This window comes from Ursus arctos, unplaced genomic scaffold (assembly GCF_023065955.2).
Source record: "Ursus arctos isolate Adak ecotype North America unplaced genomic scaffold, UrsArc2.0 scaffold_7, whole genome shotgun sequence".
NCBI lineage: Eukaryota > Metazoa > Chordata > Mammalia > Carnivora > Ursidae > Ursus > Ursus arctos.
This window is the reverse complement of record NW_026623089.1, coordinates 54,785,599-54,924,540: the sequence shown is the minus strand read 5'-3', so window position 1 is coordinate 54,924,540 and position 138,942 is coordinate 54,785,599. Positions and strand designations below refer to the sequence as shown.

Below are 138,942 nucleotides of genomic sequence, written 5' to 3'. Positions count from 1 at the left end.
ACTAGATGGAGGCATGATTGAAAAATGAAGTGTTCCAAGAAATTTTCTTTGGAAAAAGTAGAGGCCATTATCATGGGCTACAGACTGAAGAGAATAATATCCCAGATCATCCAGGTTGATTTTATTTTGATTTATGTACTTAATTCCTAGTGATAATTGTCACCATTTGTTGAAGCAGGATGTTCAGACAGACAGACTGGAGGAGGCTGAAGGATGGTAAGAGAGAGGCCAGCTGGGGCTGGGGACAGATGAGGGAGCTGAGGTTCCCTAGGAAATTTTTTCATACATTCGGTAAACATGTAGAGAGATACTGCTGTGGGTGGGGCCTAGATTTACCAAAATGATTTTTTTTTTTTTTTTGGTATTTTAAGGTTATACCTCTCTGGGGAGCTGCTGTATGGATTTATTGAATTTATTTTTTTGTATTTTGAAGTTACACTTCTTTTGGGAAGTTCCACCTTATCAGATTTTGTCTTCATCAACCCCAAACCTTGTTGTCCTTGTTCTCCATTTCCTCTGTAAGACATGCCCAGCCCCCAGTCCCTTTTCCTCCTGCTTCTGCTGGGAGTCTCTGCCTTTGCCCTCCCATCTGGATGGGTGATCTCGCCCAGAGATGCAGGCACTTTGGCCACCACATTGTCCCACACCTGGACCCTCACCACGTGTTTGGCAGGTTTGAGGAGCTCACCCAGCTCAGGGCTCTTACCAGAAAAAGAACCCCGAGGTATCTAGGCAACCTTGCACATTCTAACTGATTGATAGCATCATAGAGTCTTTGAATCAGAACGAACTGCAGAGAGGGCACTCATCCACCTTGCTGTCTTTGGGCAGGCCAGCCCCTGAAACACCAGGGGCAATGGAAGGCTAACTTCTCCTCAAAGTTTACTAGGCAAGACCATCGGCCACACCAACAAGGTAAACCATCCTCAATGGGGACCTGACTTTTCCTCTTAGGAAGGGCATTAGTCTACATTTCTACCCTGTGGTTAGTTTCTCCCAGTAAGCTTTTGGTTAAAAAGAGCCTATAGGTTTAAGAACTAGATTTTCCCCATGACTCTGACTCTCCAGAACATGTGACCTCATCCCCATTTGTCTGTCTTCAGAAATCTTGTGTACTCTTCTCTCCATTAGCTGGAATGGGGGCTCTGTGAGAATAAGGACTTGCATCTCAGGTTTCCTATTTTCCCCTGGGTCTACCGCAGTGACTGGCATTGAGTAGCCATTAGATAATTCTCTAAATGGTTGAATGAATGGATGTTCAAACAAGTATGTGAACAGATTTATTGCCCTCCCTTTAATCTCTTCATTCTTTAGCCTCCCCCAATGGGACCGGAGCCTTATACACATGAGCTACTCTATAAATGATTGTTCAATGAATGCCAAGCCCTGTTCTAGCCACCGATGACCCAAAGGAATAGAAGATACCACTCCCGCTTTATTAGAATTCACATGCTAGCAAAGAAGGAAAGACATACATACCTGCACTACAATATGGTAAATAGGAGCAAGAGGAGAACACAATTCCTGACCACGTGCTACGTCCTTTAGATCAGGAACTCTCAACCTGTGTGGGAGTGTGTGTGTATATGTGTGTGTACATGTGCACCATAAACCCCTTTGGCAATTGTGCAGAACCTGCAGATCCTTTCTCATAATGCTTCTTTTTAAAAAAGGATTTATTTACGTATTTATGTATTTATTTATCTAGAGAGCGAACATGGAGGGGGGAGAGGAGTCCGATGTGGGGCTTGATCTTATGACCTGGCAATCACGACCTGAGCCAAAACTGAGAGTCGGCTGCCCAACCAGCTCTGCCACCCAGGCACCCCTTGTAATAATGCTTCTAAATGCCTAAAATACATAAGAGTACAAAGGAAGCCAATGGTATTGGATTACAATTATTAGATTAAAGTGATTAAAGTAACATATGTGCTTATTTTTTATTGCACTGTAATGAGATCCAGCAGGAACCTAATAATCATCATTCTGAAATCCTGATGAGTGTAAACAGTAGTTTGAGACATTTGCAACAACAGCGCGGATATGAAAATGTCCATGGCTTCTCCTGGAGACAAAGTCCCAGCTGCTGCTACCAGTTCTGTGGTTTGTTGTCTGCGTTCAAAGTGGAAGGGGATGCTCAATTTCAATTAGAGGTGATTGAAAATCAGTCCCAAAGAAACTCAGGGACTCCCTACTCTGGGGTCTCTCCCGTGGGGGCCTAGATTAATAATCCCCCATTGAAATATCCTGGCACTTAATTAGGGATAGCATCTTGGATGGCAGAGAGGCGGTGTGGTTTGGACTCAGAAGTCTGGGGCGTGCTACTCAACCTTTCTGAGCTGCAATTTCCTCACCTATAACAGCCTAACAAGGTTATGCCAACTACACAAGCTAACTACGTGGACATGGGCATAAGCTATGAGCCACTTGTACACGTGTGAGGTAGTTGTGTTACGGTGGTTCCTATATTGTTAGGGGGCCTGTCTTATTGGTATGATCACCTTGAACATCAACCTCAAGGTCCTTCCAAGCTGATTGCCCAGCCATGCCGATGGGTAAAGAATGACAACTGGGAGAAATGCCTTTCTCACAGCCCCTTCCCTCTACCTCCACTGTCTTGATATATTCCCTCTCGTACTATTTCACAGTTGAAACTCCTCGTAAACCATATTTTGTTACAGGAAGGATGGGACTTGGGCCAAGTCAGGGATGATAGAGGGATCTGGTAGCTCATATTAGGGGTGAACTAAGAGGGTCAATTAGGGTAGAAGAGTTGAATTCCTTTCTGGTCCAGCCAGGGAAAGAGCGATGCTGGTGAGAAAGCGAAACTAAAAATCTTCCAGTTTTTTTTTTTTTAATATATAAGAAAGAGAGATAGCGAGAAAGGTAGGTTATTGATAATTTAGGGAATCAGAATGGTTTGGGGGATTGACCTAAAAAGTAGCGAAGCATTAACAGCACAGGGCAATTCCAGGAGGGGGCCGTGTCATCACCGTCTGTATGTGGCCCACTTCCTGCAGAGTCACCTCTGTGACATCTAACAGGGTCTAGAGTGGCCTTTCACAAAGTTGACCAGTCTGGAGTCATTCTTTCCTCTAATACTCAAAGAAAATGGTTCAGTTCTCTATCCCACATGCTGCGGGGAGGCCTGTCTCCTGCACTCGTATTTCAAAATTCCTGAATGGAATGCTTTCATCTTCCAGTTACTCCTCTTATTCCTGCCTCCAGTTTGCTTCCGCTCAACTTCGTTGATGTCACAATTCCTGCAGCTGCTGCCTCTTTCTCTCTCTCTCTCTGTTTTGTCTGCCGTACCGAACTGTCCCGTTCTCTTGGATTCCCCAAACACCATTAACTCAAGGCCAGTGTCTGGAACAGACTGAGCTAAAGGCTTGGGGATTGTGGAACGGCGACTACTTCACAGAATAGGAAACAACTTAAATATGAGGATTAGATGTCAAAGTTCTGACTGTCTCCACCCCAGGGAATTTTTCACTAGCTGTTGTCATTCTCCACAGGCTCTGCTGACTGCATGGGTTATGGATTCTCCCCAATTCCTCGCAGGCTTCTTTCTCATATCCTTCTCTTCTCTGAATTCTGGATGCTTTCCATAAAATGAAAAATTCCTATTCTGTTTCATAGAACTGATGACTCTTCTGCAGTCTCTAACGCACCCCTGTGCCAGCCCAGGGGACCTCACCTTTCCCAGCCAAAAAGTCCCCATTGAGGTATTTGAATAAAAAGAGGGATTTTCTCTCTGAAAGAAATTATTCTGTTCTCTTACAGTCAAGCTTTTTTCCTTGACTTGCAGCAAACTGCCTATATTTCAAGCGATGACATCATTACCACAGTCAAGATAACAAACATATCTGTCACCACCAGAAGTTTCCTTGTGACCCTTTGTAATACCTCCTTTCTGTTCTGCTTCTCTTTCCTTTTACTCAGTTAACTACTGAGTTGCTTTCTGTTTCTATATAAGTTTGCATTTTTTAGAATTTTATATGAGTGGAAGCATATAGTTGGTATACTTTTTAAATCTGGCTTCACTCAGTATGCTTATTTTGAGACTCATTCATGTTGATGCAATTATTGATTTCATTCCTTTCATTGCTGACTGTTCCATTGTATGGATGGAAATACCATAGTTTGTTTCTTCATTCATCTATTCGTGGGTATTTGGGTTGTTTCTAGGTTTGGGCTATTACAAATAAGACAGCTATGAACTTTGTATACAAGTCTTTATACGGACATATACTTTAATTTCTCTCGGGTAAATACCTAGGAGTGGAATAGCTAGGTCATTGAATTAAATTTTTAGGCAAAAGCCAAACTATTTTCCAAAGTAGTTGAACCATTTTATACTCCCATCAGTAGTATATGAGAATTTGAGTTTTTCCACATCTTTGTCAACACTTGCATTAGTTAGTCTTTTTAATTTTAGACATTCTAATAGGTAGAAAGTGGTATATAATTGTGGTTTTAATTTGTATTTCCCTGATATTTAACATTTCTTCATATATTCATGGATCAAATGTTTTCCTTCTTCTATGAAATGTTTTAGTCATGGCTTTTGCCTATTTTAAATTGAACTCTGTTCCTTTTTATTGATTTGTAGGAGTTCTTTATATATTATGGATCTAGTCCTTTGTCAGTTTTAGGCATTACAAATATCTTCTCATTTTTTCATTTTCTTTAAGGTTTTGATGAACATAATTCTTAATTTAATATTGTCAAATTTTTAATCTCTTAAAAAGTTAGCTTCTTGGGGGGCTCCTGGGTGACTCAGTTGGTTAAACATCTGACTCTTGATTTCATCTCAGGTTATGACCTCAGGGCTGTGGGATTAAGCCCAGTGTTGGGCTCTGTGCTCAGCCCGGAGTCTGCTTGTCCCTCTCCCTCTGCTCCTACCCTCACTCGCTCACTCTCTCTCTTAAATAAATAAAATCTTTAAAAAAAGTTAACATTTTTTGTTTCTTAACCAATATTTCTTTACCCTCAAGGTCAGAAGGATTTTCAACGGTATTGTCTTCTAAAAACATTTAAAGTTTTGCTTTTGAGGGGTGCCTGGCTGGCTTAGTTGGTGCAACATGTGACTCTTGATCTCAGGGTTGTGGGTTCAAACCCCATGTTGGGTGTGGATACTATTAAAAAAAAATAAAATGATAAAGTTTTGCTTTTGACCTTTGTTCTTAATCCAAGTGGAGATGATTTTTACATATGCAGAATTTACAAAACAATTTTATTTTTCCCCCTTTAGGCAACTAGTTTTTTTTTTTTAAAAGATTTTATTTATTTATTTGACAGAGAGACAGCCAGTGAGAGAGGGAACACAAACAGGGGGAGTGGGAGAGGAAGAAGCAGGCTCCTAGAAAGGAGCCTGATGTGGGGCTCGATCAGGCCCTGGGATCAGGCCCTGAGCCGAAGGCAGACGCTTAACAACTGCGCCACCCAGGCGCCCCTAGGCAACTAGTTTTACAAGCTCTGTTACTTAAATAGTCTCTCCTTCACCACTGACATGACATGCCAGCTTGTTAGATTCCACAAAAACCAAAATTCAAAAAAGCCTTTCAGTAATTGCACTGATCTTGCATTGCATCGGTAGATCAATTTGGGGAGAATGATCTCTTTAAGATATTAAGTCTTCCTAGCCGTTAACCTGGGTTGTCTCTCCATTGATTTAGGTCTTCCCTAATGTTTTCTAAAAAGCTTTGTAATTTCCTATATAGGTCTTGCACTCTTTTGTTCTTAGATTATTCTTAAGTAGTTTACAGTTTTGTGATAGTTTTGTGATATAGTTTTGTGATGAAAAATTCAGTCCTTTAAAAAACTTTGTAGTTCCTAATTGTCTGGTTGCTGACGCCAAGAAATGCAACTAGCTTTTATTATTAATCTTATATCCAGTTACCTTACTAGACTTTTCTATTACTTTTATTAACCTTGTTAGTTTGAAAAAATCTGAAATCTATAGAAAACTGGCAAGAATGTTACAATGAACTCCCATTTATCCTTCACCTAAATTCATTGATAGATAATGTTTGCCAGATTTGTTTTATCTCCCTCTCTGCGTAGATACATAATGTAATATAATAGGGATTACTTACGACTCATACTCTAGGTTTGCAAAGTCATTCAAGAGTGAATTGTAAAGATCATGATGCTTCCTCTCTAAATAATTCATCATGTATCTATTGAGAACAAGGACAATCTCTTACACAACCGCGGTGAAATGATCAAATCTAGGAATCTCCTCGTATTTCTAGTTATTTAGATTAGCCTCGATTTTATGTATAGACTGTCATATAATCCACCAATATTGTCAGTTTAATGTTTTTCTTTCTATTTCTACACTTTTAATTTTGTTTCTTGTCTGTATCACCTAAATCATAGAGTACAATGTTGAAGCGAAGTGGCAGTGGTGAGGATTTTTGTCTCATTCCTGATTTTAAGGGGTATGTAACTACACATCTCTTCATTTAGAATGATTTTGTTTTCATATGCATGGGTAGTGTTTTATTTTTGAAGAGTGGGTCTGAAACATCACACCCACACAAGCTGTACAGTACAGTTTAAAATAGTTCTGTGAGGATCTGTTACAACATATGTAATGACTGTTCGCTCTACAAAATCTCGATCACAGAGCTTCTGACACACCTAGCTGGCGGCAGCACCAGCTTTTCCAGACAGTCACTCAGCATTTTTCTCTTATCTGCACAGACTTCTCATCACCTGCTTTTGCTGCGTGTTCTCAGAGTCCCTCTGCTTTCTCGGAGTGGTAGTCAACGTACTCTCCTTTCTTTTTCCCTTGCTCATTTCCTGGGCTTTCTTCATGTTTTCTGATGGCAGTTCTTGTTGATTTCCACGACCCTGCCAGCCGCTTGACTGAGGCTGAAACAGAAGGACTAGGGAAAGTGGGGACTCCCTCCCACACTCAGTGGCAACCCCACTTGTGGGTCTTGAAGGCTGAGCCCACGTAGGCCCTCCGTGACGCAATGCCTCTGCTCCAGCCTCCTGGGATGATTTTTATGTGTTTGTAGGAGTATCTTTTATCGGCTTAAATAAGTTCTCTTTTAGTCATAGTTTACTAAGACTTTTTGTTTTCCTCCAAACAGCTATTGAATTTTATAAAATTATTTTACTACACTACTGATGTAAATTTTTTCTCATTTACTTATAAAAGTGAGTGACATCTATCTAATAATATATTTTTTAAAGATTTTTATTTATTTATTTGACAGAGAGAAAGAGGGGGCACAATCGGGGGAGCAGCAGGCAGAGGGAGAGGGAGAAGCAGGCTCCCCATGGGACAGGGAACCCCATGTGGGGCTTGATCTCAGGGCCCTACGATCATGACCTGAGCCGAAGGTAGATGCTTAACCAACTGAGCCACCCAGGTGCCCCTATTTAATAATATTAAAGAATCACTGCAATGCTGGTAAAATCATGGCTTATTATCATTTTTATAACTGTTGGATTTGATTTGTTGATATTTTATTTAGAATTTCTGCATCTATATTTATGAGTGAAATAAGTTTATCATTTTTCTTTTTCATATTGTCATTGTTTTTGTATGGGTGTACTAGCCTCATAGAATGAATTTTTATTCTCTGAAAGAGTTCATTGAAAGTTTTGTAAAAATCCACTTCAAAAGCCGTTTGGGACTTGTTAAGATTTTGGGTTAAGATTTTAACTACTTTGGGTTAAGATTTTAACTACTGCTTCAATTTTTTTTGAATAATCAGACTATCCAGGCTTTCCATTTTTTTCTTCAATCAGGTTGGTTAGGTTATATTTTTCTAAGAGTGTATCCAAATTGTCTTATTTTTCAAATATAATTACATAATTTTTTAGTTAGATATAATTCAAACAACATAAAATTCACCTTTTTAAAAGTGTACAATTCAGTGTTCTTTAAAATATCAACAAGTTAGGCAGCCATCAGTACCATGTGATCCCAGAACGTTTTCAGTGCCCCAAAGAAACTCTATACGCTTTAGTAGCCACCATGCCTCCTAGCCCTCGCCCAGGCAAACACTAATCAGCTTTCCGTCTCTACGGATGCACCTGTTCTGAACATTTCATACGATCGAATCATACCAGTGTGTCCCCTTTCGTGTCTGGCGCCTCTCACTCAGTGTTTTCGAGCTTCCTTTGTGCGGTAGCATATGTCAAACCTGCTGCTAAGTGCCGAGCGCTATTCCACTGTATGCAGATACTGCATTTTGTTTGTTCACTTATAAGTTGATGGGCATTTGATTGCTTCCACATTTGGTTATTATGAATAATGCTGCTGTCAGCATTTGCAAACAAGTTTTTGTGTGAACATATGATTTTAATTCTCTTGGATATACATCTAGCAATAGCATTGCTGGACCATATGGTGATTCTACGTTTTAACTTTTTGAGAACTGCCAAATTGTTTCCCAAAGTGGCTGCATCGTTTACATTCCCACCACAGCCGTGTGTGTGTGTGTGTGTGTGTGTGTGTGTGTAGGGGAGCATTGTACCACCACATCCTCATCAACACTTGTTATTGGCAGTCTTTTAAATTACGGCCATCGTAGCTGTTATGAAGTAGTATCTCACGAGGTGGAGATTGGCATTTCCCTAGTGACTTTTGATAGGAACATCTTTTTATATGCTTATTGGTCATTCGTATAATACATCCTCTTTGGAGACATGTCTGCTAAAATCCTTAGCCCATATTAAAAGTTGGCTATTTCTCTTTTTATTGTTGAGTTTTAAGTGTTCTTTATATATTCTGGATATTAGAACCTTTTCAGATGTATGATTTACAAACAATTTTTCCCATCTTTGGTGGCTTGTCTTTTCATTTTCTTGATAATATCCTTTGAAGCATACAAGTTATACTTTTGGTAAAGTCTGATTTATTTTTTCTTTTGTTTGTGCTCTTGGTGTTACATTTAGAAAACTTTTGCCTAACACAAGCTAAAGATTTACCCCTATGTTTTCTTCTCTGTGTTTTATAGTTTTAGTTTTTACATTTAGGTCTTTTACACAATTTTAGTTAATTTTTGTATATGATGTGAGGGAGAGGACCAACTTCATTCTTTTGCATTTGGTTATCCATTGTCAAATCCCAGCACCATTTGTTGAAAGGACTGTTCTTTCCTCATTGATGGTTCCTGGCACTCTTGTCAATAATCAATTGACCATAAATGTATGGGTCTATTTCTGGACTCTTAATTCTGTTCTGTTGTTCTATATGTCTATCATTATGACATGAAGTTTTAACTAATGTTCTCCCATTATTTAAAAAAATATTTAGTGTATCTCTAGTTATGTCCCCATTTTCATTCATTACATTATTCTAAGCCTTTTTTTTTTTTAAGATTTTATTTATTTATTTGACAGAGAGATAGCCGGCGAGAGAGGGAACACAGCAGGGGGAGTGGGAGAGGAAGAAGCAGGCTCCCAGCAGAGGAGCCCGATGTGGGACTTGATCCCGGAACGCCAGGATCACGCCCTGAGCTGAAGGCAGACGCTTAACGACTGCGCCACCCAGGCGCCCCTATTCTAAGCCTTTGCTCTTATTGTTGATCAATTTTGCCAGAGACTTTTTTGTTGTTGTTTCTCTATGTCTACTTTGTTTGATACTAAGATATTTGCAGCAGCTGTTTTATGGTTAATGTTTGCATGTTATATTATTTTCTGGCCTTTTATTTTCAACAATATGTACCCTTATATATAAAATATGTCTTTTGTAAACAGTATTTAGTTGGATCTTATTTTGTCTTGTTTTTATGTTGTCTGATAATTTCTGTTTTCTAAATGGAGTATTTATTCTATTTACATTTAGTGTAACTACTGTTACAGGTGGGTTTAATCCTATCCCCTGAATCCTTTTTTTATTTGTCCTATTCGTTGTCTCTTTATTTCTGTTTTCCTGACTTCTTTTGGATTAATCAAAGTAGTTTTATTCCATCTTATTTCATCTATTGGCTTTTAAATTATATTGATTTTTTTTTAAAGATTTTATTTATTTATTTGACAGAGAGAGCCAGCCAGCCAGCAAGAGAGGGAACACAAGCAGGGGGAGTGGGAGAGGAAGAAGCAGGCTCCTAGCAGAGAAGCCTGATGTGGGGCGTGATCCCAGATCGCTGGGATCATGCCCTGAGCCGAAGGCAGACGCTTAATGACTGCACCACCCAGGCGCCCCAAAATTTTATTGATTGTTAAATGCTTTTACTTTCTTTTGAGATAAACTCTGCATACTATGAAATGAATAAAATGTTCTATGTGGTGAATTTCAACAAATGTATGCCCTGATACAACTTAAATAGACTATTATCTTCACCCTGGAAAAGTTTACATTGCTTGAGGTGGTACTCCAGGGATTACAATATGGATTTTTAGTGTATCACGGCCTACCTTTACTTAGTGTTTTACCATTTCATAGACAATGTAAGAACCTTATTGTATAAATCTATTTACCTTCCTCCTGCTCTTTATGCTATTGTTGACATATAGTTTACACATATATTTGTTATAATACCTACAATACATAGTTATTGTTGTTTTAAACAGTTGATAGTCTTTTTATATTAAAAACTGTGTTATATTAATCTACTTGGCTACTTTTTCTTTCATCTACAGTTCCATGATTCCATCTGGGATCATTCTTCAACCTGGAAAACTTCAGTTAGCATTTCTTAAATACAGTACTACTGGAAGTAAATTCTCTCAACATTTATTTGTCTGAAAATGTCTTTTTTTTTTTTTTGCCTCATTTTGGAAGGATATAGATTTCTAGTTTGGCAGGCTCTTTTCTTTCAATATTTTAAGGATGTTATTTCATATTTTTCTGGCTTCCATGGTTTGTGTGTGTGTGAGAGAGAGAGACAGAGAGAGAACACACACACACACACACACACACACACACACACGAGTTGGGTGGGGGCAGAGGGAGAGGGAGAGAGAGAATCTCAAGCAGGCTCCACACTTAGTGCAGAGCTTGACATGGAGCTCAACCCAATGACAGTGAGATTATGACCTGAGCTGAAATCAAGAGTCGGACGCTTCACTGACTGAGCCACCCAGGTGCCCTTACCTTTCATAGTTTTTGTTGAGAAGTCAATCATCATTCTTATTGTTCTCCTGCAAGTAATGTGTCTTTTTATTGTGGCTGTTTTTAAGGATTTCCTTATATCCTTAGTTTTTAGCAGTTTAACTATAACATGCATGGGTGTGACTTTCTTTTTGTTCTGCTTGAGATTTGCTGAGAGCTTCTTTAATCTGTGGGTTGATGTCTTTGTTGGATTTTGAAAATTCTTGGCTTGTGACCCAGTGTTTCTTCTCTCTCCTCCCAGGACTCTGTTATACCTATGTTAGATTATTTAATCATGTCTCACACATCCTTCATGTTCTATTCTGTTTGCATTAATTTTTTTCCTCTGTGCTTCAGTTTGCATAATTTCCACTAACCAATCTTTAAGTTCACTGATTTTTTTTCTATTGTACCCAATCTGCCATTAAGTCTAGCCAGTGAATTCTCTCTCTCTCTCTCTAAACAAAATACTGCATGAGAAATGCTTAGCAGAGGACATGACTAAGGAGAGTGAACACAATAAATGATTATCATCAGCATTGGATTAATAGAAAATGTTTTTGCTGTTTGATATTGATATCCAGTTTTATTGGGCAATGATAAGAGAATGTCTTATAGAGTAAGACAAAATAAAGTAGTATTTAACATTTTTTATTGAGGTGCGCCTGGGTGGCTCAGTCGTTAAGCGTCTGCTTTCGGCTCATGTGCTGATCCCAGCGTTCTGGGATCAAGCCCCACATTGGGCTCCCTGTCCAGCGGAAAGCCTGCTTCTACCTCTCCCACTCCCCCTGCTTGTGTTCCCTCTCTTGCTGCGTCTCTCTTTGTCAAATAAATAAATAAAATCTTTTTTAAAAAATAAAATAAAATATTTTTATTGAGATATAATTGACATATAACATTATATTAGTTTTAGGTGTAAAATATAATGACCAGATTGGGGCACCTGGGTGGCTCAGTCAGTTAAGTGTCCGACTCTTGATTTTGGCTTAGGTCATGATCTCAGGGTTGTGAGATTGAGTCCCACATTGGGCTCCACACTCAGCGGGAAGTCTGCTTGAGATTCTGTCTCTCCCTCTCCCTTTGCCCCTCCACATACCTCTCTCTCTCTCAAAATAAATAAATACATCTTTAAAAAATATATAATGATCTGATATATGTATATATTACAAACTGCCACAAAAGTTTAGTTAAAATCCATCACCACATAGTTAAATTTTTTTCTTATGATGAGAACTTTTATTTTTATTTTATTTTTTAAAAAGATTTTATTTATTTATTTGACAGAGAGAGAGAGCACAAGCAGGGGGAGCTATAGAGGGAGAGGGAGAAGCAGGTCCCCTGCTGAACAGGGAGCCTGATGCAGTGCTCGATCCCAGGACCCTGAGATCATGACCTGAGCTGAAGGCAGATGCTTAACTGACTGAGCCACTCAGGTGCCCCTGATGAGAACTTTTAAAGTTTACTCTCCTAGCAACTTTCAAATACACAATATAGTATTTGTTAACTATAGTCACCATGTTGTATATTACATCCCCAGCACTTATTTATCTTATAACTGGAAGTTTGTACCTTTTAACCACCTTCACCCATTTTGCCCACCCTTCTTCAGCCTCCACCTTTATTAACCACTTACCCGTTCTCTGTATCTATGAGTTCAGGGTTTTTTAGATTCCATGTATAATTGAGATCATATAGCATTTGTCTTTCTCAGTCTGATTTACTTAGCTTAACAGAATACCTTCACGCTCCATCCATGTTGCAAATGGACGGATTTCTTTTTTATGGCTGAATAATATTCCATCGTATATACCACCAATGTATACCACATTTTCTTTTTACACTCATTCATTGGTAGACACAGGTTGTTTTTATATCTTGGCTATTGTAAATAATGCTGCAATGGACATGGAGGTACAGATATCTCTTTGAGATAGTAATTCCATTTCCTTTGGATTAATACCCAGAAGTAGAATTGCTGGGTCATATGGTAGTTTTAGTTTTAATTTTTTGTGGAAACTCCATACTGTTTTCCACAGTAGCTGAACCAATTTATATTTCCACCAACAGTGCACAAGTTTCGCTTTTCTCCATATCATCTCCGAGGCTTGTTATCGCTTGTCTTTTTGAGAACCACCAGCCTAACAGGTATGACGTGATATATCACTGTGGTCTTGATTTGCATTTCCCTGATGATGAGTGATGTTGAGCACTTTTTCGTGTACTGTTGGCCATTTGTATGTCTTCTCCAGAAACCTCTCCAAAACTGTCTATTCAGATACTCTCCCATTTTTTAATTAGATTTTTCTGTTGAGATATATGTGTTTTTAAAATATTTGGATGTTAAGGGGGTTCAGTTGGTTGGGCGTCTGACTCTTGTTTTCAGCTCAGGTCATGATTTCAGGGTCGTGGGATAAGCCCCACAATGAGCCCCGTGTCGGGCTCCACACTCAGCACTCTGCTTCTCTCCCTCTCTCTGCCCCTCCCCCAGTCATGTGCACTCTCTTTCTCTCTTTAAAAAATATTTTGGATGTTAAGCCCCTATCAGATATATGATATAAGAATATATCCTTTCATTCTTTAGGTTGTCTTTTCGTTTTGTTGGTGGTTCCCTTTGCTGTACAGAAGCATTTTAGTTTGATATAGTCACGCTTGTTTATTTTTGCTTTTGTTGCCTTTGCTTTTAGTCTCAAATTTAAAAAAAATCATTGCCAAGACTGATAATGTCAAAGAGTTTACCCTTTGTTTTCTTCTAGGAATTTTATGGTTTCAGGACTTATGTTCAAATCTTTAATGCATTTGGATTCATTTTTGTGCATGGTGTTCGATAGTGATCCAGTTTCATTTTTCTGCAAATGGCTGTCCAATTTTCCCAACACCATTTATTAAAAATACTATCCTTTTCCCATTGTATAGTCTTGGTTCCTTTGTTGACAATTAATTGACCATAAATGTGTGGGCTTATTAGTCTGTTCAGATTTTATATTTTTTAGTGGTTAATTTTAATAGTTTTATTTTCTAGGAATTTATATCTTCTAAGTTTTCTAATTTGTTGGCATATAACTATTCATAGTAGAACCTTATGAGCTTTTGTATCTCTGTGTATCAGTTGTAACATCTCCTCTTTTATTTACAATTGTCCAAGCAGCCTTCTTTTTCCTTAGCGGCTCCCAGTAGTTGAGGGCATGCGAAGGTGTGTCAGTTCCCAGAAGAAAGAATCTCAGCACCTAGACCTGGCTGATTGGAAGCTCTAGTCTCAAGCAGCAGCTTTTAAGGTTTGCAACTACACCTCTTTCAGGGGAATACTGGGAGTTGGGCATTCCTCTTTGTTTCCTCTGCACTGATCCTGGGGAGGATAGCCAGTTAAGAACTGTTTCTATGTTTGCTAGAGTGCTTTTGAACCCATGAACACAAGCCACACTGGCCACCAGAGCCAGGCTATCAAGAGTTGTATCTTCTGGGCCACAGCCACAAAAGCCAGGGTGCCTGACTTACTCACAAGTTCCTTTTATGGAGACACGAGAGAGCTGGGGCAGGGTAGAGGGAGAGTGTTAACATGGCACCTGCCAGCCTCCTCTTTCTCTGAAGGAGATTGCTGTTGGTCCCTAGATATGTCTTAAATCAGTGACCCTCAGGCTGTAGTGTTAAGATCTTTAAATAGGCCTTATGTGGACAAGCTGGATATTTCAGTCTCCTGCCTCTGCTGGGCCCTGAGGGGATAGGCAATTAAAAACTGTTTGTTTGTTACAGTTCTGTGAGACCCTGGAATGTAAGGCCCACTGACCATCAGAGCCACATAATCAAGGGGCGTCCTCTGGGTGGCAGTTGCAAACCTGGGGCACCAGATACGTGCACAAGCTTCTTTCTGGGAGACACTGGCAGCCTGGAGTGAGGCATAGGGAAAGTGTAGAGATGGATTAATTAATTCTTAATTTAATATATTGTGTTTTATCAGTTATAGAATATCCATGAGATTTTTTGTGTGTGGCAATTCCTTTGTCGGCATTCTGTATCTTTTCATCCATTTTGCCCATCTTTTATTTTCTTTAACATATTTATAATATTTTAAAGTCTTCATCTGCTAATTCTAATTCCAGTTCTGGGTGACCTATAAGACTGTTTTTATTGTCTATTTTATCTCTTGCTTATAGGCCACATTTTCTTACTTCTTTGCATTATTTCTCTCAGTCTCTCTCTGTCTTGTATAGCGATAGCCGTAGAATCTGAAGTAGATGTTATCTTTTCCCGGAGAGAGAACATATTCTATGCTCAACATGCAATTAAGTCAGAAGTTAACAACGAAATGACAGAGATTTCCAAGAGATCATATTCCCTTTCCCCTCCGAGACAGCTGAAATGTGGGACTTATTACTTCAATCCAGTTTGATACTGAGCTGGGTCAGTTTACCTTTAGTTTCCAATATCTTGAGATTGATGCTTAACTTGTGTTTATTGAAGGCCCTCTTTTCAAGCAGACTTCTCTTTCTCAAACATAGTATTGCAGGAAGTCTTTCCCTGAATTTCCAGTCTAACCCCTGGACTCCTCTATTGCCCCGAGCATGGTAAAAGTCCCCTGGCGGAGCCCTGGCAGGTGGGGAAAGCAGCCTGAGGCTTCTTGAAATTCTGCTTTGTCAACCCGACTGTGTGGCCATTGAAAGCGGGCTTTTCCTCTCATTCTCTCTCTCAGCAGGTTTGCCTTTGCTCTGACAAGTCCGATTTCTCTCAGTCCATTCCCAGACTCAGCAAATGCCCTCAGAGACGAAAGCAGTCGCTAATCTCCATTCACCTTAGAAGAGTTCTTTCTGCCTTGGAATTTAGTTCCATTAGACTTCTTTGTATCTGTAGCTTTCCAGCGTCTCTAAAAACAAATATGATTTTTTTCCAGCTATCCATTTTTTTCCAGTTGTTACAGTGAATACGGTGATCTGCTGCTACCTTCTACGTCCTAACCACCCATTTCAAATATTTTGAAATCTCATTATAATTTCTTATTTTACTCATTATTTAAAAGAGCTTCAAAGCTTTTTACTTTTATAATTTCCAAAAATATAAAGTTTTAAAATTTATCATTTTGTTGTTAACTTCTGACTTAATTGTGTGGCGATCATAGAATATGGGGCTGGCAAACTTATTCTGTAAAAGGTCAGATAATAAATACTTCAGGATTTGTGAACCATATGATCTGTACCGTCGTAGCACAAAAGTCACTATAGACAATATGTGAATGAATGGGTATGGTGTGTTCAAATAAAACTTTATTTATAAAACCAGGGGGCAGACTGGATTTGGGCTGCAGGCCATAGTTTGCTAACCCCTGGTTTATATTATATTTATTATTTAGAAATCTATTAAAACTTGCTTTGCAGATATTTTATGTGTGCTTGAAAACAATATATAATCTCTGTTAAATAAAGAATTCTGTATATGTCTATTAGATTAAATATAATTTTGTTGTTCAGCTCTTGTATGTCTTTGTTGACTTGGCTTGTTTGCTTGACCTAACAACAGAGAGAAATATATTTACATCTCTGCCTAAAATGTGCAATTGTTAGATGCTTCCAATAGGTCCAAAAAATTTTACTTTAACTATTTAAAGACCAACTTTTTAAAAAGATTATTTATTTGAGATACAGAGAGAGCACAAGCAGGGGGGAGGGGCAGAGGGAGAGGGAGAAGCAAACTACCCACTGAGCTGGGAGCCCGACTCCAGGCTTGATCCCAGGACCCTGGGATCATGACCTGCGCGGAAGGCAGACACTTAACCGACTGAGCCACCCAGGTGCCCCTAGAGGCCAATTTATTAACATTTTAGTATCTTCTTCATAAGTTAAAATTTTAACATTCTTGTAGTGACCCTCTTTGTCTAATGATGCCTTTCATTTTATAGTCTGTATTGTCTGATATTAACTCACCAGCTTTCTTTTGGTAAGTCAGTCACCTGGTAGATCTTTTTTCATTCTTTTTCAGTCACCTCTTCTGTCATGCTTCAGACATACTTCTTCAAAATAGCATTTGGCAGTATTTTTGTTGTTTAGAACATTTACATTTTTGGGGCACCTGGGTGGCGCAGTCGTTAAGCGTCTGCCTTTGGCTCAGGGCATGATCCCAGCGTTCTGGGATCGAGCCCCACATCAGGCTCCTCCGCTAGGAGCCTGCTTCTTCCTCTCCCACTCCCCCTGTCTGTGTTCCCTCTCTCGCTGGCTGTCTCTCTGTCACATAAATAAATAAAATCTTTAAAAAAAATAGAAAAAATAAAAAAATAAAAATGATTTTAAAAATTTACATTTTTATAATTATTAATATATTTGAACTTTTTACTACTATCTTTGTTTTTATGTCTATTTTAGTCTGTTTTTACCTATGTTTTCTTCTACATATATTTCATTTTCCTCTTTTCTTCTCTTTTTTTGGGCTGTGGAATTGAGAGGTTGGTAGATAAATCTTTTTCCAAAGAAGACAAGTATTTTGGGGGCGCCTGGGTAGCGCAGTCATTAAGCGTCTGCCTTTGGCTCAGGGCGTGATCCCGGCGTTCTGGGATTGAGCCCCACATCAGGCTCCTCTGCTGGAAGCCTGCTTCTCCCTCTCCCACTCCCCCTCCTTCTGTTCCCCCTCTCGGGGCTGTCTCTCTCTCTGTCAAATAAATAAATAAAATCTTAAAAAAAAAAAAAAAGACAAGTATTTTAGCATGCTTTCATGTACTTTGGTCTCTCCTAATCCTGTAGAAGAGAGTCTAGAATCTTAGTTCTGTGTTGTTTTGGATAAACTTTCACTTATTTGACTACTTTCTTCAAAAGTATTTTCAGGGAGAGACTGTATGTGGCAAGTTGAAGATTTATATACCTAAAAATATTTTTATTATGCCCTCATATTTAAATGGTAATTTGGGTGTAAGATTGTAGATTCAAGAATCGTTTCCTTCAATTCATTAAATTCATTGTTCTCTTATTTCATTGTTGCTGTTGAGAAGCCTAATGTCAATCTAGTTCTTGCTCCCTTTTGGGTGATTTGGTGTCTCTCTAGAATTTTCTCTTTGTTTTGTCTATGATATTCTGTAACATGGGGTGGATTTTCCCTTATATCTTTTATTTAACACTCTATGGCCTTTGAAAAAAAGATTTATTTATTATTTATTTGAGAGAGAAAGAGAGAACAAGTGAGAGGGGCAGAGGGAGAGAAAGAATCTCAAGCAGACTCTGAGCTGAGCACGGAGCCTGAGGCAGGGCTTGATCTCACGACCCTGAGATCGTGACCTGAGCTGAAACCAAAAGTCAGATGCTTAGCTGACTGCACCACCCAGCCACCCCTGTATGGCCTTTTCAATCTGAGGTCCTTCATTTTTTTTTCTTACTTGTAAGAAATGTATCTGTTTTTTCTTTAAATATTTTCTATTTTTCTTTTTCTCTTTTTCTGGAACTCCTATCATCCAAATGTTGACACTTGTACTTCTGTCTTTCATATTGTTTAACTTTTCTATTTCTTTTTCTTTCCCTACTACTTACTAGGAGAGTTCCTCCATCTAATCTTCCAACTCAGCAATTCATTCTTCCTCTGTATCCATTCTAATAGATGTACCCACCTATTATGTTCTGCCTTTTATTTTCTCAACAGTGTCTCCCAAAGAGCAAAAAGTTTTTAATTTAAATGAAGTTTAATTTAATTCGTTAGTTTTTTTCTGTCATGGTTGATGCTTTTGGTGCCCCCCCACACCCACATGTATGTATGTATATGCCTGATTTTCCATTATGTTGTTTTTCAACTCTATATTATGTTTTTCGTGTATAATGCCTCCAGATTTTTTTTAACAATTTCATCTTATTTCATGCTATTCTTCTTGATCTCATTAAGTATATCTATCTTTAAAAATATTTTTAAACCTAAATAATTAAGTATATCTATCATCTTTATTTTACATTCTTGGTCTGCCTGTTCCAATATTTCTGCTTCAAATGGCATATATTACGTGGTTTGTTGATGTTCTTTTCAGGTAGTTTTGTTCCTCAGATACATGATAGTTGCCTGGTGAGCTTCCTCACCTAGGGTTTATCTGCTACTCTGTCTTGGAATGTGCACCGGGTTAGAGCCTAAGGTTACAGCCTGGTCTGAGTCAGTTCCTGTGAACGCACGGAGGTGGGAGAGACAGAGCTCTAGGATGTAGATTCCTGGGCCCCCAAACCCTGTTAAACATTCCTGTTAGCCCCAAGTATTTCCCTTGGTCAGGGATTTAGGGATTGACCTTTATTTTTTTTATTTTTTATAAGGATTTTATTTATTTTTTTGACTAAGACAGAGAGAGGACAAGCAGGGGGAACAGCAGGCAAAGGGATTGGGAGAAGCAAGCCCCCTACCAAGCAAGTAGGGGATCCCCCTGGGATCACGACCTGAGCCGAAGGCAGACGCTCCACGAACTGAACCATCTGGGCGCCCCGGGATCGACCTTCATTCTCTTAGGGAGAATCAGCACCCATATCTCGCTGGGTTATCATCTCCCAGCCCTTGGAGATCCGTGAGGAATACCTGAGGCCCTTCAAGCCTCACTTGCTTTTCTGGCTCTCCTCAAGCAAGCCTTCTGCCCTGATCTTACTCCATGCGCCCCTGTACTGGGGTCTGAGATATTCCTGCCCCTAGTGAAGTTGCTGGAAGCGACTGTCTCAGGCTGTATGCAAGGAGAGGCAGGTGCAGATTTCACATCACTTTTCTCTAACCTTCACCATCTTTCACCTACGCAATCAGATGTGTCCTCTGGTGCAGGTGATCCATGTGGATATGGTTGTTTTGTTTGCGGCAGTGGTAATAAAAATGGGATTTTACTCTACACATTACTCTGTATCTAACTTTTTTGGCTTAACAATACACCATGGATAACCACTATGATTTATGTCATCATTTTCCTTTTTTTTTTAAGATTTCATTTAAGAGGAAGAGAGGAGGAGAGGAGGAAGAGAGAGCACAAGCAGGGGAGAGGGAGAAGCAGACTCCCCGCCAAGCAGAGAACCCAATACGGGATCTGAGGCAAAGGCAGACACCCAACCGAGCCACTCAGGTGTCCCATTTTTTCCCTTTTATAATAGCTTCTTATAAGCCTAAATGAAGTACTATTCGCCAGGCACCCTGGTGCTGATAAAAACACAGTATGTTTTGGGGCGTCTGGGTGACTCAGTTGAGCATCTGCCTACAGCTCAGGTCGTGATCATGGGGTCCTGGGATCGAGTCCCGCATCAGGCTCCCAGGGAGCCTGCTTGTCCCTCTCCCTCTGCCTACTGCTCCCCCTGCTTGTGCTCTCTCTCCCTCTCTCTTTCTGTCAAATAAATAAAATCTTTAAAACAAACAAACAAACAAAAAACACAGTATGTTTTGTAGTCAGCTGTGGAGGGACAGGGCGGAGGGCTGGGTGCAAAAGGAAATCTGATGGTGGGATTAGGCCTGAGGGCCAGAGGAAAGGAGATTGACATTTCCCCAGGGAAACTGACAGGTTAGTCAATGTCCAGGTCAAATCCATCTTCTTGGAACCCCCCCGGCATTTCCTCTGATAACTAAAGCACTTACTATAAAGCACTACTGCTGACACTAGGGCTGCCTGGCTCATTTTTCTTGGGTGTGTGTGGGCTTCGTCTGTGTTTTGTCTGTTAGCTATTTGAGGACTTCACAGTTGGACTCTGCTCCCAGCCCCCACCACTCACCCATATCCTGTCCCTCCCGTGCCTCGTACACAGAAGGCGGCACTTACTGGGTCCAGCTGGGAATCCATCCCTCCCCTGAGAGAGTTAGAGCTCTGTATGTGGCCAGTCCCCAGGCGGCAGGTCCCGGTCAGTCTAGATTTCTGAGTCTGCTTGTGAGGCCAGGAGATGCTTCTGGCAGGGAGGCCAGGGCGCACTGTCCTGAGATTGAAGCTTGGGATCTGCTGTTGGACAGTGTGTGGAGTTTTATACAAAAGAGAACTGAATTGTAGATCGGCTGGGAGGTTATTGTGATAGCCCTGGTGCCCTGCGCCTCCAGGGCACTGGAGCCCTGTGGGAGCACATAGCTGGCATTTTTTGGCTTGAGATAGGAAGTCTTTTGCTTCCTCTGTGAAGAGGCTTGAATTCAAAGGACTGTTGTGGTAGGACGGAGTCTTTTTTGTGGTAAAAATGAAACAGAGGTTTGGCTCCGGTTGTTATGAGGTGGTGGGCAAGTGAGATCTCCCTCCAGCGTCTGGTGGAAAGCCGGTTTAAGAGCTTGTGGTCACAGTGTTGTCCGACATCATAGAGAGCATAGAGAAGCTGTGATTCCAGCTCCAGAGGAGTGAGCTTTGTCTCCAGGTGACTCTCCAAAGACCATCTTTGTGCAAGAAGTATCAGAGACCCATTTCCTAGTAAGTTCCTTTCAAGGTTTTGTTTTGGTGAATGGTAAGTTCCCTATCGTCACTCAAGGGCTGACGTCATTTCCAGATAGTGGTGTCCCTGAGAGCCTTCCCAGGCCTGGTGGGTGGTGGGATGACCAGGCTGAGAGGCGGGGCCCTGTGTTGTATTTCTTCCAGGGCCTCTGGCTGGCTCTCTCTGAAATGCGCTAATCATCTCCCCGCCCTCTTCCCGGGCTGTGGGGAGAGAAGTTTGAAAGAGAATTTAAGTTGCTTTTTTATACTCTGCCAAAATTTGTTTTCTCTAAGTTGGGTCTTTTGTTAGCATATTCTTTGGAGTAGAACTTGTCTAGGCTCGGGTTTCTCAATTTGGAGAAGAAATTGGGTAGTGCCCACCCCCAAGCGGACGGGGACTGGATGTGCAGAATGGTTAAGTGACTGTGTGAATGAACACGCGATTGTTTGGATGGGATGAGGAACCTTAGAGTGACACAAGGACCATGTCCTGGGGACTGTTTACTCCAGAAGCTAGACGTAGATCCTGGCTGTGAAGTAGTTAATACACATAAGCATTGACAGTTTAAATATATGGTCCAGGGGCACCTGGGTGGTACAGCGGTTAAGTGTCTGCCTTCGGCTCAGGGCGTGATCCCGGCGTTCTGGGATCGAGCCCCACATCAGGCTCCTCTGCTAGGAGCCTGCTTCTTCCTCTCCCACCCCCCCTGCTTGTGTTCCCTCTCTTGCTGGCTGTCTCTTTCTCTGTCAAATAAATAAATAAAATCTTTAAAAATATATATATATGGTCCAAGTCATGAATGCAGGACTTAAAAGAAAGCATATGGGAGGGGCTCAGTGAGTTGGGGAGCATCCAAGGCTCGGGCCAGAGTTAGGAACCAGCTCCTTGTGACCTTTATTTAACATTCTTCAGAATGTGGGCCAGTCTGCCCAGCCACCCTCGAGTCAGCCTGCCCAGCCGAAGGGCACGTGTACTTGAAGTTGCTGTCATGCTCACGCTTGCTTTAGTAAAGACATTCACAAGTCTGGGGTCTTCGCTCATATTCAGTTGGTCAGTGATTGCGTCTTTGCTAAGAGCCACAGATAAGCATGCTTGTCATCCTCGGGAGGTTGTGCGGAAGGAGGAAAGGGTTTTCTGCAAGAGTCCAGAGAACTAAGGCCAACGGAAGGAAGTCAGAGGGAGGCGAATTTCATCTCAGACACAACCGGCCAACAGTGGGAAAAGCTGCTTTTAAGGGTGAGATACTGCCCACCGGGTCTTGTCTCGGATGGGGGAGGGAGTGGGACATGATGAGCTAGGTTCTTTCCGGCTCTCAGAGAATATGCTTTCACCTCCTGGAGTCTCGCTCCCTGGGAGATTAACCTCCGAAGTGCTAAAATCCTTGTCTTTTATCCCCACCTCTAACCCCATCAAACGACTGGTCCCATTTCTCTCTATGGCTACAGATTCCTTATTGGGTGTTCTCTCAAAATATCATCTGTGCATTCCTTCCTCATGTGGAGGGCATGAGAGGGTGGGAGCGAACCAGGATCTATCATACTTTTGACGAGTTAGTGCATTTGACTGTCGACATAAGAACGTGGCTCTCCACTTGAGCGGCTGGCAGACTGGCCAGGAGGGCTCTTAAACACAGATCGTCGACTTCTTCCCCAAAGTTTTCAATTGGATAGGTCGGTGGCAGGGCCTGAGAATGTGCATTTTTAACAAGTTGCCAGGTAATACTGCTGCCCTGGTCCAGGGACCACACTCTGAGAGCCGCTGCCCTAGAGGGTAGAGACCCAGGCCAGCCTAGTTTTCAGCAGGGCCCAAATCTTCAGGGGGTGAATTAATAAATTTTAGGGCACATCCTCTTCCTCTACCACTTTCTCCTCCTCTTTTATTAAGGCTCCCTTGTCCCTGCCTCAGGGGCTTCGGAGAAAACTCTGACCCAGACGAATGTGTCCCAGATCCAAAGTCACTTCCTCTGGGAAGCCTTCCATGAATTCCCAGGATCAGATGCTGTGGTTTCCTATACTTCCTCATGATAGCTGCCAGACACAAGTCACAGTCTGTAATGGTAATTCATGTGGTTTCTTCATTGACATCTCTGTCCCCAAGGACTATCAGGAAAGCTCTCTGAAGGTAGGATTTAAGAACAGTAGGAAAGAGGGAAGGTAGGTGGGGTGGGGGAACAGTGGTGGGTCATTCCTAGGATTATGGAAGAGAGTGGAAGAACAGGGGCTTTTGTCCCCCAGAGAAGTGCCTCATGAAGGGAAGAGGAAGGAAGGAGGTGGCATTCTTTAGGATTTTTGGCTCAGGTCCACCCCAGCTCTGGTTGGCACCAACCCGACATTTGTCTTCTCTACTTTCCCATCAGCCCGAGTATTTCCTCTCTCTCCAGATTGTAAAACCCGAGCTGGTTTTGCTTGCTCTAAGCCTCAGCTACTGCACCCATGAAATGAAGAGTTAAAGCCCCAGGGTGGGGGAGGTCTGAGTTCAAACCCTGGTGCGGCTACCTTGTCATGTAACTCACTGCTGCCTTTCCATGAGCACCTGACTTTGCCGCTTTTTTTTTTTAATGTTTTTTTATTATATTATGTTAGTCACCATACAGTACATCCCTGGTTTCTGATGTAAAGTTCGATGATTCATTAGTTGCGTATAACACCCAGTGCACCATGCAATACGTGCCCTCCCCACCACCCATCACCAGCCTATCCCATTCCCCCACCCACTCCCCTCTGAGGCCCTCAGTCTGTTTCTCAGAGTCCATAGTCTCTCATGACTTTGCTTCTTAAGCTTCGGATTCCCTGGGCACAAGGAAGTGGTTTCTGCTTCCTGGCATTTGGGAGAAGCTTCCAGAGTCAATGCACAGTGTCTGGTAACTATTACAAGGGTTTTGTGCACGTGGGCCACCATTCATCACCGTCCCCACCATCCTCTTCACCATCGCCACGATTCCTGCCCCTCACCCAAAGATTTTATGAGGTTTCTATGAGTAGGATAAAGAACTTCGTGACCATAAAGCACCTTCTGAATGTCTAGGACACCAAGGGCTCCGGCCCCTGCCCACGAGGCCGCTGTACCATCCTCTCCATTGGAAACAAGGCCTGTGCGCTTCTTTCCACAGGACACCAGTGCTGGCTCTCTCCCTGCCAGTCCTTTGGTGACTCTTGATGTTATGACAAATGCATCTTTTGTCTCTTTCTGTTCTCAGGACTCCCAACTAACCAACTACAAAACTGTTACCCAGAGCATTGTTCCCGAGGAAGAAAAGAGCTAAACACCCACCCACAACCGCTTTGTGCCAAGAATCTGCAGTTGGGCTGCAAGGCAACATATGTTGTCCTTTTGGAAAAATGAGAGTGAGACCAAGTGAAGAGGCAGCAGAGGTGTCTCAAGCCATCCCAAGGCAAGTGGCCAAACCGTGGGGGTCTCCCTCCTCCTTGGGCTAGAACCCCCCTGGCCTTTTCCTGTCCATCTCTGTAAATAAATACTCAAGTCTCATGATCTCGAAGGATAGCTGCTGGGGTTTAAACCCACTTATGTTACTGATGAGGCCCAGAGAGGGATAAACACTTTCCCAAGGTTACACAGAGATTTGTGACTGGACCAGAACTTACCACAGTCAGGTCTTTGTGTTTGAAGTACTGGGGCCAATGCATCTACAGGGTGATTTTTTTTTTAAAGGCAAATGCTGTGTTCATCATAGCTTGATAAACTGTAAAAGGCCTGTCTCTCCTGAGTACTCACTTGCTCTTCTCTACTAACCTCTGTGTCTAAACCGATGCGAGGCACAGCGGAGGGAGAGCGGAGTAGGAGCCCGAGCGCGCAGGAGCTGGGGACAGCCTGACGTCAAAGCTTGCTCCGTTCCTCACCCGCTGTCTGAGGTTGGGAAGTTCCTTCATCTTGTGGAGCCTCAGTTTCTTCATCTGTAAAATAGGACCATGTTACTTATGGGGGGTTCTTGCGATGTAATGTCTTGAGTCACTTGTAGCGGTGCCTGACAGAGACTGAACACCCAAAAATGCTAGTTATAATTACCTCCAAGTGAGCTGCTTAAGAGAAAGATGGGAAGTCAATCAATGAGGGGGTTCACGGTGTCTGAAAACAAGGCTAAAATAATAAAAAAGAAAGTATAGTTGGAAAGGAACAAAGAATCCGGCTGTTAGGAGACACAAATGAGTTACGGACTTTTCTGTTGTTAAAATGCGGGGATGTCCAGATCCCTAAATTTAGGTGAATGATTCAAGAAATGAAGCATCTACTTTGAAAGTGTGTTATGATGGTGCCTCTGCGGCGTTTTGAGAAAGGCGACACTTGGTTTACATAGATGCTTTAGAATCTGAGGAGGGAGTTCTAGAGAGGTCTGTGCAAGTCCCAGGGAGAAGAGTGACGGGCTCCACGGTTAATGCAGTGGTAGGGGAATGCCAAGTCCCAGCACGAAGTAGGCTGTGTATGCAGAATGGAGCCATGGCAGGCCAATGGAAATGCCATGAATTTCTACGTGAACTCTAGACCAAGCAGTCTCTTGACAAGAAGTGATACTGCTTTGGATGACCTTCAAACTGAGTGCCCTGGGTCAGTCACGAGGGCTCCTTTTTCCCCTTCCACTCCCATCCCCTGGGTAACAGCAGATAGGAAGGCACGGAGGAAGGGGATGGTAGCATAATCTCCTCTGTCTTTCAACAGACCCATGGGAACTTAAGAAATTAATGCCGATAGGGAAGATGTAACACTTATTCTTGGGTAAGTTTGCTTTGGAGATCCAGAGCAGTATGAACTAGTTTTGGGAAGTTACCCTGGGATCAGATTGGAAGGCAAGAGTGCGTGTGGATCTGTTGACGAACTGCTCCGAATGCTGGTGGGCAGCGCGGCTCCTGCAGGCTCTCCTTGCAGAGGGCCTGGGGCTGGGAAGCCACCCCAGCAATCAGGAGGCTGAGGGGTGAGGAGAGGTGGATGACTGACTCTGGAGGAGAGGCAGCGTATGGATTGGGAAGAAAGAGGGCTCTGGAGTCTGTAAGATCTGCACCCTTCTCGTCTCCCCGGGTCCTGCTGTGTGATTTTGAGACATGACGGCACCCTTCTGAATGTCAGCATCGTCGTCCCTAAGTTAGGATCTTCTTATCTCCCTTGTAATGGTGCGACAGGATCACATGAGAAGATGTGTACGAGGTGGGATGCAGTTAGTGCTCCTTTCTTCTTGTGGCCATGTTAACGGTTATTGGGCAACCAGGTTTCTTCCAGCTTCCATTCAGGCCATGCCAATGGCTCCCTTGAGGGTTCCATGTAGCTGTATGTTATCCTCACTACAACTCAGTAAGGCAGACAGGAGAACCCTTGTAATCAGGGGACACACTGAGGCTTGGAAAGGCTAAGCACCTTCCCTGAGACCATCTGGGGAGCAGGTGGTGGTGGACCTCGGACCAGAGCTGGTCCCCTGACTCCTAGTTCAGGGCTCTTCCATCACAACCTGCTCCTGAAGGGCAGGGACCTGCTCCCTGGGGCTCAGTTACCTGCTACTACATAAAAAACCACCCCCAGACTTAGTGGCTTCCAAGAATAAGCCCATGGTTCTATGTTTCAGCAATTTGGGTTGAGCTCGGTGGTGGTTGTAAAGGAAGGAACACTCCACTTGTGTGTCTCCTTCTCACTCCTCACACTGAACCATTCTGGTTACCAGCATGTGGGGTTTCTTCCCACACCAAACAATTTTGCAATACCAGAATTACAGACCATCTTATGATTTAACTCAGTTCTACTTGGAGATGAAAGAGCATACCAACGATCTCCGTTTTGACCTCAGTCTGCACTTGCTAATTGAGTAAGTTCTTCCTAGCTTATCTCCTAACTCGGACAAAAGACTGAGTGGGCAAACATCCTGTGATAGGAACCCAAACTACCCCTTCAAGCACTAGGGCCTGCCCTGAGCCAGCAAGGCCCCGCAGGATGGACCCCAAGATGATGATCGACCTGACCTCCGCTGCCCACCCGATGTACCACCGACCTTTGTCCCACGTTTCCCTTATATAAACCTACAAGTATTCAGCCTTTTGAGGACAGTCCTTGAGACATTAGTCTGCTGCTGTCTTCTGGGTGATGACCTCGCTGAAGTCAATTCCTTTCTCGTTTCACCACTGCCCGGTCTCTGCCTTTGGATGTTGTCAGTGGCGTGCGGCCAAACCTGATCTGTCCGGGACCCTGGAGCAGGTGCTCTTAGATGCCTGCACCCTGGTTGTAGAGACGGTGTCAGACCCCACAGGTTAAGGGCTCAGTCCCACAGGAACCCCCCCATGCCAATCACAAGGCCAGGTTGTCACCTTGGCTTCTGACCGATCAATGGACTATAGAGTCTCAGTACCCCTCCTCAGGTTCGCTTAATTTGCTAGAGCAGCTCAGAGTTCTCGTTAATCATTGGTTATCTCGTTCAGCAGCTCGTGAGATTACTCATTTATCATAAAAGGATGTAACTCAGGAACAGCCGGATGGAAAAGATGCATAAGGCAAGCATGTGGGGAACGGTGCTCAGCCGCCGTGCCCTCGCTGGGTGGTCACCCTCCCCCGCCTCCACGTGTTCCCCGACTGGAAGCTCTCTGCACCCCATCCTCGTATGTTTTAACGGAGGCTCCAATACATAGGCACGAGTGATTAAATCACTGCCCGTCAGTGACTGATGTATCCTCCAGCCCCCGCCCCTGCCTTGGAGAGGGGCAGGCTGAAGTTCCCACCCTGAAATTACAAGGTTGGTTCCCTAGGCATCTGGCCCCATCCTCATTTACATAAACTCGGGGTCACTGAAAGGGGCTTGTTATGAGTAATGAGAGGTGCCTACTACCTTTATCACTGGAGCTATCTCAGGAGCTGGAGCTATTTGAGGACAAAAGACCAACTATTACAATACAAGATTCTCCCATTGGTCTTAAAACTTAGGAATTTACAAGGATTTTAGGAGCTGTGTGCCAGGAGTGGGGACGAAGACTAAATATATATTTCTTCTTATAAATCACAGTATCACAGTGGCTCTGCAGAGCGGAGCCCTGGTGGCTGGTTTGGGTTGGGCTTACTCCTGCATCTTAGTCCCCTGGTTGGCTGGGGGCTGGCTAGCCTAAGATACTCCGCTGGGATGGCTCTTTCTACCTCATGGGGCCCCTCGTCATCCAGTAGGCTAGCGGGGGCTTCTTCCCATGGCAGCAGTGGCAGGGGTCCCAAGAGCAACAAGAGAGAGTAAGCCCTTCACGTATAAGCATTTTTCAAATCTTTTCTTGTGGCGCATTGTCTAGTTGGCCAAAGCAAGTCATTGGCCAAGGTCAGGTCTTCGTGGATGAGAACTACCCAGGGGCACAGATAGAAAGAGGCAGGCCCACGGTTACAGCAAGCTGCCTTGTATACAGTGAGCAGGGGAAGAAGGTGAGCACCAGCGCTCCAATCTTCATCCAACCTAGGATTCTGTGCCATGGCCAAAGGCTGGTTTCTTATTCTGAAAAGTCTTCTTGGAGTCCCAAATATACATAATTTAAAATAAACTACCCCACTCTTCCCTCCCATCACTCACGCTGTAATTGTGCTTTGTTTTAAACTCTGTAAGGCAGGGACCATGTCCATCTTTTCCATCTTCTCGTCCAGCACTGAGACTGGCATGCAGTTGGTGCTCAATAAATACTTGTGTGGAACGGACATTTGTATAATTCCTCCTTTCAGAATTACAGAGAGGTGTTTTCTCCTGTTTCATTATGGGGCTATAGCTGGCAGTCTGATAGCCCGCCTGGGCTTCTTGGGGTTAGAATCATCTCTTGCCCACTATGAGTCGGTGAATGGAGATAAAACAAAACACCAATAATAATCATAGCCATGTATTTAGTACTCACAGTTACCAATTCAGTACTCACTGCATGCCAGGCTTTGCACGACTTAACCTGTAACCCCCATCAGAAGTGTTCTAAACTCTACTCAATCTTCAGATTCGAAGACTGCTACGAGCCACACGTGGCTCCATTCTGCCTGTAGGGCGATAAGACAGCAACTGCAGCTTGCCGGCGGGACGATGCCAACTGTTTCTTTTCTGAGGAAGTCTGCAGCGGTCCACGGGGGGAGAGGTGCTCCCCGGGTAGGTGCAGGATTCCTTCTGGCTTAAAAAGCCTCCTGCCCAGCAGGAGCCAAATTCTCTTGTAATAACTCCATAGGGACATTTTCCAGGGTCTCTGTATGGGACAAGACAAGAGTCATCTCACTCGGGGAAACCTAGAGCTGTGGCGTCCCATCTAGTATGGGTAGTTTCCAGCCCGGGGCAATCCACCGACGAGGGGTCAGCTTTATCCTAAGAAATGTTACTCAGTAACAGGGGCGCCTGGGGGGCTCAGTCGGTTGAGTGTCTGACTCTTGATTTTGGCTCAGGTCGTGATCTCAGGGTCCTGGGATCGAGCCCTGCACTGGGCTCCACGCGCCGTGCGGAGTCGGCTTGAGGAATCTTCCTCTCCCTCTGCCACCACCCACCCCCAAATAAATAAATAAATAAATCATTAAAAAAAAAAAGAAGTCTTACTCATAACATATTTGATATTCTACCCTTACTGGAAGGGGACTAACATGAGTCCCCTCCTTGGTGGGTCGGATAGAAGCTACACCAGGGGCAGTTGTCCCACAAAGGGAACTCTATTTGCAGCAGGTAAGGAGACCACAGGGAATTACTTCCAAAGCTGTGACTCTCCGAGCAAGGGTGAACGGGTTTTGGTTTTTTATTTATGGTTGGGACGAGTGTTTAGAAAGGGAGCCTTATCGTCGTATTAGAGGCAGGCATAAGGCCACACGTGCTCCTTAAGGAAAAGTGCCTGTACACACAGGGTAAGGTATGTAAATAAGGCTTGGGCTCCTCCCTGGGCGGAGATTCTAGCATTTCAGCGACGTAGAGTTGACTGTTGGTCACCGTCCGGGTTGCTCCATGGCCCACCTGTGTAGGGTGAGTTCAGCCTGGCCTGAGCTCTCTGTCGGTGCTCATTACTGCTGGAGGGGTAGCTTCAGTTTCTAGCGGGGATGCTACGCCTGCAGGGTCTTTTGCCTGAGTTAAAAGCTAAGCTGGAAAGAAGAGCTTTAAGGAAAAATGTGGGACAAATTTGGTGGGTACAAGCAGGTGAGCAGTAAAAGTCAGACCTTGGGGACTAGCTGGTGACATTACCAGGTAACTGGGGGAATGGAACTAGAGCGTTAACCTAAGGCCCAGTTCTAATGCAAAAGGGGAAAAGTTTATTCATTCTCACCTATTACCTTCCTCCTTTTACAGACAAGGGAACTTAGGTTCAGAGAAGTTCAGTGAGTGGCAGAGCAAGGATTAGAACCCAAGTCCCAGGCTACATTGTTGTTTCAACTGTTAGTCTATCATAAGCATAATTAGGGGAACATCTTTTTATAAAAACAAAGTTAAATCATAAATTACAAAGCAAAATGCATAGTATCTTTTTTTTAAAGGTGAATTTATTTATGAGAGAGAGAGATTGTGTGTGTGTGTGCATGGGTGGGGGGAGGGGCAGAGGGAGAGGGAGAGAGAGAATTTCAAGCAGACTCCCCTCTGAGCAGGGAGCCTGACACGGGACTTGATCCCAGGACCCTGAGATCGTGACCCGAGCTGAAATCAACAGTCGGACGCTTATCCAACTGAGCCATCCAGGTGCCCCAATCTTTAGATCACATTCTGTTTTGGCCTGTGTTAGCTATTGGGTTTTAATTAGCACACATCTACGGAGCCTATGACCTTCTGCCAGTGTCTGTATGAGAAACTCAGAGGAGCTGGGGACAAAACCCAGAAGGTTTGACATTCTCAGCCAGGTCCCTCCAAACCTTTTCAGTCATGTACTCTATCAGTAAAATATTTCTGCAGACACATTCCCCAATACATGTATCTTAATTTTTTTCAGATTTTTGCATTTATGATCTTACATAGTGAAATGTCCAGAATAGACAAATCCATAGAGAAAGAAAGTAGATTAGCTATTGCTGGGGCCTAGGGGGAGGGGAGAGTGGGCAGTGACTGCTGATGAGAACAGGTTTCTTTTTGGGGTGATGGAAATGTTCTGGAATTAGATAGTGGTGATGATTGTACAACCTTATGTATATACTAAAAACCATTGAATTATATATATATATATGTATATATATATATATACACACACATACATATATATACATATATATATATTCTGAAAGGTGAATATTTTGATATATGAATTATATCTCAATTTTTAAAAAATTATATATATTTGATAATATACTAAGATAATGTGTATGTTACAAAGAATAGCCTAAAAAAGTTATAGGGTGAAATTTAAAAAGTCATAAATGACGGTTCTGATATGATCTTCTGTCACCCCAACAAATTGTCTTTTGCTCTCCCTATGGACTCACTGCTTTAAACCAACACCCTGAATAGTCTATGTCTCAATTATAAGCCATTTATGGCCCCTTGTTGCTTTCACAACTGTTGTGAATTTCAGTAACATTGCTAATCAATCAATAATAACAGTTAATAGATATATATCGAGTATTTGCTAGATGCGAGCACGATTCTAAGTGCGCTATTTTCCTACACAGACCTCACGTTCCCATGTGGCTCTATTATTACTGTTAATGTTCCCATTTTACAGTTGAGCAAACTGAGGTTCGGGTAGGCTAAATAACTTTTCCAGAGTCAAAGCTATTACATGGCTGTGTAGGGCTTCCAGCGAAGCAGCCTGACCTCAACACTGTGTTCCAGGCTTGCCATGTGCCAAGCACCGGGGACGTACAAAGTCCCAGCATCCTGGGAGTTTATCCTCTAATGGGAGGTGGGTGGCAAATATCAAGTAAATATAAGACAAGTACAGATCTTTCCAAGTTCTCTGAAGAACATCCAACAGCCAAGCTCTGTGTGTCTTCTCCCCCAGAAATGCTCAGGGAGAAGGAATGAAGTATGATCTTTAAATTAAATGGTGTTTATGTAAACAAAGAAACCCCACGAATTTTGTTCATGCCTCTGAGCTGGGCCAGGGAGGGTTTGGGATGTCAGGGGTACCAGGCATCCCAGCAAGACCAGCTCTAGCAGAATTCACCAACCCTGAGCCACTGGGGTTCGTGGCTGGAGGCTCAGTGTTACATCACTGTTTAGAAGCCTGGACTCTTGGCTTACTCTCTTCGAACTGAAAACACCTTAAATAGTAGGGAAGTTTTTGGAATTGCTGCACACGCTAATTGGCAGGCAAATCACATAATATTTCTAAGCTGATCAGGATATGGTAGAGACTTAATAAAATTGCTGTGAGTTTTGACTTAGGATATCTGACACTTAACTGAATTATTATTACATCATTCTTGAGTAAGCCTTTCTGAATATGAACGACGAGATCTCTACCCAGTGTAAACAACAAAAAAAAAGGTGAGATATTTATTAATGGACATGAAAAGATTTTCATAATATATTATTCCAAGGAAAAAAGTAGATTTAAAAAGAGTACAAGAGCATGGTTCCATTTCTGTGTCATTACTGGTGTGTAGTTATCTGGAGAAAAATAAAAGGAGCATATAGACCAGAATGTTAAGAGAACTTATTTCTATAAAGAGTAAAGGTGATTTTAATTTTTAAGCTGCTTGCCTGTATGTTCTGATTTTATTTATTTATTTGTTTTTGTGATGAGTGTGCATTGCTTTTATGATTAGAGAAGTAATTTTTACCCAGAGTTACACCCTACCCTGTTTCAATTAGGGGAAAAGAATGACAGTGTGGTGAAGATCACACTTCTGAAGTTTGGGCTTTTCGAAGTCGTCTTGGCAATTTCTGTTTCTAGGGAATTCCTTCCCTAAAGCAAGACCCTGTGCTCGGCCCTCTTTGTAAGCAGAGGCGGCCGTGCCTGGTGAAGAGGCACCACTTGCCGACCAGGTTCCAGGGAATTTCTTCTGGAATAACATCCTGCCAGAAACCTTATACATTTTACTTGGGATTACGGAGCCTTCTGGACTCGGGGGCCGGTTCTCTGCCCCTGGTCCTCAGTACTGGGGTATTTAGCTTCCCAACTGGTGAGGAGAGGAATGAGGTCGATGAGCCGCTCACTCCTCCTCTGGGCTTTGCTTTTCTCCAGGCCTCCCAGCCCCGACTGCTGAGGGCACAAGAGGAGAGGGAACCAGAAGAGACGGAAGAAGCCGGGCCCGCAGGCGCCCTCCCCACCATGGGGCAGACCTGCCAGCGAGGCTGGGTGAGCCGTCCCCTTGCTTTTCTCTCCCTTCGCGGGTCACGCACACTCTCCCGCGGGGTGTTCCTCGCGTCCCTCTTCTGGGAGGGAACCCAGACCGGGCTCGGTGAGAGGCATTACGGCGTGAGGCAGGAGACCCTCGCATCCAGCCCCCAGCTCTCTGTGCAGTTTGGTTTTTACCGGGTCAGGTAGGTGCTGAGCAAGGGGTGCACAGAGGGCCGTTCCTGTCACCCCTCGCTTGGTCACTTCTTAGGTAGTTACACTGCGAAGTCATGAATGGATGTTGAAAACAGGAGTGTGGCCTCTTCTGAGAGAAGCCTTCCTTGGCCAGATTGCACATGGCCGTGTAAAAGCAGAAACCCATCCTTGCCTCCTGCAAAGAGCTTTACTCCTCCCCCTGATGTGGAAACAAACCCGGGAAAATGTGTGTGGGACAGATGACGTTCTTCTGAGGAGCTGGTTCCTTCTCAGTCAGCCTGTGTGGCAGACGGTCCCAGTGGGGCAAGGACTACGGAGGCCCCCTTTTACAGTTTGGGAAGTGGAGGCACCATGGGGTGTCAGCCCAGTGACCCACATGGGGCTGGAACTTAAGCAGTGCCCTGGGGACAGGATTCTCTCAGAGCAAGCCTGTCAGTCACTGCCGTGGCCGGGCCTGACTGCTTTGTGAGGACTTCCCTTGTCAGTCTGCGGGTGAAAAGTTAGTTCCCAAATCGCATGCGGGAGTGGGGAGGAGAGAACACAGGCTCCAGGAGCTGCTTTCGCCTCCGTGTGAGGTGGGTGGGCAACTTTCCCCAGTCCTGTGACAGGCCTGGCTTGAAAACACCCCTTCCATCATCTCTGGGGAGATGCATCATACAGCCCAGACACAGCCTTTGAGAGAATTCGACCCCACTTCTGACACCCCGCTTCTGACACATGGAAGCTCGGGCTCTCTGTCTCAGTCTCATCTCTCACTGCGAGGCCTCTGTCTGGGTTACAGTGAGCAGGAGGCCATGAAATACATAAACCTGAAAACTGCTTGGGTCCTGGACCCCCAGTGCCTCTTCCTGCTCCTTTACTCCACTTTTTTCGGGGTGAAAAAAGTTTTGCCTGCTCTGGGAAAGGAGGAGAACCTCCAAACCAGGAGGTCTGTTTGGGATGTCTCTGCCGCCTCTCACAGTCCCCACCGTCCCCTTCTGTGCCCCTAGCCAGGCTTGCAAGCCTCAGGCAGAATGCCACCGAGAGCTTCCAGCAGGCCAGGCCAGCTTTGGAGAGGTGGCACAAAGTGGCCAGGGTCCCGGGCACCACGCGGCAGTCAGCAGGCTTGGGTGCTGGCACCTGGGAGTTCAGGGTCAGCCTGTGGCTCTCTGGCTGGTCCTCTGTGGTCCTGGGGGGTGGGGTGGGTGGGGTCCGGAGGCAGGAACCCCGGGCTCTGGGATCTCAGACACAAGCAGGAAACCCAGGATTGGAAATGGGTTTGTCGTCTCACAGGGCCCTGGGTGAGTCCTGGTTATTGCCCCGTGTCTCTGCAAGCCCATGATCTTTACTGCATCTGCTGTCATCCAAGGTGTGCCAGCCACTCCGCACCATCTCCTTACATCTTCACAAAGTTCCAACAAACTAGGTATCGTTCCCATCTTACAGATGGGAAAACCGAGGCGTAGGGAAGTTAAGGTACTTGCCTAATTTTACAGAGCTCATAGTGACAAATCTAGGACACAAACTCAGGCCCTATGACTCTGAGCCTGTGTGCTCTTTCCACCTCCAGGACAAACTCAGGGCTGGGGTGAGGCACGGGACTGAACCCGTAACCACCCAGGGACATTCATAGTTTGAGTTGTTCCAAGCTTCGAAGTGTGTGCTCTGGATATTGAAGTCCCACTCTTTTTTTTTTTTTAAGATTTTATTTATTTATTTGACACAGAGAGAGACAGCTAGAAAGAGAACACAAGCCGGGGGAGTGGGAGAGGGAGAAGCAGGCTTCCCGCTGAGCAGGGAGCCTGATGCAGGGCTCAATCCCAGGACCTTGGGATCAGCACCTGAGCCGAAGGCAGACGCTTAACGACTGAGCCACCCAGGCGCCCTTGAAGTCCCACTCTTAATCTAAGGAAGGGCCCAAAATTATATGGCCCATCCCATTTCTTTCTCCTTGGCTCCTTGGCTGTTCCAAGCCCCAGATGGTATTTTTCCCTGTTTCCTTACTCCCAATTCTCTGGAAGGCCTACACACATCTGCAAGGCTTCACAAGAGCGCCTTCAGCAGCAAGGGTTCCCTCACAGGTATCGGCGTAACGCCTAGATCGTTTGGTGTTTGGCCACATGAAAAACTTGCCCAGATGGCCCTGGTCACCTGGGTTGTCTATGGAAAATGCCTTTCTCGCTTCTGTAGGACCGTGATTTCTGTGGCGTCTTTGAGTAGCAGTCGACGCAGAAGGGGGCGTGCTTTCCCTGCTTGCGAGCACCAAACATTTATGGAGCACCTACCCTACGGGGGGCAGGACAAGAAGGGCTGAAAAGATGGTCTCTGCCCTTCAGGGAGGATGCATGGGGTTACCCCTGATTCTTATATGGACTGTGGGCCGCCATGCCACCCTTCTAGAAAGTGCGATTGCCTCTGGTGCTCTGTCACTCCAGGCTCCCTCCCTCCTCACCCACCAAGAGTGGTGGTTGCAAAAGTCCCAAGAGCAACACGAGGGGGTGGGCCCCAGCCCAGGTGTTTTGAAGATATTGTTGTCCCACTGGCTACAGCCAGTCACACAGCCAAACCACAGTCACTGTGGGAGGACACAACAGAGGGTACAGCCACAAGAACCATTATGGCTGTTTTCTGCACACACTCTAAGACGTCCTCCTTATCCCTTCAGCTGCCTTCATGGAGAGATCTACATGGGCCTCTCTCTTGCTCGGCAGCAGCTTCCAAAATCCGTGAGGCATGGAAAGTACTAAGAGGGTTAGGGAAGGGCAGGATGCTAATTCATCACGGGCACTAACTCATCCCGCCAGTTGTCACTTGGTGTCCGTGTTCCCTTCATGTTCATCTGGGAAGTATTGCATCCTGCAGTCTTGGGGACACAGCGTGGCCAGTGGCTGGGCAGGGACAGACCCCTGTGTTCCCCTAGCCCCCCTACACGACCCTCTACACGCAGCCCAGCCAGTGCCGTGTTTTCATTATTGATCGGCACATCTGTCTGCTCTAGTGGACCGTGGGCTCCCTGCAGGCAGAGCCAGTCTGGTTTGTCATCTTCGAACCCCCTCTTCCCAGCACAGTACCTGTGCGTTTGTAAGTACCTAATCAATGCTGGTGTGAGTAAATTCATGAATAAGACATTTCTGAGCTCTGCTGCATTTCATCCAGAGAATCGTTCATCGTGTCAGATGTCGTCAGTGATTTCGGGGTCGGTCCTAGTTACTGTTGCTTTCTGAACATGACTGATTAGTTATGAACATTAATATGTTGTGAATACAAGTTGCTAAGATGCCTTCGTCCCAACTTTATTTTGTCCTTTCTTTAAGAGTGAAGCATCTGAAAGGCCCATCAAGCCCCCACTTACTGAAGCTAAGGTAAGACACCTGCGTGTTCTTTCCATATGCTTCTGTGACATTTTCTATACGGGAGGGTGAGTGTGTGGCAATTCCCTTTGGTAATTCTGATCACGGTTCCAGTGAGCCAATCAGCCAAACTGTGGATTCCCAGGGGAGGAAGAGCATTTACTTCTAACCTGTTCCTCCCTGGGCCCAGCCCACCCCACAGGGCAGGTGCTTAATGAGGGGGCCTTTGTTACTAGGCTCCTCTCTTAGCCCTTTCTTGGGAGCAAATTGCTAAGCATCAGAGCTAAACACGGGGCCTTCCTGCCTTGGAGCTGTACGGCTTCCTGAATGTGGGAGAGGCTCTGGGAGAGGGAGTGGAAGGGTCTTTCTCTTCTCGTCTTTTCCAGTGTGCAGAATCCAGCATGCCAGGAACTTGGTACCCATCCCCTCTGCACTGGAACATGGGCCAAAAAAGTTTCAGATCTTTCCTATGACATATCCCGTATGGTTCCAAATCAGAGAAATTTCTATGCTATCTGTGATGGCCTCCCACCTCCCCGCTCATTCCCCAAACTGGCACTTCACCGTGCCTATCCAACTGCAGCGGGGTGACCCTGAGGTGGGTCGCTTCGCATGACGGTGGTGAGGTGGAGGCTTTCGAGCCAGCTTACAGGGAGAAAAGTACAGTAGCTTTTATTTCTCCTACTGGCTCCCTTATCTAGTCCCAGGTGAAGTCTAAGGCTGGGTCTGGATTCATAGCCACCTCTGCCCTGCTTATCCCACTGATCAAACAGCCATATTCTTATTCTTTCAAAAATGAATCAGAAACTCCAGCATTTGAGGATTTAAGGCTGAGAAGTGAAGCTCAACATGCAAAAAAGGAAAAAGTTACAACACAGGGCACATGTGCTTAAGAGCACGAGGGAGGCATCCACCCTACCTGTCTTGGGGAGAAAAGGAAGATTAGACAGAGGAGGTGAGATTGGTAGAAGGTCTTGAGGCAGAAGAAGGAATTTGCAGGTCAGGAAGGACGTTGCGCGCAGAGCCAGCAGCTAGGACAAACACGGAGCCTGTGAAGGATGGAAGGAGCCCAGAGGCTGCCTGGTGTGGTGCTGGGGGGAAGGCGGGAGGGGAGGCTGAGGAAGGGGGGTGCGGCTGGCACTGGCTGTCCGGTTAAGGAACTCTATGGAGCAGGCCCAAAGGGTCTTTAGTCCGAAGAGTCATGTGATTAAACTGTGTTCTGACAGCAGCAAGGAGCGTGAGCCTTGAGCCTCCAGGGAACCAGCCAGGAGGCAGTGGGGATGAGTGTAGAGAGATCTCCAGAGGCGGTGTGTGTGCAAGATGACCCACCTTGGAGTGGGAGGAAAGTTTTACAAGGTCCATTGCTAACAATGTTTTAAAGCTCCTGGTAGCCTTGCTTAGTGAGCCTTCCAGATGGTTACTTGGACCATTTTGTACTCAGGGTCTCTCTCAATGAGAAGGGGCAGGTGGTGTTCCCTTCCTTTGTTTCCAGGGCTATTTTTAGTGTATTATGAGGCATTACCGTCTTCTGACTGCCTGGGTGAGGTAGTTTTATACATCATATTATCTGGCTTTAACTAGGCTGACCCTCACAAAATAAGCAAGTGGCTTATAAAGATTTCTGCATAGAAACTATGGATTCAAGCTAATGAACAATGGGCACCTGTTTGGTTCAGTTGGAAGAGAGAGTGACTCTTGATCTCGGGGTCTTGGGTTTAAGTCCCATGTTGGGTGTAGAGATTATTTAAAACAACAACAACAACAAGAACAATAACAACAAAAAACTAATGAACAATGAGAAAACAGGAGCTCTGACTTGTTTCCTGTCCCTGGTACCAGCTGCTCATCAGCCACATCTTGGGGTTAAAAGAAATAAAAGATCTGATCAGATATAATAAGTAGACAGAGAAAAACAACAGGCAAGGCTATTTGAATTCTGGCTTTATTCTGTATATCACTAACGATAAGCTAATCCTTACATATACAGAGGGCCTTGAGATAATTAGCTGATGATACTATTAGGCTACCACATTTAAAAATAGTATATCTCATTTTTATGCCTTTTTTATTGAAGTATAATTTATTAGCAGTTAAAAGCATACATCCGAAGTGTCAAGTCAAGAAATTTGAACACATGTCTATACCTATAGAAACCAGTTCAAGATATAGAATCTTTCCATTACCCCCCAAAATCTCATGTCCCTATCCAGTCACTACTTCCTCATCACCTGTCCTGAGGGCATCATTGTTCTGACTTCTACCACCATAGATTATTTTTCCTGTTCTTGAATTTTGTGTAAATGGAGCCACACACGTGTACTCTTTTGCACCTGGCTTCAATATTTCCATACTGCTGCATGTACTGAGTTCATTCCTATGTGATCTTGTATCTAGACAATCCTAAGGTACACGTGTGCACACACATTATTAGAATAAACACATTCAGCAAGGCTGCAGGGTGTAGAACCGATATGTGAAAACCAATTGTACTTCTATACATTTGCAATGAACAATCCCAAAATGAAATTAAGAAAACAGTTTCATTTATAATAGCATAAGAAAGAACAAAACACTTAGGAATAAACTTGAAAGAAGTCCAAGACTTATACTCTGAAAACCATAAAACATTGTTGAAATAAATTGAAGAAGATCTAAAAAAATGGAAAGACATTCCATGTTCATGGATTGGAAAACTTAATATTAAGATGGCAATACTCCCCAAGTTGATCTACAGATTCAACACAATCCCTATCAAAATTCCAGCTGGCTTCTTGGCAGAAATTGACAAGTTAATTCTAAAATTCATGTGGAGATGGAAGGTACACAGATTAGTCAAAACATCTTGAATAACTAGAAGAAAGTCAAGGAACTTGCATTTCCTGTTTTTACAACTTACAAAGCTGCAGTAATGAAGACAGCATGGTACTAGCATAAGGATAGACCTATAGATCAATGGAATAGAATTGAGAGTCTGGAGATAAACTCTTACATTTACAGTCATTTGGTTTTCACAGGGGTATGAAAACAATTCAGTGGGTTAAGAATAATCTCGTCAACAAAGGATGCTGTGACAATTGGATATCCACATGCAAAAGAATGAAGTTGAATCCCTACCTCATACCGTATACAACAATTAATTCAAAATATGCAGTAGCTAGAATTGTAAGACTCTTAGAAGAAAACATAGGTATGAATCTTTGTGACCTTGGATTTGGCAATGGTTACTTACTGTGATACTCTTAGGGGCTGAATTGTGTCCCTCTACTACCAAATTCATATGTCGAAGTTTTAACACCCAGTACCTCAGAATATGATCCCATTTGGAGACAGGGTCTTTAAAGAGTTGATTAATTAAAAATGAGGTCTTTAGGGGCACCTGGGGGCTCAGTTGGTTAAGCGACTGCCTTCGGCTCAGGTCATGATCCTGGAGTCCTGGGATGTAGTCCTGTATCGGGCTCCCTGCTCAGTGGGGAGTCTGCTTCTCCTTCTGACCCTCCCCCGTCTCATGCTCTCTCTCTCTCTCAAATACATAAATAAAATCTTTTAAAAAATAAAAAAAATGAGGTCTTTAGAGTGCACCCTATTCTAATCTGACTGGCATCTTTTTAAGAAGAGGAAATTTGGACCCACAAAGAGACATCAGGGATGTGTGCATGCAAAGAGAATACCATGTGAGAAAGCGAGTTATCTGCAAGCTAAGGAAAGAGTCCTTAGAAGAAGCTTAACCTGCCAACACCTTGATCTTGGACTTCTAGCCTCTAGAATTGTGAGAAAGTACATTTCTGTTGTTTAAGGCACCCAGTCTGTAATATTTTATCTATCAACTGATGAATGGATAAACGAAGTGTGGTATAGCCACGCAATGGGATCTTATTCAGAAATAGAAAAGGACTGAAGTTCAGATATGTACTACCACGTGAATGGACATAAAGTACATTTACACGCTAAATGAGAGAAGCCCGTCACCAAAGATCATATATTGTATGATTCCATTTACATGAAATGTCCCGAACAGGCACATCGGTAGAGACAGAAAGTAGATTAGTGGTTGCCTATGGCTGGGGATCATGGGAGTTTGGGAGGTGACAGCTAATGGGTATGATGTTTCTTTCTGGGATAATGAAAATGCTCTAAGAATAATTATGGTGATGATGTCACAACTCTGCAATTGTATTAAAAATCACAGAACTCTACACTTTAAATAGGTGAATTATATGGTGTGTGGATTATATCTCAGTAAAACTGTTACCAAAGGAGGGAAAAAATTCCCTTTTTATAGCTGAGAAGCATGGAGTATGTATAGATATAGTACAATTTTTTAATCTGCTCGTCTTCTCGTGGACGTTTGGCTTGTTTCTAGTTTTGGCTATTACTAATAAAGTGCTGTGAACATTTGTGTATAAATCCTTGTATGGACATATGCTTTAATTTCTCTTGAGTAAATACCCAGGAATGGAATCACTGGGTCATGGGGTAGGTATATATTAATTTTTTTAAAGTTGTATTTATTTATTTGCAAGAGAGAGAGAGAAAGAGAGAAGGAGCATGAGAGCAGGGGGAGGGGCAGAGGGAAAGAGAGAGAGAGAACCCCAAGCCGACTCCATGCTGAGTGTGGATCCCTATGTGGGGCTCATGACCTGAGCCGAAACCAAGAGTGGGATGCCCAATGGACTGAGCCACCCAGGCACCCCTATATTAAACTTTATTAGGAGTAGTCAAACAGTTCCAAAGTAGTGTCATTTTATACTTCCATTTGTCTCATCTGTTTTCATGTTTGTTTCCTGTTTATGTTTTAGGTATGTTTTATGACATAAATAATATGTCAGTACAGTAGAATGCATTGATAGTTATAAGTAACTAGAAGTAGAGTTATATATATAGTTATGAGTAAATATATAGATTGTTGAGATACATGATCAAAACATTTTTGCTACAGGGGGTTCTGAACAGACAAATTCCGCAGCGTGGGACTAGGAGAGAGTTGCTGTTGCTGAGGGCTTTGTATCAGTTGTGGAGGGCTGCGGTTGCAAACTGGCACAAAGCTCGTGGTTTAAAATAACAGAAATTTATTATCTCGCAGTTCTGTAGGCCAGAAGTCCGAAACCAAAGGTGTCAGCAGGGCGGGGCTCCGTCCGCAGGCTCTCGGGGAGGATCCTTCCTGGCCTCTTTCACTTTGGGTAGCTCCAGGCACTCCCTGGTTTGGGGCTGCAGAACCCCCTCTCATCTCTGCCCCCCCCTCCCTTCACAGGCCATTCTCCTTTTTCCCCTACAGTCTTCTCTTCTGCCTCCCATCAGGAAGGTCCTTGGATTTAGGGCCCACCAGGGAGATCCCAGCCAGGAAAGATCTTATCTCGAGACCCCTAACTTAGTTACATACACCAAGACCCTTTTGTTTGAATAAGGTCCCATGCACACGTTGTGGGGATTAAGGCATAACTTTTAGGAGGCACCATTCAATCCACTACAGTCCTGTTCTAGCAGAAGGAATGGGGAGGAGAGGATGGATTCAAGAGAGTTCTTAGGTGGGACGTGTTTTGTTTTGTTTTGTTTTGTTCTGAGGCCCACATATAGGTTGACTTGATGGGGTTTGGTGACAGATTAAATGCACGACATTTGGGAGGGGAAAATCTCAAGGATAATGCTCAGGTTTCCAGCTTGGCCAATGGGAAGATGGTTCCACCTGGGAGCCTTTTCCCAAGAAGGCAGAGGAAGCACAGGCATGGTGTACTCCATCTTATTCTGGTTTCTGCTCAAATGTGCTATCGTCAGAGAGGCCTCCCCATTCATGCTACCTGAAAATGATACTCTCACTCTCTGTCGTTCAACCTGGGTATCAGGTAGGATTAGCTGTGGCTCAGAGTAACAGAAAACCCCAAAATAGCAGCTGCATTAACGCATTGAAATTTTATTTTCCTCTGAAGTTCTAGAAATCTAGAGGCAATCAGCAGGGGGCTGATAGGGGGCACCTTGGTGACAGGGACGCAAGCTGCTTCTGTTTTATTCTGTTGCTTTGTTTTGTGTGTTTGCCATTCCCAAGTTTATCTCAATATCCAAGACGTTCCTGGTTCTCTAGCCAGTCTGTCTGTATTTCAGCCAGCAGGAAGGAAGAATGGCAAAGAAGAAAAGCTGCATAATCACTGTGTCTTAAGGAAGGCTCCTGGAAGCTAGCACGAGATGCTCTCACTTTAATCTCCTTGGCCAGAATTTGCTCCCATGGCCACATCTAGCTGCAGGGAAGGCTAGAAATAGAGTCTTTAATCCGGGCGGGGGGGGCAGGGGGGCTGGATTCAGCCAAATATTGGAGCCATTCATTAGTTCGAACAAAGGGGAAATGGAAATTGTAGCATGTAGCTGTGTTGCCTACGTTCTGCTTTATTTTTCCTCCTAGCACCTGACCTAATGTGTATTGAACTTGTGACTTGTCTACTGTCTGTCTCTCCCCACCAGAATGTGGCAGGGACTCCGTCCTGCTCACCAGCACATTTCTAGTGACGAGGAAGTAGAAGCAGACGAAGTGCTTCACAGATGTCTGTTGAGTGAATCAATGACGAGGTGGGGAATCGAGAAGGGAGAGTGAGTTTAAGAAGAAATGACTGTGATGGGAGACCGGCCGAGTTTCAGGTGCCTGTGCTCTCGAGGAGTTGATGTTCTCAGGCAGTTGGAATAAGGGTCTGGAGCTCAGGAGAGAAGTGGGGGCTGGAGCCCTTGACAAGAGTGGTTCTTTGGGTAGGGCGAGAAGTGGGGGCTGGAGCCCTTGACAAGAGTGGTTCTTTGGGTAGGGCACATTGGGATGGACCCACCGAAGACAACGAGAGAGGAGGGCAACTCAGCCAGCTCAGCCGAGTCTCCCGAGCGCGATGCCCCCAGCCCCACCCCACAGAGAAGGGCAGCTGCTTCTGTACCTCCCTTATAAGCCCCCCGTGGGTCATGAGAATCTGCCGCGCCCTTTATAAGAGGGCTCTGCAGAGCCAGGATCCACGTGCCACACTTTACAAATCGAACCTAGCATGACTCGGTACCCTAGGGGAAAAGCTCCCCAACACAGGTTTTTGGACCCATCTGCGACGGAGGCGTTGGCTGGGCCTGCACAGAATAAGAGAAATAAGGACAGAGGGGTAAAATGACGATTTCACCGTGTGAGGGCAGCAGGGTGGTCTTGAGCCAGAGTGTCTGGGCGCACATTCTAGCTCCTTGCAGTAGCTGTATGACCTTGGACAAGTCGCCTAACCTCCCTGTCACTCAATATTCTCATCTATAAAATGCGGCTATGACTAGTATTTACCTCATTAGGTCGTTCTGAGGGTCAGGCAAGCGAATATAAGAATTTAGACCAATACTCCGTGCACAGTGAGTTCTAGCTGAGAACCAGCTATCATATAGTATAAAGCCAGAGGTATTTAGTTTAAAAAGCAGCCCTTATTTTTCTTTCTCTGGCTTAAAACATCTTTTTTCTTGAGGAAATTATGGTGATAGGAGATGGAAATTGTAACTAAAAATTCTCTTTTCTTAGCAAAATGGAAAGTCAGTACCTCGTTTTTATTTGTATGCATGTTGAACTTGCTGGCTTATGAGATCCCACAGCCTAGGAACCCGGCCTGGGTGTTGACATGGACTCTCCTACATGAACATTTCCTTCTGTATTTTGGAGCTAATTCTAAAGGGACAGGATTGAAGACCTTCCGTTGGCCCTGGGGAGGTGGTTGTGTGTGGGCGTCGTAGAGAACTATCACAGGAAACTCAGAGGAATCAGCAGGGTGATTTTTGAGATTGCTCTGTTCTAACAAGATATGGGCTTCCTTTGGGGAAGGAGCAGCTTGCGATAAGGAGCAGGGCTGAAGCCAGGCAGGTCTCAGCCCTCTGGTTAACCCTTCTTCCAGGCCGTCATTCTTTATGCACAGGAGGCTTATCAGGTTCGGAGGCAATGGAATAGAGGGTGGGATGTCCAAGAAGCCACAGGGCCGGATGGGGCTTTCTGCACTCCCCTGACTGACGGTCATCCCCACGGGAAAGTGGAAACCTTCTCAGACAGAAGCTGAGACAGGTGTCTCTGGGCATCAGGGGTTTTCTGAGCCAGGCAAACAGGTCAGGATTGAGCAAGGGGCAGCCCAGCAGACAAGAGAGGTGCCTATGGAGAAAGATGTGAACGCAAGATTTAAATCTTGCACACCTAGGCACCTCTCTTGCCTCATCCTAATCCTGGCCCTAATACCTAAGGCCTTCTGCCTGTAAATTCCAATTATTGGGAGCTTAAAGGCCTACAGGGGTCAGACATTAGTATGCATCAGGGCCGGGGGCCGCCTGGGTGGGGCCCTGGGCAAGCTGCAGCACCCCAGCGCTGCCTGCAGGGGGCAGTGGCTGCTCGGTTCTAGCTGAGTGTGGCCCAGGGATAACGGGGCCTAGCGTGGCTAGACCTGAGATGCTGGGAACCTGGATCTTCAAGCGAAATCTCCTAGTTTTTCAGTGTTTCGTCATACTTGTAACATATTAGGCGGGCCAAATAAGATATGTGGTAGGTCGTGTGGTAGCCTGGCGGTTGCCAGTTCGTAACTTCTGATGATGTTGTCAGGGGGTGGAACTTTGGGCAAATAAAAAGAGGAAAGGAGACAGGCCAAGAGGTGATTTTTTTTTTAAAGTTTAAATTCAATTAATTAACATGTAATGTATTATTGGTTTCCGAGGTAGAAGTCAGTGTACATCAGTCTTATGTAACCCCCAGCGCTCCTGACATCACGTTCCCTCCTTAATGTCCGTCCCCCAGTTAGGTCCCCCATCCCCCGCTCCCCTCCCGGAGAATGTGACTTTACAGCCGCAGCCCCTCCAGGGAGCGAAACCGGCTGCGAAGCTGATGGGAAAGTCACCGTGAACGCTCATCCGGGCATTCTCGGCACCTGCAGAGCCGCCAGGACCCTGGAGGACCGGCCTTCAGCCTTGGCCAAGAGGGGCCGCAAAAAATCACGCCGGTGGATTCATTTCAGAAATGTCCTCCACCCGTCCCAGCGGAGGGTTAGCATCTGAATCGGTGATTCGCACGCCTGGCAGTACCTCAGACGTACCTGGGGATCTTCTGAGAGGTGCCGTGCGGCCTGAGGTCCAGGTCGGTTCTGCCGGCCTCGGGGGCTGGGGCCCGGGCATCAGCATTTGTAAAAGCCCTCCAGGGGATTCTTCGGCGCGGCCAGGTTGAAATCCACAGATCTAACCAATAGAAATGTGGGGTCAGGACCCCTTCCGGGTGCTCCCTCTCAGCCCGTGCTTTGCCCGCCAGCACCGCCTCTCAGGATTCCAACACGCGACAGTGGCTCGCCCGCTAGCCTTCCGTTTTCTTTCTTCCCTTGCTCTGCCTCTGAGACCTCCCACACGCTCTATATCCTCCCTAACCCTCATTGACTGATGAAGTGGGGATAATGATATTTGCCCTGGTAACCTCACCAGCCTGTTATCAGGAGAAATGAGGCATTATTCGAGAAAACAAGTGCTCTGTAAACTGTCAGTATTATACAAACACTGCCGGTAGAAGTGTGCGCCCAGGGGCTGGGGTACAGCTCTGATCCGCTGGAGAGAATTTCTGGAGTGCCATTCCTAGAGCTCTGGGTCAGATGGGAGTTGTCGCATTCTGACATAGCTGTGGCCTGCCTTCTCTTACTGGCAGGTGCGTTTTGTGCGGCCTCCCAGCATGGCCTGATCACTCCCCCCCCAACTCTGGTGCAAGAGGGAGCACAGTAAATGAACAGGGAAATCCAGGGGACTTCAGTGAGAGGGGAGGGCCATCTGGAGGGTGAGGGGAGACCTCTGGAACTAGATTTCCAATGGTCAAGGTCTTTGCTGTTCTTCCTTGGGGTCCAGAGAGTTATCAGCAAGGGGCTTGATGTAGTTTTGGAATGTTTGTGAGGTCTGGAGCCCAGGGCCAAGAAAGAATTCTTGAGACGTCTTTGGTGCAAAAAGGTGGTTTCGTTTTTATTAAAGCATGAGGACAGGACCCGGGGGCAGAAAGAGAGCTGCACCGGGGTTGTGGGGTTGTGAGGAATGACTGATTGTATACTATGGAGTTGGGGGAGGTAAGGAAAAAGAGAGGTGTCCAAAAGGACTTTCCTATGCTAAAGAAGACTCTCTGGACACTGGAGGCCTGGCCATCATCCAAGGAAGGTTGTTTTTCCCTCTAGCAAAGCATCAACTTGAAGACAGTTGGAAGTTTCCTAAAGGAACGTCACACATGCCCCACCTAGGAGTGTGTGCGGAGGGGAGGTTGTGGGTGTCAGCTTGTGCTTGTCCTCAGCTGGCCTTCTGCTCCCTCACCAGGCTCTGCTGGGGTCTAAGGGCTCCCTGACAGCAAAAAGAGGTGGGATCATGGCGAAGTGCTGGAGGTGATCACTGGCATGGTAACGAGGGGACGCAGGCCCGGCTCTGAGCCCAGGCGGGGCGCAGCAGTGCAGCAGGGGCTCTCAGGGGCTCTCAGGAAGCTGTGTGATTGGGGCAGAGAAGGCCAGCCCCCCAGGAGACAGCCGGCAATATCAGGCAGACTGTTAGGACTCAGCCTCACTTATCTGAGGCCCAGGCTGCGGAGAGGTGGGGGTGGGGGAGGATGGACAGAGCACCAGCTGGGCAGCAGAACTGGGTTTGAGCCCCAGCTCCAACTTCCACCTCAGCCGGACACTGGACAAGATGGCCCACTCGCTGCATCGCAGTTTCCTCGTGTGTAAAGCAGAGTCTTGGTCTAGATCTAGATGGACTCTGAGCCCAGTCCGAGTTGGCCCTGTGGAAGTGCTAAGGCCTGGGAGACCGGGGTGAGTAGCATGCTCAGGAGAGGATTTCTGTGGAGGGTGGGAGAGCTGGGCCTCAGTGAGTGGGTGACCGGGACACTTGGTCAGGGGGTGGTGAGTGGAGAAGGCGGGGCAAGCAAGGATATGCGAAGCAGGGGCTCAAAGGGACCTGGCTGGTGGGCCCGCGGCGGGGACAGTGGAGTGGCCTTGCTGAGGCCCAGGGAGGGGAGGAAGAGATAAGTGGGGAAGAGTTGAGTCAGATCACAGAAGGCCTCAGACATCAGGCAGAAGTGTTTCGACTGGCTCCGTCAGGAAGGAGGGGGTCATCAAGGGATTTGGGGCAGAGCTATGATGTGATTAGGCTGCTTTTTAGCAGGAATAATGTGGCCTGGACTTCAGAATGACTTGGATGGTAGAAAGCCAGGAACCAGGGAGGGCAGCTAGAAGGCTCTTGTAATATTTCTGGCACGGGAAAATGAGGCCTAGGGTTGAAGGAAGCAGGGGGGCAGGCCTGGAGATATTTCTCAGGAAATACTGATGGACCTTGGGGCCTGAGTGCATCCAGGGGGTGGGGAGGAAGGAGTCATCTTCAGAAGCAGTTTCTCTCTCAACTGCCAGGGAACAGAAAGCATTGGCAGCTTCCCTGCTTGCAAACAGAACATCTGGGGGTAGCTCGAAGAACCCTAAGGGAAAACTGGGGGGCTCAGCGGCTCCCTGGCTCCAGCTCATGATGATCCGAGAGATCCTGGACGTAATGGGGGCACAGTGATAGCGGGGCCCGGGTTGAGGGGTATGTATACTCTGCCCCTGATCGCCGCACTGGGCTCATGCCGCCTTCGAGGGCTAGGTATGCCAGCCAGAGCAATTTGCAAAGCACAGTTCTTGATCCTCAAGGAACTTCCGGCATCACAATTGCAGGACTCAAATGCCCTGGAGAACACCCACACCGTTCTCTTTCTCCCAATTTGGCTTTATGGCCATGCAGGCAGTGTAAGTGTTTGGATGCCAGAGAACTTCTGTTCCTAGCTTTTAACGACACAATCCTGAGGGCAGATCCAGCCTTTGTGGGGTTTGAAGCTTAAGTAACTTTAGGGAGCCTCTTTGGAAAACAATTCAAATTATAAATATAAAATTGCTACGCCCTCTCAGGGCCTAGATCGGGGAGGAATGCAAGTGAGAAGCCCTCATCAGCTTCCCAATCTTATAATAATACCCACCGTTTATGGCGTAGAATAAGCGGGTATTTTATTTGTAGTGGGTGCGTGGGCTTTAGGATCTCCATGTTACGGATGAGGAAGCAAGCTCAGGAAGGTGACTCCGAATGTCACAGCCAGAAAGCCAGCCCTGGGTGCTGAGCTCCCAACTGAAGACTCTGGCCTCAAGGGTCCTCTACAGCTGGTGGACTGCAGGTCAGACCCCTGATGTTCCTGAGAGGAGTGTCCTGGACCTAAGCCGTCTCCCCCCGGGGAAACCACTGTACCTTTATGCAGGCCTGGTCAGGGCTCCCCCGGATCCAGGTCTGGGGTAGAGGTTGGGAGGTTGGACTGTGGCCCTCTCTCAGGGCACCACGTGGTGCAGCCTTGGTCCCAAGAGCAGGGCCTATTTAGGCAGAAAGGCCACCTACAATAGGAAGGACAGCAAACTGCAGGGGTGAGCACTGGCTTTGAAAACACACGACCTAATCCTGGATCTACAACTTCCTGGTTGTCTGAAGTTTCTGCAAGATACTCGGCCTCAGTGAGCCTCGCCTTGATTACCTGTTGAATCAGGATAGTAACCACTTCATTGCATTTTGAGCTCATCACACGTCCCCCTGTGAGGCAGTAAAGCTCCCGCACACAGACGCAATGATCGAAGAACCCTAAGGGAGCTGTCGGGCAAAGCAACAGCCTAACCGCCTGATTCCGCGCCTCCCCTCCCCCTCGCTGAGGCTGAACGTTTTTTCTAAGGATTCCTCCCAGCCCGGCTCACTTCCGTTGGGGAAGTGAAAAAGGTTGGCACCTCGGAGGGGCGCCTGAAGTACCCCCCGGACGCCCGCGAGCCCGGGTGCCCGAGAGGAAGAGGAAGCCCCGGGGGATGCGGACAGGCCGGGGCGTGAGCCCCCCGGAGAGCCGCAGGGACCAGTGACTCCCGGGCGGGCGCTGTGGGGCGTCGCTCTCGATTTAGCAACACAAATCCGCCCGCCGGAGATTAGGCCGGGCGAGTCGGGTTAGGGGTGATGCACTGCCGGCAGGACACAGCTGGGGCTCGGCGCTCTGCCCCGCGGACCCGCAAGAGCCGGCCGCAGCGGGGATCGGGTGCGAGGACCGCGCAGCCTCCCGGCTACCGCTTCCGCCGGCCCAGGCCCAGCTCTCTTTGCACGCCCACTTCTGCACCGGCCTCCGGCGTCTCCCCCTCCGCGGAACTCCCGGGGCGAGCCCTGATTTCCCCGGAAAGGGGGCCGCCCCCCCACAGGCCGCGCCGGCCGGCAGCCGGCCCTCCTCTGGGGCCGCTCGTCCCGCCCGAGTCGGGCGGCACCTCCTCCCGCGCCCCGCGCGCGTCCGCCCGGCCGGGCGCCGCCACGCGCGATCCTGCGCGCCCGAGCGAGCCTCCAGCTCTCGCGCCGGCTCCCTACGTGGGGGACGTGCCGGGAGATGCCGGACCGTGGGGGATTTCGCAGCGCCACCACCCCCTTTCCGGCGCGGGAGGGAGCGGCCGCCGCGCCCCCCCGCCCGGGCCCGGACGCCGCCGCCCGGCGCTGCAGAGGCGGGCGGCAGCCAATGGGCGCCGAGGAGGTGGGCCGGCTGGCGGCTGTCACCCTGCCGGGGACGGGAGCGCGGAGCCGGGGAGCGCGCGAGCCGCCGCCTCCCGGGCCTTGGGGGTGGAGCCGCGGCTGGAGGAGGAGGAGGAGCCGCCGAGCAGCCGCCCGAGGACCACTGCTCGCCCGGGCTGCGGAGCACCGACGCCGGCCCCACGCCTGCCGCCCCACGTCCGCGACCGTCAGCATGATCGCCGCGCAGCTCCTGGCCTATTACTTCACCGAGCTGAAGGATGACCAAGTCAAAAAGGTGAGCCCCCGCCCGCGCCGCCGCCCGGCGCTCTGCCCGCAGCGTTGCATTCCGGCATCCGCTCGCCGCCGCCGCCTCCATCCTCCCGCGCCCAGCCTCCCCCAGGCCGGCACTGCTTGGGCGGCAGGGCGGGGAAGCCTTCGCCCTTCGATTCTGCCCGGGATTGTGTGTGTTGGGGGGAGACCCCCGAGACTGGGCTGCCTGCTGCAGTGTCCTTGAGCTGGGCTGTGGATGTCAGAGGGGTCCCCGGGCCACGCGGGGAGGCGCCTGAGCGGGGGGCCGGTGGGTCGGTCCGCGGGGCCTGTTCGGAAGGTTCTGAGCGCCGTGGGCGGAGGAGTGATTACAGAGATGGTGGGCAGCTGAGCGCGCAGCCGGCGGGGGTGCCGGCTGGAGGCCGGGCATCCCATATTTGGGGCTCCCCTTGGAGGGCCCCGGGGGCCCCGGAGAAGCTCTCACCCCGGTTCTACGAGCTCTTGCAGCTGTTCCTTCATCTGGGGACAGGGTGACCCGCCCGGCTTCCCGGAACGGGGAGGGGTGCGGAGGCCACCGGAAACTTTGCTCGTAGGCCTCAGGTCCGGAGCGGCATGTCTGAATGGAATTTTTTATTCCTCTATGTGACGGCTCTCTTAAATTGTAATTTCCAGCCAGCCCAGGGAGCTTAAGTAAGACACTGGTCTTTGGAGTCGGGTAGAGGCCTTGACGTGTATGCCTGTGACATGTGTGTACTCGCACAGGGACGCATCTTCCTACCCTGAGGGGTTGCTGCCTTTGACATCTGTCTAGCAGAAAATACTGTCCACTGGCCGGTCTTAAAGGTGTATCTCTCCCGTATGTCGGCCTCGCCACCATGTTTTTAAGAAACAACTGAGGCTGTGGGGAAAAGCGCCCATTTTATCAGTCCGAGGCCTGGCACGGGCTCCTGGCCCACCCACACCCAGCACGGGTGACAGGGCTGCTGGAGTAAGCTGGGATGGACGAAGGAAGTGAACCTGACTGTGGAGTTCCGTCAAGGGGAGTACCTACAGGTGAGAGGCAGGATCGTAAAGCCTGCCAGCCCCGGGATGTTCACTCAGTGCCCTTCCTGTCTGCCTAGGACAGCCCCCGCTGGCACAATAGGAAGTAGGCCCAAGGAGGGCAGTGACCTCATCAAGGTCACCCGGTGAGTGAGTGGCAGAGCCTGGGCGGGTCTCTCCCTCCCTCCCCTGGGAACTTGACCGGGGCTCCTCCTGGAAGTCAGCTGAGGGGGAGGTGCTGAGACAGAGGCCCTGGGGATGCTGCGTGGACCCTGGGTCCTGTGCTGAGTGGGGACCAGAATAGGGCCGGTAGGAGACAGGCCTGGAAACCTGCCACCATCCCTCATAGCTAGGAGCAACAGGGACTCTAGAGTTGACCGCCTGTGCGACCCCTGCTCCCTGCTGGACAGCACCGAGGGCTTCCTTCGGGCCCCTGAGCTCAGGGAGCTGTGCCTGCCTCCATGTACGTTTCCTGTTCTCTTCAATGGCTTTGTGTGCTGTTGACGTTCTCCCCATTTCCAGTGCGGAATTCAGGGTGTGGATGAGTTCACTGTCTTTTCCCTGCACGTGGCTCGCTCTGTAGCCCAAGACAGCAGACCACTGGGGTGGGGGACCCAGATGACCTTTCTAAGCTTCCACCATCCATACCCACCATCACCTGGGTGGCCTCCAGGGGTACGTTGGGTTGAGGTTTGGACGGTACTCAGTAAGAATTGTTTTACCAGGCACTCAGTGCTGACTGTGGCCCCAGAGCCTTCTACTCGCTGTGGTGGCCTCCCCCGAATTCTGTCCACCAGGCTCCTGGAGGCATTTGGGCGTGTGACTTCTGAATCAACTAGTCCTCCAATCCCTTCTGCTCTGAGATGGGGATTCTGGCATGCCCTCCCCACCCTCTTCTGGCCTCAGAACATGGCTGGAGGAGGGTCTTGAGGCCAGAGCTTCCCCCACATAATATAATTGGCCAAGGAGAGTTTTAAGAATGAGATGGCTTTCTTCACCCGCCTGGGGACCATCTTAAACTGCTTTCTGTGGGGCGTGTGTGTGTGTGTGTGTGTGTGTGTGTGTGTATTCCTGCCTGAGGATCACCTTGGTCTGTATGACGGGCTGCGTAGGCATTGCCATCCATGGGTGTGGTCCCCAGGAAGCTTCCCAGGCCTCCTGAGAGCCTAGTGGACACTCAGTCCAATGGCCTAGTCAGCTTTCCCCACCCCCACCTGTGCGGATGCCGGGGGACTAGCATCTTCTCTCTTGGGACTCGAGACTTGGTAGAAAGCAGCCTCCTACCCACCGCTTACTGTGAAAAGGCTGGGTGGGGCTCCAGGACTCCAAGCTCTGTTCGTCTTCCTGAAATTGGGCCTTACCTGCGACCCGGTGGGGACCCAGTGAGGCTAGCCCTCCGCCTGCCTACCCTACCGGTGCGGGTAGCCATGATGATTCAGCCCTTCAGCCCTAGGCAGCCTCTGGGCTCTGGAGACAGCCCTGGCCTCCCCCACTAACCTTCATTCATTTCCTTGTCTTCTGGCCTGAGGGTAGGAGTGAGGAAGATGGGGATGGTGCCAGGGAAGGTTTTTTCGGGATTGCTCAGATACAGAAGTGATCGTGAAAAGGGTGATCGTTTCTCTCTTCATTGCCTATGAGACATGTCACTAATTCAATCTCATAAATATATCTGGGGTTGAAACAGGCCGAGTGCCTGGCTGCCCGGCGTGGAGCCCCATTTACCAGACTGCATCTGCACGATATTGGTTAATGGGGTGCTGGGAAGAGCATGTCCTGGCATTAGACTGAAATAAGTACAAGACATATTTTCCTTTTACTCTTCTAGTGCTTTTAGTAGGAAAAGGAAGGCATATGTGAAAGGCTTGTGAAAGATTCCATTCATCAGAATCCCAGACATCTGCTCATTCTGCAGCTAGAGCCTGGGTCCTTTGACCTCCAAGGAACTTTTAACAGGCCTGTCATCTTGCCTGCTGCTTCCACTTGGCTTTGCCGGTAGGAGCCTGGAGGAGGGTGATGGTGTGCATAGTGCTTTGTTTGGGAGAGGAAGAGGAGTCCAGCAAGGTGAGAACTTGGCCTCTTAAGAAGGACTAGCTTCCCGGGGCGCCTGTCTGGCTCAGTCGGTAGAGCATGCGACTCTCCATCTCAGGGTTGTGAGTTCGAGCCTCACGTTGCATGTGGAGATTACTTTAAAATCTTCAAAAAAAAAAAAAAAAAGGAAGGACTAGCTTCCTTTCCTCCAAGTTTGTCAGAGTGTTGACTGGTGCGTTTTTTCTGAGTGGGATCCCCGTGACCCTACGTAATCCCCATGAGCAGGTGAGCAAACAGGTGCGACTTGTCCAGCAGCTGAACTCAGGAGTGTTTGGCCCAGGAAGGTGGGGGAGAGTATGCTTAGCAGTTAAAGAGCTACCCACGGTTTATTTTCTCAGAGTCCATGTGTCCCAGCTGCAGAAGCAAGCATTAAAAAAAATGCCCTTTCCATATTGCTCAGGGGTGAAGGAGAGGAGAGTTAGAGAATTATGAAAAATACCTCACATACTTTGAGATCTGGTCTAAAATGTCCTGTAAGAGCCTCACTCCTTGGTGAATCTTTATCTCCTAATCCTTGTCCCTGCTACCTTGGATGTTCTTCAGAGTTCTCCCCCTAAGAGAAGCCCCAGCGCTTCATTTGGTTTGATAATTTGGGATTGTCGTGAGGGAACAAACTGGGAAACCGGGTGGGTACAAGGGACGTTCACATCTGGCCATGCTGCGCTGTGCTCCCACGCTCCTGCTGTTTTCTGGAGATGGCATGGGCAGCCTTCTCCAAAAAAGACGGATTTGGTACCGTCTCTGCGTGTGTCTGCAGCCAGGGATTCCTGCTGGGTAGAATTCGCCCCTGGAGTCAGCTCTGAGCGTGCCTCAGGACACCCCTGCGGGCAGAGAGGCGCCCATGTCCCTCCGAGGCCAGGAAGCAGTCATGGCCAGACTGCCGGCACCTGCTTATTGATTTGAGGACCTTTAGAATCAAGTCTGGTCACGGGAACTCAGTAGTTTCTTTGAAAGACGTTTGAGTCCTTTATTATGCGCAGAGGGCTGTGCTAGGCTGGGGTGACAACTATAAACTTGATAGAAATGATCCCCGATTCCCCTGGAACATAACTAATGACTTGCTGTCTTATGATAAGTGCGAAGCACAGAATGCTGTGAGAGCTTGGGGGTGGGCAGTGGTCAGATCATGGGCGGGAAATCACTGGCTTAGGAGTGGCTTAAAGCCAGGCTCTAGCTGGACAAATGGGAATATTATAGTTAGAAACTTTGTGAGGGAGACTCAAATGGATAGTTCTCAAAATGTAGTTTTGCTTTCTCTTTAACGGCTTGTTATCTCTGAGCATCCCAGAACAATTTATGGCTGTCCTATCAGATACCACGTGTGTGTGTGTGTGTGTGTGTGTGTATGTGTGTGTGGCGCTCCTGTCTGTCTGTCTAACAATACACACAAGTATACTAACAAGCTTGTGTGTGTGGATGCTTTCAAAAACCTCCAGCGAGGTTGTCAGGACAGAAAGTACTATTATTCCTGAGTGTCCCAGAGCAGGGCCTCCCCCTGCAGTTTCTCCCCTGAGCATCCCGCCGCCTGCCCTTTGTGCGGCAGACCAAGGCGGGGCTTTTATTCCTCATTTAGAAACAGGGACTGGCGGTCCCATGGAGAGAGACACGACTTTCTCGAGGTCTTAAGAAAATCTGGAATGGGGTCCAGCAGGCCAGTCTTACTCCCTCTGCTCCTTTCCTCTAGGAGAAAAATCGTCTTTGTTGATTTTAATGATTTAACTTGGAATCTATGTTTTAATTCTCTCCCCCACAAGTCAGTACATAGGAGTCAAATTTTATTATGAAATATTTGAGGTGCATTAAAATGAGATTTGAGATTAACATAATAAACACCTGTGTGTCCACCACTCGGCCTGAGAAGTTACAGACACAGTTACAGTTCCATTGGAGACGCGACTGAAAGCCCTGCATGCCCATCTTCCGTCCCATTCTGTTTCTCCTTCCAGAGGGTGCCTCTGTCCTGATTTAGATGTTTATTATTTCCATGCATGTTTTTATGCCTTTATTATATAGCATGTATCTATAAACATTGGGTAGTGTTACTTTATGTGGTTGTAAGCTTCCGTAAATGGCGCTCTTTTGTATCCTTCTGCACCTTGCCTTTTCTCCCTCGGTGTTCTGTGTCTGGGATTTTTCCACGTTGATTCATTCACCTGTTTCATTGACTTAAACTGCTGCATGCTCTGACATTGTGTGAATGCACCACAATTTATAATTCATCTCTTCTTTTGATGGGGACTTGGGTCTCTAACGTTTCACATTGCAAACGGTGCCACAGTGATTCTTCTCCTGCCCGTCTCCAGCACACATGCACATGGCTCTGGGCTGTCTGTCTGGCTGGGTGGGGGAGTGTGTGTATCTTCCCATTTTCCACATTTTGTCAGATTTCCGTCGCCCGGGGTCCTGCCACTTCATGCTCCCATCAGAAGTTCGTACAGGTTCCTCTTGTTTCACACCAACCCTCGGGACGGTCAAACCTGTAACAGGTTTTAATAGATGATTTTTTAAAAAAAGATTTTATTTATTTATTTGTCAGAGAGAGAGAGAGAAAGAGAGAGCATAAGTGGGGGGAGAGGCAGGCAGAGGGAGAAGCAGGCTCCGTGCCAAGCAAGGAGCCCGATGCAGGACTCGATCCCAGGACCCTGGGATCATGACCTGAGCCGAAGGCAGACGCTTCACCGACTGAGCCACCCAAGCGTTCCAAGTAGATAGTTTTGAAAGAGTCTCTTTCTTCCCAGTCATTTCCATTCACATTACAGTGCTGGAGCTTAGTTTAAAATTAGCCATTTCCTAGTTTACCGTATCAGGCAGAGCCCTGGTGAGGTTGACAGCTCTCATTGTGAGCGGTGCCAGCCCCATTGACGGCTGCTGGGACGTGTGCACGCTCCGAGGAGGGGGAGTGGGTGCAGAGAAAGGCGGGGCGGGCTCTCTGTGCCCCCCCCGCCCCCCCAGTGTGGGAATCCGTTGCGCTTTTCCGGGAATTAAAACCTGCCCGCACACCCTCTCCCTTCCTGGGTGGAGCCGGCCCAGGCGCGGCTGGCTTATCGGTCTCCTAAACGTGCCGGCTCTGGTAGAGGACACTCAGGCCCGCAGCCTCTCTCCAACTATCTTCCGTAAAAGGAGAGGGTGGCCGTGCCCCACCGCAGGACAACTGAAACGCCAAGTGTGCAGGCCAGCCGTTTGCAAGCCACGGTCCCTGCTCCGGGGCAGAAAATGTCGGATCGTGTTCATGTGATTCCAGGCTTGGTTACAGGCCACAGACGCTGACACCTGGAGGGGACCTTGGAGGGACACGGAATGGCAACTAGGAGCCTGTCTGCCCTAGCGCAGGTCTTATTTCATCATCAGTAATAGTACTGATGGAGGCCAACATGGAATGCCTGTCGCGTTCCCTGCTGGGTACCGTGCTGAGAGCGTTACATCCCCATGACGCCCCTGCGAGGGGGGCACCGTCAGGATCTCTGCTTTTGGAAAAGACCCCGAGGCTCAGATAGGAAACAGAAGAGCGCGCATTCTGCCAGCATCGCGTCTGATGGCAGAGCCCAGTTCTGTTTTTAGTCGAAGTATAATACTTGTAGTGTTAAACTCACTATTGTAAAGTGTGCACAGTGGTTTCAAGTACATTCACGAGGTTGTGCAACCATTACCACCATCTAATTCCAGAACATTTTCATCACCCCCAAAAGCAGCCCTGTACCTATTAAGCAGACACTCCCCATCCCACCCTCCCTCCAGCCCCTGGCAGCTACTAATTTACTTTCTTTTTCTCTGGGCATGTCATGCAAGTGGAGTCATGCAGCATGTGGCCTCTGTGTCTGGTCTTCCACTGGACATCATGTTTTCAAGGCTCGTCCACGCCGTAGCATGGTTCGGTCCTTCGTTGCTGAATAATATTTAGTTGTGTCCAAATCCTGCAGTATGTTTATGCATTTGTCAGTTGATGGACATTGGGGTTATTTCCACTTTGGAATAATGTTGCTGTGAACATTTGTGTGCATGTTTTTCCTGTGTGGACATACGCTTTCGTTCCTCTTGGGCATATGCATACGAGTGGCATTACTGGGGAGCCTCTGTCTTCATCCATCTGGAGACAGGCATCAGCTCCGTTTAGAAATGAGAGGACAGAGACCACCCCTGGGGGCGGGGGGGGGGGTGAAGTGACTTGCCAAAGACCACAGTTCATTAGTAATAGGGACAGGAGCACTGTCTAGTCCCCTGACTCAGAAACCCATGTTCTTCCTACCATACCACACCCATCCCTCCCATTTTGTTTAGGGAAACAGAGCCAAGGAGGTTGAGAGCTGGGCACACCCCTCCCTCTTCAGGTTCCCCAGACCTCTTTCTCTCCTTCCCCATCCTCCCCAACACCAGCACATTGGCTTTGCTTGCCCACCCCTTGCCCCTCTTCTCTTGCTCAGTGTTGACGAACTCCCTCCACTTGCGAAGGAAATTGGCCCAATAAAGTCATTTACAGTGAAATGTTAAGGATTTCCCATTTTTCAAATTTGTCGCTGTACCCTTTCTATTTGTCTTCCTCCCTCACCTTTGTTTGCATTTAAAAGAGGACCACCACCGAGGACAATGCCTAGCCTTCTAGAAGAACCCCTAATGCTCTTGTAATGCCCGGTCCTGAAGATTGTTCTCTCCCACAGCCTCACAGCCTCGCCTGCACTGTAGGCAGCTAGTTTCTTTGATTGGGGTTTTGCCTTCAGCCCTGTTATTCAATGTGACCTTATTTCTCTGGGGTCTTCTGGTGCCTTCTCTGATGTCCCTCTGGGTGGGTGGGATGAGTGGAGTAGGAGATCCAGGCCGCTGTTGTTATAAAGGCACCACGTCACCTTTGCAAAGTTCTGTTCTATTTACAACATACCCTCGCGTGCGTGATTTCATTGAGTCCTTCCAGCACGCTTGGATGTGGGTATTTCTTCCTGCACCTTACGTGTGGGCCAGGTGAACCCCCGGAAGTGAAACTGACGTGATCTTGGTGGCCAGAAAGGAGAGGGAGTGCAGGTCTGTCTGACACCGGTGGGCAGATCTCACCACACCTGCAGAACCCGAACCACAGTCCAGGGCTGCCCGCTTCCAAAGCAGTACATGGCAGCAGCCCGCAGTAGAAACCATCGCCCAAGGCTCCCAAAATGGGGGTGCTAGAGCGGTGCTGTCCAGAACAGTAGCCGCTAGCCACACGCGGCCACTGGGCACTTGAAATATAGTGAGTCTGATTTCAGATGTGCTGTTAAGTATCAGGGACGCACAGGATTTCAAAGACTTTGTATGACAAAAAGATATATAAAATATCTCATGAATAATTTTAAAAGCATTGTTTGCCTGTGGGAATAATATTTTGGATATATTGGGTTAAATACAATGTTATTAAAATTAATTTCACCTGTGTATTTTAAAAAAACGTGTGGCTACTAGAAAGTTTTAAGTTACATATGTGGCTCGCATTGTATTTCTGTTGGACCCAGCTCTGCCAGACAGTGAATTTTATAGCTAAAGTTTGGGCAGAGGCACTCCGCATTGGAAGCGATGGGTTCTTATGGGTCCTTGGGCCTCAGTGCCCTCATCCCTAAGACTAGGAGGCTGGGATCCATGATCTCTAACAGATTCTTCTAGCTTGAGCAGTGTGGTGGTGGCCAGCGAGCTGTCTGGGCCTCAGTTTCCTTATTTGTCAGATGGGGTGAATGATTCCTGCCTTGCCATCTGCCCATTTATCCAGTTAGAGAAGGGAAATGGAAATACTTGGAGAGCATACGGAACTGTACGGTTGCTGGGGCACACCTGTACCAGGACACGCCTGTAGGCTCGGTGAGAGGTGGCAAGGGGGAGGGGGAGTAATGCAGAGAGGAGGGAGGGTAATCCCCGGTGCCTGGAGCTGCTCCTGCGTGTGCCCTGTATGAGGGCCAGAGGGCTGTTTTCTTTGCTGCTGCTTTACTGATGGCAGTGACTTGCCCCAGGTGATGGGGGTGAGGGTGGTGTAGCTGGAGGAGCCCTGAGGGCTTCGGATTTCTAGCCAGGTCTGCTCACACCCCTGCGCTCTTTGCACCCCAGGGCATTAGGGTCTGGTTGTCTCATAGTGAAAGCAAAACCGTCTGCACTTTGGAGACGCCCTTCTCTCTTGTCTGGAGGCACCCAGGTCGTTGGGAATTGGGAGTCTGGAGGCTGGCCCCAGCCCAGGCCTCCTGCACGAGGCTGAGAATTAAGCCTGTTGTTCTTGCCTTGCCGCATTCCAGGGCGGTTCTGTTTCCCTTGAGGCCACTGGGTCCCTCCTTCACTTTTAGCTTGTTCAGTGTGACAGGTTTGTTCTCACCCTGGGCTGCAGCTTGGTCTCGCTCACCAGCCAGGAAGCGCCTCTGGTGGGGTATTAGTGGTCGCCAGGAGGACCTTGGGCATGACCTCAAGGCCTTACACGGTTCTCCTGGCAAGAGGAGCCTGGGGAAGTAGGGGAGGAGCGACGAGTTTGGAGTCTGGAGCTGGAGCCGCAGGGCTTGCTGGGTGCTTGGGGCTACACACTTGATTTCGTGGCCCCAGCTCCCTCCTGTGTAAGATGGGGTTCCTATGCCCCCCCCCCCCCGTAGGTGTGCAGGTTGGATCAGGGCAGGTTGGTGAGCCCAGCACAGGCCCTATCCCTCCGTAACATCTCCCTTCCCCAGACCTCCTTTTCTCTTCAAGAACGGGCTTCCCATTTGCCTCCTGATTTGTCGTGAGTGCACAGACGTGTGGTATGAATAGTCTGGGGTGCCCAGCCCGTTGCATGGAAGGGCAGCTAGGGTTCAGAAGTGTAAATAAGATGGTAGATAAGGGTGAAGAACCCCGTCCTGTCCCTGGGCTGCCTGAGGGAACAAACCTCAAACTTGGTAAAGAGCCTGGGGAAAGGGAACCTCCCCTTGCAGTGTGTTAACGCCGAAGGGACCCTGTTTGCTCTGGTGACGTTCGTGCACCTTTCAGGAGCCTCTGAAGTGGAATGTATTCCCCCAACACACTTCCTCTGGAGACTCGCGGGTATTTAGCAGCCTCTGGGAGGCCTGAAGAGTGGGGTGAGAATCCAGGTTATCTGTAGGGCTGGGTGTCCTTCTGGAGATACAGATGTTGTGGGGGTGGGAGGGTTAGAGGACCAGAGAACGCCCGGAACACTCTGTCCCTCAGGCAGAGGCTGTTGGCCCCACGCAGGTGCCCAGGCGGCTGCCGTGAGGGGCTGGGCCGTTCAGGGAAGAGGAGCCGGCCTTATCTGGGCCCGCAGACCCCCGGGGGAGCTCCCTGCTAGGCGGCACCGTCACCGGGGCCTTCCCGCCCAGCCGAGCAGGCGCCCAGCCCAGGGCAGACGCCCGGAGGGCTTCGCGAGGCGGCGGAGGGCCGGGAGGGCATGGCCCCGGTGCCCGGGCGCTCAGGGCCGAGGGCGAGCGCAGATATGTGCGGGCTGCTGCAGCTCCTGGGCAGGGCGCTGGGCGCCGCCGCGGGGCCGGGGCAGGTCAGCACGCGCGCCCGGAGCGCCGACGGCCGAGGGGACGTGGCGCCGAGGAGCTGCTGGTGTTGGGCGGGGCGGGGCGCGGGGCGCCCCTCGGAGGAGGTGAGTGTGGGGGTGGACGTCGGGGGGAAGGAGGAGGGAGGCGCGCAGAGGCCCTTCACGGCCGAACCACGGAGTGGACGCTGGGTCCGCGAGGAGGGGCCTTGGGGGGTGAAGAACCGTGGGTAGCCCCCGGCTGCCTGGGGGGGGGGGGGCGGCCATGCCAGGGTGACGGCTCCTGTGCGGGGCTCTGCAGGGTGAGAACGTCTCTCCTGGTGGCCACGAGGAGCTGAGCACCAGCGGCCTTCCCAGTCGCCAAGAGCAGGACGGAACCACAGGTCCCTGGGCCGCCGCCCGCAGCAGCGAGGTGGGGCCGGGCCGTGCGGAGCCCGGGCAGGCGGGAGCGGGCGCTGGGACCTTGCTGAGGGGCAGGAGGAGGGGCGAGGCGGGCACACACCGCAGCAGGGCACAGCCTTCGGGCTCACGACGGCCTTGAACTTCCTGGGCTCTGTGCCGGAGGCGAGAGCAGGTCAGACGGCTGTGGCTGCTGGGCAGTGCCGAGGGGCGGCATGGTTTTGGCAAGGCCACGGAGCCGTGCTGCTTGTAGCGTGGTGGGGCTGTGGCGTTAATGCCACCCGCGTTCCCACGTCTCCCGGGTCTAGGAAGCACCTGGCCTGGGTGCTCCCCGGGCGGAGCAAGAAAGCTTGCAGAGGAAGAAGCACAGGACCAGGAACCAGGGAACTCAGTGTCTACTCCAGTTCTCTTGCTGACCAGTGGTCACCCTGGCCATTTGAGGAACCTCTCTGGCCTCTGATTTTTCCTTAGGGCGTTGGAAGTGACGGCCCCCGAGTCTCCCGTCCCCGAGTCTCGGGACAGGATAGTTTGAAGACCACTATGAAAGTGCTGTGCACAGTAGAGAGGCCTTTATAGTTCAAGGTCATGTGAATACATCCACATTACAGATGGAAAAACTGAGGTGCCTACAGGCTATCAAGGCCAGAGGCAGACACGGGTGTCCACGTTGCCTTGTCTGCACCTCATCACTGAACCAGGCAGGGTCCTGAGGAAATCTAAGTGTGGCTCTTAGTGCAAGTCTTAAAGGCAGGTCCTGGAGGAAATAGGAAGGAGGGGTTAAGATTTCAAAGGACAAAGTGTTTACGATTCCATTTTATTCCATTTTCCCCCCTCTCGCACCCGCTCCTGGTATGATTCTGTTTTTGTAAAACGAAATAAAAAAGGCGAGCTCTGTATGTATGAGTGTTTAGGTAGAAAAACTGTCCTAGTCCATAAAACTCTTAGTGGGGATTTCTCTGGGAAGATTAGGGGAAGAACTCAAGACTTTTTACTTTTATACATTTTTATATTGGTAATTTTTTAAATAATAGGTATATATTGCTTATTGTTACTATAACTTACTGTTAGTTAAAAAAAAAACCCTAATAAAACAGTACAATGTTTCAGAGGAATTTTGCCAGAGTCTTTCATATGCCGTGGTTTAGCGCATTTGGCTATTTCTGCCTTTTTAGTGGTCTCTTCTGTAGAATGGGTCAGTAATGTTTGGTAATCGGTGCATTTCTCCTAGGTATCTAGGTAAAAGGAGTCGAGGACACGTAATTATCAGTTAGCCAGGGCGTGGAGGGAGATGGCTTCCCTTTTGGTCGTTTAGATGGGAGGGTGGGAAATGTTATTTGATGTTCACCTTATTCTTGGCACGTTCTTAAAATTCTCCCGGTAGCTCTCTGAAGTGGAAGCATTATTACCCCTTTAACAGTGAGGAAGGCAAGACCCAGCCAAGTTAAGTAACTTGTCCAAAGTCACATAGCTACTAAATGGCAGATCTGAGGTTCAAACCCCGTTCTCTTCATCCACAGTCCTATGTTCTTTTCAAGGTGTAAGGAAAAGCCCAAAATGAGGGCTTAGAAAACCTGGAATCTAGACCCAGCTGCCACTTCCAAACCATGAGACCTGGTGTGAGTCATGGGTCTCCGTTTCCTTGACTCTAAAATGGGGATAACGCTGTCCTTCCTGCCTACCACCCTGGGTCATGGTGGTGGATGGGGGCTAACGTTATTCATGCCCGCCTCATGCCTGGCCGTGGCGTCCGTGAGTTCATTTCATCTCTTTCTGTGACATCCAGACGGGACAGTGTGTGTGACAGTCCTGTGTATAAACAGCAGAGCCCTCGGCAGATGCGAACTATTATCCAAGTGACATTCGTCACCCCGGACCGGCTCTCTTCTGAGTCAGCCTCCCTAGGAAGGGGAAGTGAATCTGATGTTGAAATCTCTGCCCTGTCCTGTCCTTAAGCAAGAGTTTTCTTTTTTTTCTTTTCTTTTTTTTTTTTTTTTAAAGATTTTATTTATTTATTCGACAGAGATAGAGACAGCCAGCGAGAGAGGGAACACAAGCAGGGGGAGTGGGAGAGGAAGAAGCAGGCTCACAGCAGAGGAGCCTGACGTGGGGCTCGATCCCAGAACGCCGGGATCACGCCCTGAGCCGAAGGCAGACGCTTAACCGCTGTGCCACCCGGGCGCCCCAAGCAAGAGTTTTCTTAACCCTCCCCTGCCGCTCCTCAGTTGTCTTTGCAAGACAGCATCTCCCTTGGAAAGTTCCCTTGAAAGGCCGGTGCTGGGCACCTGCTGTCACCCCTGCTGCCCTGCCTTGTTCTTAGTCCTCATGGGAGAGTGGAAGAGAGAAGGAGTGAAAAATTTCCATGGCCGTGTCCCCGTCCACGGGGGGTTAAAACGCCTGGGTCACCAGGGCTGACTGTGCCTCCTGCCACAAGGGTGTGTTCCCTCAGGCATGTCCAGTCTTGAATTGGTTTTTTGTGCATGTTCTGTTGGGAGCGGGAGGTGGGGCTGAAGTCAAGCACAGAGATGTTTGCGTGTGGCCCAGTGCGGGGCCCCCGGGTTCTCTCGTTAGCCAGATATCTCTGTGCCAGAGGAGCTTGGTGGGGTCGCATTCTCTCCTCCGGTGTCTCCTCCTGTCTCTGCCGTGGTCCAGCTTCTGGAGCTGCTGAGAGCTTCCAGGCCTTCTTGGTCCACAAGAAGGACAGTCCAGGACAAGGGTTTGCACACTATGAGGACACCTTCTTTTCAGGGGTTGGTGAAAGGTGCCTGGAGCCAGGACCAGGGTCGTTGTCAGTCTTGGCCAAGAGTCTGCGGGACCCAACCCATCGTATGGTGTCCAGGAGCCCGGCACCTTCCCATTCCCTTCCCAGTCTGACCGGAGTCCCGCGTGCACGTGTCAGACACCTCGTGTGAGAGGGAGCACTCCGGGACCCCAAGGGTTCCTGCCACGGATTCCTGGGAGCCTCTGGCCTGTGACAGACAATCCAAAGGCTGAGGCTTGCCGCTTGCAGCCTCCGGGGGAGGTGCTGTGCTGTGGCCTCCTGTCACCAACATGTCGAGGCAGGGGTTGGAGGCACAGGAGGGATTCTTTGGGCGCCAGTGTGCGGCCAGAGCCACCGAGCAGCAACGGTTTGTGCATGTGTCAGGGAGAAGGAGGGACGCAGGGAGGAGAGGCACGATCCGGAGATGCTGTGGAGAGGGGGTGGAAATAGAGAAGTTGAAAAGACCACAGGCTTTACCCAAACCCCCGAAGACCGGAAGCTGTCCTTTCTCAGGTCTGCCCCCCTCTGCCGTCCTCCACTCCTGGGCCGCTGGCCCCCCCTGAAGGAATAGCAGCTCTCTTGCTGGGTTTCGTGTGGGGCACAGCCACACTGAGGTCCGGAGCACCCGGGCAGGCCGGATTGGCCTGACACCCTCCCTCCTTCCCGCCACCCACAACCGAGTCGTCTTTCCCAGGTGGACAGGGGAGCGAGGCCCCTGGGCATTCTGGGCCCCTTGGAAGTGTTCTGCAGGTGTCCCCTGACGTGGGCTTCACTCCAGTGTTTACTGCGCTGCTTTTAAACTCTCATCTGTGAGTTAGGTCCTGTTTATCATGTCAGCTTTACTGCGCTGCTTTAAGGGCCCCAGTCCTTGTGCCGCAGACCCTCTGAGTCCTGCCCTGGGCACTGCCTGGCCGGCCAGTCCACTCCTGGCCCAGCATCTGCACTGGTTCAGAGGCCCCTCCTGAGCTCCCAAGGACGATGGAAAGGGCTCCCCTCGGCTTACTGTCATTCACATGAGATCCAGGAGGCCTCAGCTCCATTTCAGCTCTGCCCCAACCTACACCTTCTCTTTGGACCCCATTCCCACATCGCTTCTGAGAGGGGTTGTCCCACATAATGATTCATGAACTTGAACCAGAGGAGGGAACCCTCCTCTCCACAGATGCTTGGGGGCTGGCTTGTCTTCTGCGTCCCCAGCCTGCTTCCTCCTTTGAGCTTCTAGGCTCTTTTGTTTTTTTTTTCTCAGATCAGTGTCCCTGTGCTAACCTGCACCTTGAGTCGGGGCAGGACGGCTGTGGAGCTGCAGAGAGCCTTGGCTTTTCTAGAAGCTTCTTCCTGTCCAGCTGGAAAACCTCAGCAGCTTTACTTGGGCCTGCCTTCCGCAGAATAGGGGAACTGGTCTCCCCTGAGGGATGGGGGCGACTGTAGGGAGCAACGTTAGACTTGCAGGTATGAGACCTGACTCTCTTGGCTGTGTCTTCGAACTAATCACTTTGCTTTGTGGAGCCTCAGTTTCTGCATCTCTAAAATGGGGATCAAGAATGTGTCCCTGATGGGGTTGTTTTGAAGGTTAAGTGACCTACTGGGTAAGAAAGCACTCGATATACTGTGAGCCATAAGATAAATACAGAGTAGTATTGTCGCATTTAGAATGAATTAAATTCCTCTTTTGTGCCAGGCAAGCCGGTGAGTTCCTTTCCCTAGGGAACTCACATGTTTTACCAGAGGAGACAGGCCCGTCAATAAACCCATCATGATGGAGGGTGGGGAATGTGATAGCAGAAGCATGGCCCACGTGATACAGTAGCAATGTGACAATTATTGATTAGTGCACGGTCTTGCTCCTGCTCAGCCCTTCTCTGCCTAGCAGACAGCTCGATCTCACTGAAACACGAATCTCATTGTTGAATACTCATCAGTGTCCTTCCAAGTCTCGCTGTGCTTTGGGATCAAGTCTAAATTTGTTAATGTGCGTTACGAGATCCTGCACAATTCAGCTCCTCACAGTCTTTCTAGTTGCCTCACTTTTTACACTGTGCTTGATCCATATTGAATTTCTTTCTGTTCTTTGCACAACCCCCCGCCCCCACCTTGCCTTTGGCTTTCACACATGCTCTTGACTGTGCCTGGATGCACACTCTGACATCACGCCTCCAGGAAGCCTTCTCAGTAGACTCCTGCTCCTGGGGCTGCTCACACACCCTTGTATCGTGACTGCCTCTCCCCTGCCAGACTGTGGGCACCATGACAGCAAGTTCTGTTGATCTGGTACCAGCCTGGGGGGTAGAACAGAGTGTGTCTTCTCCTAAGGCTGTGATTCTGGCAATTTCTACTTTAGCTCTTGGTGATTTCTGATTGCTCTTCTCTGTAGGGCTTTATCACAAGGGGGAAAGGAAAAGGTGATTGTGGTAGGAGAGCTTGGGGATGGGGGCAGGGTTGTCTCTGGCCACAGAGGACACTGGGGGACTCCTGCCAATGTGCTCATGGTGCGTGAGGTAGGAGACAGGCAGGGCCTGGGGAGGACAAGGCATGGAGACCAGAGTGAGCAGAAGGCTGCCCCAGCTCAAAATATGCAGAAATGACCTAGGGTTGGGGACTCTGTGTCCTTGGGTCAGGACGCTTCCAGCCACCCTGCAAAGTGAGCGTGAGATGCCATTCTCAGAAGCAAATGAGCATCAAGGTCTTTTCAGCCTCACTGGGTCATAAATCTCTCTTTCCATCCACTGGGAGCCTTCCGTGTGCAAGGCTGCGTGCAAGGCACTGAGGGGTCAAGGTGAATGGAGCAGACACTGTAAAGGTGACAGGTGCAGAGAGATCAGTGCTGAGGGGAGGGGTCATGTCCAGCCTGAGGAACTCCGACATCTGCAGGAGGAGGTGAGGTTTGACCTGAACCTGGAAGGGTAGGGGGGATTTGGGTAGCTGGGAAGAGAAGGAAGGGCTTTCGCTGGGAAAGCCCAGGGACCCACCAGGAATGGTAGAAGTGTTTAGACTGGAGTTCAGAGAGCACGAAGCCACACCTATAGAGTGTTGGTCAGTCGGACATGGAAGACATTGCACGGCTTTGAGCAAGGGAAGGAATGGAGCAGGCTTGCACTTGAAGACGGGGACTGTGGCAGTGGTGTACAGGGTGGGTTGGAAGGGAGGGAGATTGAAGATGGAAAACCATTACGTGAATGACTGAGGAGGAATCAGGAATGAGGAATGAGAAATCCAGGTACATGGCTGTCAGGGCTTCCTAAGCCAAAGAGAAGCAAAATGAATGAATGGTGAGACAAGGTGACTTAGAGCCGGGTACACAGTAGGTGTCCAAGAAATACTTTCTGAGAGAATAAATGGGAAGACACTGTGCAGGAAGAATAGCCAGTGACAATCCAAGGGGTCCGAGGTTAGGATCCTTGGAACCCTGAGGAGGATGGGGAGCCCAGGAAGAGCAGCAGATTGGGTCAGTACTTGGAACGACTTGGAAGTATGGGCATGTCAGCCCTGGCCCATGGGCGTGGGAGCCTGGGGGCTGTCTCCATACCTTTTGGGGATGGTGGGGTTAAGGTCTCTCTGCTCTGGGCCTGCCACCCCAGGTTCTGAAGGATTCCAGCCCTTTGGCCACTGTTTCCACCTACCTAGAAATCATGCCTGGGGAAACCCACCAGCACCACTGTCTCATTATTTAATACTAATGGCTGATGTTTATTGGGCAGTTTCTGTGATCTAAGTGCTTCTCCGTCTCACCTGATCTTTAAACTCTCATCTGTGAGTTAGGTCCTGTTTATCATGTCAGCTTCTCAGTTGAGGAAACTGAACTTCACACAGCTGTTAAGTGATGGTGCTGGGATTTGAGCCCCGCGTGGCTGGCTCTGGCACCCTTGTTCTTGACCTCTGCGACACTGCCATCTGTCTGAGGGTGAGCCAGCCCCTTCTCACCGAGGAAAGGAGTCATGTGCAGGCTTAGGGCACCTCTGGCACGTGCTTGGGGATCGAAGGGCAACTTCTGTGTAACAGTCGTGGATTGGAAGGGACTTGAGGCTACCTGGTTCATTTTACAGGAAGAACTGGGGCTGGGAGCATTTGCAGGACTGCTCTGAGGGACATGGCTGATGGCATTTGCATGACTGCCCATCTGATCATGTGGTGTGTCAGAGTTTGTGGGAGCTGGATTGTCCTAGACGGGCGGGCATCTCACCCTGTCCTGTCCTTTCCCTGCCAGACTCAAGCTGAAATGACCTTCAGGCTTGGCCTCACTTTCCTTCCTTCTTATCCTTCCCCCAGATTGACAAGTATCTCTATGCCATGCGGCTCTCTGATGAAACCCTGATAGATATCATGACTCGTTTCAAGAAGGAGATGAAGAATGGCCTCTCCCGGGATTTTAATCCAACAGCCACAGTCAAGATGTTGCCAACGTTTGTAAGGTCCATTCCTGATGGTTCAGGTGAGTTTCTCATCCAGAGATTGGGCTCCGAGAGCTGAATTCTCTGTGCAAACGTCCTTCCTACTTTCTTTCATTTGTTCATTTTATTCCTTCACTCCTCCACTCATTCATTCTTTCATTCATTCATCCATCTGTTCTGCCATCCATCCATCCTCCATCCATCCATCCATCCATCCATCCTCTATCCATCCATCCAGCCATCCATCCAGCCATCCATCCTTCATCCATCCATCATCCATCCATCATCCATCCATCCATCCTTCATTCATCCATCCCTCCATCCATCCTCTATCCATCCATCCATCCATCATCCATCCATCCATCCATCCATCCTCTATCCATCCATCCAGCCATCCATCCATCCAGCCATCCATCCTTCATCCATCCATCATCCATCCATCCATCCATCCATCCATCCATCCATCCTTCATCCATCCATCATCCATCCATCATCCATCCATCCATCCTTCATTCATCCATCCATCCATCCAGCCATCCATCCTTCATCCATCCATCATCCATCCATCCATCCATCCATCCATCCTTCATCCATCCATCATCCATCCATCATCCATCCATCCATCCTTCATTCATCCATCCATCCATCCATCCATCCATCCTCTATCCATCCATCCATCCATCCTCTATCCATCCATCCAGCCATCCATCCATCCAGCCATCCATCCTTCATCCATCCATCATCCATCCATCCATCCATCCATCCATCCATCCATCCATCCATCCTTCATCCATCCATCATCCATCCATCATCCATCCATCCATCCTTCATTCATCCATCCATCCATCCGTCCTCTATCCATCCATCCATCCATCCATCCATCATCCATCCATCATCCATCCATCCATCATCCATCCATCCAACATATGCCTGCTGAACATCTACCATGTGCCAGGCACTGGAGATACCATGGTTGGACAAGGCTGATCTGCCCTCATTGTACTGACTGTCTAGTGGCTAATGATAAGGGTCGTGTGTATGGGCCTGACAGATGCTGTGTGCGTTGCTCTGCTGTCACTAGAACATGAAAGATTCCAGAACAAATGAGGAGTTCATTTTAGGAAAAATCTCTTCATCGGGGCACCAAGACCTCCTTTCAGATAAGTAGCAATCCCAGTGGCCAGCTGGCTATTGGACTCAGAGGGGAGATTCAAGTTCCCCTCTAAAAATATTTTATAGATGTTAAATGAAGGTAGCCCCTAGAGCAGACAAACGGTGAAGGGAGGTAGAATTGGAGAAAAGAATTCTCCTTTCAGTGTGCATCTGTATAAAAGTTCAGTGCCCCACAAAGGGGAGTTGGGGGCTCCCCGAGGATCGTCAGTATCCCCTTCTCCAGAGGAGTGGGCTTAGCTCCTGCACTCGGCAGAGCGGAAGCTGAGAGGGCACAGCTCGGCACGCTCAGTGGAGGCTGTTCTGTGCGGCTGACCCGCAGCTAGCAGTCTGCAGGGGCAGGTGCTGTGCTGGCCCCAGCTCGGCACCCTCCCAGGAATCCTGCTTGGAGGGGTGTTCTCTGCTCTGGACTGGGGTTCACCTGCTGCATGTGAGAGGGGGAGAGATTACGGCGAAGGCCGGTTTCTCTAGGTTTCTCTGGGGTTTGTGAGCCCACACCCCGAGAGCCTGGCCCTCGCACTGCTGTCCCTTCCCTGCTCTGGGGGCTTCGTTTCAAGCCTTGATTTGGGGCATGTGGTACGCAGCCTGCAAAGTGAGTGTCAGGGAAACAGCGCTCTGCTTGGGGTTCACAGAGGACGGGCGGGCACACGGCTTGTTGGAGCGGACTGGCCGCGGGGGGACCGTCCTGTCGTGTCCGCGGTGCTCTTCAGAAGTCCCGGAGGAGATCTGGATGCTGATGGAGGCCACGTGCTCTGTGGGCTCTGTGGCCACGGGTGGAGCTTGCGTCACGTACGCATTGGCGTTTGTCTCTCTCGTGTTCTTGACTGTTGGAAATCTATTCCACCTCCGTCCTTTTGTTTTCCTTGAGGTCCTGGTTACCAGCAGTTTTAACTTTTTAATAACGACCACAGAAATTCTGGGCACCGGAGTGATGGGGCTCTGGTGTGCCCGGGGTTTTGTCCTGATGTCTCTGGCTTTGTGGTTCACTCCTGCTTTTTCCCAGCTCCGGCTGGCGCCCACATCGAGGAGCATTGAGCCTTTCTGGGATTAGCAGAGTTCTGTCGGAGAGACATGGCGGTGGCTGCTTCCAGCTAAGGGAAGGGGAAGGAGGGGGAGGTAACATGGGTATGGGCAGCCCCCAGAGGGTCCCTACTCTGGCTCAGCTTGGGAGAGCGCAGAGGGATACCTGATGCCCACAGGGCAACCGATCCTGTGTGACTGGCCCAGGGCTAACATGTCCAAGGGCCATATGTCATGCCGGGACCATATGTCAGCCCGGGGTGCTCTCCTTTACTCTTTCAGAAACATTTGCAGAGTCGAGGGTCTCTAAGTGTGATCCAGCTATCCTAGTAATCTAGCCACTTACCCCATCAGCTATTTTTCAACGTAAGGCCCAGAATTCGGACTCACTGGGGAAAAACACTCTGCAGCCCTCTCCCAGACATTCATAACAGATGCCAAGACACTGTAGGCCCTGAGCTGTCCTGCGGAAAAGAAATCTGTTGAATCTGGCTTAGCTGCCTTTTCCCCTAACCTTTGATCTTTTCTTACATACTTCATCTATTTTGAGACGCTTTTTAGTTTGTCTCTGCAATCAGCAGTGCACCTGAAAATTATAATGGGTGGTGTTCGTTCGTTCTTTGTGTTACGTATAACGACGCGTCTTAAGTGTGATGACGTGTGGTAACATGCAGTGCTGGGGAATGCTGTCCTGGCGTTTCTGGAACGGGACCCAGCAGCCTGGGCCCCACACCTCCTTTTGAGCCTCCCTATTCTCCAGTGTGGATGGGGCCAAATATTTAGGGCCTCTGAGGAACACAGAGTGGTGTTGACAGAAGGAGGATGGGGGTGAAACCAAAGCCCTGCAGTACGAGGACCCCCTGCACAGCCTGGGTCTGCCGGTTGGCTCTCAGCACCCTCCCCTGCCTCACCCGCCCAGCCCTGCCCCTGCCTTCATGTGCCTTCTGGCTTCCAGTGGTGGAGGGCAGTCCTTGGTGCTGCTTGGCCTGCCAGCTGCATGTCTCCAGTCTCTGCCTATGTCATCACAGGGCATTTCCCTCTTATGGGGATCCTAATCAGATTAGGCCCCACATGTGGCTCAGCGCTCGTCTTAACCTGATTACATCTGCAGAGACCTTGTTTCCAAATAAGGTCACGTTTCCGGGTCCCAAGGGTTAGGAGTTCAGTATATCTTTTTGGGGTGCACAGTGCAACCCTAACACACACTATAGCCTTGCTCCCTATAACTGTTCCTACTGTTCATGGTTGGGCTCAGTTCATGTGCCCTGGGGCCCCCCCTCCCTTTGGAAGGGACCCTACAGCCCCACACAGGCATTGACGCCGATGCCAAGGCCTCGCATACCTGCCCCCAGTCCACTCCCTGCCCCTTTGGGACCGGGGTGCCTCTGACCCTCACCTCCCCTGCACCCCTTTATCAACCAAGAGCCAAGGGGTCCCCTGGAGTAGTCACAATGCGGACCTCCTTGATAGTAAACCTTCGCGCTGTTCCCTTTTTAAATGTTAATCACTGCTTTAACTGTATAATTAGTCAGCGACAGAATTAGTGGTAATCCCAAACCACTGAGGGATAAATTGGACTCAGCTCAGTGGAGAAATGCCCCCACCTGTTAAGGGCTGTGTGACTTCCGAGACAAAGGGAGAAACAAACCTTTTCCTTTCCTGCTGACCTTGACCCTGGGGGACTGGACTCAAAGTTTTGAAACTCCACTGAGGTTTTTGGAAATGCATCAGCACAATTTCATTATGTTTTTACCCCTTTGGACATTTGTTATGGGCAGTGGTTTTTCTTTAATTGCTCTTTAGTAATCTATACTTTATTTTTTTTTAAAACCCTAAAGTGGCTTTTAGCTGCTGCATATCCTTTTTGGAGTAGGAAGGGTATGAATAATAAATAAAAGAAGGAAGATATTGAAGCCTTTTTACTTTGGTGACTTGGCTAAACAAAAAGTCCCTTTTCAGAGCTGTGCGTCCCTGGGGATAGCTGGCGCTCTGCGTCTGGCTTCTCTCAGAAGGGCTCGCTCTCTGTCTCATTCTTGAGACCTCCCCTTTTTTCTCTTCTTCTCATTTCTCAGTAAGGATATTGGAAATACCAATTCGATGGCAAGGTTTTTGAGGGTAAATTGAGTTGAATATTTCGCTGTTTCTGCCTCGTGGTTCTGAGCATGCCCTTTACCCAAAGCGTAAGTTGGAAAATATTTGATTTGTGGTGTGTTCAGTTAATTTTTTGGGCCCCAAATCCACATAGCATTACTTTTGGTCAAAGGACAGAAAATACTATCTTTTCCCATGGCATTTGGGCTGTTCACTTCCCTTTCTCTGTCTCTGTCTCCTTACCTGGGAAGATGCTTGGAGTGTCTCAAAAATTCTCTCCACCTGTGAAATCTATGCGTCTCGGGTTCTGGTTGGGGTTTTTGTCCTCGAGTAGCTGGGTTGCAGACACGGAGGGAGAGCCTCTGTATCTCGTACCGAATCAGTTCATCGAGCAGGGCCAAGGTAGTCATTTCCTGAAGGCGGGCTTTCTGTTTGCCCTGTATTCCGTCCAGTGCAGACCTGGACTCAAGAGAGCCATCTGTCCCTGTGTTTGTTTTCCATTATTTGCTGTGAATAATGGCGGTCATCATAAAGTGGAGAGTTGCCAGGGGCCCTTCAGATGCTTTGTGTAATGAGCCTTCTTTGGAAGAGCATTTCTCCTGGCTTCGGTGGAAATGGAAAATGTGGGAAGAAGTTGCAAGTGGAGGCGGCAGGGGCAGGAAGGAAGGTTGAGGCCAAAGATTTGAAGAGGTAGTTGGAGGGAAGCCCAGTGCTATAAAGAGAGGCTGACCTTGAAAAAAAGGAGGGGGGGGGGACAAACAAACCCAGAACACTGGATTCATCTCTGGCTCTGCTGCTCATTAGCTGTCTGACCTTGGAGGCGTCACTTAACTTCCATACGCTTCCATTTCCTCATCTGTAAAATGGGTCGTCAAACCCTGCTTTCCCTGCCTTGGAAGGCTGCAAGAGGATCAAATGAAAGTGTCTTTGGAAACTGTAAACCACCATGAGAGTTCCAGCGGGTCCTTGTCCGCCTTAGCATAGTGTCACCTAATAAGTAACTTTCTAAGAATTCTTTGGGAGGGCCCTTCCCACTGATGCGGCCCGTCAGAGGAGCCCCACCATCAGGCCTACACGTGTAGGTCTGGCCCTGGAAAAAAAAAAAAAAAGATTCAGAATTTTTCAGAATCCACTGGCATCTCTGTGATGTTATAGGGGGAGGAGGCAGAAAAAAAGGGAAGCAAAGGCAGGCCGTCTCCCACTCTACCACCCCACAAAATGTGGAGGAGCCCCCAGATGGCAGCTTTGGTGCCTCTGCAGTGGGGTGACGGGACACCGTAGCTCTAATCGGAGAACCAACCTGAGATAAAATAGATGCCCTTTGTTTGGGAGGCCCAGTAGGTATTTGGGGGATTCGTTCCCTAATAAGGAATATTGGACTTAGGAGCCTTCTGGTTGTAGCTGAAAGAAATCTAACTCAAATTTGTATAAGGAAAAAGAGCAACATTTTAGCTTCATATAACTGGGAAATGGAGTTGTAAGTTGGCTTCTGTATCCGGGGACTCACCTGTCTCTTACTCTTTCAGTCTGCGTGTTGGCTGCATTCGAAGGTTGCCTTTTCCTTAGGGTGGCAGAGGTAGGTGGCCCTGGCAGCTCTAGCCGACGCCCGCCTCAGACCTAGTGATCCCAGGGATGGTCTTGGAAAGGGTGATGACTGGTTGACTTGGGTCATGTGCCCATCCTGAACCAATCATGCTGGCCAAGATGGGAGCCTCTGGATGCTCCTGGATCGTGAGCCTGCATCCCACATTGGTCCCCCTAGAGCTGGAGCAGGGGGTCAGCTTACCCCCAACCTCAGATGAAAAATGGGGACGGTAGTTATCTAAAGAGATGCTAGACAGCCAACAAAGTTGACCAGAAGTCTTGCTGCCCTTACCAGAAGTCATTCCTTGGTATCTTTTGCCCTGGCAGAGAATAGGACCAGACAGACATGCATTTGATCCAGACGGTTCTTTTGAACTAGCAGCAAACACTGATTCCCTGCTGTGTGCAGGACTGAGCAGGGGGGGGGAGGAAGTAAGCCTGTTACATTGCCCTCGCCTTCACCTCGCTCATCATCCCACTGAGGAAGATAAGATACATGCACATAAAGGATAGTGAGCATCACAATATTTGCAACTGTGTGAGTGACTAAGAAAAGGGAGGGGCTCTGAGTGCCAGAGGTGTGACCACGAGCAAGTCGTTCAGCTGGATTGGTTGGAGCTTCCTTCTCCGTAAACCGAGAAGATGAGTCGCTATTTGTCCCATGTCTTCCGAGCTGCCAGTGTGATTTGCAGAAGCAGGTGCCAGCTGCCATTTCTTTGAGCAATCACCAACGCACCCTGCAACCAGGGTCACTGCTCAGGGAGGGATCAGGAACCGCACTGGGCTTGACAAAGGCCCTCCTTAAATCGGTCAACTCCCACTTCAGGTGTGAGGAGTGTTCCGTGTTTAGTGTTGTCTTGACATCTCAAGGTCACCTTTTCTGGTTTGCCGGCTCTGACTGAACTTCTTGGGACCCCGTTGACCTGTACTTGTTGAAAAAAGGAGCAGGGGAGAGCTGGAGTGGACAGGCCGCAGCTGGAGGCTGGGCTGGAGCGGGGGTCTTTGCAGGGTTGCAGAAGTGGGGCCCAGCCCCGTATACCCTAAGACCAGAGTCGTCCGGTTATCGGCAGCTGAGGTCATTTTCACTTATCCTGCTTGAAAAACTTCAGGCCTGGGTCCTGCAGAGGTGCTGCTGAAACCCGACTCCTTCCTGCGGCCCGGGGCTGAAAGCTCTCACCCGATCTGGGTCCACACAGACACTGACACCACGAACTGGGAGCTCCCCGCAGACACCTGGAACCTGAGCGCCAGAAGCTGCTTTCACGGAAGACCTTCGATTCAACTGAAAATGAGACTTTTGACCCGGCCAGCAACCGAAAAATAGGTCATGCTATTTTTTTTTAAGTTATGATATAAATAAAGTCGGTGTAAAACGGAAAATAAATAAATGTTTATTTAAACATTAAAGCAGTAAAAAATTAAGTTAAAACATTGAAACAAAGCAAAAAGCACCCATAATTTCATGCTAGCACGGTGTTTGCCTCTGTGTCTGTTCATCTGCGCAAGTGGTTGGAATCTGTGCGCACGGTCTTCACTGGAGAACGAGGCGGAACACCACCAAAAGCCGCAAGGAGTCGTGGGTGTTGAGGAACCCCAGAAAGAAGGGCGGCCGTCCTGGTGGTGCTGAAGGCTCACTCCACTGCCACCCCTGGGGATCCGTGCCCACGAGGTCTGTCCAGCAGGCAGTTTGAACCGGTGGTGATGACTCTGAGCTTTGGATTCACGTTCTGGCTCTGCCGCTTAGGTTGTGTGCTTGTGCTGGTCACCTAACCCCCCCAGCCTTTACTTGCTCACCTGCAAAATGGGGATCACAGCGGTAGCTACCGCACAGGGTTGAGGGAGTTAAAAGTAAAATGATGTGTCTGAAGGACTTAGCAACTGAGCGCACAGAGGCTCAGTGAGTGTTAGTTGATGGTAAAATAAAGTGCTTTTGATATTCTAGGAATTCGTCCCCCTGAGTGGAAGAGCCACCTCCTACCGAATTCAGTTTTTTAACTGGGTAAGCACCGTGGGGATTAGGGTTCTGATGGGAACCCCAAGATAATGCTAAACTGGGGCGCCCGGCCGGCTCAGTCAGTAGAGCATGCGACTCTTGATCTCGGGGTTGTGAGTTCGAGCCCCACGCTGGGGGTAGAGATTACTTAAAAATAAAATCTTTAAAAAAACCCACAAAATACCAAAAAACCTCTAAACAAATTTGAACAAATCACGAAGCCAGTATCAGAATTTCCTACAAATCTGTGACTCCTGCTTCCCGGCATTCTTCCTTGGTCTGTTTCCTTTGGATCATAGAAGTGATTTAAAACCAGGGGCACCATGTGGTATATTCGTACAATGGAATATGATTCAGTCATAGAGGTGGGTGAGGTACTGAAACAGGCCACCAGAGACGAACCGTGAAAACATCAGCTCTGGTAGGTGAAGGAAGCCATCCACAGTAGGCCACCTCTCGTACGAGTCTGTGGACATGAAATGTCCAGGTAGGAACAACTAGAGAGACAGACGGTAGATTTGTGGTTGTTGGTGGATAAGAGGGGTTGCCAGGAAGTGGGGAGTGACTGCTTGTGGGTACGGAGTTTCGTTCTGGGATGCCGAAAATGTTCTAAAATTAGGTAGTGGTGATGGTGGTGCAACTCCGTAAATATACTGAAAAACCACTGAATTCTACCCTTTAACATGGATGAACTGTAACAAACTGGAATTAAAATAAGAACCTTAAAAAAGAAAATGGATGGTTTATATGATATATGAATAATTTCACAATAAAGCTGTCATTTAAGAAACCAACCAGTGGGCCGCACCACTGCTCTGTGCTTAGTGACCAATAAGCAGGGCCACCTTGAGGGAGTGAATGATGGGGTCACCAGCCCCTGTGATCAAGCAGCCACCGAGCATTAGTTGAGCTCTTACTGTATATCAGACACCATTCTAAGTTCCAGAAATAGAGCAGTGTGTCAGGGCTGACAGGTTGGTGGAATCAAAGACAAAGATGTGTCTGCTTTATGAAAGGGAAGCTTTTTTTTTTTCCTTCCTAACCATTACCTTAAAAAATAATAAGAAGAAAGCTCAAGAGACCCAGAATAGCCAAAACAATCTTGAAAAAGAAGAACAAAGTTGGAGGACTTTCACTTCCTGGTTTCAAATTTTACTACAAAGCAACATTAATCAAGATGCCGTGGTACTGGCATAAGGATAATAGATCAGTGGATCAGAACTGAGAGTTCAGTATATCAATTATATATCAAAATTGGGGGAAAAAAAGAATTGAGAGTTCAGAAATCCATACATGTATGGTCCCTTGGTTTTTGACAAAGGTGCCAAGACTGTTCAGTGAAGGAAAGAGCAGTCTTTTCAGCAAATGGTGCTGGGGTAGCTGGATATCTACATGTAAAAGAACTAGGTTGGACCCCTACCTCACACCATAAAGAAAAATCAACTCATATAAGAGCTAAAACTATAAAACTCTTGACAGGAAACATAGGTGTGAATCTCTGGGACCCTGGATTTGGCAATGACTTCTAAAATATCCCAAATGCACAAAGAACAAAGGAAAACAACAGATACGTTGTACTTCATCAAAATGGAAAACTTTTATGCTTCAAAAGTCACCATTAAGAAAGTGAAAAGACAATCCACAGAACGAGAGAAAATATTTGCAAGTCATATATCTGATAGGGACTTACATCTAGAACGTGAAGAACTCTTACAACTCAACACTCCAAAGACAATCCAATGTTTAAAACAAGCCAGGGAATCTGAATAGGCATTTCTCCAAAGATGGTAAAAAATGGCCAAGAAGTATGTGAAGAGAGGTGCTCATTGTCATTAGCCAGAGAAATGCAAACCGAAATAAAATAAGATGATGATAAGAATTGAGGCTGTGGAGAAATCGGAACCTTTATGTATCACCTGGAGTGGACGAGGGGGCAGCTCCTCAGACACCAACGGGAGTTCCTCAGAAAGTTCAACGTGAGTTTGCACTCGACAGCCGTTCTCCTTCTAGGTGTATACCCAAGGGAAACAGAAACAGGGCCACACAAGAACGTGTGCGGAAGTAGTCATGGCAGTGTTATTCGTGACAGCCAGAGGTAGAAACTACCCAGACGTTCCATCCACAGACAGACGGGTGAATGAAATGGGGTACCTCCATTGTGGACTGTTACCTGGCCATCCAGAAATGACGTATTGACACGTGCTACACCAGGACACTGGCCACAGACGTGCTGTGTGGTGCCGTTCATAGCAACGGTCCAGAATGCACACGGCTGTGGAGGCAGTAGGTTAATGGTTGCGTAGGGCAGTGGGGAAAGAGGGTGCTTGCTTGCTTGAGACGGAGATAGTTAAAGAGTACAGGATTTCCTTTTCGAGGTGATGAAAGCACTCTAAAACTGGTTTGTGGCAATGGTGGCATCACTGAGTATATGAAAAACCGTGGAATCGCACACGTTAAACGGGTGACTTGTATGGTGATTTATGTCTCAATGATGCCATTACCGAAAAATAGAAATTAAAGATGCTTCCCTGGGAAAATGAGATCCCAAGCAGACTTGTATTTATGCTGCGGTAGGATTGAGGGCTTCAGGGACTCTGAGGGCTCGGGATGGCAGCTGTGGCCGTCACCCCTGGCCTGGTACCCATTGGGACAGTTGGGGATGTCACATCAGTAGTAAAATTCGCAGATTTTCACCGCGTTTTTGGAAGCATGTGTGAGAGTTACTAATGAGAAATAGGGTAAAGAATGTTAGGTGGTGGCTTGATGGTTCGGGACCCTTCCCACGGCCTCCTCCCTTGCTGCCGTCTGGTGGCCCGGGCGCACGGTGCCATCATCTGTGTCCCACTGAGGCACATATCAGTCAGTGCACACATTGGCCTGAGGGATGCCACTGTATCAAGCCAGTTCCTCCTACGTGACTAAGAGGCACTTCTGTTAAAAGCCGTCCCCGGGTGGAAACAACACAGGTGCGCCCTGGCAGGTGAGCGGACAGGCAGTGTGGAAACTACAGACGGTGATGATAGCACCGGCCTCAGCCGTGAAGCTCTGACACGTGCTACGACATGGACTTTGAGACGTTATGCAAAGCAAAATGGGCCAGACACAAAAGGCCAAGTGTTGTGTGGTTCCACTTCTGTCAACCAGCCAGACGAGGCAAATCCGTAGTGACCCCAAGGCGAGAGGCAATGACCGGGGACTAGGGGAGGAGGAGTGGGGAATGGTTCTAGAGTTTCATCACTCTGTCAGGGCTGATGAAAAGGTTTGGCGATGGATGGTGGTGGTGATGCTTGCACAACATTGTGTTTAATGCCACTTAAAGATGGTTACAGCGGTGAATTTTATGTTATGTGGATTTTACCACAATTTAACCCCCCCTCCCCCCGGGGAATAAGCGGAGGTGTGGCAGGAACTCAGGGCATGGGATGGACCTGAGAGACGGGGTGTTGTCGGAGTTGAAATGTTGTTTGTATTTTATGGATAATGGTGCTGTTTGGGGGAAAGGGTCGGGAATTAGAGAACTTGGGTGGGCCTCCGTACGGAGTTCGGCCCTCGCCTTCCCCTGCTTGGAGCCGGCCTGCCGCATGCCGGGCTGGGACGGTTTCCCTGGCCCGTGTTCCAGACAGGGCAGTGGTTGGGTGAGGGTTGCACGGGGGGGAGGCAGGCCAGCCAGACCCTGTCAGGAAGCGAGCAAAGTGTGGGGCCTTCCTGTCACATGTGACCCTGATGTGGTACCTGTTGTCTCCCCAAACAGAAAAGGGAGATTTCATTGCCCTGGATCTTGGCGGGTCTTCCTTTCGAATTCTGAGGGTACAAGTGAATCACGAGCAAAACCAGAATGTTCACATGGAGTCCGAGATTTATGACACCCCGGAGAACATCGTGCATGGCAGTGGAAGCCAGGTGGGTCCCCGCGCCCTTCGGATCAGCCCCAGTGGGCTCATACCTCTGGGGACCAGCCCCCCGAGCTCTAGTGTCTGCGCCCCTGGAAGGAGTCCCTCATAGATTCATGTGGAGGGGGGCTCCTGGGTGCAAGGGAGTGACCATCTCAGGACAGCCCACGTCTGGGAAAATTGGTGGATGGGAGGGGGGGCCCTGGGACTTTCACAGGCTGGAGGGTATGAAGCGGGGGCCCAGCAGCTCTGTGGATAAATATATTCATTTCCTAAGGATCCTGGGGTTGGCTCCCCAGCACTGGTTTCGCAGAGCCCTTGGGTGAAAACACCCTTTCTTCCAAGTCATTGGCCTCCTCACCCAGCTCAGCTGGGGCCCAGGCCTCGCAGGATCTGGCTGTGACCTTGTGACAGGGCTAGTCAAGGGCTCCTGAGAGTCCTTGGTACAGAAAGTCACCCCTCTTCCGTCACATTTGATATCCGAGGCCCATCCCCTTGCTGGGGCGCCCCCGGAAGGGCTGTCTTCCGGGGCTGGCCAAGGGGCTGTGGGCGGGACCAGAAGGGCCTGTTGCCCTTGCCCCATCCATCTGGTTGTGGTGAGAGGTCGAGGACCCTGCGATGGTGGTTTGCAGTCGCGTGTGTCGTGTTAGCCTGCTGTGTGTGGGAGCTGCTTCTCCCGCCCTCCCGCGGAGGCGGCGGCCCCTGCGGGCTGTAGCTCGCCTCCGGAGTCGGGGCGCTGCCCAGGATTTGTATTCAGAGCTTGCCAAATATTTGCTTTAGGAAGGGTGTGTTCATGTCAAGGTTCATGACTAAGTTCTCCAGAAAACTCATTTGTTCTGAGCTGGACTTTGAGATGAGACCCAGGAGCCTTCTCCTCTTGACTCTACTTCGCTTCTAAATTAATGTGGGGGGGCCCTGAGCCAGCGCTCTGCTGGGTTTTGTTGTTGTGGGTTTTTTTTTTTTGTTTTTTTTTTGGTCTGAGAGAAAGGGCTAATCCCAGCCTTATCTGCTCCTGGGGGTTTGGGTTCAGAGCTTTTCTGACCCTGTCACAGGGAGCGTTGAAGAAGACACTGTCTCCAGAACAGACGAACCACATTTCAGTCAGCTGCTGACGGGAGCGCATCACTCATTGGATGGCCCTGCCTGGAGGTTCCCCTGCTTATCCCTCCACTGCTGGGCTGCAGGAACCGGCCCGTCCATCCGATGTGTACAGGAGGGCTGCCAGCTGCGAGCGCTCCTCACCCCGCCTGGTGCTTGCTGCATTACCCTTCTTGCGAGTGGCCAGCTGCCTTCCATTGGCATCCTGCTCTCTGTTTGGCGGCAAGGACTGACCTGTCACTGTCTGTTCCCCACGGGCCTTTGGGTTGAGCCACCTTTGTTGCCTTCACCATCGGGACTGTCCCCTGTGCTGAGACATTCCTATGTGCTTTGGCTTGACCTTTTAAGAGCAGGGTCTGTAAATTAAGGGGGGGCCCCCAACAGGTGCACACTTGGCTGTATATTGACTTCCACAGTGACTTCTTACTGTGCCCCCGGGACCTCATCTGTCCCAGCCTCTGTCCCCATCTTCTCAGCTCCAGGGTCACTGTTTCCTGAGGTCTGTTTCTGCCCCTTCCCCTTTCAAGCGGTCTGCAAAGAAAAGGCGAGGAGGAGGATGATAATGGTGGTAACGATGATATATTATTATAGCAGTACTTTGTAGTGCTCGCTACGTGCGCGTTGCTGACGTCAGCACGTTGTATGGGTTAACTCCTCTTGTCATCATTCCCATTTTACAGATGGGGAAACGGAGGCTCAGATGTTAAGCTAGCAGCCCCTTGGGTCACACAGCTCATAAGTGACAGAGCTGGGGTTTGCACGCGTGTAGTCTGGTTCCAGTTGTTACGGTTTCAGCACCGTGGAACACTTTGAGCCTGGGTCTTGTCTTTATCGTCTTAAAATTGTTTGATGGTGGAAGATGTGAGGGCTGTGGGCAAGGAGGAGAGTCCAGAGGATGAGGAAGAGGGTTGGCAGTTGAAAATAGGGATGAAACAGGAAACTCCCCTTCAGAAGTTTGGTTTGAGGTTAGACATAAGTATCAGCGGACCATTTTTCTGATCGACCTGTAGAATATGGTAGGAGGCCAAGGGCCCCATTGTGCCCATGAAGCAACTCAGGCTCACAGACTGAACAGCCCTGAATGCATGGGGTTGTGAGCTCATTTTCTGTTATATGCAGGAATTTTAAATAGATTTTTAAACCTTTTATTTGGAATAATATTAAACTTATGGAAAAGTTTTAAGATAAGCACAAAGAGCTCCCATATATACCCTCATCCAGATTCCCCAGTTGTTAACTATTTGCTTTATCTTTTTCTCCACCCCCCCCCCACATGCACGCGTGCTATCCCAAAAAGTTCAGTTCATCTTTAAGCTTCAATAATCTTGGAAGCATAAATGCAGGCTTCTTAAAAATCACTTATTTAGTTTGGGAAATTTTGAACAATAAATTAAATTTTTGTTTTCGTCATTTTTACCCTTTTCGGGAAACTGAATCTCTAGGGATTTTTAAAATGATGATCATGTTGCTAGGAGAGAAAAAAAATAATGCTTTTTAGACACAAGAATTTTGAGCCCAGTGACGTCGCCTAGCTTCCCTCCCTGGTTGGTCACGGACTTGGGTTAGCGTGGTGGTGGCTTCCGGTCTCTTTGAGCAGGCGGGGAGCTCCTGGCTGTGGGCATTTCCTTCTTAACAGAGCACTGCAGGGTGGCTGTGTTTGGTTTGGATCTGGGAGCTGCCCTAGCGTCTCATCGGTGGGAATCCATTTCCGCAGCCTGCCTTCTCCCGGCTACTTCCTGCCTGCGGCCATCTCTCCTGAGGGCCACAGGGGGCCTGGGGCTTGTGGGCGCAGATGACGTGGGGCTCACGGACGGACTTAGTGATGGGTTAATGTTACTTAGAAATGCAGGTCGCGGGGAGCTTAGCCAGGCTCCTCCAGGGAAGGTGGTCATGTGTCTCTTCAGTCGGAGTCACTGGCTGCAGCCACAGTCTGGGTAATAGTGACTCAGGGACAGAGGCTCCTAATTCAAAATTGGTGGGTTTTCCTTTACCCCACAGGGAAGTCAGACCTTAGCGCTGGGTCAGGAGCCTCTGGGGAAAGGTGGGGGTAGGAATCATGACTTCTGGCCCCCTCTCGAGGTATCCCTGTGAGGAAAGCTTTTGGGAAGATAGCCTTGTCTGGGAACATGGGCTGGGATTGGTTTCTGTGACCGTGTGGTTGGCCCTGCCAACACTGCCTTCTTCTGGCCTTCTAGAAGCTCTGTAGCTGTGTCTGTCCCATACATAGGGGAAGTCTAGTGTTATGACAGCCATGTGAAAAAGACGGGGTTACCTGACTGTGGCTTGGGTGCCAAAAAAGCATATATATGCTTTGATTACATTAATAGAGGTATAGAGCTAAGGAAAAGGGAGGTTCTTAGTTCAACTAAGCTCTCCTGTGTTCAGAACACGTATGAAACATTATATTCAGTTCTGGATGCATTTTAGAGATGACAGGAGGTATTAGAGAGATCCAGAAAGGTTGCCTCAGAGGTGGTGAGCCTTCCATCATTGACAGTATTCATGCAGGGGCTTGAGAAACCATGTTCTATGCTCTTTCTAGTGGCTCCTAAGAAGTGTATGCATATCCCAGGCAGTGTGTCATGGAGCAGGTGAACTTAAATTAAAATCCACTAAATGCAGTGACAATGAATAGTCTACCAGGGCACACGACAGTGTGGATGACCCTGCCACACATAATGTCGAGGGAAAGAAGGCGGACACCAAAGAGGGCACCCTCCTTGCATTTATACATAGTAGACGGACGGCAGAAGGGATCCAGAGCGCCGGAAGTCAGGGTGCCTGTGACCGCCCTTGGGGGCTTAGGTGGTGGCAGTGACCGCAGGGAGCGCAAGGGAGGGGTCTGGGGGCTGGCAGAGTTATGTTTCTTGACGTGGGTGCTGGTGACACCGGCGGGTGGGCCGGGGAGAATCCAGTGAACTCTGTGCTTCGGATGTCTGCACTTTTCTGTGCGTGCCTATCTGACTTCAGTGAAACGTAAAAATAGGACAGTCTGAAGATTGTGAAATCATGCAGGTGGGCTGGAGGCTCTGGAACTGCCCATAGAATTTTTGGAATTTGCACAGACTGAGGTATGTAGAGATAGAGATATAGATCCAGAGAAGGGGCCAGATACCGCTCCCCCCTGCCCTGGGGGCTGACAGAGACCCACTACCCGGGTGTTATGGAGGGGTCAGGGGATTTTCTATTACTTTAAAATTTCCTCAGCACCCAGTGAGACATACTCGTGACCCCCCATAGGCTAGCTGCGATCGAAGGGTTTGAACTGCTTCCTGCGCTGCGCCGTCCTGCACAGAAGTCTCTCTTTAAGGGACTCTTTCTCTGGCATTCACACCCAGCGTGGCTCTCCCAGCAGGGCTGTGGGGTGCCGTGGGGTGCCGTGGGGTGCCGTGGGGATGGGCAGCTGGCGCGGCCGCGCTCTTTCTGTGCGGGCTCCCCTTTCTCCCGCCTGACCGCTCTCTCCTGCTTCCTCCAGCTTTTTGATCACGTGGCCGAGTGCCTGGGAGACTTCATGGAGAAAAAAAAAATCAAGGACAAGAAATTACCTGTGGGATTCACGTTTTCTTTCCCCTGTCGGCAGTCCAAAATAGACGAGGTAAGCACATGCTGGGATCGACGGGTCCCACAGAAGCCCCAGAGTGGGGAAGTCGATGAGCCCCTTTTCCTGACTCTTTTTCCCTTTTGCTCACCAGACGGATGGCCTGCATATCTTGTATTTCTCAAGAAACATTTGTAGGAATTAATGTGAGGCCATGTTACTGTGTTTGTCTTACAATGACTTCATGATTTCCGTATTCCTGGAGATGAGTCACAGTGTTTGTGGCCCTTAGGTAGGTGGGGACGTTTATGAAATGCAGGCAAGTGAAAGAAAAGCAAGTAGGTTTGGTGGCAATGGAGAGAGGCGGGCAAGCCTTTGGCAGGGCTGTGCAATGTGGGGTTTACCCCGAGGCCGTCCTGGTCCTGGGGAGTCCGGTCAGGGCCCCATGCCTTGGGTGCCCGGGCTGCCTCTCCAGAGCTTCTGCCGTGAGCAGCTCCAGTCCCAGAGAGGCCCTTTGTGACCTGGGGGTGGATCGTTGCACCCACGTTGTTGTGGGTCATCATTCATTCGTTCACCTGCTTAGCAAGGAGGGCCTCAGACATACCCCGGGGCACCATCGTACCTCAGTGGACTGCAGAGAGACAGAGCGCGTGATGCGACCTTGTTCCTTTTCTCCACGAGAGACAGAAACACACACACACAGTAACCTGGGAGCAAACTCCTCATAATAGGGACGCTGAGAGTTCACGGTACCGAGGCTCCATCAGGTGCCAGGCTCAGTCCTAACGCGCATGCCGCAGTGCACACGGTATTTTCAGACGCACCGTGCGTGAAGTGCTTGTGTTCCCATTTTACAGATGAGGACCCTGAGGCTAGCAGGGGTCAGGAACCTGCCCAGGACCACCCAGCCGGGAAGCAGCAGAGCCCAGATCCGCTGTGGGCGGCTCAGCTCCCGAGCCTGTGCTCCTCACGTCTGCTTTCCAGCAGGGTAGTCACGTCGGTGCACACGGCCCCCTCCATGCTTCTGGGCAGCTCCCCTGTACCTCTTTATCGGTGGGGTAAGCACCCTGTCCCGGGCTCCACTTCATGGCCCTGGAGCCCTTCCATCTCTGTCATTTGTGTAATCACATCATGTTAGAGCCAGAGGGGGCTTGAGAGCTCAGTAGGCCAAGCCCCTCATTCCCCAGATGGAGAACCAGACCTCCCAAGTCACAGGGCTCATTAATGGCAGATCTAGGACCAGAATCCCAGGTGTTCCCGTCACCCATTCCTTCCCCCTTGTTGAAAACCTCGGAGACACTGCTGTCCCCGACTCCATCAGGACTGCCGTGGCCCATCCAGACTCTCTGGTGTTTGGCATTGCGACACCTCCAAGGTGTTCGGATCACTTTGGCCTCCACGGTGTCTTCCCAAAATTTCTCAAAGCTTGTTCTTGGTACTAAGTTTCCTTTGGCTTCTGAGAGTGGACACGTGATAGTCATGTCCCCCGGGCGGAGACAGTGTTGACACCCCCTCCCATCGCGAGAGGTGGGGGTGGCCTGGGAATGAAGTGACTGCTCGACCTTGCTCTGTCATCAGTGACCACTGCCTGGCTGCCATCCCCGTGTGGCTGGGCTAGGCCCCCGGAGAGGACAGGGAGCAGATGGGGCTGCCCCACAGCAGGTGCGATCTTCCGGGGAAGAAGGCATTGCAGAAGGGGAGAGAATATCCTCAGAGGCAGGAGAGCTCCACAGGGCAGTGCAGATATGCCAGGTAGAGGGCCTTTGTGGCCAGAGGGGCTAGAAGTGCCCTCCCCCCACAGGCCTTGACCCCCATCCGGGGAGGGCTTCTAAGCCGGGCCACACTGCTTGCGGGGAAGCCAGTGGACCACAGGCTAATTACCCATCGGGGGGGGGGCCTGTGCCCACTCTTCGAGGCTGCCTGAACCTTCAAGATTGTCCAGATCTAGGCCAGCGGCCTTACTGCACAGCTGAGCAAAGTGACCCTCAGAGGAATCGGGGGAGCTGCCCACGAGGAAGTGGGCAGAGGTGTGAGGATGGGGCCGGTCTCCTGATTTCCAGCCCTGCATTCTTTCCACAACATACTTACTCTCTGAGGCTTGTGGGGGTTGGGGTTGAGGGGAAGGAAACAGTGTCCAGGGTTTCTGGAATGCCTGGCTTAGGAGCAGGCTGCTGCCGAACCAAGAACCGCAGAGTCTCCCGAGCACTCCCCCTTCTGTGCATTTTACGGGCCGTGTGGCATTCACCGTGAGCGGGGCAGGCCGCGTGCGGGCAAGCGCCCCAACTCTGTGGCACCCCCAGAGGCCCACGGGGCCCGAACGATAGCCCTTCCCAACCCTGCTGCATGCGTGGCAACTTTCTCCATTCAGAGAAAAAACTGTCAAGTATAACAATTATTTTTTTTCGAGTATCTTTGATTAAAAAAATACAAAAGTAATATGTAAAGCTGTTTATATAGATAATATAAAGATGTGAAGCGAGAAGTAAAATCCCTACCCTTCCTGACTCCCGAATGAGTGACCATCGGCTGTCTCGCCTTTTTGATGTCTCTCCAATAATACACAAACAGAAATGGGTCCTCTTGTATAAATAGTGGAGTTGCTGTGCACAAATGGGGTTCAATTCCAAAGTTGGGAAGAGGCGTAAAGCATATTTAGTCAGTATTATTCTTAAGTCTCTAGCGCCTGGTTTTAGAAGTTCAGTAGCCAAGAATTCCCTTGGCATTTTGTCTCTCTACGCCCTTTGGCTCTGCCTGTCCTTCCTCAGGGCTGTGGAAGCTGGGCTCTGGCTCGCCACAGGGGAGGGGGCATCAAGTAATAACGGGGTTTCTCTTGTTCTCTTTTTACTTGAAGTCCGGCTGTGTAGTTGACATCCCACTAGCTTTGCACGCTGGGTGACACCACTGTCCTGGCCAGCCACTGGCTGGATTCTAGTGCGAGCTGCCCAGTTTTTTCCATGGCAGCCCCCAGAGAAGTCCGTCCTGCAGATGGGCGGACAGGAGACGGGGCGGAGTCTGGCTCTCTGGTTACCCGGTGTGGTCTGGAGGGAGCCGCCTGTCCTCTCTGGGCCTCTGCTTGGTCACTGCCCTCGAGCAGCCTCCCCAGGGACCTGGGGGTTCTGCAGGCCTCCCAGCCCTCGTCCAACCCCCATCTGCTCTCCTTCGCAGGGCATCCTGATAACCTGGACAAAGAAATTTAAAGCGAGCGGAGTGGAGGGAATGGATGTGGTGAAGTTGCTTAACAAAGCCATTAAGAAGCGCGGGGTAACTTCTTGGGGCGCCTGTCCGGCCGCGCGGGGGGGGGGTGGGGAGAAGGCTGGGACCTGAAACAGAAGCGCGGGGTAACTTCTTGGGGCGCCTGTCCGGCCGCGTGGGGGGGGGTGGGGAGAAGGCTGGGACCTGAAACAGAAGCACGGGGTAACTTCTTGGGGTGCCTGTCCGGCCGCGCGGGGGGGGGGGGGGGGAGAAGGCTGGGACCTGAAACAGACCAGGCCCTTCCTGGGGGCAGTAGTGCACGGCCGGGGTAACTTCTTGGGGCCGCCTGTCCGGCCGCGCAGAGGGCGGGGGGGTAGAAGGCTGGGACCTGAAACAGACCAGGCCCTTCCTGGGGGCAGTAGTGCACGGCCGGAGGCTTCACGGAGGGTGTCTTGAAGACCCAGGCAGGTGAACGGGGAGGGTCCACAACCCGGAGGGTCAGGGTGGTTCAAAGCAGGGTAGAAGCACTGTTGGGAGGGGCCGAGCCCTGGGGCAGGGGCTGCCTCCTCTGACAGGAGCACTGGGCAGCGTGGGGGCAGCTGACGCGGGCAGGTGCAGCCTGTGTGGTTGGAACAAGGGCTGGCAGCACAGGCCCGTAGCGTGTGGTTTGCGGACCGTGTGTGAAATCCACTCGGAAAGAATCTTAAGCCAGGTAATGCAGGTGACAGTGCAGCTTCCGAATGTAATCACTGCGCTCTAATCCGGCTCATCTGAGGGGAGCAGCAGTGAGAGCCGCACCCCCACAGGAGCAGTGTTGGCTCTGAACACCGGGGCTCGCTGGCCATGCTCTCTTGGAGGTCGGTGACCTCTGCTCCCACGTGGGAGTGGACGGTGATACCCCCTTCTGTGTCCCCAGGACTACGACGCCAACATTGTGGCCGTGGTGAACGACACGGTGGGGACCATGATGACCTGTGGCTACGATGACCAGCAGTGTGAAGTCGGCCTCATCATCGGTAACGTCTCCCTTTCTTCGTGCCCGCCCTCAGCTCGTGTTTCCAGAAGGTACAGGCAGCCTCTTCTCGGGATTTGGTGCGGTCACAGCTTCTGATCTGGTCTGTCTCTCCAAGGCACCGGCACCAACGCCTGCTACATGGAGGAGCTGAGGCACATTGACCTGGTGGAGGGCGATGAGGGGAGGATGTGCGTCAACACGGAGTGGGGGGCCTTCGGCGACGACGGGTCCCTGGAAGACATCCGCACCGAGTTCGACCGGGAGATAGACCGTGGCTCTCTCAACCCCGGGAAGCAGCTGTGAGTCCCACCTTTTCTGACCGGTCACGTGCATGATGTCGGGGATACTTAGCCAAAGGTGTGGGGTTGAGATGAGGGACAGAAAGGCAGGCGATCACAAAGCGCGAAGCCCATCAAATTTGCGTGATCCATCACTCCTTTGGATAGATACGCGGCTGTGGCGTCTGCAGCTTTAAAGGCCATTTTAAATGATTTTCTCTTTGTCCAATTATGCTGTAATTGTGTCCTGGTAGAGATTTTGAAGAGGAAGAGCACAGAAGCATTAGTATAGAGCTAGGATTTGAAAACCCTCATGCACCCCGTAGTCACTAGCATCGCCGCGCCAGGGGAGCGAGGCCACGCAGGAGGCAGGGGGGCTGGCGAGGAGGGAGAGCGAGCGTCCCGAGAGCTCTGCGCTCAGCTCCGAGGGTACAGAGGAGCCCCTTCCTGTCCGGCACTGAAGAGCTCTTTGGGGAGGTATGTCCCACATGTGAACGTCTGTCGTGCAGAGGAGGGGGTGCAAACCTTTTGAGTCATACAGACCTTAGGGAGCCCAGAGAATGGACCAACTTCTCCCATGTTATGTATGGGCGGATGGGTCAGAGTTGATAAAGAGCATCAGACTTATGGGGCAGGTTATTTTTGGCCGTGGCGAGCTCACAGAGGTCTGAGTGACATTATTCAGGGCGGTGTGGGCATTTCTTGGTTTGAGCTCCTTAGTTCCTGCGGTGCACACTCCTATTTCTCTGGGATGCCAGCCGGCTGCCAGCTCTCTCTGATTGCCCTCCCAAAAGCCTCCTCCTGGAGTTGGGTGCTGTCAGCGTGCTGAGAGATGTTCAGCGACCCTGTTGGGCTTAATAGTCCTTATCTTGTGCCAGAGAGACATGGGAGTTCATTCGTCATTTTCAAACCCATCACGCAAAGATCTCCACACCCTGGGCTGGATGGTTGGGCTTTCCATCCGAGTTAATGGAATCGCGTCCATGGCTAGCCTCCCTCCACCGGGAATGGTGGTGGTGAATAAACGAGGTTCCCCAGTTCGAGAATGCTAAGTTCTTAGACCCAGAGTTGAACATCTACTTTGCCCCCTGAGACTGGGGTACCAGCTTGCGATAAAGGATGCCAGTTCCAAAGCTCTGACAGCCGAAGGTTTTCCTGCCCCCAGTCCATTCACCTAACTTGCAGGCCCCACCTGACATCAAACTGTTTACTGTGCCCACTCACACAGTTCGCGGGAGACTGTGGGTGTGCCTGATGGCGCTGCTGTCCCGGGCAGCTCAGGGCTATTCTGTAATATGTGTATATGCATCAGACTGCGTCTCTGGAATCCTCGTGTTCCCACATTCCCAAGCATGTGTGACCCCGGGCGTTTTAGATAAGAAATTCTGTACCCATAGTGACTGTCAGTCACTTCATCAGAAGAGCAAGTAACTGCTCCCCTCCCCGTGGAGCAGGGCAGTTACCTGTGATAAGGGAGCAGCTACGACCCAGGCCCTTGTCTGTATCCCAGTCCCAGTGTGGGGATCCCCTGTGGCTTAGGTGGAAACCTGGATTTCTCTGCCATCCATTTTGAAGTACTTCTGAATTTTCTAAGGGGCTGAACTTTATCCCCAGGCTGAACTGTGAACTGGCCCCACAGCTGCCTTACAGTAAACATTTTTGGAATGGTGGCTGGCTGGACGCATGGATAGATATGGATGGATGGATGGATGGATGGATGGATAGTGGATAGGGAGGGGGCATGGGGTGGAGAGGTAGATGGATGGGGGTGTGGGGAGATGGATGGATGGATGGAGGATGGGGGGTTGGAGGATGGGGGATTGGGGGATGGGTGTTGGGGAATGGAGGATGAATGGATGGAGGATGAGTGGTTGGGGGATGGATGGATGGATGGATGGATGGTGGATGGAAGGTGGCTGGATGGCTAGCAGATGGTTGGGAGAATAAGTAGGTGAGTGGGTGAAAGAGTGAAGGTGGAGTGAGGTCCATCTTCTCCAGTATGTTTCCCTGTGCGCCGATCACCAGAGGTCAGGTCTTGTTAAGAACAAAGCTGAAGAGGTGACAAATTCTTGAATTATATCACATATTCCTGGCAATAGGCTGTTGGCCAGAGAGTTTTTTGCCACAGCAAATTTTTACTGTTCTCCTAGGCTCCTTGCCTAAGTGTTTGGGGATTCCCTGTGTCTTCTTCTGTGCAATGCCAAGTTCTTCAAAGCCATTTTGTCCTCCTTGTCAGGGAGGGGTGTTAGCTCCATTTGACTGGTGGGGATATTAAGGCACTGGGATAGGACAGGCTGACCCAAGACTCTTTGTTGAGCTTTTTTTTTTTTTTTAATTTTTTTAATGTTTTTTTATTATATTATGTTAGTCACCATACAGTACATCCCTGGTTTCTGATGTAAAGTTCGATGATTCATTAGTTGCGTATAACACCCAGTGCACCATGCAATACGTGCCCTCCTTACTACCCATCACCAACCTATCCCATTCCCCCACCCCCTCCCCTCTGAAGCCCTCAGTTTGTTTCTCAGAGTCCATAGTCTCTCATGCTTCATTCCTCCTTCTGATTACCCCCCTTTCTTTATTCCTTTCTTCCCCTACCGATCTTCCTAGTTCTTATGTTCCATAGATGAGAGAAATCATATGATAATTGTCTTTCTCTGCTTGACTTATTTCACTTAGCATTATCTCCTCCAGTGGCGTCCATGTTGCAGCAAATGTTGAGAACTCATTCTTTCTGAGAGCTGAATAATATTCCATTGTATATATGGACCACAACTTCTTAATCCAGTCATCCGTTGAAAGGCATCTCAGTTCCTTCCACGATTTAGCGATTGTGGACAATGCTGCTATGAACATTGGGGTGCATATGGCCCTTCTCTTCACTACGTCTGTATCTTTGGGGTAAATACACAGTAGTGCAATGGCTGGATCATAGGGTAGCTTAATTTTTAACTTTTTAAGGGACCTCCACACTGTTTTCCAGAGTGGCTGTACCAACTTGCATTCCCACCAACAATGTAGGAGGGATCCCCTTTCTCCACATCCTCTCCAACAATAGTTGTTTCTTGCCTTGTCAATTTTTGCCATTCTAACTGGCGTAAGGTGGTATCTTAGTGTGGTTTTGATTTGAATTTCCCTGATGGCTAATGATTTTGAACATTTTTTCATGTGTCTGTTAGCCATTTGTATGTCATCATTGGAAAAGTGTCTGTTCATATCTTCTGCCCATTTTATGATTTATTTGTTTCTCGCGTATTGAGTTTGAGAAGTTCTTCGTAGATCTTGGATACCAGTCTTTTATCTGTAGCATCATTTGCATATATCTTCTCCCATTCCGTGGGCTGCCTCTTAGTTTTTTTGACTGTTTCCTTGGCTGTGCAGAAGCTTTTTATCTTGATGAAGTCCCACAAGTTCATTTTATCTTTTGTTTCTCAACCTGGAGAATTCTTCGGCCTGAATGGTGGTGAAGTCCTCGCCCAAACACCTGCTCTTACCATCGCTCTGCTCGCTCTACGGAACCTCTCCACACCGCTAAGCCCGCTTAGCACGGCCTCAGACCTCTTCCACCTCTCTGCCCCGGGCTGCCCGTCCGAGCACTCCCTGGCTGCCAGGGGAAGTCCCGATGGGCCTGCAAGTCCTTGCTCCCCCTGTCTGAACATGACCTGCCACCCCACCCTCCCAGCCTATCCCCAGGCCTGCCTGTGTCGGCCAGCAGGCGGGAAGGCCGCAGCACCACGGTGTGGCCTGCTGGCCTGTGGTTGTCGGCATCCGACTACCGACAGGCAGGTCACCACTTGCTGGGTCCCCATGAGCAGAGGGAAGCGTGCTGGTGGAGAAGGAGCCTGCCGTGTCCGTGAGCCTCCGGCTGGGGCTGAGCGAGGCGCATCAGAGTGCCTTTTCCTCGTCCTGCTGCTCTGACAGGGCTCCTAGGCAAACGGGCTGGCGGGATCTATGTATGTAAAAGACGTCGTGGGGACAAGGGAGACCATTTTGGGTGCCTCCAGAGGGCAAAGTGAGAAGCAGTGGGTAGAAGGTGCCAGGACGCTGATCTTCGCTCAGGCTGAGGGGAAGAAGCTTTCTGTCGTCACATCGCCCAGTGGGGGCCGGCTGTCTAGGGAGGAAGTGAGCTGCTGACGGGACGAGCTCACATTAAGCAGCACTGCCCATGAGAGAAGCAGAACAGCACAGTGCTTAGAGCAGAGTCCCTGGTGCTTAACTGGGTTCCAAGTGTGGATTTGCTGCCTATTAGCTCTGTGAACATGGGCAAGTGATATCACCTCTCTGAGCCTCAGTTTCCTCATCTGTGAAATGGGGGTGATGATACTGTCTACCTCGTAGCAAGTTAGTACACGTGAGTGCTCAGTAAAGCGTGACATGCACAGCAGGGGCCCCATACTCATGGCGCGCAGACATTGTAGCCCTTCGCCCCTGTGAACCCCTACCCTCCGCACAGTAACCTCAGCGGAGGCCCTGCCATTCTCCCCATTATCCAGGTGAGGAAACAGGGAGTGAGCAGCACGGTAAGTGGAGAGTCAGGACTGAGCCCAGACAGTCTGGCTCCTGCCTGCTTTGAGATTCCGGCTCGGGGCTACGCAGAGGCTGTTCCCACAGGTACTTGGGGTGGTGGCAGAGTGGCCAGAACTCAGAGAGGCACTCTCCTGCCAGGGATCCCCGACACAGCTGTGGCTGGGGCGGTCGTGTCTGGTCCTGTCAGGAGCGGGAACAATGAGAACCGTGTTTCTCTGTGCCCATGTTGGGGCGAGGGAGGGCCAGGTGCTCAGGTCCCAGCAGCGTTCCTGGCTCCTGGGCCTGGCTCTGAATGGAACGGATTGTTCTGCTATGTCACGGGCAGCTCTGGGGGTGCCAGCTGGGCTCCCTCAGAGGAGACGCAGGCTCCTGGATGTGGGCCTGCCGCTTTGATCTGTCCTGCTTGGGGCTCCCTCCTGGCCCCTGCTCAGCCAGCATGCGGGGCCTGAATCTGGCTCAGGCGGCACGGAGCCCTGGTTCATGGTCGCCTCTCTCCTGCAGCATTGGGCTCAAAATGGCTGCTGCACTGCCAGAGCCCACAGCTCCCAGGGAGGCAAGAGAGAGGAGGAGTCACTCTGGGGTTGGCCTGCAGAGTGAGCTACTCAGAGCCCTTCCCTGGAATTTAGGGTGAAGTTGGGGGGGGTGGAGTGGGCTCCCCAAAGCAAATTCTTGGTCCTTTTGGCTAGAGAAGGAGCACATGGATGCCCGGGGGGTGGCCAGCGACAGGGGTCCCATGGGGACGGCTGTGTTTCAGCCCCAAAATCTACTCAGCCTTCCCCCGAGAAGGCATTTACCCTTTCTGAGCTGGGAAATGGAGAGAATACTTCCCAGCCACCACCTCTCGCAGAGCTCAGGGACCTCCCTGCTGGAGGATGGACAGGAAAGCCTTTTACAAAGCATAGTGTGGTGTCTTGTAAGAAGTGATCATATCCTGCATTTCTGTCTGGGGGCCTCCTCGTCACCCCCAGTCTCGCCTCCAGCAGCCTTCCTTGCCTGCCCCCGTGCCCCATGGTGCTTACCTCCTTTGCCCTCCGTGGTGATGGGGGGACTGTGATGTGTGGGGACTGGGGGGGCCGCCCCCTCCGCCACTGCTGTTTTGTCGTCATTTAGTGACACAGGTGTGCCATTTTGCCTGCCGGTGAGACTGTGAGCTTGGGAGGATGAGACGGTGTCTTCTTCTCCCTTCTGCCTGTCTGTCTGTCCCGCTTCTCACCAGCCACCCTGGGGGTACGCATGTAGGAAGGACCTGACACGTGCCACGCGCTTTCTCTGCAGGTTTGAGAAGATGGTCAGTGGCATGTACTTGGGGGAGCTGGTGCGACTGATCCTGGTCAAGATGGCCAAGGAGAGCCTCTTGTTTGAAGGGCGGATCACCCCGGAGCTGCTCACCAGGGGGAAGTTCAAGACCAGCGACGTGTCAGCCATTGAGAAGTAGGTGCTGCCCCTCAGGGCCTTCTCTTTTCCTTCACTCCACCCCCCACCCCTGCCCACCCACACGGGGAAGATTAAAGTCCAGGGAACCGATGATTCTAGTGGTAAACAAGGAGCTCACTGAGCCTGGGGCCTGGGTTTGGAAGGCCCCTGGGACATAGGTGGACCTTCTCCAGACTCTGTTCCAGGGAACCCTGGTGACCTCAAGATAATTGGGTGTTCCCTGAAGAAAGGGTTCTTTGGCTAATAGGATTGGGAAATATTGCATATTTATCCTCTAAATGGAGGATATCCTCTAAAAGAAAACCCAGTTCACTTTGGTTAACTTATAATTTCCCAAACTTCTTTTTTGAGAGAGAGAGAGAGCATGCAAACAAGAGCGCGTATGTGAGCGGGGGTGGCGGGGACGAGAGAGAGAATCCCAAGCAGCCAGACAGGCTCCGTGCCCAGTGTGGAGCCTGACTGAGGCTCAATCCCATGACCCTGAGATCATGACCTGAGCAGAAATCAAGAGTTGGATGCTTAACCGACTGAGCCACCCAGGTGCCCCAACTTCCCAAACTTCTTTTGTGCCTGAAACGCCTTCCCCCTTCTCTCACCTGTTAACAGCCAGATGTGTTCCCTGGCGCAAGTTTGAGAAACGTTGGTTAACAGCTGAGACAGGGCAGATAGACGGGGGGGACAGAGTCCAGCCACCTGACTGCTGCCTTTCGGCCTCACCAGGAGAAACCCAGACTTCTCGGCCTCAGCTGTGACTTGCGGGCCTGCATCCTGAGAGGAAGAGGGTAAACTTGACCCCAGGGCAGTCTGATGGGGTGGGGCACCTCCAAGCCTGAAGGACTCCAGTCTTGTGGCTGGCCTCGTGGGCCACCAGGCTCTGTTCCTGGTTCGGAGACATGCAGCCATGCGAGGCCACCTGCTGAAAGATGGAGCTAGCTGGGGGCTAGAGATGCCCTTTCGTCTCTGCACGAAGCTTGTGCTGGAGACTCGCGTCGAGCCAGTGGCTTCCTAGCTCTGGCTCCTGGGGGCAGGTGCGGATCACCTGGCTGCAGTTAGAGGGGGCGGCTCTGGACATTGGAAGGGGTTTATGTGGACTCACTCCTCTGTCACATCCCTGGGCACTTACCCTCGGATCACTCTCCTTCGGAAGCCGTTGGGGCAGAGTGACTGTCGGCCGGGCACCGTGATTCAGAGTTTCCGGCTGTCTCTCTTCTCAAGCCTCCCAGCTAGATGGGGGGGTGGGGGACAGAAGGTTCACGGCGTGTCTTCAGTCATTGACAGAGTCAGGAAATGCGTACCTTCCTTTTGGCCTGCTTCTGGTGTTGGCTCTTTGGTTACCAAGAAACAAAAGCCCACTTGAACTAGCTCAAGAAAGCATGTATATTGTCCTAAAGGCTGTCTCAACAAAACCCGAGCATCCTACCAGGCAGACGTTCAAAGCATTCTCTGTAAAATTAGCAGTAAGACAGTATCACCCGTTCTTATTTAGCATTGTCCTGGACTCTTAGCCAGGGTTAAAAAAAAAAGAAGGAGAAAAGAAATTAAAAGCATAAGAATAAAAAAAAAAAGAGGAAGTAAAATTATCATTATTTGCAGATGTTAATTGTCTGTGTGGGACACCAGAAATAATCTAGACAAGTGAATAGAGTAACAAGAGGTTAGGAAGTTGTCTGCAGATAAGAGACAGAAGTCAACTGTATTTCTATATATTGGCAGTAATGAAAATATGTATGTTTTTAAATAAGCCTTTTATTTTAGAATATTTTTAGACTTACAGAAAAATTGCAAAGATGGTATAGAATGGTCCCGTGTGTCGCCGACTCCATTTTCCCCATTGTTAACATCTTATGTTACTATGATACATGAGGGTGAAAAAAAGGAATATATATACATATATATTTATATATATATATAAATATATAAATAATAAATATATTTTATATTTATTAAAATATTATATAATATATTATTATATATAATATAAATTATATGTAAATATTATTATATAAAATTATTTTAAAAATAAATATATTATATATATATAAATATATACTCTCTGTACCATAACATCTATAATAGTAACAAAATCCTAAATACCTCAGAACGAATCTAACAAAAGATACACAAAACAGGTATGCAGAAAATTAAAATTTGGAAAACCTCAAGGAAAGGTGTGGAAGCATCCCAGGGTAACTCACAGACCTCACGAGCGGGAGGTTTGCCTGCGTCTCCTGAGCACCGAGCTCGGGCGGAGGCAGCTCTGTCCCACCTCCACGTCTCTCCATGTCCCTGGTGTGTCATAACCCAGCCCAGTACAGCTTTTTTCTCTTATTACCTGGTATTTCTTATGGAGGAGGCTCCTTCGTGTGTCCTTCTCAGGCATTTGACTGTCTTAGTCCCATACCACACACACGGGGTGAACGGACTTCACCTTTCCAGGACTCTGGAATGTCAGTGCTTTGCGCTGCCCGACGTGGGCCTTAACTCATAGTTTTTGGCCTCTAACCTCACAGGAATAAGGAAGGCCTCCACAATGCCAAAGAAATCCTGACCCGCCTGGGAGTGGAGCCATCCGATGACGACTGTATTTCAGTCCAGCACGTGTGTACCATTGTCTCATTTCGCTCGGCCAACCTGGTGGCTGCAACGCTGGGCGCCATCTTGAACCGCCTTCGAGATAACAAGGGCACACCCAGGCTGCGGACCACGGTTGGTGTCGACGGGTCTCTTTACAAGACGCACCCACAGTGAGTCTGCCCTTTGCTGTCATTGGCACTCAGTGCCCGTCTGGGCTAAGGACTTCCTCCAAAGGTCAGACTTTTGCACCCAGTGAAGGTTTTTGGCATACGAGACAATGTGTAGCTCTGGGCAGAAGGGTCAGAATTGCCCACTTGAGAAGTACCTGACCCTCAGCCAGTTCTCCTGGTGTTGCTTCCGTACTGTCATTTTCCCCTCATTTCTTAGGTCTTGTTAGAGATTTCTGTGGCTGCCAGGAACACTGAGTGGAATGTGTCTGTATCTTAAATTCTCTTGCTTATTCATGTTTCGTTAGAGACCCTCATCCTCACTATAGCTGCGGTCATAGGTGCGATGCCCACGTTCTTGTTTTAAAAGCTCCCGTGAGGGGCCCCCCAAACCTCAGACGTGCCTTTTTCAAACGGGCAGCAAGTTGATGCTTTGCATCTGAGAGCGGGCGGGAGACGCAAGTCGTAAGTGGTCCCTGCTGGTGATGAGGGGCTCCTTACCATGCTGTCTTCTTGTGTATTGAACCCCTTAGCTGCAAAAGCCTTTTGTGGCACCGAGAACATGGCTTGTACAGCTTTAAAAGGCTAAAGATGAAATCCTGAGTCTTTCTATACTATTAACAATAGCTGCCTGTGATGTGATTTTTTTGCACAAGACCTCAGATATTTTGCCGCTCCGTGTACAAAGTGCATGTGAAGTGGCCTCGTGGGACCTTCACAGCCAGTTCTAGTGACAGTTAAATTAATGTTGACTTAAATGGAAACCATTCTGTTACTGAGGGGGTAGGATCTGAGCTCGTTACATGTCCTTATCCGTTAGGTTCATAATTTTATTTCTTTGTATTTTTAAAGTATTTGTAAAATTTTTTAAAGATTTTATTTATTTATTTGAGAGAGAGAGTGAGCATGAGTAGGGGGCAGAGGCAGAGGGAGAGGGAGACTCCCCCCTAAGCAAGGAGCCCGATGGGGGGCTCGATCCCAGGACCCTGGGATCATGGCCTGAGCCGAAGGCAGATGCTTAACCAACTGAGCCACCCAGGTGCCCCGGGAATTTGTAAAATTTTTGATAACAAAGCTAGCTATTGTTTTGAAGGGTAGGTGGGTTCTTGGTAAATGTTTGGACAAGAAAGGGATTTGCAGCATCACATTAGAATGTTGTTTAATTGTGGTAAAATACACAACATAGAATTTCCCCCAGCCGTCTCTGAGCACACCGTTCAGTAGCGTTAAGCAGACCCACACTGCTGTGCAGCCATCACCACCAGCCAGCTCCCAACTCCTCGTCTGCGGTGTCCCATGTACAACAAATAACTTCGATTAAATGTGTTTTATTTCAGAAGTCACATGTATTTGGTTTAGAAACTTTAGATAGTTCAGCAAATTACAAAGAGAATAGAAGTGAGTTTTCATCCTCCCCCCTGGCATTGGTCACTGTTAATATTTTGGGGTTCTGGTTTCCCTGTTTCCTTTGGCGGGCAGCCTTCCGTACTTACGACAGACCATAAACTTTGAGGAGGTTCTGTGTCTCCCTGAGTCCTAAAGTCCTCTTCTAGCCAATAAAGAATGTCCCGACTCTTGAGGGTGGAGGGAAAGGGCAAGTGAAAATAAAAAACAAGAGCGATTAGTCATGGAGCCCGCCCCCAGCACCAGTAACCAATCCAGGCAATTGATGAACTCGTTCAGTTCCCACCACCCCGCTGGCTCCCAGATACTGTCCATCCTCCCGGACTCCAAGGTGAAGTCACAGGCCCAAGGTCACCTGATGGGGGTGGCAGAGCTCGCCCTCGTCTCCTGATCCGTGTACCTTCCAAGCACTGGGCTCCGGACCACTGTGCTGTCAGCTCCGTGTCATGGTGGAGAGCAGAACCTTTTTGGACGCTCGGTTTTCCGTATTCGATACTCACGTCATAATATGTGTGACCGCGGGCTGTCTGCATTTTTCCTTTTTACTTCTCTGCATTTGCCAGCTTTTCTGCGGTGCACGCGTATGACTTGGGTGACGAGAAAATCAAGTCTAGAACATGGAATTCAGGTGTGGGGAAAAGAAGGGGAACCAGAGCTCCCGACAGATGGCTCGGTCTAACTATTGTGGCCTGCTCCCCTCCCCCGCCCCGCAGGTATTCCCGGCGTTTCCACAAGACTCTGAGGCGCTTGGTGCCCGACTCCGATGTGCGCTTCCTCCTCTCGGAGAGCGGCAGTGGCAAGGGGGCGGCCATGGTCACGGCGGTGGCCTACCGCCTGGCGGAGCAGCACCGGCAGATAGAGGAGACCCTGGCCCACTTCCGCCTCACCAAGGACATGCTGCTGGAGGTGAAGAAGAGGATGCGGGCCGAGATGGATATGGGCCTGAGGAAGCAGACACACGAGAAGGCCGTGGTCAAGATGCTGCCCTCCTTTGTCCGGAGCACTCCAGACGGGACCGGTGAGGACCTCCTCCGCTGGGGGCCGACACCCCTCCTGCTTCTCCCACCGGGGGCCAAGTGGGGTGCAGGGAAGGCGCGTCTCCCGTGGATGTGTTTATTTTGGCAAGGACGAGGAACGCATTCAAAGCCCTCTGCTTTCCATTTCTACCACCGACTTGCCCCGTGTGTGACCCAGGGCCCTTGACTTGCCCTGGATCTGGCCTCCCAGGCAAGCACCATCTCTAAAACCGCAGTCCTGCTCGGAATCTGAAAATGTCCTTAAAACAGTGAAACTGGGTCAGTCTCACAGCACCGGGATTGCTGTGGGTTCTCTCACAGAGTCACCAGCGGAAGGCTACGTACCCAGTGCAGCCTTCCTAAGGCCTGACGTGGTGTACGGGAGGCAGACAGGGGCCTGGGGCTCCAGGCAGATCGGAGAACAGAATCCAACCCTTAATGCTGACCTTGCTGAACGCTCTGGAGAGCCTGAGGGGCTTCTCGGGTGGGTCCTTGAAATTAGATTTGTGATATGAATTAGGTCCCATGTGTAAGTTACTTAGGGTTGTGTTATATCCTTGCATTCGAAGCCACCCTCAAAGCTAGCGGCTTAAAGCAGAACCAGCTCTTACTGCTTCCCCGGGCCAGGCTCGGCCGGTGTCCGCTGGACGCGTTCCTGAGTCTGCGGTCGCTGCTGGGTCAGCCCGGAGGCCTCGCTCACACGTCCGGCAGTCGGCACTCGGCGAGGGGGCAGGAGTGCCTGGCCGTGCGTCTCATCCTGCAGCGGGCCGCCGGGCTTGTCCACGTGGTAGCACCAGGGTCCGCGAAAGGGAGGAAGGACTTCAAAGGCTCTTGGAGGCCTAGGCTGGGACTGGCTCAGCTTTGCTTCTGCCACACTCTGTCGGCCAAAGCGAGTCATAAGGCTGGGCAGGAGCCAAGGGGAGGAGGAATAGACTCCATCTTTTGATGGGAAGAACTGCAGAGTCACTTTGCAGAGGAAAAGTACAGGGAAGAGAATGACTGCACATTCTTACAAACACCCTACACATTGATAGAAACTACTAAATTTTGTGTGCGCTTCCCCAGAATCGGGTCACTGTTGCCATGCTTTTCAGTAACCCTGGGGCATTTTCTTTGTTTGTTTATTGTGACAGGTGGGTCATCCATCGGTCTTTTGTCCTAGTGTGGCTCGAAGGCTGTGGTGGTCAGTGAGTTCGTGCCCACCCTCCCCGAGCCCGAGCAGTGTGCTGGAGGGAGCAGAAGCTGAACCTTCTCCCCCGTATTTAATGTGGGGGCTCAAGTCTTGGGGTTACTGGCTGCCAAGAAGCACGTAACTGTGTTTTATGTTCTTTTATGTTCTTGACCGTAATAGAGCATGGTGACTTCTTGGCCCTTGATCTTGGAGGAACAAATTTCCGTGTCCTGCTGGTGAAAATCCGCAGTGGGAAAAAGAGAACGGTGGAAATGCACAACAAGATCTATGCCATTCCCATTGAAATCATGCAGGGCACTGGGGAAGAGGTGAGACAGTTTTGCTTTCATACCACGATGGCACACGTATGTCACACGTCCAGTGGCATCAGTGGTCCCCCCAAACCAGCCACGGGGTGCACACAGCTCTGCCGTCATGTCCTTGTGGCCTGAAAGCATCAGGCCCCTTCAGCAATGCGGGGCTTCTGGTGCTCAGGGGGCTGCAGATTCCATGTGTTGGTGCATGTGTGTGTGTGTGTGTGCGTGGAAACGTGTCCTTGTACACGTACCGAAGCATGAAACCAGAGAGCACAGGTAATCCCTTCTTTCCTCCTACAGCTGTTTGACCACATCGTCTCCTGCATCTCTGACTTCCTGGACTACATGGGGATCAAAGGCCCCAAAATGCCTCTGGGCTTCACGTTCTCCTTCCCCTGCAAGCAGACGAGCCTGGATGCGGTAAGTGTCTTTCCTGTAGACGCCGAGCAGCTCTGGCTCTTGCGGCTTCCTCCAGCCTCACCTGTCCCCTCCATGTCGGGAACAGCTCACACATCACAGTGGATTGACCCAGGCTTTATGTCATGCCCTCCAGTTCATCTTAAGACCCTTCTCTATTCTTTTTTTTTTATCATTTGGAGCACCCACCTCTTCCGGGAAGCCCCCTGGTCCCCTAGGCAGAAGTATCTCCCCTTCCTCAGTGTTCCCTCTTCCTTTCAATGTTATAGCACTTTTTTCATAATGATTAGTGATTGTGTCTTTCTTTTCTGCTCTGTCAGGTGCTCCTTGAGCAAGGACCTGTGCCCCCCACCCCCATGCCCTAGCACAGAGTTTTATCAGTGGAGATACTTTTTTTTTTAAGATTTTATTTTATTTTATTTATTTGACAGAGAGAGAGAGACAGCCAGCGAGAGAGGGAACACAAGCAGGGGGAGTGGGAGAGGAAGAGGCAGGCTCCCAGCGGAGCAGGGAGCCCGATGCGGGGCTCGATCCCAGAACTCTGGGATCATGACCTGAGCTGAAGGCAGACGCTTAAGGACTGTGCCACTCAGGCACCCCTAGAGGGAGATACTTAATAAAGTTTCAATAAATGGAATGAAGCAGGGTCCGGGGTCAGGGCTCGAGCACCTGCTGAGTACTAAGTGCGGGGTACGGAGTGGAAGGTGACAGCTGCTGTCCTCAGGGAGCCAACAGTCTAATGGAGGATCCCAGCCTTACACCCGCAGCTCAGCACTGGGCTGAGGGCTGTTGGTGGCAGGTGGTGGGGGGAACCCAGCAGAGGGAGCTGGTTGTACGGAGTCACAGAGGCAAGATGGAGCCTGTCATGGCTGGAGGAGTGACGGGGACCTCCTCGTGTCACGGGTGGGGGTGTAGCCAGGGAGGGGGCCATCAGAGCACACGAATCCTAGGATTTAAGGCGAATGATGTGCAATACTAGGGAGGCTAGGTGCCACCTGCTTCTGGAAGCCAGTTAATCAACCCCATGTGCTGACTTGGGGCTTTTTCCTCTTAAGCCCTTTTATATCTCAGCAGTTAGATCCATATAAACTTGGGTTTTGAAGTTTTTATAGGTCTGCATTGTTTAAGGAGTTCGCTTATACCGTCACCTGTGTTCATGGTAGTGAGTTCACACGGGCAGATACTGAACTTCATTCAAACCGGAAGTTCACTGTAGGCAGTAACAGTGTTCCTAAAAATGTGCCTTTCTCCACTTACGTTGTTGGTAGACTGTCCTTTAGGGGAACTAGTTGGTTATACCAGGGGCTGCACCATTGTCCTTCTATGCCTCAGTTTTGCCATCTGTGAAATGGGCGTTATGGACCAGACAGCCGTGGGGATGGTTAGGAGGGGGCAGGCCTGTGAAGGGCTCCTTCTCTGTTACTGCTTTGGGCCTCAGATGCTCTAAGCTAGTCTCCCTGTAAGTTGTCAGCAGATGTTTACTCAGGAGGGAGGGAATGCAATGTTATCTTCTGCCCAGAAGGGCTCATTACACAGCCCTCTCCTGGTGCCTTTCCTGTTTCAGGGAATCTTGATCACCTGGACCAAGGGTTTTAAGGCAACCGACTGCGTGGGGCACGACGTAGCAACCTTACTAAGGGAAGCGATAAAACGGAGAGAGGTAACTATGAAAGGGGTGTTTTTACAAATCCTCCCTGTTGGAGGGGTTATAATGTCCTTGCTGGGTCGTCAAGAAGTCAAACAGTACAGAAGCGTGTGTGACCTGGGTAAGAGGGTTCCCTAAACTGTCAGCGGTTAAAACGGAGGTGAGCGGTTTTCTGTTGTTAAAGGGTAGTTTGAGAAAGGTAAAAGTCATGACTCTCCGACAGCTTGAAAAAGAGAAGAGCAGCCCCCCGCGGCCGGGCACCGGCCAGCCTTGGGGCCTGTCGTTGAGCACGAAGCGTCACTCCATAACTGATGATTAGACAAGAAGAGACGAGTCTGTGCTCACGTCAGCACTCGGCGCACACTCAGAGAATTGCCCTGCTCTTGGACAGCCTCCAGGCCAGGGCGAGCCGCACTCTGAGCCCTCCCTAAAACCATCAGCCCAGGCTCTATCCTGGAGGAGGAGCTTTCTAACCCGTCCCGTCCCGAGATGCCCCACGAGGTGTGTCGCCCGTGCAGCACCCAGTCCCTCTGCCCAGCTCTGTTTGACTGCAGGTGTGTTTCTGGTGGTCTTTGGCTGGAGGACATTGACAAAATATAAAATGGAAAATTCCAAAGATTTTGCTTGACTTATTAATGAGGGAATTAGTAAAAAAAAAAAAAAAAAAGTTCAAATTCCTCTAGTTCGAAAGAGCAGCCAAATGCACAGGCAGTGGGGAAGGCTGACGTGAATGGGTTTTGAAAGAGGGATTGGTTGCACCCGGCAGAGTACCTGCTGACCTCCTTTTGCCCATGTCACCACTCTTCACGTTAGCATTCTTCCAACCGACGTTCTGTGCAGAGACCAGCACACGTACGCACATTTTGTAGCGGGACTCCGACCGTATGTGCTGTATTACAACTTGCTTATTTCATTTAATGTGAAACAGGCATCTTGTCTTGTCACCATGTAGAGACCAACCTCCTCCTTTTCCATGGCCGCACAGCATTCCAGTGGTTGCTGGAAACTGTGTCTTACCTAGGTTCATACATAGCCCCTTTTGATCTATATTTGGGTTGTTCCTCTCTCTGGTCCTTGCAAGCCATGCACTGAAGCATCTTTGTGAGCTGAGTGGCTGTTTCAGAAGGACAGGTTCTGAGGAGTGGGTTTGGTAGTCCTGTTTTGCCTTCTGGAAGGCTGTTAACACTCTAAACTCCTAAGAGAGAGAGCTATTTGACCATAGTCCCTTGTCTTTTGTCCATTCAGCAGTTCCCGCCAGGCTGCCTCTCTGGTACTCAGCATCGTCTGTGAAATGGGTAGAGGGCTTCCTTCCTTTAGATCTCCAGTGTCAGATACATCAGTACTAGTAGGTGTTATGCAGTGAAGGAATATTTAATTACCTGTTAAAGGCTGGTAAGGAAACTATTTCAGATGATGCATCAGGCAGCGCTGTCCCTCCCCTAAAGCCGTGTCCCTTTCTTGCCAAAGGAATTCGACCTGGACGTGGTGGCTGTGGTCAATGACACGGTGGGCACCATGATGACCTGTGCTTACGAGGAGCCTACCTGCGAGGTTGGACTCATTGTAGGTGGGTGTCCTGGAAAGTCTGTCTCTTCGGGGCAGGGAAGGCTGGGTTTTCCTGTTATGTGGGGCCATGAGCCAGCAGCTCAGTCCTCTGTGTATGACACTGTATCTGTCCCTGTTGTCCCCTTACTGCCTCAGAGTTTAGACCGAGGTTGCAGAGCTGTCCAGGGGACTTTCTCCTCCCCAGCACTCACCCCAAGCCTCCTGACCAGATTGTCACAACGGAGCTGTCCAGGAACGAGGCCCCAAGTGGCTCACATGGCTTGGGTGGACAGGGTGGGAGTACCTGGGGCTGGTCTGGCCATCAGGGCAACTACTGGGCTTATAGGGAAGGCCACCAGGCAGGTGTTGAGGGGTGGGAGCCTGTGCCTGGGAAGGCAACAGAGCCCTCCTTCTCCCCTGACTGTGGGCAAGGGCCAGAGAGTAGTCTTGGGCACCATTTTGCCTCTGGCAGCCACTGTCTGTGAGCAACCCCAGCCACTTTGGTGGGTCGCAGAGAGGTTGGCTCTGAGGGTTCCCTTACAGTTCAAACCCATGAGGGGTCTGGGCTTGAGCATGTCATTCCTGAAACAGATCAGTTCGGGCTGTGAGAAGACCATTTGTCCCACCGAGCCTGTTCCTGGTCAGGATGCTGGTGTCAGGATGCTGGGAGAAGGCCCTGTTTCTTGGCCAACCTCTGCAGGCCCTACCTGGACGAGGAGGGCTGGCAGCCCCGCCGGGCAGACCCTTTGCTAAGTGTCTGGGAGATGGGGAGAAGGCCCCTGAAGGCTGCCTTCCGGGTGCTCGGGAGTCCTTTTCATTTGTTAAGCCATTTTTGGCTCCTGAGGAAATTCTGAAAACTGGGGAGCAGCTGCAGGTGTAAGGTTTTGGGCCTAACTGGGGCGGGGGTGGGGGTGGGGGTGGCTGTTTTGTTCCTTCCCTTTGCAAAGCTTTCTTTCTCCACCCAGCCCCTGCACCTCAGCTTATGAATGGGCTTAGGTGTGACATGCAAATCCAGAGTGACACAGCACATTCCCCGCACCAGGCTGGGCCTGGCCTTCCTGCCCAATTCAGGGCCCCTGATGAGCCGTTCCTGGCCCTGGGTACAAGGGAGCCGGTGGGGTGGAGGTTGTTCCAGCTCTGGCTGCATTCACACCCACTTTCTCCTTCCTCCATCTGTCCATCTCTTTGCTCCCAATGCCCATTGGCAAGAAGTATGATTTATCTGTTTCGGCTTTCTCTGCACCCCTGGCCATTTTGGGGCTCCTCTTCTCCCAGTTTCACACTTTGGGGTGAAAGGGAGCCGAGAAAACAAAAACCCCAAACAACCCAGTGACACTGTAAGAAGCATCTGTGAATTCTACTTAAGTTTCTTTAAAGGGAACGAAAACAATCCAAGCCCTTTTGGTCTGGCCAGTGGGGATTGCCTTGTGTCCCCCAAGGGGGCTGCATCCCACCGAGGCTGGGTTGGTGGTGCTCTGGGGCCTGGTTATCGGAAGGGTGGCCCTGCCGGCGCATTAGAAATGCGGAGTCTCAGGCCCCACCCCAGACCTCCCAAATCAGCATCTCCATCTTAACAAGCTCCCCAGGTGATGGGGGTGCAGATTAAAATATCTGGGCGAAGTCTGCCATGGTTAGTTGGTTGGTTTTACGTTTTCTAGGCCACTCACTGAGACAGGGCCGATGGCCATGGGCTTGGATGTCGTGGCGACTGAAACTGCTATAAAGTTTTAGACGCTTCCTCTCAGGGCCCGTACTCAGCTCCTCGGGGACGAGGACAGCAAACAGTTGGTGGCGCCACCCCAGTCCTGGCGGGGCCGCAGCCTGGGCAGTGCAGGGGCGGAAAGCACAGCCGAGCCGCTGGGAACCGTGTGTCAGAATGCGTGTGCGCAGAGTGTGCACATCCAGAGAAATGTCCCTCTTCTCAGAAGCATCAGGATTGCAAAGAGGGCTGTGACATCAAAGTGGCGAGGCATCATCACCTTTAGAAAGGCACCACCGACGTGCTCGGGACACTGGCTTTCCCTGAGCTGACTGTGGGCTTCATTCTGAAACATGGGAGAATGGATCGGCCGGTACAGTGCGTGACCGTGTTCGATCCTTACAGACACGCGGACAGCCGTGGTGTGATGGTAGACAGGCCCCAGTGTAGTGTATGAATATGCATGTGTGTATAAGGTTGTGTGTGTGTAATTCTCTGTGTGTGTATGTCTGTAGAGAGAAAGAGAAATATCCTTCCAATCTGAATATTGCCTAAACTTTTGCCATAAAGACATATCTCTTTGTTGTCAGACCGTCTTCTGTTAAAGTAAACGGAGCCCTGCCTGGGCAGGTAAACATGCGAGGCTCTTGATAATGACGTCCTGGTATAAAGTAAGTGAATCAGGCGCTCTCTGGGTAGTTTAACTCTGAGTTGACTCCTTTTCTATTTCAAGGTTTTCCTGGAAAACAGTAGCAAAGCAAAGCTGTTGCTTTATTCGTCTCAAAAAGGTACCCCCTCTCTGTGGAGTCCCGGGCCACAGGCCCTCCCCACGACCCCAGGCCTGGCGGCTCGGCCGTTCATTGCCTGCCTCGTGTGTTGCAGGGACCGGCAGCAACGCCTGCTACATGGAGGAAATGAAGAATGTCGAGACGCTGGAGGGGAATGACGGGCGCATGTGTATCAACATGGAGTGGGGTGCCTTTGGGGACAACGGGTGTCTAGATGATATCAGAACACTCTATGACAGACTGGTGGATGAATATTCTCTAAACGCTGGGAAACAAAGGTAACTCTGCCTGGTGGACGAGGACACGTATGGGAGTCAGGATGGTGAGGGTGGAAGGCTGTGTTCTGCCTGTTAAAATAGAAGTTTCTAGTAGAAGTGGAGTTGGACAGAGGCTTAGAGACTAGTCCCCCAGATGGCCTCCTGACCTTTGCTTTTGGCTCAAGGAGAGCAGAGAACCAGGAGGATGGGCCCTCCCGCCATCATACACGTGGGCCCAGGTTGAGGTCCTGGCCAGGTACCTCTTCCGCCCAGGAGTCTGCCCAGAGGACAGGGTGGCAACGGCCACAGCACTTCCCTCAGTGACCGTGTTCATTCTGGAACATTCTGTTTTTTCCACTGCTCTATGTTTCTTCCCCCTCAGACTAATAGAAACCTCACGGTCAGCAGGTTTTTGTTTTGTTTGGTGGAAGTAAAACGCACTTGACCTGTGGTTGTCAGAGGACACGGTGACTTAAGATGTGGCCAGCAAGGGCTTCTGTTCCTCGTCCCCCAGCCTTCTGCACCACCTCATGGCTGTTTGCAGCCTGGGCCCCAGACACCCTGCCTGAGATGGCAGTGTCTGTCCTCCCTGCAGACAGACAGAGGACTCCTTGTCTTGGGCTCCCAGGACTCAGGCCATCCTCTGCCGTCACCGGGAAGGGTTGGTCCGAGCCGTGTCCCCAGGAGCAGCAAGAGGCACTGGGGGGACCGCACCTCCCAAATAAGCTTTGTTCCCCAGCCACCCTCAAGATCTCTGCCTTTTCCAGATACACCTGCACTGTTATTTACTTAATGGTTTTCTCTAAGTCAGCTTCTATTTTTGACTTAAATTTAACAGGGGAGAAACAGGGGAAACCAGTATTATTGTAAACAGATGATAATCATAAAATGAATATAGCGAAGATGGGCATCCCTTGAGTCTGGCTCCTGTTCCCTGCGAGAGGCTCTGAGCAAGGACCCCGTTGGTTGGCAGGGAGGCGGCAGGTGCTGGGAGGGGGTAGAGTCCCATCGGTACCGCACCAAGCTGGTGTCCTTGACGGTGTGAGGACAGGATGGGAACCAGTAATAACAGTGCAATCTCATGTTTTGTTTTCTGTGGAGCGCCTGGAATCTTTTGGAGGGTCCAGTGGACTCTTCCCAGCCTGGGGCCCCTGGGACGTGAGCGTGGTGAGGGCAGGAGTGAGAAAACCCAGGAACAGGTCGCCCTCAGTAGCCCAGCAGCTATCTGAACCCTCCAGCCTGGGGGGCTTCCTCGCCGTGCTGGGGGCTTGACCAATATTCTGGGCTTTTTCAGAACCTTCCAGAAATCTAGTGGGAAGCTTCCCCTCATTGTCTTCTTGTCCCCTTAAGACTCAGACCAGTTGTTTGCTTATTCTGCAGATATTTACTGAGCACTTGATTGAGAGCCTGGCGCTGGGCCGAGTTAGACCCTGGGCCTCAAAGCTGAGCGGGACATAGGTTCCAGCCTCTCCAGGCTTCTGCTGCTAGGGCAAGAGAGGCAGTATGCCTGTGTGCCTTGTGATGGGCAACAGAGGGTGTATGGGAGCCTGAGAGAGGCAGGTAGAACCCGATCAGTGGGAGGAGGACAGGCCTCTTGGAAGAGAGTTTTGAGCGGAGAGCCACGGTAGGGTTCTGCTGGGCCAAGGCAGGAGGGAGCTGGTCCAGCAGTTAGATGTGAGTGCTGGGGATGTCGCTTCTGATCCTGGGGAGGGTTAAGGATCCCTTCCTGGCCTCCCTCTGCTCTGCTGAAGAGCCCAGGGCTGGGTGTGCAGGCTGGTGATGCCCCCCAGGGGCAGGAAAACGCCCGGGGCTACCGGGAGACCAAAGGCTTCACCCAGACACCAGCCCGTGCTCCTGTTGCAGGTACGAGAAGATGATTAGCGGTATGTACCTGGGTGAGATCGTCCGCAACATCTTGATCGACTTCACCAAGAAGGGCTTCCTCTTCCGAGGGCAGATCTCTGAGACGCTGAAGACCCGGGGCATCTTTCAGACCAAATACCTTTCCCAGATTGAGAGGTGAGTGATGAGGGGCGCCCCGCAGGTCGGCTAGAGGTCCGTGTGGTTGGCGGGGGAAGGGGGGGTCGTGATGGGCCTGGACGCACCCCCCTGGACATTTGTCATTTGTGAGGGTTCCCCCTCTGGAATGTGGGCCCTGAGCAGCTACAAACTGGAGTCAGAATTTTATCGTAAATGATTTTCCTTCATTCTTTACGTCGGAGCCTCATGTGTTTGTTGGGAGTCAGGTGTATAGGTGGTAAGGACTCCATTTCAGGATAAAGGTGCATCACAGATACTTGTGTGGAAGGGCGCCGAGTCCCGTAGGGCCAAGAGCCGTAGGTCTAGTCCCGCCCACGCTCATCTGAAAGGCAGCCTGGGATCGGGCCGCGTGGTCTCCCAGGAAGTGCGCCCCACGGCAAGTTGCTTTGTCTCCATCCCGTTTCCTCGTGCGCAGCGATCGCTTCCTCCCTGCCTTTGCCGTCGTCCCTGGTGAGCTGCGAGAGGAGGTGCAGGGTGCTCTGCAGAAGCAAAAACGGCCTTGTTTTTAGGATGGTGGTAAAAGCTGGGCGCCTGGCCGGCTTGGTCGGTAGAGCATGCAGCTCCTGATCTCAGGGTTGTGAGTTCGAGCCCCGTGCTGGGTGTAGAGGTTACTTAAAAAAAATAACATCTTAAAAAATAGATAAATTAATAAAAATAAACTAATAAACATTGTTTTGGCAGAAGGAAGCCCCCACAATCCTACTCATGGTAAATACGGTGGTTTGGGGCTGGTCGCCTGGCATCAGCTCCCAGGCTGCTCTGCGGGGCCCCACTTCATCCCGCCTTCTGGCTTTTGTCCACCACAGTGACCGATTAGCGCTGCTCCAGGTCCGGGCCATCCTCCAGCAGCTGGGCCTGAACAGCACCTGTGACGACAGTATCCTGGTCAAGACTGTGTGCGGGGTGGTGTCCAAGAGGGCCGCGCAGCTGTGTGGTGCGGGCATGGCTGCCGTGGTGGATAAGATCCGAGAGAACAGAGGGCTGGACCACCTCAACGTGACTGTGGGGGTGGACGGAACACTCTACAAGCTTCATCCGCAGTGAGTGGGGCTTCCGCTTGGATGGGCAGGGCGTCCTGGGCTGCTGAGGTCCCTTGATGGGTTATGGGACACCAGGCTGTGAGTCGCACCAGGAGAATTCCTCACCAGGACACAGCTGCGCGTTCAGGGACTGGGCCTTGTCTGGGAGCAGCTGATGAGCTGCTCTGAAGTTTAACTGAGATCCTTGGAGAGGAGTGGCTTCACTTAGTTCAGCTCACACCAGTGGCATCGATGGCCCTCTCCCCAGTCCTCCTGAGCCCCCCTTAGGTCAGGCAGAGTCTGAGGGAAGGGTGGGTGTGTCCTTACCCATCCGCCTGGGTAGCTGCAGCCTGGCCGGGAGGCTGTGTTTGGTGAGTGGGGAGAGGGAGTGAAGGACGGAGGGAGGAGGACACCTTGTCTTGTTCACCTGCTAAATCAGTTTCTCAAGAGGCTCGCAAGGCAGGAAGAGGGGTGGGGAGTGGCCTCCTTATGGGCAAGGGTCTGACACTCTGTGCTTAAGGAGGATATTTGGCCCCACCTGCCCTTTCATTGACCACATATCCCAAAGCTTGGCTCTTATGAATAGAGTGACCCTATTATTTACTGTCTAAGCTGGGGTGCTTTTGCCAGTGAAGAGAGTGCCGCTGATAATTAACACTGGGACCATCCCTGGTAAACTGGGCCATAATGTCACTCTCCTGAAAAACCGCCTCACCCAAATCAGCATAGGCATCAGCTGCTTACCTCACGGCCATGGCTGGGGAGGGAGCCAGCTGCCCTGCTCCTGTCTCTCCGCCTTCATAGCTGTCCTCTTCGTCACCTGGGGCAGCATGCCGGCGTGGCTGGGAGCTAGGTTTTGGAGCCATACACACTTGGATCCAATCCCTGCACCGGCATTTGGAAGCTGTGCCCAGGTGCTCAGCGGCCAAGTGTCCTCTTCCTCACGGGCTGACGGCCGCGGGCAGGACGGGGAGTTGGGATAGAAGGTGTGGGCCAGGCTCTCGCAGGGCTCTGACGTCAGTGTCCCCTCTGAGAGCTCCGCTGCCCTGAGCTGCTGCAGCCTGGCCCTGTCTCACTGCCAGCACACAGCGTGGGAACCTAGAGTCACCGGTCACTGAGGGATTCTCTCTCCCCAGGGGCCTGCTGCTCTTGGCTTTGGAGGCCAGGTGTTGGCCATGGACGGTGACGGGCTGGGGATCTCAGGGGGCCGCAGCTGAACTGACCTGGTGCTGGGCCACACCCAGGCCCTAGCACCCTTCTTGGTATCCGGTCCCCCAGACGCCTCGGGCTCGGGAATGGGTGTGTCTGAGTGCGTTATTCCTGACCCGATCCTGATAAGCCGTCCAGTCTCTTCTATTTGGATTCTCAGCTCTTCCTCCCTGCCGAAAACTGGGGCTGTAGGATCGGCAGCAGATCTGGTGTCCCCCCAACCCTTCTCAAGCAGCCCGTCCCATCTTGGCTGTCCCCTGTCATCAGGGTCCTGAGGTGTCCTTGCGTGGGCCCGGCGTCTCTTCTCTTCTTCTCCACTTACCCTCCCCCTCTGTGTATTGTCTTTCTCAGCTTCTCCAGAATCATGTACCAAACCGTGAAGGAACTGTCACCAAAATGTAACGTGTCCTTCCTCCTGTCCGAAGACGGTAGCGGCAAGGGGGCCGCCCTCATCACGGCGGTGGGCGTCCGGCTCCGGGAAGAGACGAGCAGCTAAGGGTACCGGCCCCCCGGCCTGCTGCCCCTCCGGCACGTCTCTCTAAGGGCGGCCACCCCCGTCCCTCCCAGCGAGCTGGGCCGGGAGCCACCGGGGCCAGAGCCCGCCACCGCCGCAGCGGGGAGGGGACGCAAGCCAACTAATGGCGCATAACGTAGGGTACAAAATAGAGCGTGTGCTGTCGATAATCCCTCCCCACTCCGGCCCCTCCTCACCTGCCCTGCCACTCTGCATGGTCCGATTTCAACCTGGTCGTCTGCTCCCCACGTGTGAAGTTTAGTGGCGCCCATTTCCAGTTTCTGCATTCGTCCGACAGATTATTTATTGGCCCAAGATGAAAAGTCACGCCATCTGACAGGCCTTATGGGCCTCCGCAGCCCGTCCTTGGGGACACAGCCCCCGTGTGAAATGTATTATCACCAGCAGACACTGCCGGGACTCCTCCTCCCAGGGGCATCTTAGCGGCTTCCTCCCATCCCAGCCCCCACTGCTGTCTGGCGTCCCGAGGTTCCCACCGAGACGTGTCCATGCCACTGAATCGTGTGTCCGTGGAACTGGTCCGAGCCACGTTGTGACAGTCTTGCCTTCTGTCTGTCTTGGGGGTGGGGGGAGGTGGGCAGTTCTGCGGGAAAGTGTCTTGTCTCCATTTGGGTAAAGGAACGAAACCAACAAACAGTACCCTCAGTGGAATTCCCCATTGCTTTTGTGAGCCATGTTGTATGACCTAGTAAACTTTGTACCAATTCAAATGCCCCGAGTGATGCCTGCTGGCTGGAGGGGGGGGGGGCATGTGGGGATGTGGTGAACACCAAGCCCTGGGGAGTCTGGGTTGGGGGGAGAGTTTGAAACGAAGCCCCCGCCCTTGTTTAGTACCATAACTTCTCTGTTCTCTGCAGAGTGTCACCGAACTAGCCTCTCGCCTTGTTTTCCAGCTCCCGGCCGGCCGGTTCCCTGCTGGAGCCGCGGGGTCCCCCCCACCAGCACCTCTAAGAAGGTAAAGCGGTGGAAGGCCTCTGGGCTCCCAGGGGCTGTTTGGGTTTAATGAGAAGACAGCGCCGCATTGGCTGTCCCCACCACCGTCCCCAAGTAGACCTTCATCACCGTCCGCCAACTCCAAGGGAACAGAGGGCGTAGACCCCTGCTCTAACACGGATGGAGCAGGTCGTCCTCTCCCATTCCGTAGGAAACCGCTCCTCAGCTGACCCTTTCATCCCTACCCCACCTCAACCCTGAGCCTGCTGTTCCCGCCACGGGAACAGCTCCCCCATCAGCCTGTGCGGTTTAAGGCCGGAGTCCCTCGACTGGGCACCGGCATCTCCGTGGGGAACACACATAGCATTAAACTCTCCCGCTGCACAGTTACCGTGCCACGTGGTTCTTCTGGAGGGGCGATGGGGCGTGCAGGGGGAGGCGGCGAGCAGGGAGAGGTGCATCCTTGGGGTGGACCAGGCCAGGCCTGGAGCTCTCTGGGAGTCGAGATGGTTGGCGTTCCCTGCCCGCCACCTTCTCGCTGCTGGAGTGAGAGTGACCACCGCTGCCCGCCCCCTGAGACACCCGTGTAACACGGCCGGCTTGGTGGGGATACAGATCACGCCCGCTGGTTATTCAGCACTTCATGCTCGTTCCTAGGCCTCACTTCGGTCTTCCTCGCAGCATCCCTGTGAGGCAGTTTTGCCACTGGGAGAAGAAGAGGCGGATGGTCAGAGTGACTTGTCCGAGGCAACACAGCTGAGGCTCCTGTTGACTCTTACCCACCACCATCTACCTTGAGCTGGGTCTGAGCTCAGATGCCAAAGCGGAGAAGCACCAGGTCGACTCACAGGTGCAGGGCTTTGCAAAATAAGCAGCTCTCTCCCTGTGTCTTTAGCCTGGTAATAAATCAGTACCATGGCTGGGTGCTGTCCGCTGGTGTGTTCTGTTTGGTTTAACCAATGTTTATAAAAATGGGAGCCAAAATAACAAGTCCGGAAATCTCACAAATTTGGATTTCTGGTGTGTCTTGAAAGATCTGGAAGGTCTGGCAACGGTGGGCGCCCATTACCTCATGACATTTGTCCAGAGCTGGTCAGCTGCTGTCTGCTTTGGATGCATGCACCCTGCAGTTCCCACTGCTCCCTGTGACCCCAGCGCTGGGAGTCAGTCATTAAGCCGTATGTCCCGGGAAGGCATCTGAGCTTGCAGCACCTGGATTGGATACGTGTTAGCGCACACTGTCTTCTTGGACTCACTGGCTGCTGTGAAGCCCTGTCAGAGGGGTGGCGGGGCCCTCTTAGAGTTAGCATCCTGCACCTGCAGAGCTCCTGGCCCCAGGCTGTTTTTCCATGGATGTGCCAAAGGCTGCGGCACAGGTCAAACTTTCAGACCTGGACCCTCAACTGGCTACTTCTCCAAGGATGCCAGGCACGAGGCTTCAGGGTTCAGTAGGTACCCCATCCTGGGCACCCCTGGCCTGCCCATTGGTAGCGTGAGAGGGGGCCGTATCCCCAGCCATGAAAAAAGTCTCTTTAGTGTGACACCTGTTGACCCTCACAGAAAGGGATGGAGTATAGGTCAGCTCAATCTTATCCTCTTCTGTCGGCGTGACCCACGGACAGCAACGGAAAGCAAGCCGGAATCCAGAGCGAAACCTAGGAGATGGAGGGTCACCTTGAGCAGAGGGGTGAGGGGGACATTCTGGGAACTGCCCATGGCAGCCACCACCCCCACCCCGCCGCTAGGAGCCAGTTTCCCTCCAAAGGAAAGTCATCCTCTCACCCCTGTCTGTCATTGTTCATTGTTCCTGAGTGGATTTGAGTTTTGGAAACACCCAGAAGGAATCTGGAGCTAAATCTAGTGATTGAAGTGGGTGATTAAGCCTAATTAGACCACTTGTTATTACAGACAGAAAGAAACCAAATACAACTTAAATAACAGATTTTCTTGTTTGGCTTGTTAACTGGCTTCTAAAGGAGTATTCTAGAGGAGTCTTAAGAAGTTTGGGCTTTGGCAGTGTAGGGCAGAGTAAGGATGCTCTCCCAAGGGGGCTGCTTTGAAAGAAATCATGCACAGGAACTACTACATTTTGGTCTATTTGCTTAAAAATTAGCTCTCCCCTTGGCCAGACTAAAGGTAAATTAGAAGGGGAAGCAGGTGGCAGTGGAGGAAATGGGCTGCGAGAAAAACACTGGCTTGTCAGGAGCAGAGATCAAGGGGACCCTGGGCGACAGCCGCTCGTCTGTTCCCAGGAGTCGCAGGGGTCCATATTCCAGAAGAGCAGGCCTGACTTTGGGTCCTCACCTTGCAGCTCTACAAGACTCCATGGTGCGGCCCAGCAAATGCCTGTCTTGTGGGAACTTCGTGGCCTCTGCCCCTTCCGCTCACATTCAGCATGCCCCCCGCCGCAGTCTGTCCCCCCCACCCAGCCATCCCCATCTCGGTTCCTAACAACTGGCAACTCCGTCCTTCCAGCTGCTCAGGCCTAGAACCTGCGAGTCATTCTCAACTTCTCACATATGCCACCTCCCCTCCATCAGGTTCTGTTGGCTCCACCTTAGGAATAGTTCGACTCTGACCACCTCTCACCCCAGTCTGAACCCCTCTCCACCTCTCACCGTCATCCCTGCAACAGCCTCCCCATGCCCCTGCTTCCCTGCTCGCCCCACCGCTGTGGTCCAGTGCCAACGCACCGCAGACAGATTGTCTTAAAAGGGAAGTCAGAGTACGCGTCTCCTAACTCAGCTCCGCTGGACTCCTGGTGTCCGAGTACCGGCCCAAGGCCTTACCTTGACCTCAGGACCCTTGCCTCGGCTGTTCCCTCTGCGTGGAGTCTTTCCCCACACAGCCGCAGGGCCCTTTCAATCATCTTTGCTCAAAAGAATCCTCAATAAGGCCAACCCTGGCCATCCTGTAAAATTGCTCCCCCACTGTCCACTCCCCCCACCCCCAGCACTTCCTGTCCTTCCAGCCCCGGCTCTGGTTTTCCTTTCTTCCGTGGACCTTACCACCTAATACACCGTGATTCATCCACTCCTGACACTTGCTTATTGTCGGTCTCCTCCCTAGAATGTCAGCTCCCCGAGGAAAGAAATTGCTTTTGGTCGCTGGGGTATCCTAGGTGCTTGGAACAGTGCTGGGCACAGGGAGCCACTTGGGAGTGGCTGTTCTGAGTGAGTGAAGCCTCCTTCCAGGAGCGTCAGACCAGCGTTAGAGCCAGAGTCACCAACTCCTGGAGATTCTGAAGTTATTTCAGAAATGTAGAGCCTGAGGACTTGCTCAGACTCTCAGGGACTGTGTCGTTGGGTAGCGGGAGCGTGACCAATGCACAGACCAGGAATGCTGGGGCCCTGTCTCTGATGTGACGGTTCCTGGGTCCAACTTCTAGAAGCTGCATCAAGAGAAAGGTGTGATGTGGGGTCAAGGTTACAGACCTTGGAGATCGTGGAATCCTGGCTCCACCGCTTGCTGTGTGAGTTTGAGTCTTCCTTTCTGGGGCTCAGTTTCCTCATCTGTAAAATGGGGATAACACCTCCCTTCCTCCTATTCATCTACTTCTTACCTCTCAGGAGACAATGGAGGGTTCTGGCACCCGTTAAACAATTAAAAAAAAAAATCACAATTCTCTCACTTCCTTCTGGCCTGCCCCAGGTGGCTGGGATATCTGAGCAACGAAGACCCTAGTGGCATCATGAGTGGCCTGAACACGTGGGCACGCGGCTGATGAAAGGCGAGAACACGGAGGCCCACGGCCAACTTTACCCTCATCACGCTGTCTTACAGAGACCAGCACTCGGTGTCCACTTCTCATCTCCTCTTACCTGACCCCCCTTCAGGGTTTTCTGAGGCCGAACTGCCTGCTCTGTGAGCAGGACCCCCGGGTGCTGGGCTCTTGCCTGGGTCACCACCTTCCACCTCTCCAGGTGCCCCAGAGCAAAAGCCAACCCCCTGGGAGATTCCAATGCTCCGGAATTACCGGGCAGGGACAACCAGGTGTGTCTGAGGGAGGAGTGAGAACTTGGTTCCTTCCTCCCCGGCGGTCTCTGCCAAGGTCACTCCTCAGCCGCCCCAGAAATCCCCCTGGCGGCAGGAAATGCCCTCTGATCTCCCTAGGGAGCTTCATACTGCTGGGGTTGGCGCTGTTCACCTGGCTCAAGCAAACGTCTCATCGCAGGAAGCTCTCATAATGGCAGGACAGGAAGTCCCGCCCTCCTTTACCCACCTTCTTCCTTTCTCCCTCTCTGTCTGCCCTTCGGCCTCTCTCTGACCTTCCTCCTCCCTCCATCTTCTATCCCTCTCTCCTCTCTTCTCCTGGTCCTAGATGTAGCCCCTGAAGAGAGAGCAGGAGCAGATGGACGTGAGAACTGTGGCCTGGGCAACAGCACAGGCTTTGGGGAGGACGAGGGGCTCAAGCCAGGCCCAGACCAGAGTGAGGATTGTGCTGTGGGCTCAGCGTGGGGACGGCCAACCCGTGCGGGGCTGGGGAGCACAGGCGCAGACTGTGCGGGGGAGCCCAGCTGGGGCCAGGCCGTGGGTCCCTGAGGGCCGAGGAGAGGGGCTGGGATGAGGGCTCACCTGTGGTTGAGGCAGCAGTAGATGATGGGGTTGTACATGGTGGAGCTCATGGCCAGCCAGAAGAGCGCCAGGTACACCTGCTGGATGAATTTGTGGTAGTAGATGTCCTCCTGGAAGCTGCCCAGGATGAAGTAGAAGTGGTAGGGCAGCCAGCAGATGGCAAACGTCACCACCACCAGCACCATGGTCTTCACGAACTGGGCCGGGAGAGGCGCAGGTCACACCTCAGCCTGGAAGCACCACACCCCAATCCTCCAAGGGTAGCGGCAGGGCGCCCCTCATGGCAGCCTGGGTAGCCCTCAGTCCCCTGGAGCATACGCAGCCTTGACTCCTGGGCCCCGCCTCTCTGCCCACACTGCTGTTCTTTCTTCCAAGTCCTCACTCCTTGAAGCCCAGCTCGGTGGCCACCTCATCTGGCAGGTGTCCCGGATCCCTTGCCTCAGAGCAGCTCCCCTCCCTGGAGAGGGGGTGAGCTCCTAACCCTATCCTTGGGGGTTCCCCTATGCCAGCTAGGGGTTCCCAGGCGCCCCTCTCCCTGGGATCTGTGTCTGCCATAGCCCTTCTCTCCGTAGGTAGTGAGACTCTCGTCGGGCATCCCAGTCTCTGCCCAAGAGCCAGCTCCCTGACCTTTCCCCCCTCAAGCCTGGTCTCTGCAGGCCCTCCTGAGCACCGCCCTGTAGCCCATGAGGAATGGAGGGCAAGCTCTTCCTGAGGAGGGACACTCAGACAGTGTCCCATATCCAACTACCTCCCTGAATTGCCCTATGAAAAACATCCAGTAGCAGACATGAAGCCAAGACGGTGACCTGATACTTGGTGGGATTAACCATCACCTCCCCTGGACACCTACCAGGAAGGGGGCCGGCGAAGATAAGCTTTGAGTAGGGGAGAGTGGAGGAGGTCCAAATCATAGAATTCTGTTTCAGGACCCTTGGGGGCCCCTGAATGGCAGCGAGGAGGGGGACACTGGCACTTGGGTGGGACACTGAAGGCACACTGGCCGCAGCTGGACTCCAGTCCAGTCTCCCTGACCCCGGATGGGAGGTCTGCTGCTCCAGCATTTGAGAATTCTCTTAAGATTCTATACGGGAGCCTCCCGTGGTTCTGCAGGACTTCTTAAATTCAACACTCCAATTACTCAAAGAGTCCAAGATTTTGAGAATCAATCATTCTAAGATTCTTGGGGGTATCTGAAATTCTGTGGAGTCTTAGGATTCTCTGATTCTTGTAACACTCTGGGGAAGTTCCTTTAACTTCGCATTTGGCCAAAGGTCAAAGGCCAAAGGCAAGTCTGTCTTCCTGGGAAGAATGAACTCAGACTCTGGCCAGGGACTTGGGACAAGGGCAAATTAGGGTGAATCCTGTCCCCTACCGCGGGCTTCGAGCCCGGAAGGGCAGCGCCCCGCCCCCGCCGAGCCCCGCCCCCGCCGAGCCGGCTCCCGGCGCCCACCTTCCTCTTGGCCCGCAGGTGGCGCAGGCTGGCGCCGTGCATCTGGTGCCTGGGAACCTCGCGTCTCCAGAGCGTGAGGCCGATGACAGTGTAGGCGAGGAGCATGACCACGAGAGGCAGCACGTAGATGAGGGCGATCACCACGAGGTGGTACCTGGAGGGAGAGCCAAGGGCCTGGGCACGGGAAGGCCTGGGAGCGACTTCCGCATCCGCCAGCGCTCAGTCCCCCGACCCTGCGCGCGCCCCTGATCCAACTCCGGCCGACCACCCGGGCCACCTCCCAAGGCCTTGACTTAACTTAAAGAAGAAAAAGGAGGGACAACATTGGCTAGCATATATGCCCAAAGAGGGCTTCCCCTGCTGCAAAAGGGACATCGCTTTATCTCTGCGTTCCTCCAGGAGATAGACAAATACTACCAAAAAAGGAAACAGGAATGAAAAAGTTAACCGAATAATACATTTGTTCAACATTTAAAATGCCATTAAACACAAAGGAGGAAGTAAAATTACTTATTCCATTCTCTTCCATTCTCGGAATATTTTCTTCCGAGTCCTGTGTTTATGTGGTGTGTCTGTGTACACGTGCCTTAGATAGATTCGATATATAATCTGTAGCTGTGTCTGTGTGCAGACATAGATTTTCTGGAGTTGACATGGCTGCATCCTGCCCCGACATCCTTAGGAGGGAGCAGGCCCGTGGCAACAGTGCCGCACTGTTCAGGATATTGGTCATGTCTTCCTGGCAGTCAGCATTCGGTTGGGAACACAGCTGATGTCAGCAGGCTTTCTCTTTAACCACCTTCGAGCAAGCGGCCCAGAATTTGCTGCCGGTTACTCATCTAAGCCTGTGCTCGACACTCTGGATGGCGTGGAGCAGTTTCTTTTCCTTTTGGAAAGATGGTGTAAAGGAGATACGCGCTGCCCCTTCTGGTTTCTGAGCTATGCTGCGGCTCCTCTCCGACAGGGCCCAGGTCGGAGCACCTTGTGAATGGGCCTGAGACCCGTGTCCCTGTCACGTGACCTTTTTCTAGGAGCGCTGAAGTGTACCCAAAGCCCCCACCCCCATGACCTGTGTGCCAGCCTTGCTGGGCTCCTTCTCAAGAGGTGCTGCCACCCAGAGGGAGGGGGACAGGTGGCTCCAGCAAATGTCTTCCCTAAAGCTGTGTTTAGAATTCAGCTTGCTTGCTCTTTGGGCAGGTATGCTAATTACAAAAGGTTTGGGGGAAGGGGTGCTCCTAGACACCCAGATCCTCTTCTATTCCTACTGTGGAGCAGGTGAGGGCAGGGAGGAGCAGGGAATGCCAGGCCCCTCTCACTTTCCCTTCATTGTAAGGTCACAGAGTGTCTGAGCTAGACAGACCTTGAGGATCAGCAGGGCCACCTGTCTCAGTGTCTGGAAGGGAAAACTGAGGCTCAGAGAGGTGCAGAAAGTGTGTGACATATGAAACAGCTCTGGAGATTTAATCAACACTCAAACGATTTCCCTTCTAGTGAAGGCCAGCTCTGTGAGGTCAGAACTGAGTTCTTGTTCAAGCTCTCATTTCAAAGTGTAACCTCAGCCAAGTCTGACCTCTCCCTGGTCTCAGTTTCCCCATTTGTAAAACGAGGAGGTAATCCCTAAGATCCTTCCCAAGTACGAGTGAACATCTTGATGTTGCCTCATTCTTTCCGTGGGATAGGAATTCACTCTGGGCTAGGTTCCTACGCTGAAGGGAGCACCAGGGAGCCCTGGAGATCACCTTCTGGGTCCACCAAAAATCAGGACTGCCTCCTCTCAGAGCCTGGGCTTTTTTTGTATTTTGATTTTGGGGGGTCTATGTGCATTTTCCTGGACAGCGCATCTGTAATTTCATCAGACGCCTACACACCCAGGATGGGAGCCTGTGAGGCTGCAGCCCCCAATCTAAAGCTCAGAAGTCCCTCCACCGAGAACAAATGACACATTTGCACACAGAAAACCAGGCTTTCCCCAAATCCTCACAGAATTCTAGGTAACACCAAAGCATCCCCTTCCTACCTCACGTGTGCCCTCCTGTTTTTCCTTGGTGCCTGAATCAGGGTTGGAACTCACCATCCCCACGGAGCCGGCGCAGGGTCCCCAGAGTTATCACTGGTCCCCCTCCCAGGGAGAAACGCAGGTATTAAGGTGGAGAAACACTGCCGCCCAGTGGTCAGTCCCAAAATACCGTGCTCTCCACCCCTCCCCGAGCCTTCCCTACATGGACGCTGGCCTTGGAGCAGCCAGACCTCGGAGCAGCGAGGGTACAGAGGGAGGGCAGACACCGCAGGCAGAGCCCGCCCTCAAACCTCATCAGCCCCCAGGAACAGGCTTCTCAGGCTTCTTCCCAAGCACTGAAGGCCACACAGGGAGGCCCTCTTAGGCCCGTGCTCGCGGCAGACGGAGACCGGGGTGGGGGGTCGGGGGTGGGGGTGGACGTTGGGGGAGGGCTGTTCAAGGAGGCGGGGCTGTGTTGCCGTGGAGACCTGGCAGCCCTGCGCGCGGAGCGGGCACAGCCTCCAGCCTCCCGCCCCTGGGCCTCTGTTGGACCAGATCGGCCACCTCCAGGTTGGCTCTCGTTTGTCCCCTGCTTAACCTACCACACACTGGGTGCCCGTTCCGGGCCAGGCGCGGCGCTACCGGCTCACAGACGTGTCTCACGCTGGCTCCCAGCAACCCCCCAGCAAGTGCTCTAATCCCCAGCTGAGAGAGGAGCCAAAGCGACGGAGCAGGGTCCTCCGGCCAGCAGGAGGCAGAGCAGGACCCCCTCCCAACTGCCGCCTCCCACGCCTCAGCCGGCGCTTCACCCTCTGCTAAGCGGCCAGGCCGCGCGTGGGGATCCGGAAGGCAGAACGTAGCAAACCGAGGCCCGGAAAGGAAAAGGACTTACCCAGGGTCACACAATGGCTGGCCCATGCCTGAGTTCTTCTGCCTGCTCCCCCGGCCCACGGTGCCCTCTCCGCGCGAGGCGGGCACCAGCCAGCTTCCAGAACACATCCTCGGCTCTGTCACCTGCCCTTTCTTTCCGCCTCAATACCCTGACCCTCTGTGGCCTGCGCATGTGCAGTGCCGTCCCCCAACCACGCGGCCACACATTTCCACGCACCTGTGTGCGCACACACGTCCACGAACATGCCCCCGGACTCACGCACACGGAGACACACGTGGGTGCAGCCTGGCCGCACAGTAGCGCCCCTGGCACGTCCTTATCGGAGTCGCGGGGTGGCGCGGAAGTGGGGGGCTCCGGGGCAGCACTGCCCAGATTTCAGCCCTGGCGTCACCACCTACCAGCTGGGGGACCTTGGGCGTATTACTTAGTTTCTAGTGCTTCGGCTTCCTCATCTGAAAAAGGGGAATAATAAGACAGGCGTGCCCCATAGTGTCGGGAGAATTGAATGGCTTCGTGTGTGTAAAGCCTGACTCCCGGAAGTGCTAAGTGTCACTTGGCGTGCACGTGGACTCACATAATCCCAAACAGCCTCACAGACGCACGTGCACAGCCGCATGCATATGCACAAGCACACACATTCTCCGCCGTATCCGCCTGCACACACGTGTGCACACACACTCACGCTCCCCACCCCCAAGCCTTACAAAAGGAGCATCTTGCCGCCGTTGTCTTCGGGCCAGACCACCACGCACTTGGTGGCGCCCTTGTCCACGGTGACGGCGGAGTAGAAGCACTGGGGGAAGGCGAGCGCCACGGCCAGCAGCCAGATGCCAGCAATCACCGCTTTGGTGCAGGGGGCCGAGAGCCGTGGCTGGAAGGGGTGGACGATGGCCACGTACCTGTGAGCAGAGAGCTGTGTGAGTGCTGGGCCCCCTCCCACCAGAGCAAAGCCTTCCCCTTCTCCCCCACCCTGTAGCCCCATTCCCCCCATCCCCCCACCGCTGCTGGGGACCTGCCCAGAGCCACCTGGGCTGGCGACCCTCCCACAGTCCCAAGCACTCTAGCTCGAGACCCCAGGCCCGGCCCCACCTCACTGCCTCCCTGTGACACGAGAGACTGGTGTGGCCACACTGGAAGTCCACTCAGGACATTTGCCTGCAGCTCAGCCCAGCCGAGCCCCTTGGCCCCATGCCGGCCCCTCTTCTGCTCAGAAACCTTCGCACAACCTGACAGGCTCCCGGACAAAGCCCAGATCAGCACTGCCCCCGGCTTTCTGCAGTGGTGGAAATGCTCTCTGTATGCCCTGTCCTGTTCAGGATCCACTAACCACATGTGGCTACGAACACTGGAAGCGTGGCTGATAGGACTGAAGAACTGAATTGTGAATTTCAATTAATTTAAATGTAAATAGACACATGGCTCTAGTTACATTATCAGACAGAGCAGGTCCAAACCTTTAAAGGCCTTTGAGGCCCTCTGCGCATGGCCAGCACACTTTCCTGCCCTCTGTGTCATGGCTTCCTGCGACTTCCCTGGCTCTCTCTGGTCAAAGACAGCCCTGCCTGTGTGACCCTCTGTGGGGGCATTTCTTCCCCCTCTGCCTGGAATTTCTCCTTCCATTCTGGATTCATTAAAGTCCAAGTGAAAGGCCACCTCTTCCAAGAAGTCTTCTGGAAGCAAGCTTGTCTCCTCAGCTCCCGCCTCTCTCTGGAAACCTGTGGGGATTTGGGCTGCTGTTTGGCACCCTGGTGCCTGGTGGCCGAGCATCCCAGGCAAGGGTTGGTCTCTCCATTTCCTGCCCCAGGAGACAGAGGCTTGGAGAAGAGGAAGAATCAGCTTGGAAGAGGCAGCACTGGCTCTGAACCAAGCTGTGGAGCTTGCCTCCGCCCCCAGGACGTCCGAAGCCTCTGTGGGAATGTCCTGCAGCCTGACGGGGCTGCGGCCTCATGGGTCAGGGCCCCGACCGGGGACGGGAGAGCTGGGGGAGCCGCCTGCATCCAAGGTCAAAGATCCAAAGAGCTCCATCCACCAAAGACACGGGGCCCCACCTGTGCCCCCATACGGCCTCTACTGTGCTGTGCTGTGTGACCTGGGGCTTTGGTTGCCGCCTCTGAAGAGGGAGGGGTTGGGGCTAGATCGGGGCCTCTCTTCGTGTCATGGGACCTGTTGGCCAGCCAGTGAAGCCCATGGGCCCTCCTCAGAATACGGTTTTTACGGACTAAATTACATAAGATTAGAAAGACAACCAGTTATACTGAAATACAGTTATCAAAATATAAAATAAGGGTGCCTGGGTGACTTAATCAGTTAAGCGTCCGGCTCTTGGTTTTGGCTCAGGTCATGATCTCAGGATCATGAGATCGAGCCCCATGTGGGGCTCTGCGCTCAGCTTGGAGTCTGCTTCAGCTTCTCTCTTCCTCTCCCTCCCACTCACTCTCTCTCTGTTTCTCAAATAAATAATATTATATATATATGTGTGTGTGTGTGTGTGTGTGTTAAAATTACATATATATATTAGATTTGGGGCATAGCAATACCCACACTTCTTTATCAACCCACTAAACAACAAGATCTAGCAGCCCGTCTGGAACCCACGGTAGGTTAAGTAGTGATGGCTGCTGGCGATACTTGGAGATTTCTGCACAGCAGGGCTATCTGTGATTTCTTTTGGTGACGTCATCCCAGGTGCTGCTGGAAACCCGGCAAAACGTGGTGTGCTGCCTCCGTTTGTAATTGTGATCTTTCACCCCCACAGAAGCTCACGACCCCTGGGATTTCGGTGCACAGTTTGTGGCCAAGGACTAGATGATTGTTGGCCCCCTCCCTCCTCTCCCCAAGATACTGACCTCCTTCCATTACCGTGGCTGGGCCCGGGGCCAGCTCCACCCCCGGCAGCCTGGACCCTGGCTGAGGGTGTCAGCGGGACAAGAGGAGAGGCCACTTTCCTCAGCGGCCCCCTCCCTGCCGATGAGGGGTCGACTTGGGGCTTGGGCTCCCTTGCTGTTCTAGGAGGTGGGGTGGGAAAGAGGAGAGCTTCTCTTCTTACCCTGTTAGTGGAGGGGCAGGTTGGGATTTTGGATTCATACTGATCGAAATTTGAATCCTGCCTTCGCTACGTTCCAGCAGTAGAGTCTTGAGCAAACAATCTAAGCCCCTTGAGCTTCTCTTTCCTCTTCTGTGAAGCAGGCTGACAGTCATTCGTGGCCCCATGGCTGGTGTGCAAAGGCAGCGAGAGGCTGGAGAAGTGCCCGCAGGCTGCCGGGATTAGGATTCGGAAGCATGGTTATTCCCGTGTATTTATTTCCTTTAAATTCCCCAGAAGAGGGGGGGTGATCCCACACCCTGTCTAGCCCTACAAGCTGCCCCCACCCTGAGACACAGCCTGGTTCCTTGGGCCCCCCTGGGCCTCCCTGATATCTTCCCACAGCACTCATGTCCTCAAAATACAATGTACCACTTCTTCTTCATGTGTTTATTATTTAAATTCTCACCAGGGCAGGTGTCTTTATCTGTTTTTCTCCCCAGGGCCCAGAACAGCATCTGTACGTAGTGGGCATGGAACATTGGAATGAAGAAATGAATGGAAGAGTTCTCACTATTGCCGCCCCGGTCTCTGAGCACCATCCTCTCACCTGGATTATTATTGAGCTGCCTCCTGCCTGGTCTCCTGGCCCCCACCCCGCCCTCTCCAGTCCATATATACCCCCCCCCCTTAAAATGGAAGTTCCATGAAGCCTGATCTCAAGGACTATTTCTCCCACTGGTATATATTCCTCATATTCCTCAGTGCCTGAAACAGAGGGAACACTCAAATATTTGTTGAATAAATGCAAAGAAAATGTTGGTGGACTTGCAGAAACATCCGGGGTACTGAGGTGCTTTTGGAGGGGTAGGGGTTGTGTCCAGATGATGAGGGGCATGCCCCTTACTGAGAGCAGAGAGGTCTGGGGTCTGGGCCCCTGGTCCTGCCCCTGAACTGCTGGCGATCCTGCATGTCTCGAGCCTCAGTTGCCCCGGGTACAAAATCAGAAGCGTCGCCCAGACAAATGGTTTTCGAACTTCTCTTTTCATTTTTAATTGGTAGAAATACATTTCTCAAATGAAATACTCAGGAAAACTCCATAGAAAAACAGCCCAGAGCAGAGAAGCCAGCTGCTACGTGTTGTTGGGCAACTGGCAGGGGGGAGGGGGGGATAGAGACTGGGGGGGAGGGGGACAGTGGGGGACAGCGGGGCTCACGCCGCCTCAAACCATCCTGACAAGGGGCCTGTGTCTCCGAGGGTCCCAGGCCCATCCCACGTCCCACACACACCAGGTGTCTTTCTGTGTCCCTTTTCGTTACTGTCTGTCTCTACCAGACTCCCCCAGGGTCACACAGTCCCCTTCTGAGTCCAAACTGGGCCCCGCCTACCCCAACCAGCTTCAAAAGGACTTCAAATGGCTCCACTGATCCCTGAACCCCCTGAGAACAGCATCAGGAAAATAACTGGACCCATTACAATTATACGGTAACTTGCATGCAATATGAAATCCCCTCCATATCATCTTTCTAGAAATAGGAAAAGAATTTAAGCAATTTTCTTGTAATAAAAGAAAGACACCAAAAAAAGATCAGCTTCAGAGAAGAACATTCCAGAAGGTCCCTAAACACAGCCGTTCTCTCCCTACAGCCTTGAACAACCATTAGTGCCAAGTTCTTCTTACGTCTAGCCTTAACTTTGCCTGCTTTGGTTCCACCGCCTCCCGTCTTCCAGAGGCATACTTCTGGGTCACAATCCGGCTGGGAGGCAATTTCCTGAGATCTCCCCTTAACTTGCTACGTGACTGCAGGCACGTTACCAGCCCGGTCTGAGCCCCAACAAAGCGAGACAGTTTCCCCCGGCTTCCCCACGGCCCCCTCTTGCCTGTCCGCGGCGATGGCGGTCATGGAGTAGATGCTGACGAACATGGCCGTGATGGGGAAGAGGTTCTGGAAGTGGCAGAAGGCACGGCCAAAGTACCAGATGTTGTGGCTGGCGTAGACGAAATTGAAGGCGGCGTTGAAGGCGGCCATGCAGAGGTCAGCCAGGGCCAGGTTGACAATGAAGTAATTGGTGACCGTGCGCATTCTTTGGTGGGCCAGAATGATCCAGATGACCGTGGCATTGCCCGTCACGGCCACCAACACCAGGGCCAGGTAGGCGATGGCCCACAGAGTCAGCTGCCAGCCGGGCATGGAGAAGGCTGTGATGCCCGTGGTGTTGCTCTCAAGGCTGGACGAGATGTTGGTGTCGGTCACAACAGCACGGGCCCCCATGGGTGCCTCTGGGTCCGGGACAAGCATCCTGACTCCTCGCTCCTCCTGAGCCCTGGTGCCCTGCCCAGATGTGCTTCAGAAGAGAAATCCTCTTGGGTGCGGGAGTATGGGGTGGGGAGCAGGTGCAAAGCCAGGCCCTCAGGGGAGACGGCGGGGGGGCACTCCCGTCTCGAGTGTAGATGAAGGGGGCTGAGCAGAGCGCCAGGTCCAGAGCTCTTCGCCCTTCAGACTCTCGTGTCCTGGCCAGACTTCTCACATGTCCCATGGAAATCTAGAATCCAAGACACAGTTTCAGAGCAGGAAACATCCTTGTAAATCATTAGTCAGCGACTTCCCTGCAGAAGTGAAGAGCAGATTCCAAGAGGGGACGTGCCCAGCCCAGGTCACTCAGTAAGTGGGTGACAAACCAGGACTCAGACCCAGGTCCCTCCATTCTGGAAACGTTCTGGGTCAGAAGAGCACACAGCAGCAAACTTTAGATTCCTCTGGTCAATGGCACAGCGAGCTTCGCTCCAGGCTTTGGGGTGCAGGCGGGGCTGTGGTCTGGGAGGCGCTCACCATTCTGCCAACTGCCAGCCCTGGAGCCGTGGCCTTCCCTGCTGCTCCCCCGGGCGGGGTGGTGAGGGCCTTGTCAGGGGTGCTGCTTGCTCACGAGGTTCAACTTTAGCTCCCGCCCCTTGTCCCACCCCCTGCTTGGATGGCCCAGCCTCGTCTCTCGAGAACAGCTTTAGGACTGGGTGCCAGGGCAGGGAGAGACCGGGGGAAACAGAGGGCGCGGGGATGGGGGCTGGCATGGAGGCACAGTCCGGAGGGGGCAGGCTTACACTCGGCCAGCGCAGGCCGGGAGCTACACCTAGAAGGTGATGACGAGCACACGTGGGGAGCCGGGCTGGCTTTGAGAGTGTCCTGTGACTGCAGGCGAGCCTCTTAAGGTCACCGAACTTTGGCTTTGTCATCTGAACACAGGACACATACGGTGCACATCTCATGGTGTGTTTGTGAGTTTTAAACGAGATAATGCACACAGAGTCTAGTTAGCACGGGGTGGGGGGGGGGGCGGGGGCTGGTGCCTAAAAAGCACGACAGAGAGTTGTGGCCCCAGAGGGGCCCCAGAGACAGCTCAGGGCTCGGCAGCAGGGAGAAGACAGAACTCAAAGCGCTTCTGGCAAGTTCTCGGATGATGCTGATGCTGCTGGTCCAGGGACCTCACTCCCTTAGGACAAGGATGGGGGCTCGCTGCCTCTTCTGTGAACCCCAGAAAGGCCTGGGGGTTCTGCTCTGGGTTTGTCCGCAGGTGTCTGTTCTTGGTCATCCGCTCCGTGCCTGTGGTGCGGGGGTGGGGGTACCACGGGGATGCCGTGTCTGAGGGACCGGGTGTGGCTGACGCATGGAAGCGCACGCACCCTGGTGCACCGTGCACACCTGTGGGGGTACGGTCCCTGAAGGTGGGCAGTCTCGGCAGGGCAGCGTGGCCCCCCATGACAGCAGAGGGGGCTCTCATTCACCAGCAGGGCTGGCCCTGCGGTGCGGCTGCGCCAAGCGTGTGTGGTCGTGGGGGAACCAGTCTTGCCCCTTGAGGGTCCCTACTCCTCGCGTGGGCGCGTACGCTGCGGGGCCCGCCCAGCGTCGGCTCCGGACAGGCCAGGGGGCAGAGGCCTGTTCCCTCTCTGGGGCCGGCCAGCACCCTCCTCACGTCTGTCCCTGGCAGACAGGCCTCTGCCTTTGATCTCTCTCGGCGATGGCAGCAGCACCCACTCAGTTTTGGGGGCTTGTTTCTGTCTCATTTGTCTCTTTGCTGTTCTGCCTCTTGCTGCCGGGCAGCCAGAATTTGTTGAGCCTCAGGGGCAAACACAGTGCCGGGCTGGGGCCCTGAGAGCACGTCACCAGTTGCAGAAGTCCCAAAGCGGTACCTGGTCCTCCTCCCATGACCGCCTGCACCTTACACGTATATGGCGGGGATTCGATCTTGGAGCTGTTAAATCTAAGGGTGTTCATTTCCCCTAGATCCCGCGCTCTCGCAGCTTGGCCCCTGTGAGCTTGCTGCTGGGAGCGGGCCTGACGAGTCCATCGCTAGGCAAGCATCTTGAAGGCTAGGCTTTGTTAAAATAGGAGAAGATCTCCAAGGTCCTTTAGCTCCTCTGACACATGAAGCCTCCAGTTTGCTCCTGGCGGTTTGTGTAGGGGAAGGACGCATTGGGGGAAAGGCTGCCCATGGGTTCTGGCCGCTCGGCGGAGCTGATGGTGCAGGTTGGGTACCTGGCGGGCAACTCGGATTCCGACTTTAGAGGTAGGGCGTGCACAGGGTGTTAGAGGGCTCCTCGGGATCCACACCTGGGGAAGTGGGGAAGGGAAGCGGAGCGGGTGGGGGAGGCGCTGAGCTGAGATGCAGTAGGATGGCAGCCTAGGACAACCCTGCTGGGCCGGTCGCTCTGAACTGGAGTGGCCCTTTGGCGTTGCCTTGCGCTGGGCAACAGTGGCCAGGCAGCCATCCCTGCCCGTAGGCTTCCCGATGAAGGGGTGAGAACTTGGACAAGGCAGCTCTCTGCAACCGAGACGATGGCTGAGGCGGGTGACAGCTGACAGTCTGCAGAGAGCATGCCAGTGGCTCGCAGGGGTCTGGGAAGCACAGGACCATGTCCCCCATGGTGGAACAACAGCCTCTCCCGGGACATGGGGCGTGTGCTCTGAGTCAGTGCTCCTTGTGCTTCGTGCTACCTGGCTGGAGGCTTGAAGGCTGGAGGTGGGAAAGGAATTACTTTCCTGGGGCGTCTGGAGGAGAAGAAGGTGAGATGGACAGCTGCGGGGATGAGGCAAGTGGATGGGACAGAAAAGGGGGTTCCAGGCAGCGATGTGGGCTGGACACCCTTTCAACAGTGTCTGAGAGATGCCATTGGAAGTCCCCTCACCATGTCTTCAGCCTGGAGACTGTGCTGGGCTTTGGCCACCTGGTCATGACTCCAGCAGGTCACACGCAGCAGCACGGGACATTAGTGGGTCAGGTCATTGTGGGTCATCTAGGCAGCCCGGGTTCACCTGGACCGGGCAGAATGAGGACGGCAATGACAAGGCAGTGAGCTGTTGATTCAGCTAAGTGAATCGGGTTTGCAAGCCCAGCCTTCATTCTGAGACTAGCCCTTCCTGCTTGGGGACTAAAATGTCCTTTCTTTTATGAAATAATGTGATGGCAGATGGCAGGTGTTAGGCTGCTTTTCCTGTTTCTCCAAAATTCCTTACTCAGTGGAATAAAATCTTGGTGACCTCTATGGTTCCATCAGTTACGTTTTTGATTTTCTTCTTGGTCCAGGAAATTCAAAGAGGATCCCCAATCTAGTTCCTCATTTGGGGAAGAGGCTGGGAGCCCCAAGAGGGGAAGACTTGCCCCAGACCCCATTGCCTGGGAGGTGGGTCCCCGCCCTGATTGCCTGTCTCTGGCACAGCCTCCACTGGCCTCCTACCTCCTGTCTCAAGGCCTATGGTCAGCTCCCTGTCACATGGGTGGCCTGGATTGTGTCTTGTGTCCAGTGTCTAGTAGAGGGGCCAGCCCATCGTAGGGGCCCTAGGAATGTTAGTTGAATGAAAATGATGAATTAAATTTAAAATAGACTCAGGGCTGAGGGTTGAAGAATCCTATCTATCTATCTATCATCTATCTATTATCTATCTATCTATCTATCTATCTATCTATCTATCTATCATCTATCATCTATCTGTCTCTCATCTATCTGTCTCTCCTCTCTTGCTGTCTAGCATATACAAACATAGATATGAAAGCCTTAAACTAATGGTATGAACACTCATGTGGGCTTTGAGGCAACTTTGAGTGGGTGGGGCAGTGTAATGCTTGGCAATCCACACCAAGTGGGGGCTCCCTAAATGTCTGGTGAATTCGTGAATAACGAATACCGAAAAAAGGTTTAAAAAAATCACTGTGTCGGGGATGAAGGGAGTAACATTCTTATTTTCACAGGATCTGAACTTCAGATGGAAAGAACATGTCTTCGTAGCTCAGGCTGGGCTTTGGGAGGCATCAGGGTCTTCATAGGATTGACTCCTCTTGGATAGCTGCCCTTTGTCCAGAAAGCAGAGGGTCCCAGGCTGGCCCCTTTAGGAGATGAGCTCTGTCCCTGCTGCTCCCTGGTCTGTGCACCAGCGGCCCAGAATCTGGGACTTCAGCTGGGAGAGGGAGAGCTGGCTTCTGCCAAGAGCACGGGCTGGAGCTGACACTTTCTTTAAACACCGTGAGTGTGTGCTGGGGCAGTGCCCTGTCCTGAAAGCCTGAGGTTTATCTAGCGGGGGAAGAGAGGCCGCCAGTGTTTACATCTGCTGTGGTCCTGGTGTACACAGAGCTCGGAGGCTCTTAACACAGAGCGGGTGCACTTGTCAACATCGGGCTCCAGCAAAGTCTGCCCATCTATGGCAGGCGGAGGAGGAAGTAGGTGGGCAAGGCCTGTCCTGGGAGGGGCATGACAACCCCCACTTGCTGGCTGGGTAGCAGGGTCATCCCAGAGGCAGCCTGGGTCCTATAGACAGGGTGTTGACATGTGTGGCCGCGTGTGTGGGAGCATGGATAGGCGAGGAGAGGCTGACGAAGGGTGGGAGCCTCTGCTGAAAGGGCCAAGCCCTGGGCCTTGCTAGTCTCTCGACTGGGCAGGGGCTCCAATGATCAGCCCAGGGTTAGGAGAAAGGGTCATGTCTCTACCTGCATGAAGCTCCTGGCCAAGTTGGGGAGCCAAGTCCCAGCAGAACCAGAGCACTCACCATACCTATCTGTCAAATGGAGGAGGGAGGGAGAGGCCTTTGGGGGTGCAGAGAGTGAGGGGGTGCAGCCCCTTGAGTGATCTTTGGAAGTAATGGAGGAGGGGACATGGAGTGAACCCCCATCTGGACAGAAAGGCCAGACCAGCCTGGCTGGAGCCAAGGGTTCTGCCAGAAAGGATTAGGAGATCGGTTAAGCATAAATCTCAGTTCACACAGCCAGGGGTGGCAGGGGGGTCCCATTTTCTTATTCTCTCATTCTCTAAGACCTCTCTAGAAATCACCTGAACCTGTTGAGCTGGCAGGGAAATCCAATCTTATTTCTCCTGGGGCCCCTCTGCCCCCCCCACCCTGGGGCTGTCTGTACTGCCAAGGCGTCTGGGGTGGGGTCTTTATTGGTCATTCATGCACACGTCACTCGGAGAGGCCTGTTTCTGCAGCATCCTTGACGGCAGGGGACGGTCACTTCTGAGGCACGTCTGGGACCGGAGAATTTGGAGCTTACCGGGGATCGGGTCCCAGTGACCCATCATCGCAGAGTGTACCGCCTCCCCCACACCGGTGGCATCCCTCCTGGGGCCCCGCCAGGGACAGGGCCTGAATGCTCACTTCTCCTGGCCCCACAGCCCACCCTCCTCCCCGTCCTCTAAAGGAAGTCGTGCTTCTGTAAACACGCAGCCTCTTCTTCCAAACCTCCCAAGCTTCTCGCTCTTTTACGGTAACTTTGGTAAAGCCCAGAACACCAGCCACCGAAGAGACCGTTCTGCTTTCCCCAAGGGCACGGAGACTTTAATCTTCAGATCTTAGGAAGTGAAAAAAATATTAGCATTTCATTCTTCAAGTGTGGCAGAGAAAGATCAGAAACACGAAAGCTAAGTTTCCACGTTGAGATGATTGGAATATCCATCCCCCGCTCCCGAGATGAGGCTGGAAAGGAAGAGTGGAGGCTGCTGGGGAGAGCCTTGAATGTCCTTTCTGGGACATGTTGTCTGAAGTCACCCTACTGGTCCTTCAAGTGCCCTCAAGTGCCACTTTGTTGGGGATAGATACACCAGCATGTGCTCTTGGGGCCAAATGGCCGTTTTTTTGTTTTGTTTTATTTTTAAGGTTTATTTATTTTAGAGATCGAGAGAGCGCATGTGAGCAGGGGGAGGGGCAGAGCACAGAGCCTGCTGTGGGGCTCCACTCAAAATCAGAGTCAGACGCTCACCCGACTGAGCCATCCAGGCGCCCCTTTTATTAAACACGTTTATTCACAGCAAGCCTCGTTCTGTGACAAGCAGGCCTGAACCCTGGTGTTCTGGGCTCTGAAGGGCGGTGGGTTCCGTGCCCCTCTGACTGCAGCCCTACGTCTCAGACTCCCCCTGTGTGCACACCTGGGCAATGGCCGGGTGCCCGCCTTCGGGGGCTGGAAGCTGGAGACGGGGGCATGAGATCTGGTCCTTCTCTCTCCAAGGGGCACACGCTGGGGTTCCGCTCGGTGGCATCTGTGTGGCCCTGCAGAACTTCCTGCTGGAACCCCTGTCTCTGTCTCCATCTCGTGCTCTCTGTGCTTGGAGGGACCGTCTCTTCCAGAAGCAGAGCTCTCCGCTCAGGCCCTCAGAGGCAAGCTCCGCGTGAGGCCGCTGCCCTGCTTTATGCAAGAGCCTCACGGGGCTCCTAACATTTCCAGTGAGAATGGGCTCCTGGCCAGCTTTCTCCCGTGGTCGGATCCTCTTTTTCCAACGGTCCTTTGCTGCTTGGTCTTTGTTAGGGTCTGCCTTTTTCTTCTTTGGCTGAGGTTTTTGCTCTCATGGGAATGACTTCCCAGGACAACAATGAAGCTCGCTGGTGGATGTCTCTGCTCTGTGTTGGCCAAGTTCCCAGAAGCCAGCCAGCTCCGCGAGCGCAGAGTGCAGGTGGAATCTTCCAGTGCTGTGATGGCCATCGCCTCTCTGGCAGCCAACTGGCTACTTTCGGGTGCATGCCCTTGGCCCCAAATGGCCTTCTTGACCATCCATCTTGACCCTGGTCTGGACCACCTGAGATCACCTGCAACATGTCCCCTCCCCCGCTCCCTTCAGGGTTGGGGAGCATAGTCTGACCCCGTTACAGGGTTGGCTTTACTGGAAATTACAGCTGACTGGCCCTCATGATATCGACTTGGGTTACTTGCGTTTCATTTCGCTAAAATGACATCATGAGGCTGAGGGATTCTGAAGACCCCTGACCAATGGAAAGCAGGGATGAATAAAGATGTCATGTGTCTTCAACTCATGTTGGAATCCCATATAGTCTTTGTCATACTTTGTCATAAAAATTTTTTCAATTGGCCAAATATGCGCCTGGATCAGTAGGCCCTCTGTCCATCCCCACTGGGTCCGGGTCACCATTATCATTAGATTTTCAGCAACAGCGTCCTCACTACCCACTCTTACCTGCCACCCCCTCTGCTCCGTCTTCTGCCACGGTGAACTTTTAAAAACACAAATCTGACCATGCACTTCCGGTTGGAGACCCTTCAATGGCGCCCCATTGCTCTCAGGGTTAAGAGGAAAATCACCCCACTCCTTTACCAGGTATGACTGCTACCCATCCTTCAGGGCCACTTCCCCCTTCTTCCTTCTAGCAGATGACCCTCCCTGAGTGTTAGCTGTCCCCTGGCTGCCCAGCTAACGACTACATCTCCAAGCTTCCCTTCCAAGCTAGGTGTGGTCACATGGTTACCTCTGGCCTCGGGACGTGGGCAGGAGCGATATAGAGGTATATATAACCTCAGGACGCAGGACCTCAGCTTGAAAGAGGGTGCTGATGGCCCTTCCCTTCCACTCCTCCCTTCCTACTGGCTGGGGGATGGCAAGGGCAGGAGCTGCCATCCTGAATCCAGAGAAGAAAGCCACATGTTGTGGACGGCAGAGCCCACAGCTGTTACGTGGAAAAAAGAAAGAAAACAAGATGAAAAACTTCTCTTATTTGCGGCACTGTTGGTTGGGCTCTAGTATAGCACTTAACCCTAAATGATAGACTAACCTTCAAGAACTTCCTGGATGATCACACAGTCTAGCTATCTTTGTCCTATACTCTGATAGCTTTCCTACACTTTCCTTCCTGTTAACATCCCGACCCACCACACTTGTTCAAAGTGCGTTTTTCTGCCAACTGAGAAATCCATGAGACCAGGAATTATGTCTGTCTTGATTATGGCCTTAGATCCCTACCCTCCATTATAATTAGCACATAGCGTATGCTGAATGGTATTTGCTGATTAAATAAATGAATGATTGGGCAAGTGAATGAACACATTGAAATAACTTGTATATAATATCAGGAATACTTTTTGCTGTAAGTAATTGTGACTTAAACAAATGGGGGCTTATTTTTATCACATAACCAGAAGTTTAGAGGTAGGTGATCTCTTATTAAACAGCCTAATGATTTCAAAACTCTTTGGGAATTTAAAAAAAAGATTTATTCACTTATTTTTTTGGGGGGGGGAGGAGCAGAGGGAGAGGGAGAGAGAGAGAATCTCCAGCAGACTCCCTGCTGAGCACAGAGGCGGATGCTGGGCTGGATCCCATGACCTGAGCCAAAATCAAAAGTTGGACACTCAACCTACTGAGCCACCCAGGTGCCCCACTCTTTGGGAATTATTATTTTTCTTGGCCTTTGCCGCATGCCTGCAAGATGGCTGCAGTAGCTCCAAATGTCACGTCCCTACGTAACAGCTTTCCAGTCCCAGGAAGGAAGGGAACTCTTCTTCCAGACCTCTCTTTTTTGGCCAGAAGGAAAGTCTTTCCCAGGACCCTCTCAGCAGATGCCCCTTATATTTTATTGGCCAGAACAAGGTCACAGGACACCCTTAGTTTGTGGGAAGCTGGAAGAGGGAATGTCTTCCTTCTTTAGGGCTTTGGCACTGTGGTACTCAGTGGGGATGGTGGGAAGAAGCCAGTTCTAAGAGCTCTTGCCCTTCCTTGCCTACGTGGTTCCATGTGGAAAGTCCCAGGTAGCATGGGGGTCGCATGATGTGACCACAAACAAATATGCACTGTTCGTGATGCTTGCTGGAGAATGTTACTTTGTATCCTTTGAAATTCCTTCCTTGACACTGGCCTGCCCTGGAGACTGGGCCCTGCTAGGGGGCTCCCCTGTTTCAGTATAGTCCATCGCCTCATCTCTGTGGTCCCAGAGGAGATGTGCACCAACCCTGTGCCCAGGGATCGAATAGGTTATACAACCTCTTCGTGCCTCATCTTCCTCATCTGTGGAATGGGGCTAGTTGTATACCTCATAGGATTATTGTGAGGATAAAATTAGTTAATACACACAAGTACGTAGAGCAGTACCTGGCACACAGAACTAACTAAGCGTTTGCTGGTATTTTATTATGTCCGCCATGCCATAGATGGGACTGTATGCCCAGAAAGGTTATATAACTTGTCCGCCGTCATGTAGTTAGGGGAGCCAACAGTGAAAGCCTCATCTGTCTGACTCTGGAGCTCATGCCCTTTCTTCTCTTACCCCAGGGCTTCTCTGTGGTGAGTTTCTCCCGAATGTCCCAAGGGTGGGTGTCTTGCCGTGGACACCATCTATTAATTCCTTTCTGGTCTGGATGGAAGGCCACCTCTTCCAGGAAGCCTCCGTGGGCACTTGCTCTCTGTTCCTCACAGGCACTTAGCAGGCCCCTTGTCTCTTCTCTGGAGGGCAGAAAATATCAGTCTTGCCCACGGTTGTGGTCATCAACACAGACACAATCTTAGCCCTCCAGAAGCACCTAGTCTGGATAAGGATGCTGATGTCCGAGCAAGGCACACCCCTGAGGTCAGTCAGGATGAGCAGAGCGGTGCCTTGGAACTCAGGACTCCAGACTCTTTCCAGCACCTTCTCCTCTGCCCAGGGCTTCCTCCAACGACGTGAGCACTTCCGAAAGACAGCAGCTCATCCACAGGAGACCCTGACTCACAGGTAGGCCGAGCATGGGGCTCCCTTGGGAAATCCTGGCCTGAGCATTAAGAGCAGACGGTGTCTTACCCACGTCTGACCTCCTACCTCTACCCTCTGCTCCTCCCTAGGCCCAGGCGGTCCCCTGCAGGTGCCCGTGGTACCTGTAGTACACAGATGCTGACACTAGAGGGCGACATCACTGCTTTAATCTCTGTGGCACGGAGGACTTGAAGCAGCTTCAGGATCATGATGGTGATGATGGTGACGGTGACCTTGACCACGGCCAGGGTTACTATTTATTGAGCCAAACTTCCTTGTAATAAGCATGCATCATCTCTAATCAGCAGGTCTTTCTGTGCATACCCCTCTCTTCTTCCGTGTCCTGCACCTCAGAAAATGGACCATATCTATCTCGTTACCCAAGTCTAAAACCTGGACTTGACCAGCTTTTCCACCCTCA

At 50.8% G+C, this 138,942-nt stretch overlaps 2 protein-coding genes across 3 annotated transcripts; one reads left to right on the top strand and one right to left on the bottom strand.

Annotated features, from left to right (window-relative positions):
* Positions 1-50,728: 50,728 nt before the first annotated feature.
* HK1 (hexokinase 1) lies at positions 50,729-114,375 on the top strand. 2 transcript variants are annotated; one of them, XM_026504361.4, is made up of 18 exons: positions 50,729-50,924; positions 68,908-69,070; positions 80,639-80,787; positions 85,351-85,470; positions 88,579-88,674; positions 89,522-89,621; positions 89,736-89,919; positions 95,704-95,859; positions 98,373-98,606; positions 100,721-101,025; positions 102,375-102,523; positions 102,812-102,931; positions 104,493-104,588; positions 106,041-106,140; positions 108,700-108,883; positions 110,726-110,881; positions 111,709-111,942; positions 113,482-114,375. In XM_026504361.4, the coding sequence occupies exons 1-18, from the start codon at positions 50,862-50,864 to the stop codon at positions 113,624-113,626; spliced, it is 2,754 nt and encodes a 917-aa protein (XP_026360146.1). In that variant the 5' UTR covers positions 50,729-50,861; the 3' UTR covers positions 113,627-114,375. The 2 variants fall into 2 exon arrangements, with proteins under 2 accessions (XP_026360146.1, XP_057164503.1); XM_057308520.1 differs by lacking the exons at positions 50,729-50,924; positions 80,639-80,787 and having other exon boundaries at positions 68,982-69,070.
* TACR2 (tachykinin receptor 2) lies at positions 114,364-129,400 on the bottom strand. Its single transcript, XM_026504362.4, has 5 exons — positions 128,416-129,400; positions 124,216-124,410; positions 120,624-120,777; positions 119,174-119,370; positions 114,364-116,253 (listed from the first exon to the last, which is right to left on the bottom strand). The coding sequence occupies exons 1-5, from the start codon at positions 128,832-128,834 to the stop codon at positions 116,037-116,039; spliced, it is 1,182 nt and encodes a 393-aa protein (XP_026360147.2). The 5' UTR covers positions 128,835-129,400; the 3' UTR covers positions 114,364-116,036.
* Between the last annotated feature and the right edge of the window lie 9,542 nt (positions 129,401-138,942).

What these genes read in the sequence shown, in the direction of transcription:
- HK1 (XM_026504361.4), top strand. Translation starts at nt 50,862, where the DNA reads ATGATCGCCGCGCAGCTCCTGGCCTATTACTTCACCGAGCTGAAGGAT. An exon ending in CGAGGTTGGACTCATTGTAG is followed by an intron (nt 106,141 to 108,699) that starts GTGGGTGTCCTG and finishes CGTGTGTTGCAG; the next exon opens with GGACCGGCAGCAACGCCTGC. An exon ending in CTAAACGCTGGGAAACAAAG is followed by an intron (nt 108,884 to 110,725) that starts GTAACTCTGCCT and finishes CTCCTGTTGCAG; the next exon opens with GTACGAGAAGATGATTAGCG.
- TACR2 (XM_026504362.4), bottom strand. Translation starts at nt 128,834, where the DNA reads ATGCTTGTCCCGGACCCAGAGGCACCCATGGGGGCCCGTGCTGTTGTG. An exon ending in ACCGCCATCGCCGCGGACAG is followed by an intron (nt 124,411 to 128,415) that starts GCAAGAGGGGGC and finishes CTCTGCTCACAG; the next exon opens with GTACGTGGCCATCGTCCACC. An exon ending in GGCGGCAAGATGCTCCTTTT is followed by an intron (nt 120,778 to 124,215) that starts GTAAGGCTTGGG and finishes CTCTCCCTCCAG; the next exon opens with GTACCACCTCGTGGTGATCG.